The sequence below is a fragment of the Malania oleifera genome, chromosome 1 (assembly GCF_029873635.1).
Source record: "Malania oleifera isolate guangnan ecotype guangnan chromosome 1, ASM2987363v1, whole genome shotgun sequence".
Classification (NCBI taxonomy): Eukaryota; Viridiplantae; Streptophyta; class Magnoliopsida; order Santalales; family Ximeniaceae; genus Malania; species Malania oleifera.
In genome coordinates, this window is record NC_080417.1 from 142435846 (window position 1) to 142580024 (window position 144179).

Consider the following 144179-nt stretch of genomic DNA (forward strand, 5'->3'; position numbering starts at 1 on the left):
AGAGAAGCAAGAAAAACAACTCTATCCCATGGCAAAGAGGAAGAAATGACTTGATCTTTGAAGATCCCAGCGTTCCTCTCCATCCACATTGTGAAAATTCCACAACATTTTCCTTTTCTTTCTTCCATCAAATAGCCAAAAAATTTCAACGGAAAATAAAAATCAAAATAGTTATAAGGACTATAATAATCACCATAGGATCCCTTAAAGTTTAGTTTCATCCGAGGAAACCAACCATTGGGATTATGCCAACAACAAGGTTAAAACTTCAATTTTTTTTAAAATTCTAGCCACTTAAACAAAGATTAACACTTGGGGGTTACTAGTTTGGGATGCAGAATCAATGCATGACAGACAAGAGCAGCAACGACAAGGAGCAGCAGCGGCAAGGAGAAGAAGAAGAAGTAGAAGCAAACCTCTTAGCAAGGAGCGGCGGCGGCGGCAGTCGGAGTAGTGAACAGTGACAGGCAAAAGCTGGGCTGCGACATGCGAGGCAACGCGAACAGCGATGGAGAGAGGAGATCAGGAGAGAGGAGGAACAAGAGGGAGGGGCTACAAGAGAATGGAGGGAAATTTTGGTGAAAAAAGCAGGGAAATAAGAGATTTTGGGGAAGGGGCCAATAGTGACCAATTTGTAAATTCGTCACCAATAGTTTTAGATAATTTTTTTTTTAAAGGGAAGAATTAGTGACGGTTCCCAAATCTGTCACTAATAAGGGGTCAATAGTGACGAATTTGTAAATTCGTTACTAATATTCTAAAATAAAAATTTTTAATTTTTTTTAAAAAAGAGAAGTATTAGTGACGATTCTCAAATTCATAACTAATAATGGCCCAATAGTAATGAATTTGTAAATTCGTCACTAATACTTTAAACTAAATTTTTTTTAAAGGGAAGTATTAATGATGGTTCTCAAATCCGTCACTAATAATGGACTAATAGTAACGAATTTGTAAATTCGTCACTAATAGTTTCAGATAAATTTTTTTTATTTTTTTTAAAAAATGGAAGTATTAGTGACAATTCCCAAATTCGTCACTAATTAGGGGCCAATAGTGACGAATTTGTAAATTTGTCACTAATACTCTAAACTATTTTTTTTTTCTTCAAAAAAAGGAAGTATTAGTGATGATTCTCAAATCTATCACTAATAATGGGTCAATAGTGACGAATTTGTAAATTTGTCACTAATAGTTTCAGATAAAATTTTTCTTATTTTTTTTTTTAAAAAGGGAGGTATTAGTGATGGTTCCCAAATTAGTCATTAAAAGGGGTCAATAGTGACGAATTTGTAAATTTGTCACTAATATTCTGAACTAAATTTTTAAAAATTTTTTTTTTTAAATGGAAGTATTAGGGACGATTCTCAAATTCGTCACTAATAAGGGGCCAATAGTGACAAATTTGTAAATTCGTCACTAATATTTTGAACTAAATTTTTTTATTTAATTTTTTTTAAAAAAAATGAAGTATTAGTGACGGTTCTCAATTCGTTACTAATAATGGACCAATAGTGACGAATTTGTAAATTCGTCACTAATACTCTAAATTAAATTTTTTTTTTTATAAAAAGGGAAGTATTAATGATGGTTCTCAAATCCGTCACTGATAAGAGCCCAATAGTGACAAATTTGTAAATTCATCACTAATGCTTTGAACTAAATTTTTTTTTTATTTTTTATTATAAAAAGGGAAGTATTAGTGATGATTCTCAAATTCGTCACTAATAAGGAGCTAATAGTGACGAATTTGGAAATTCGTCACTAATACTTTGAACTAAATTTTTTTTATTTATTTTAAAAATGGAAGTATTAGTGACGGTTTTCAAATCCGTCACTAATAATGGGTCATGATGAATTTATAAATTCATTGCTAATACTCTGAACTAATTTTTTTTTTAAATAATAGTAGTGATGGTTATTTAATCGTCACTAATGTTTATCTTTTAGTGATGGATTTAATTTGTCACTAATACCAAAGAAATCGTCGCTAATATTTTCCCGGGATAATTTCTACTCGAAAAATATTTTAGTATGATATTTTTCAATTTTTATTGACAAAACTATTAGTGACGAATTCAATTTCATTACTAATAGAACCATATTAGTAACGATTACTAAAATCGTCACTAATACTCGCTTTTAGTGATGAAATTGAATCTGTCACTAACAATTTCATCATTAAAAACCAATTTTTTTGTAATGTGGAAATCTACTAGTAAGGTATAACTCTACTCCTACTTGTTGGGCTTTTGTGGAGCCTAGTTGCATTAAATTTGGATGATGACCCGACCTTTCTTTTTGAGCCCGTTTTGTAGCCTATTCGGAACTCTGTGCACAGCATATAAAATGATTGTTTTTGGGTGATTAGGGCAAGAGGTCACACTTCGCGAGAGAGCGAGAGAGAAAGCATTGTACCGCCGCACTCTCTGTATTTTTCTTCTTGATAATAGTGAAATCCCTGCAACTCCATGGACGTAGGCAAAATTGACGAACCCCGTAAATACTGTCTTCTGCGTGTGATTGATTTTTCTTTGGCGTGTATTCTTTCTCTATTTTGTTTCTCATAGGTTTCGGGAATTTGTTCTTAATTCCCAACAACTAGTATTAGAGCCTAGCGTTAGTTTCAAGTGGGAGCAATGGCAGAGGAAGCATGAAAGGCGTTTGGAATAGAAAAGTTTGATGACACAAACTTTGGATTCAAGAGGATGCAGATCGAGGATTATCTCTATGGAAAGAAGTTACATCTGCTGCTTCTAGGAGAAAAACCTGCTACTATGAAGAACGAGGAATGGACTCTCCTTGACAGATAGGTACTGGGAGTTATAAGATTAACTCTGTCTAGGTCTATTGCACACAACGTTGTGAAGGAGAAGACTACAGCAGATCTGATGAAGGCTTTTTCTAGTATGTATGAAAAATCGTCAGCAAATAACAAGGTACATCTGATAAAGAAATTGTTTAATTTGAAGATGGCAGAGAATGCATCAGTAGCACAACATCTGAATGAGTTTAATACTATCACAAATCAATTATTGTCTGTAGAAATTGATTTTGATGATGAAATTCATGCATTGATCATTGTGGCCTTGTTGCCAAACAGTTGAGAGGCAAGGAGGATAGCAATAGGCAACTCTACTGGAAAAGAGAAACTGAAGTATAATGATATAAGGGATTTAATTCTGGCAGAGGAGATTCGTAGAAGAGATGCGGGTGAAACCTCAAGATCTGGTTCTACCCTAAACCTTGAGACAAGAGGTAGAGGTAATGATCGAAATTTAGATCGGGGTAGATTAAAATCCAGAAACTATAATCGAAACAAAAATAAATCCAGATCTGGCCAAAAGGGACAATGTTGGAACTACGGGAAAACGGGTCACTTTAGGAGAACAATGCAAAAGCCTTAAGAAGAAGAGGATGATTCTGCTAATGCTGTAACAGAAGAGGTACAGGATGCACTACTTCTTGCAGCAGACAGTCCACTTGATGATTAGGTTTTGGACTCAGGAGCTTCGTTTCATACCACTTCACACCGTGAAATCATACATAACTATGTAGCAAGAGATTTTGGTAAGGTGTATTTGGCTGATTGTACAACCTTGGATGTTGTGGGTATGGGAAACATCTGGATGTCATTGCCCAATGGGTCTGTTTGGTTACTGGAGAAGGTACGACATATTCCTAATCTGAGAAGGAATTTGATTTCTGTCGGACAGCTTGATGATGAAGGACATGCAATGTTGTTTGTTAGTGGCACTTGGAAGGTTACAAAGGGAGCCAGACTACTAGCTCATGGAAAGAAATCTGGTACTCTATACATGACCTCAAGTCCAAGAGACACAATTGCAGTTGCTGAAGCAAGTACTGATACAAGCTTATGACATCGCAGACTTGGTCACATGAGTGAGAAAGGGATGAAGATGCTGATGTCAAAAGGGAAACTACTGGAATTGAAGTATGTTGATTTTGACTTGTGTGAAAGTTGCATCTTAGGAAAGCAGAAAAGGGTGAGTTTCTTGAAAAGTGGAAGAACACTGAAGGCTAAAAAATTGGAGTTGGTGCACATAGATTTGTGGGGGCCTTCTCCCGTTGCATCCCTTGGAGGTTCAAGGTACTACATTACTTTCATTGATGACTCAACCAGAAAGGTATGAGTTTATTTTTTTGAAAAATAAATATGATGTATTTGAAACTTTTAAGAAGTGGAAGGCTATGGTTGAGACAAACACAAGTTTGAAAGTAAAGTGTTTGAGGTCGGACAATGGAGGAGAGTACATAGATGGAGGGTTCAGAGAGTATTTTGTTGCACATGGAATCAGAATGGAAAAGACCATTCCTGGGACACCACAGCAGAATGGTGTGACTGAGTGCATAAACAGAACTCTCAATGAGCATGCTAGGAGTATGAGGTTGCATACTGGACTACCAAAAACTTTCTGGGCCGATGTTGTTAGTACTGCAGCTTATCTGATAAACCGAGGACCTTCAGTTCTCAAGGAGTTCAGACTTCCTGAAGAGGTTTGGAGCAATAAAGAGGTAAAGTTTTCTCATCTAAAAGTTTGTGGTTGTTTTTCTTATGTTCATATTGATTCTGATGCTCGTAGTAAACTTGATGCAAAGTCTAAAATATGCTATTTCATTGGCTATGGTGATGAGAAATTTGGCTATCGGTTTTGGGATGAACAAAATAGGAAAATCATCAGAAGTAGAAATGTGATATTTAATGAACAGGTTATGTACATGGACAGGTCAACTATAGTGTCAGATGTCACAACAATAGATTAGAAGAAATCTGAGTTTGTTAACTTAGATGAGTTGACTGAAAGTACTGTCCAGGAAAGGGGTGAAGATGATGAGGAGAATGAAGAATCATAGGCAAATCAAAATACACCTGTAGCTGCGGTCTGTAGATCTTCCAGGACCATTAGACCTCCACAACATTATTCACTTACTCTAAATTATCTCCTACTAACTGATGGTGGTAAGCTAGAGTGTTATGATGAAGCCTTGCATGATGAAAGTTCAAGCAAGTGGGCGTTAGCCATGAAGGATGAGATGGATTCCTTGTTGGGGAATCAAACATGGGAACTGACTGAATTGCTAGTAGGGAAGAAGGCTTTGCACAACAAGTGGGTATATAGAATAAAGAACGAACATGATGGTAGCAAGCGCTACAAAGCTAGATTAGTTGTCAAAGGGTTCCAGCAAAAGGAGGGCATTGACTTCACAAAAATATTTTCTCCAGTTGTGAAGATGTCGACAATTAGACTGGTATTGGGAATGGTGGCTGCAGAAAATCTACATCTTGAGCAGTTAGATATGAAAATGACATTCCTTCATGGTGACTTAGAGGAAGACATCTACATGATTCAGCCATAAGGGTTCATTGTCCAGGAACAAGAGAATTTAGTCTGCAAACTGAGAAAGAGCTTGTGTGGTCTAAAACAAGCTCCAAGACAGTGGTATAAGAAATTTGATAGTTTATGCATAAAATTGGGTTCAAGAGATGTGAAGCTGATCACTGTTGTTATGTTAAGTTCTTTGACAAATCTTACATCATTTTACTATTATATATAGATTATATGCTCATTGTAGGGTCTAGCATTGAGGAGATTAATAATCTGAAGAAGCAATTGTCAAAACAGTTTGCAATGAAGGATTTGGGAGCTGCAAAGCAAATCCTTGGAATGAGAATCATTAGAGACAAGGCTAATGGTACATTGAAGCTTTCACAGTCAGAGTATGTGAAGAAAATTCTCAGTAGGTTCAATATGAATAAAGCTAAACTAGTTAGCACACCATTGGGTAATCATTTCAAACTAAGCAAGGAACAATCACCGAAGACAAAAGAAGAAAGGGACCATATGAGCAAGGTGCCCTATGCTTTAGCTATTGGTAGCTTGATGTATGCTATGGTGTGTATAAGGCCAGACATTGCATATGCAGTGGGAGTTGTGAGCTGATTCATGACTAGGCCAGGAAAGCAACATTGAGAGGCAGTCAAGTGGATTCTGAGATATCTGAGGGGTTCATCATATGCATGTCTTTGCTTCACAGGTGCAAGTTTGAAACTGCAGGGTTATGTAGAAGCTGATTTTGCTGGTGATAATGATAGTAGAAAGAGTACTACTAGGTTTGTATTTACTCTGGGTGGTACAACTATATCTTGGGCTTCAAATTTGCAAAAGATTGTTACTTTGTCTACTACAGAAGTTGAGTATGTTGCAGCAACTGAAGCTGGAAAGGAGATGATTTGATTACATGGTTTCTTAGACGAATTGGGTAAGAAGCGGAAGATGGGCATTCTACACAGTGACAGTCAGAGTGCAATTTTTCTTACCAAAAATTCAGATTTTCATTCAAAGTCGAAACATATACAGACAAAATACCACTTTATTTGTTACCTTATTGAAGATAAGCTGGTAATACTTGAGAAGATCTATGGATCTAAGAACCTCGCAAACATGTTGACTAAGGGTGTTACTATTGAGAAGCTGAAGTTGTGTGCAGCTTCAGTTGGTCTTCTAGCTTGAGGATAGGAGGATGAGTTGCAGGGATGAGGGATTATTCATTTAGAAGAATGCAGTCGATATTGGTGATTGAACTAGTCTCTAATTAGGAGATTTGTTGGGCTTTTGTGGAGCCTAGTTGCGTTAAATTTGGATGATGACTCGACCTTTCTTTTTGGTCCTGTTTTGTAACCCATTCGGAACCCTGTGCGTGGCACATAAAATGATTATTTTTTGGTGATTAGGGCAAGCTGTCACACTTTGCGAGAGAGCGAGAGAGAGAGAGAGCATTGTACCGCTGCACTCTCTGTATTTTTCTTCTTGATAATAGTGAAATCCCTGCAACTTCGTGGACGTAAGCAAAATTGCCGAACTACGTAAATACTGTCTTGTACGTGTGATTGATTTTTCTTTGGCGTGTATTCTTTCTCTATTTTGTTTTTCACAGATTTCGGGAATTTGTTCTTAATTCCCAACACTACTCAGTGACATTGGAATGAAATTAAGCACATTCTAAGCTATTTGAGAGGTATATCTGATTTGGGTCTATTATACTAATTTGATTCTAAGTCTCAACTAGTAGGATATGCAAATGCTGGATATCTATGTGATCCTTACAATGCTAAATCTCAAATTGTATATGAACTTTTTTTTTTTTTACAAAAAAAGCTTATATTTCTTGGAAATCAATAAAGTAGACAGTTACAACAACATCCTCCAATCATTCTTAAATACTAGCTATCCATGAAGTTAGTAGAGAATGCGTGTGATTCAGATAAATGATTTCTTATATCCAAGCAAATTGTGATCTTTAATTAATCAAGAGTATTCAAACAGTTTTATATGAAGACAACGCTTTATGTATAACTCAACTAAGAGGAGGATACATAGAGGATGACAGATTGAAGCATATCTCTTCAAAATTCTTTTATATACACGAACTCCAAAAGAATGGTGATATAGATATTCAGCAGATCAGATCAAGTGATAATCTAGCAGATTTGTTCATCAAAATTTTGCCTATTACAATATTCAAGAAATTGATTCATCTCATCGGAATGAGACATTTTAAAGATATGGGTGACATCCAATGGGGAGTGTTATGAAAACCATAAAAATTAATAGTTGTCATCCCTTCATTTTTCACCTCCATAAATTATATCCCTTCGTTTTTTACCATCATAAATTATGTGCTATCTTTATTGCCTTATAAATGGGCCCTCTTTCCCTCTCATTTTGACATGCATACATAAAGCTTGAGTAGACATACGAATAGAAATGATGAAAAAAAAGAGGGATAAAAAGAAGATAAATATTTAATACAAGGTCAATTTCATAATCATCTTAGAATTTTTCCCAAAATAGTAAATTTTTTATCCCATCCGCTTGTAAAGAAGGAATTGACGATCGCTTTCCAACATAATCTAAAATTTTTTTTTTCTTTTATGCTAGCAAAAATTGATAGAGTCGTATTAAAATGGAGAGAAGTATCTTGGTTTTACACTTTTACCCCTTGAGTACCCCGCTCAGAGAGAGAGAGAGGCAAGCGGCGCGTCTCGAAACAATTCAGATTTTCAAGAATGGACCTTCTCTGCAACGCGTACTCAAATGCTTCAGACGATGAAGACGACGAACCCAAACCTCAAATGCTTCAATTGCCTCTTTCGAAGCGACACAAACCCAATTGCCCTGATCTTCCTTCAAAAATCCTGTCCAATTATCGTCCCAACTGCTCCTCAAACCTTCAAGGAGAAGCCCCGATTCCCGGCAGATACGTCTCCAAAAGAGAGCGAGCAGCTTTGGGTTTGATTCCTGGCCCCGACCGGCCTCCCGCTGTGGCCGCATCGTCTCATAGTAAGCCTTGAATTATTATTATTTTCTTCTTCTTGAATTCTCGCAATTCGGAGTAGAATTTCGTGTGGGTGCTTAGAAAATGCAAGAAAGAAAGAAATTTGAGCGGTAGTAAAATTTAAGTTTGTTAACCCTTTCATGTGGTGAAAACAAGAAAGTATATGTTGGGTTGAAGTCTTACCGTGCGTTTGTTTTGTTTTTAGGTCCCAAATTAAGATTTTCCAATTGGCTTGTCTTGGAAACGCCATAATAGTTTAAAGATAAATCTGATAACTTTTTCTCAAATTTGCAGCTTACCCTTTAGTGTAAACTCACAATGAACTGAAGGGATGATAATACCGTTACCAGAGGGTGAGCTGTAATATGCCATATATATAATTCTATTCCTACATTTGCCAATTTATAATCAGAGAAGTATAAATTAAAAAAAATAAAAATTGATTGAATACGGTGCTTATATTATTATAGGACAATTCACACTTTTTCGTTCAAGAAAATGCACTCTGGTAGATAGGAGGTTGTGAGGGGTATTGCGGTGGGTAGGAAAGAGGTGGTGTTGTCTCACTTGCTATTTGCTCATGGCACCATTATTTTTATAGATGACCATGTTGACTCGTTTACTAACTTCCTCACTATTCTCCAGATTTTTGACAGGATCTTTGTTCTTAGAATTAATTTGTGGAAGAGTGGGGTTGCACCAATAAATCTCAGGTCAGTGAGGATTTTGGAGCTGGCCTTCTAGTTGGGTGTGATGTTTTAGAGTTGCCCTTGATCTATTTAGGTGTCCCTTAGGGAGGAAAGCCATGTTCTCTAGCCCTTTCACTTTTGGGATTCAATGGTGACTAGGTTAGTTAAGCAATTAGATGGTTGGAAAGGAGCACTGTTCTCTTTAGGTGGTAGAATTACTCTCACAGGCCAACATTTCTACCATTCTTTTGTAATTTTTTTCTTTATCCCATTTAGGGAGTACTGGTTGGGGGTGGGGTGAAGTGGGGTTGGGAGCTCGAAAGCTTGAGAGGGTATTGAAGGATTTTCTTGGGTTAAGCTTAAGGGAAAGGAGGGATCATTTGAGCAAGTGGGAGATGGTGTATAGATTGAAGGAAGAAGGAGGGTTGGGTTTTGGTAACATGGTGTCTAAAAATATTAAAACACTGCCCTTTTGTCTAAATGTTGTGGTGGTTTCCCTTGGAGGTGAATTCCCTTTGGCACAAAGTAATAAGAAGTAAACATGGATGGGTGGGGTGCTAATTTGGGCTTCAGAAATTCTTTAGAGAGTCCTTGGCTGTTCATTTTACATGTTAATCCTTGTTTTCTTCTTCTAACAAAGTCTTATTTAGGTAGAGGTAAACATATATTTTGTATTAGGTTTTAAGATTTCTTTATTTTTTTCTTTGGGGGGGGGGGGGGGTGGGGGAGCATTGGCATGTTCCTTTGCTTGTCTGTATTGTCTTTCTTCTCCATATAATGAAGTAGTTTCTCCTTGTCTTGTTCTTGAGAGAGATTCTTTTTATTGGGACTTTATTTTATAAGGAGTTTAAATGATAGAGAGGTGGATGAATTCTCTTTTTTTTCATTGTGCTGGAGGGTTGCTATGTCTTGACTAGAATGAAGGTAGAGTTTGATCCTTGGACTCTTCAGGGGATTATCCGTGTAAATCTTTCATTTTTTCATCCTATTGAAGCTGATGTAGCCTTTCCTCTCTATTGGGTTATATGAGACTAAAGTCTTCTAAGATAAAAGTGTTTGTTTGTCGGGTCGCACTTAATAGTGTTGATACCAACAGCTCTAGAGTAGGAGGTCTTCTATAGCTTTGTCTCTCGATATGTGTCTTATGTTTGGAAATAGTTTGGAGGATGCGGTTCATTTGTTTTTACACCAATCACTTGCATGGGGCATGTGGAATACACTTTTTGGGCTTTTTGCTGAAGTATGGGTTTGTCCAAAGTCGGTGGAGGAGCTCTTGACCATTCCCTTCACTGGTTTTGGGAAAGGTAAGGATGTTAAAATGCTGTGGAAGTGTGCTTGTCGTGCTGTGTTTTGGGGAATTTGGTTGGAAAGAAATCCTAGAATTTTTTCTTGAGAGGATTATCAATGGGGCTTAGGGACAAGGTATGGTATTTGGTTCTCTTTGGGCTTAGTGCAGATTGTGATGCACTTAATGTCCTAATTTTTTCACACACAGTCGGTCCCAAGCCTGGGTAAAGGAGGAGGGTTGCGTTAGGTAGCTGATAGCCAGCGTAAAATTTGTCAGATCACTATGATATGAATTCTTACCGAATATTTGCTGGGGCGTCCCCTACGAGCGGCGTGTTGCACTTAAACCACCCGAGTGTAGCGAAAAGTGGGCGAGGGTGGGTTAGGTCGTCGCCCAGAAGCGACGCGGCATGTTGGCGCTCGGGTACGGTGTCGAATATGCAAGGATTCCTGCATCATTCTGGACTTGGGCAGGTAAAGACGTTAGTTCAAGAAACTAGGATTAGATTAACAACTTGGAATATAGGGACACTTACGGGTAAAAGCATGGAAATTGTGGATACAATGATTAGATGAAGAATTAATATAATTTGCCTTCAAGAAACTAAGTGGGTGGGGGAGAAAGCTAGAGAAATCGATAAATCAAGATTTAAACTTTGGTACACTCGAAAAGAAAAACATAAGAATGGAGTAGGCATTATTGTAGACAAAAACTTAAAAGATAGCGTTGAGGATGTGTTGGAATTGGTGTAATCCCAAGAGGGGGGGTGTGAATTGGGTTTTAAAAACATTTTGACTGAATTAAATATTTACGCTGATTCACCACATACCATATCCCATTTTAATTATGGTCGTGTATGTAAAATTGAATAAGCAATATGTGCAGACATACATGTGTATCTCAATTAAAATAAATGTGTGCATGCAATTAGTTAAAGCCATGAATGAACAAGCATACACATGTTGAATTTAAAGCGCATAAATTAAATGAGGTAAGGAGAGAGCAACACACGATATTTGTTATCGAGGTTTGGCCAAACCAACCTACATCCCCGCCTTGGGCATACTCCCCAAGGATTCCACTAAATCTGCTCACTTAAACGGGCGGAGCAGAAGCCGTTGTAACCTTTCCTTACGGGGTGAGGTAAACCCCAGCTCAATTACAAGGCTGAGCCCAACTTGTCTCACTTATGAGGTTGAGACTCCCCAGTTCAAATTACGGGTTGAACCCAACCGGTCTCACTTACGGGGCTGAGACTCTCCAGTTCAATTAATGGGATGAACCCAACCGGTACAATAAAAACCATTTTTGTAAATGATAAAATGCTTCTAAATACAAGCAGAGATGTACAACGTTTAAACTCTAAATACATGCACTCTAATATGATATGAAATTTGTTCAGTAGAGTAAGGGTGCTATCAAATAATTTTGCACAAATAAAATGTATATGAAAAATGAGTATTATTGTTCTCCTATCAATATTTTTGCTTATAAAGAATATTTAGAGAATTTAGGAATTTAAAATCAAGAAAATATTTGTGCAATAAATAATTTTCTCCCCAAAAATATTTATCAAAGAAATAACTGGGAGAAAATCTAAGCAATACTCTCAAAAATATTTGTCGGGAAATAAATAAGAAGTGAGAGTATATGCAAATAAAATAACCTAAATAAAATACTTTCTTCAAAAATAATTTTGAAATAACAGCATGAAAGAGAGTTGGAGAGATTTGTATAAAAGATTTTGCCCCAAAAGAATGATTTAAACGAAAAAAAAAAAAAAAACATTTTGGGGGAACTTTGATTAACAATGCATTAGAGAAAAAATTTGGGCTAATCAAGGAGGGGGTATTTATAGATTTTTAGGAATTTTGACCATTGAGGGACACGCTTGGTATTTTGGAGAAGCTTAATTAAAAAATTAATGACGTTTTAGCCCTTAAAAAATTTCCAACCCGAGAGGTTCGATCGACCATATTAAAGGTTCGGTCGACCATATCACTGAGTTCGATCGACCGTGGATAATTTGAACTGTAAGTTTGGTCGACCATATTGGGACGATTTTGTACCCCTTTGTGGGTTTGGTCGACCAAGACAAGGTCGGTTGACCGTATCTCTAGGTTTGGTCAACCGTGGCCAAAATAAACTATGAGTTCGGTCGACCAAGTAGTTGGGGGTCAGACACGTATTGGTTCGGTCGACCGAGGAAGATACGTTCATTTCAGAACAGTCGACCGTCCAAAGTCAAAAAGTTGACTTTCGAATGGTTTGGTCGATCGTGGAAATTATAACGCCACTGGTTCGGTCGACCGGGCAAGTCAAACTTTTGACTCCTTGGCAGACAATGGTTTGGTCGACCAAGCTAGTTATTACTGGTTTGGTTTGGTCGATCGAGAGCATTAACAATGAATATTTTGCCCAAAAAATCTGGCGTCGGTTCATTGAAGCCTTTGTTTTTGCCTCGATTTTGACCCTAAAGCTCTTCCAAAAACTTTGTATGATTTTAGTCTTTTTAGAAAAAGGTTTTTGGTGAAATGTGCTGGTCCCTAGGGTTTATCTACGGTCGTTCTGAGCATTCAAACATATCATGCAGATGCATGCATTATTACAGACCAGAGATAGAAAAAATTAAATGCAATACAATTAAAACCAAAATGTCTTCTTCTTTTGCTCTTCACTCCATGGAATGCGCCAGTTGATGTGAGCTTTTTGGCTTCCATTTTCCTCTTCTGTGTGTGCATTTTGAATTGTAAACCTGTTCAAAACACTAGACACACATATAAGACACATATGCTTTGTTAGCATCAAAACAAAGATTGGACTCAAAAAGTCAAGAGGATGTAACTAGAGTAAGAGATAGAATTATAAAAATCAAGATGTTATTAGGACAAGAGATAATAAATATCATTAGTGCTTATGCTTCTCAAGTTGGCTTAGCAAAAAATCTTAAGAGACAATTTTGGGAGGATATGGATAGTATTATATAAGGCATACCAGGGACTGAGAAAATATTTATAGGAGGAGATCTGAATGGACATGTTGGAAGAGAGAATAAAAATTATGAGAGGATACATAGAGGATATGGATATGGAGACAAAATTGAGTCTGGGGTGATGATCTTAGACTTTGCTATGTCATATGATTTTAGTATAATGAATACTTGCTTTTAAGAAGAGAGAAGAACACTTAATAACCTTTAAAAATAGATAAAATAGAAGTCAAATAGAATTTTTTTTTTTTTAACTAGGAGGGTAGATCGTTTTTTCATGCAAGGATTGTAAAGTTATTCCAGGTGAAAGCCTAACCACACGACATAGAGTTTTAGTGTTAGATATATGTATTCAAAAATGGAAGAAAAAGGATAAAATAAACCAGTGTAAGAGAAATAGATGGTGGAACCTAAAAGGAGAAAATATAATAAAATTTAAAGATAAAATGATCAAAGATGGGGATTGGACCATAGAGGATGGGATAGATACAAATACTCTTTAGAATAGATTAACTAGCTCTATTAAAAACATAGCAAAAGAGATTTTAGGTGAATCAAGGGGAAGATTCTTGAATAGCAAAGAAAGTTGGTGGTGAGATAAAGATGTACAAAAAATTGTAAAGACAAAAAGAATTTGGTATAAAACGTGGCAAAAATGTAGAAATAGAGATAACTTTGAAAAATATAAGGAGGTAAGAAAAGATGCAAAAAAGGCCATTAGTGAAGCTAAATATAGACCATTTAATAGTTTGTATGATAGATTAGTTACAAAAGAAGGGGAAAGAGATATATTTAAACTTGCTAAAGCTAGAGAAAGGAAGAGTAAGGACTTAGAAAATGTAAAATGTATAAAAAGTGAGGATGATATTGTCTTGGTTAAGGACGAAGATATTAAAGAAAGATGGCGAAGTTACTTTAGTAAGTTGTTTAACGAAAACCAAATAAAAGACTTAAATTTAGAATTGTCAAATAAGGAAAAGACTAAAAATATAATATTTATTCACAAAATTAGAGTTAACGAAGTTAAGTTTGCACTAAAAAAGTTTAAAAATGGGAAAGTTATGGGACCAGATAACGTCCCAATTGAAGTTTGGAAATACTTAGGTGATAATGAAATTATATGGTTAACTAATTTATTTAAAACAATTGTAAAAACTACGAAAATGTTAGATGAATGGAGGAAAAGCACTTTAATACCTATATACAAAGATAAAGGAGATATTCAAAATTGTAATAACTATCGTGGAATTAAACTTATGAGTCATACGATGAAACTATGGGAAATGGTAGTTGAACAAAGATTAAGGTTAGAAACGAAGATCTCAGAAAATCAATTTGGTTTTATGCCTGGGAGATCTACCACATAAGCTATTTATCTTTTAAGAAGATTAATGGAAAAGTTTAGGGAAAAGAAGAGGGACTTGCATATGATAGTTACTGACCTTGAGAAAGCATATGATAGGATACCTAGGAAAGTTTTATGGTGGGTTTTAGAAAAAAAGGTGTATGTTGTAGGTATATTGATGTCATTAAGGATATGTACGATGGAGTAATGACTAGTGTAAGGACTATAAATGGAGAAACTAGAGAATTTCTAATTACCATAGGTGTACATCAAGGATCTGCTTTGAATCCTTAGTGATGAACCAATTGACTAAGAGTATTCAAAAGGAGGTTCCATGGTGTATGTTGTTTGCAGATGATATTGTATTAATTGACGAAACTAGAGACGTAGTAGAGGTTGAGTTAGAATTATGGAGAGAAACTTTGGAATCTAGAGGCTTTAGGATAAGTAGAAATAAAACAGAATATATGAAATGTAATTTTAGTAATGATAGGAGGAATATTGGAGACAAAGATAAACTTGATGACGAAGAAATAAATAGCACTTGTAGATTTCGATGCCTTGGATCTATTATGCAAGCTGAAGGGGAAATTGAAGATGATGTAATGCATAGAGTTAAAGTAGGTTGGGTAAAATTGAGAAGTGCTTCAAGTGTGCTATGTTATCATAGAATACCCTTTGAAAGGGAAGTTTTATAGGACAACTATAAGACCAGCTATGATATATGGATCGGAATGTTGGGCGACGAAGAAACATAATATCCAAAAAGTAAAAGTTGCCGAGATGAGAATGCTTAGATGGATGAGTGGTATGACATTGAAAGATAAATTAAGGAATGAATATATTCGTGGTAAGTTAGGTGTAGCTCCTATAGAAGATAAGGTAAGGGAGGGACGACTCAGATGGTATGGACGCTTGCAACGTAGGCCACATAGTGCACCTGTGAGGAAGTGTGACTTAGTTACTGTGGGGGGCAGTAGAAGGGGTAGGGGTAGACCTAAAATAATTTGAGAGGAGATAGTGAGTAAGGATTTAATATCCTTGAATCTATCAAAAGAAATGGTCCATGATCGCATAAATTGGCGGAAAATGATTCATATAGCTGACCCCACTTAGTGGGACTAAGGCTTGATTTTGTTGTTGTTGTTTAATTGTGAATTGGTGGCTTTATTAAGTGGATGTTAGTTTTCTTTTATATGTTTCTTGAGGGAGAACTTCTTGTTTACCTTTATTGTACCTGCTGCTCCTTGCTTGGAGATCTGAAGACAATCTGTTGTCCTGTCTCTAGGCCTGGATTACCTTGGGTCTTATTAAGGATGCAACACCTTACTTTCTAAATTTTCATCTTGGTTCTGACTTCTAACAACTGATAGCCATTATTATTATTATTTTTAATCAATAAAGAGAAATTTATATAAGCAAGGCATCAAGGGGATGCCATCCTGTGGTTCAAAACATCAACACTCTATAGAGTGTTGCAAACATCAAGAATTACATTAAGATTATTAACAGTTTGCTCACTAAGCCAGTTTGAAACAACATAAATCCACTGCTCTTTGCAAATCTGAAGCAGAGTAGCCATATCTTTGAAGGCTCTCTTATTTCTTTCGTTCCAAACACACCAAAAGAAGGCGAGAGGGATGAGATTCAAAGCCTTTCACTTCTCCTTGGTGGCTTTGACGCCTTTCCAAGCTCAAATCTCCTCTCCTACAGAATATGCAGTAACCCACTGATATCCAGTCAAGGATGGAACCATATTCCACAAGTTTCTTGTCCTGGGGCAGTGGAGAAGAATATGGTTGATTGATTCTGCATCAGCATACAAAGAAAACACCTATTTGTGGCTGTAAGCCCCTTTTATGCAGATTGTGGAGGGTTAAAATATTTCCATGTATGAGTCCCCAAACAAAAAAGACAACCTTTGAAGGGGTTGCTATCCTCCAAATATGAATCCAAGGGGAGTTGTTGCAATTTGTTCCCATCGATAAGAGCTTCTTGTAGAAAGATTTTACTGTGAAAACACCATTTTTGTTCATAGCCCATTTTGGTTTGTTGGGGGGTTTTTGGTAACGGAAATTATAGAGATTTTTGTAAAAGTCTGCGAGTGCATGAAGTTCCCATTCTACCACATTCCTAGAAAGGAAAATTCCAAAAAATTCCTTGATCAGTGATTTTGAGATGATGATTGATGAGGGCATTTTTGCACAAGCCAAGCTGTAGATGGAAAGGAAGGCAGGTCTTTGATTACTGTTGTCATGCCACACGTCATGCCAGAAGTAAACCTTAGTAAAAGTGTACTTATTCCAATTGGAGAGAACACCGGAGGTGGGGGGGGACCTTCCTTGCTGGTCTTCTGGGGTGCAAGATGGGATCCTTTCCCATTAATTTCCTGGGCCTCCCCCTTGGAGCCATATTCAAAGATAAAGGAATCTGGGACCCCATTATTGAGAAGTTTGAAAGAAGATTGGCAAGATGGAAAAAAAAATTCTTATCAAAAGGTGGCAGACTCACTCTCATCAAGAGCACTTTGACGAATCTTCCAATTAGCCTCATGTCTCTCCTTCCTTTACCAGTCTTAGTCGCTAGGAGATTAGAAGGAATTCAGAGAATATTTCTTTGGGGAAGCACAGGGGAGGAGTTTAAATATCACCTTGCTAGATGGGGAGTGGTAACCCATTTGTTTGGGAGGTTTGGGGTTGAAATCCCTCCACACTTTCAATAAAGCCCTGCTCAGGAAGTGGTTATGGAGGTTCATGAAGGAGAAAGATCACTTTTGGTGGGATATTATTGTTTCTAAATATGGGCTTGTGTGTAATGGTTGGACAATGCACAATAGTAGGGGGCCCTATGGAGTGGGAGTTTGGAATTTCATTGGGAAAGGCTAGGATTTTTTTTTCTTTTTCAATTTGTGATATTTCCAGTTTGGAATAGAAAATTAACATGGCAAAACATGCTTTAGCGCAATGGGAGTGTTTTGAGGGTTCTTTTTGGAGATATGAATGCAGAAAAACATTTGATTTGCGCATGGTGCCTTCTACAATTGAGCTTTAGAAGGGGTTTTAGTGCTGGCTTTGGCTGAATTCTTGATGTAGGACAGCATCAAATAATTACAGCAGTAAGAGAAATTGGAAGAAATAGAAGAGAGAAGGGAAGGGGAAGAACAAGAAGAAGGAAGAAGATAGGTGGCAAAAGAGATACCATTGGGGAAACTCACTTTCACTTCTCAATTCAAAATTCATCCATAACCACCTCTTACATGGTTTCATGCTCTGTTTGTAAGAAAACCTATAATACCAGAAGTTACACATTTACTCCTAAAGATTCATGAAATTACAAACAAACCCCAAAAATACACAAACTTAACAATCATTGCTGCAAATACACATTATCTTGTACTAAATTAAACACACAATAAACTATTAACTAAATCCACAGCCCCTTGACCCAATTCTTATGAATTAGTCTCCAACAAGAGTCCACCCATATGGTCTGGCTTCTTGCCCTGCATCACATCTCCCTGATTAGAAAAAATTTAGCCTCAAAACTTTGAATTGCTGGTGGATTACAAGTAAGAAGGGAACTTGGACTCTTTGAAAGCCGGAGCTTGAGTGATGCAAGAAACTGCATTCTTTTGGCAGCACCATAGACTCGAATTGAGAATTAGCAACAATGAACACATTGGGAATGACAATGTGAGCAATAGGAATGTTTGAAACACTTTGGATGTCTTTAGACACATGCATTTCCTCACTTGTGGTGTCTTTAAGTTGAGCAACTTTGACATGATTGATAATGTTGGATTCTTTGTCTTGCTTGGTTGGTAGTGCAGGCTTCAAAATGATCTTCTTATTATTAGTGAAAGACATATGTTCTCATACCCTTGAATCACACTAGATCATCCAACTAAGGAGAATCAAGTAGTACATTTCCCAGATTCTTGGGTATGATATCACACCAAACATGATTAAAATAGTCACCCATTTGGATAGGAAATTTACATCTTTCTCAAACATGTAGAGTAGAGTTATCAACCCAACATATCTCATAAGGCTTTGGTGGGTTTTGGATGAAGCTGTATACAAGTGACCACATTTCTAGAAACCACATTCATAGGACATCTTCCATCAATGATGATTTTGCGAACATTTTCTCCACAGCTGAGAAAGGTATGAAATGGCTTGATATTGTGCCCAGAGTATGATAAAATACAATGTTTTTACCAATAATTTGTCACAATGTTACTGGATTTATTTGTCACCAGAAGTCCTTTACACCATTTGCCCACAATTGTCAGTCTATTTATGTAAAACCTCAAATCTAACTCCCAATTCTCAAGAACTATCTTCAAGCCACCTTTAATCTTGAGTCATGTAGAAATGAAACAAATTCACTTAGAAAACTCGCAAATTGCAACAATGAAATCTCATTCTTGATGTTGGCTGTCACGCCCCGAATCCCGAAATGGGACCCAAGGGTGAAAATATAATCTAACCTGTCCCTCTATCCAATCAAACATCTAAAGATACAGTACAATGGATGAGGGTCCGACCCCGTGGGGTTCCCAGGCACCCTAAACACATCCAATCACAATCATATATGCAGCGGAAAAAGGTCATCTATATACACATATGCAGTACCACACCAGAGTCTATACAAGAGCAAAACATGGCTCTATCAAAACGTGCAAACTGGGTGCCCAACACATCCCAAAATGGCAACCCACCAAAAATACAGTCCTAACACTTACCCAAGCGCTAAACGAAGTACACCGGCCACTACGCTCCCTACACTAGGACGCTAGTTCCGGTTACTCGAAGGACCTGTAAAAATGTACGTACAGCAGGGGTGACACACCTCTCAGTAAGGAAGAACACAGGTTATATCGGTGTGTGGCATTTGAGTGTTATCATGATGCAACATACACGCCGTTGAATGCAATCCAGTACTAATTTACACAGTGCATACATGCACACACAACGCATGATTAGCAATCCCGGTGTCGTCACACCCTTCGGCCCGAAGCCGGTCCGCGACATCCGGCGTTGGCCCGGCCAACCCGCGAAGTACGGCGCCACCGGTACATGGCTAGTCCCCGACTCCCATGGCATCGTATTGGTAGCTAACTGGTAGATCCACACCTTTCGTCCTGATCTACCGGTATATGCTCATGCCCTTAGATATAGAGCCGGACACTCTTGCCTACGTGGCAGGCGATAAACACACGCCCTCGGATAGAGCCGGATACTCTCAGTACCTGAAATTATTTCGGAACCCAGTTCCTACTAGCAATTCAACATATCACACACACATGCATACTCATATAACCAAACAAACCACACCCATTTGGTAATCTAAATCATGATTTTTCAAACAAATACAGTTTAAACAAGTCAAGGCACGGCCATCCCAATCACGCAGTATAAATCAACATATACACAAGGTCTTAAATTTCGATTTCGACTCAAATTTTGAAGCTCCAAAAGTACGGAAATTTCGACGGAAATTTCGATTTCGATGTCAATTTCGATTTCGATTTGAAAAAATAACGGAAACTAGTAATAAAACATGAAATTATTTGTGAAACTTTAGAAATGGTTAACAAACATAATAATATTAGTTTTAAGACTAATATATTACAAATTAAATACATCTATGTTTTGTATGATGTGGAAAAGTCGTAAAATAGTATGTGTATCAAACATGCTTGTAAGATAATGTACATTAAACATATTCAGTTAATGCAAATGAAATTCATAAATCATTTAAAAATTATTTATTATACAAATATTGATAATTTAGACATGAATGGTTAAATAAAATATTACTATAAGTTTATTTTTTCATATAATTTCAAAAGCACTTGTGATAACCTTTTGTTTCAATAAAATAAATGAAATAAATTAAAAGAGAAATTTCACTTCACTCTTGAATCTCTCAATTGAATTTTGACAAAATTTCATTGCATAGTTAAAATTTTGACAAATTTCGCTAAAATTTCGAGGTTTCGATAAATTTCGGATGATTCGTTCGGATTTCGACGGAAATTATGCAAGACAGAAATTGACTGCCATTTCGATTTCGAGGGTGACGGAAATCGGAAATTTCGACGGAAATTTCGACAATTTCGTGGAAATTTAAGACCATGCATATACATAGGTTTTCATCAAAACTAGGGATGCAGCCCGTTGCCCCCTTTTTTCCTAAAACTGTAATAATGAAAAATCCATAGTTTTCCCTGTTAGATCCCCCCAAATGAGTTGCCAAAACACACACAGGACCGTGGACCACAGTTTCACCGAGTCCGATTTCAAAAATAACCAATATAAACATAATTTCCCTTACCTTTTCCCCGAAAGCAAATCCCGAACTCCAAGGCCCCTAAATAGCGAACCGAGTTCCAAAACCTACAATCAATAGTACAAAATATGCTCACAAGACAGTTTCCTACAAAATTACCGGGTCAGAATTGAAAACCGAGCCTTACCTTGATTTTCCACCAAAACCCAAAAATCTCCGAATCGAGATTCCGATCCGTAGAAGTTGTAGAGAATCCTTCCACGATCCTCGTGGTAACTTCCGTTTCCTGATTCTAGCAATGATCGGCGAAGAAATCTAGAGAGAAGGAGTAGGGAGAGGTTTAGAGAGAGAGAGAGAGAGATAAAATCTAAGTTTCTTAATGAAGAAGTAATGAGAATTTCCTTTCATAGCCCTTTGACCCGGGGGAATTCGTCGACGAAATGATGTCTTCGTCGACGAATCTTTCATTGAATTCGTCGACGAATTGATGGCCTCGTCGACGAATCCTGATATTCCCGATTTCCGAAACTCCTCAGCTTCTTCTCGTCGACGAGTCTCTGAATTTTGTCGACGAGAAAAGCATATACTTCGTCGACGAAATCTGGCTTCGTCAACAAAGCCTGGAAAATTTTCAATTTTTGCCCCTCTTAATATTTAAACCCAATTATCACGGTTCGGGTTCTTACATTGGCAGTGACATTTCTAGCTTTTTCGTAACAAATTATTGCACTTGCTTGCAAAATATAATGTCTGCAATCAAAAGATCACTTTGTAGATCGAAATATCATGGAAAAACCCATTGTGGCTGGAAGCAATCTCTTCTGAAACTGGAAAATGAAGGAGAGTCTTGTTCAGTCACACATGCTGGTGTGTGGGGCGTGTGTGCTGGTGAGTGTCCTCTGCCGGTGAAATTTTTGGTGGTGGTAGACTGAGGGGTACTTAGTCTAGTGGTGGTGGCTGTGTGAAGAAATAAGTCCAGGAAGTTGGGGATTTTGAAGGGTGGCGTTTGGAAGATGTTTGGTTGGCATTTGGGACTTGGTCGTTGATCGTACAGTGATGAAATTTCAAGGGATGAGGTTTTGGGGGGATTTTGTTATGTAATGGCATGGGTGGTGAAACGTTGGCTGGAAATTAGGGTTCCAATTCATATGGGTGTGTGAGATAATGGTATGGGGAAATTTAATGGGCAGTTATAGAAATTGAAATGGAGAGACAATTGAGGAAGAGAAACAGAGAGAAGAGAGAGAAGAACAAGGATCAAGGTTTTCTGTAGGATTTTGATGGCTGTAAAGGGAAAATAAGGTATGAACAGAAAAAAGAGGAAGAAGAAGAAGCAGGTGTGAGAGATTTTTTTATTTATTTTTGGGATCAGCAAAAAGTAAATATATTAGCAAGGCATCAAGGGGATGCCATCCCGTGGTACAAAACATCAACCACTTTGAAGAGTGTCACAAACATCAAGGATTACAAAATGATCATTAACAATTTTCCCACTAAGTCGGCTGGAGACAGCAGTAATCCGTTGGGCTTTGCGGGTTTGAAGCGAAGTAGATGAATCTTTGAAGGCTCTCTTAGTTCTTTCTTTCCAAGAACACCAAAAATGGTGAGAGGGATGAGGTTCAAAGCCTTTCACTTCTCCTTTGTGTCTCTAATGCCTTTCCAAGCCCAAATCTCTCCTCCAACTGAATTTGTTGTAACCTACTTCTGCCCAGCCAAGGGAAGAGCCAAACTCCACGGTTCCTTGTCCAAGGGCAATGCAGAAGAATGTGGATGACCGATTCTGTGTCAGCCATAAAGAGAAAACACCAATTTGTGATTGTAAACCTTCTTTTTTGTAGATTGTCGTGGGTTAAAATATTTCCATTTACGGACTCGCAGGCAAAAAAGGCAACCTTTGACGGGGCTCTTGTCCTCCAAACGTGAATCCACGGGTAGTTATTGCAATTCTTTCCCAACGGTGAGAGCTTCTTGTATAAATATTTAATAGTGAAAACACCATTTTTGTCCCATGCCCATTTTGGCTCATTGGGGATGTTTGTGACAAAAATTGTATAGAAATCTATAGAAGTCAAAGAGTGTGTGAAGTTCCCAATTTGCCATGTTCCTTGTAAAAAGAATGTCCTAGAAATTTCATGATCAGTGATTTGGAGATGATGTCTGATAACGGCATTTCTGTAACAAGCCAAGCTGTATATGGAAGGAAATGTAACTCTAAGATTACGATTTTCACGCCACACATCATGCCATAAATAAATATTGGCCCCATTCCCCACTTGAAATGTCACAAATTGGAAAACAATCATCCCATCCTTTTCTGATGAATTTCTATACTCCCACTCCATATGGACCTCTTCTATTGTGAGTCGTCCAATCATTGTGCTCAAGCCCATATTTAGAGACAATAATATTCCACCAAGGTGGTCTTCCTCCTTCATGAACCTTCATAACCACTTTCCGAGGAGGGCTTTATTGAAAGTGTGGAGGGATTTCGACCCTAAACCTCGCGAACAAATGTGTTGTTTGATCACCACCTAACAAGGTGATATTTAAACTCCTTCCCTAAGTTTCCCCAAAGAAATCTTCTCTGAATTCCCTCCAATCTCCTAGCAATTGAGGCTAGTAAGGGAAGGAGGGACATGAAGTAAATTGGAAGATTCATCAAAGTGCTCTTGATAAGAGTGAGCCTGCCTCCTTTTGATAAGAAATTTCTTTTCCATCTTGCTAATCTCCTTTCGAACTTTTCAATAATAGGGTTTTAGACTCCTTTATCTTTCAATTTGGCTTTGAGGGGAGACCAAGGTAATTAATGGGAAAGGTTCGCATCTTGCAACCCAAAGGACCACCAAAGAAAGTACCCTCCGTGTTCTCCCCAATTGGAATAAGCTCACTTTTGCCAAGGTTCACTTTTAGGCTTGAAACGACCTCAAACCCTAACAAAATGCATCAAAGCTTGAGGATATGAAGGAGATCATCTTCACAAAAAATAATAGTATCATTTGCGAAAAGAAGATGAGAGACTTCTGTAAGCCTTCCATTGTTGCCCACCTTCAGACCTCTAAAGATCCCTCATTCAGTAGCTTTCATCAATATGAAGCTAAGCACCTCAATGACCAAAATAAACATAAAAGAGGACAAGGGATCTCCTTGTCTCAAGCCCCTTGAGGAGCGAAAGAAATAAGAAGGGCAGCCATTTATGAGCACTGAGAAGCTTGAGGTTTAATGCATTTACAATTTGAATACTCCATAGCTCCCCAAAGCTCATTTTCCCGAGTAGATTCAAATGCTTTCTTCATATCTGTTTGGCACACTATTCCCCTTTTTCCCTCCTTTAGATAGACATCCATTGTTGGAAATATAATAGAAGGAAAAATATTTACTAATAAAATTAATATTAAATGAAAATACAAATACTTATCAGAAGCTGAGGTGTGGAAGGACCATTGTCTTTAATGCATACGGAGAATATTTCTCGGTGCATATAGTCACTGTGCACATGACCTCCAGGATTACTCAGTGGGCTCGGTTTTGAGTGCACTCACAAACACTAGAGCTATAGGAGATGTAGTGTCATTTAGTTACCCAACAAAATATAGATTTCAAGAAAGAGTAAAAGATAAAGTCATTTCAAAAAAGGAAAATGTATCTTGAAATGAAGCTGGATCATAGTCTATATAGGTAAAATTAAGTTACAAGTATAACTTCCAGCATCATAAATATGAAACTGTTGAAGTAGTAGTTAATATTTTGAAATTTTTAAAGCTTAATATACATTGTTGGTCCACAACCTAACAGCTTAAGATTTTAGGTAAAGTGGTAATTCGATATGGTATCAGAGTAGTTTACTAGGAGGTCCTAGGCTTTAGTCTTGTTTCCTGTGTTTATTGTGTGGTGTTTAAAAAATTGTTGTATTCCCTATAATGGGTGTTATCTACTCTCCATGTGCTGTCGGGCTGCACGTGTGGGGGAGTGTAAAAGCTTGATATACATTGCTAGTCCACAATCTAATAGCTTAAGCTTTTAGGTAAAGTGGTAATCCAACAAAAACGTTAAAACTAATATATTAAATTTAAAGTATATATAATTAAAGTGAAAACCGACGACTATTATATAATATTTATTAAACAGATATATATATATATATTAATTTGAAACATCCAACATTAATATGCTAATACTGACATCCACCACTTCATTAACAATAAGGGCAGGATTCATAATCTTTCTTCCAGCCGCAAAAGCATGCTGATACTGACCAATGACTTCTGGTATTGCTTTTTTGAACCTCTCAGCAAGTGCTTTGGCAATGATTTTATAAATCATTAAGGATTACATTATGATCATTAACAATTTGCTCACTAAGCCAGCTGGAGGCAGCAGCAATCCACTGGTCTTTGCAAGCCTGAAGCGGAGTAGATGCACCTTGGAAGGCTCTCTTATTTCTTTCTTTCCAAGCACCCCAAAAGATGGCAAGAGGGATGCGGCTCAAAGCCATTTGCTTCTCCTTTGGTGGCTCCGATGGCTTTTCAAGCCCAAATCTCCACTCCTACGGAATTTGCAATAACCCACTAATATCCATTCAAGGGTGGAACCATATTCCACAAGTTCCTTGTCTTGGGGCAGAGGAGAAGAATGTGGTTGACTGATTCTGCATCTGCCATACAAAGAAAACACCTATTTGTGACAGTTAGCCCCCTTTTCTGCAGATTGTGGAGGGTTAAAATATTTCCATGTGTGGATTCCCAAACAAAAAAGGCAACCTTTGAAGGGACTGCTGTCCTCCAATATGAACCCAAGGGGAGTTGTTGCAATTTCTTCCCATCCATGGGAGCTGCTTGTAGAAAGATTTAACAGTGAAAACACCTGTTTTTGTCCAAAGCCCATTTAGGTTTATTGTTGATGTTTTGATAACGAAAATTATAGAGATTTCTGTAAAAGTCAGAGAGTGCATGAAGTTCCCAATCTGCCTGGTGTTCTGTAAAAGTCAGATTAGGCTGAAGTTACAGAGAGAAGTTACATAACATAACATGGATACAGCAGAACAAGAAATAGAAAGATCAAAGATGGGAGATTGAGAATGGAAGAGTAGAGATTGTTGTTGGGCTCTGATACCAAATGATGTAGGACAGCACCAAAGAATTACAGCAGTGAGAGAAATCGGAAGAAATAGAAGAGAGAAGGGGAGGGAAAGCACAAAAAGAATGAAGAAGGAAGAAGAGAGGAGAGGAAAGAGAACAATAGGGGGAAAAATCGCGTTCACTTCTCAGTTCAAATTCATCTATAACCACCTCTTACATGGCTTTCACACTCTATCTATAAGAAAGCCTATAAAATTAGAAATGACACATTAACTCCTAAAGATGCTTGGAATTACAAACCGTAAAATGCACAAACATATTGAACCAGGCCCCAAATACCCATAATCTTATACTAATTAGACTAAACACACAATAAAATATTAACTTAAACCAACAGTCCTTTGACTTAATTCTTCTGAATTAGTCTCCAACATGGGTCTCCCCATGGTCTGGCTTCTTGTTCTACATCATTTTTGTTCATTTTGTTGTTGAAATTTGTTTGCTGTTTGTTTTTGTTTGTTGTTTGCGTCACATCTTTCTATCAATTGGAAAAAAAAGCCCAAGGAGGGAGCAAAGTGATATTAGCCCTCAATAGTAATTACTGAGAGTTGGAATAGATTGGAAATTGCAAGTGATAAAGCCCTTGTCAATTCCTCACAAAGCTGAGTGGGATAAATATGGCTCGAGTGTTTTTTCAATCACCATTTCAAGGGATCAATGTTGGGTTGTCTTATGACTGTAGGGTTTAGGGAATGTGGTTTAGATTTGTTTTTGTTTTGTTTTGTTTTTTTTTTTTAATTTTAAAAAATTAAGATATGTATTTTTTGATAAGCAAGGGCACCAAGGGGATGCAATTTGAGAATTGGGTCATGTCCAGGGTTATGGAGACACTATAATGCTATGGTGAGGCTGTTATGAAAGCAGGAGATGAAGGGAATGACAAGGATAAGGAGGAAGCGAAGAATGAAGTGTGGATTTGAAGGGGGGCTGTGTTGCTTGGAGGGGAATTGCTAGGGAATAAGGTCAAACATAGGGATGAGGTGGTTCCAAAGGGGAATACGGCAGTGAATGGGCTAGATTGGCAGGGTGCTGCAATAGATAATAATGTTCTTGTGCGGACACTGTTCTCTTCTCTGCTGTCTGTTTTGAGTGGTCAGAGCAGCTTGCTGTAGAGGAAGATCTCGGGGATATGCTGCAATTAGAGTACTTGAAGTTGGATGGTAAGATGGTGAATCTATGTGAATCAGACAATGGATTACTGGTTGGACCAATTGACGGCTGAAATGGGTTGAGGATAACTTTGCTTCAACAATTACTGGTTTTGGGTGAATATTCATTTTTTAAGTAGCACTAGGAGGGGGATGATGTTCCTTGGAGTCTCTCTGAAGAAGCACAGGTTGGTGTTTGCCTAGTGAAAGTTTCGGCTGCTGGGATAGGATGTTGAGTTGATGAGGGGCTTTTGGCTATTGGGGCTTGAACTCCGAATAAGGTATTTCCTCCATTTGTGATTTTACTAAAGTTATTAATAATCCTTTGTGCCTAAGGTGGGATTCTAATCTGGTTTTTTGGGGGGGGGGGGGGGGGTTATAGCCATTAATCTGTTGAGGTGCGGGAGACAGCTTTGACGGTGTGACCCATGAAAACTCCTTCAGGGCATGGGATTAATCAGTGAGTTTTAGACCAAGAATTGAGAGTGGTGGTTAGATTTAAGATGTACGAGAGAATAAAAAAAGGATGGTGCACGAAGAATTGAATAGATTATCCACTATCGTTAATTATGCGGGGGAGCAGGGTGCTAGTTAAATTATGGGCGTATGAGTTGGAATGTGAGGAGGTTTGGGGGATTGGGATGATTAAAGAAATGGGGGATGATTAAGGAAATGATGAAGAGAAAAGAGAGTTTCAGGGATTCTAGAAAGAGGGAATGATTAAGGAAATGGGGTGATGATATATCCCTATTAATGAATTTTCTTTTGCTATAAAAAAAAACAAAAAAAATATAAAGGAAATGGGGTGATGACTAAGAAAAATGTTAAAGAGAAGTTCTCCATATATATATTTTTTTAATGAGAAACTAAGTTTCAAGTGTGGATGTTGGGTTTGTTAGGAGCATTTGGGAGGGCAGGTGTATGAAGTGGGATATTTTCCCTTTTCAAGGGTCGGTTGGGGCCAAAGTGGGAAATGAGGCCAAAGTGGGAAATGGGGTAAGGTTTATTTTTGGTATGATGTGTGGCGTGAGAACAGTAATCTTAGAGCTGTCTTTCTTTCCATCTACAGCTTGGCTTGTGACAAAAATGCCCTTATCAAACATCATTTCCAAATAACTGATCAGGGAATTTTTTGAATGTTTATTTAACTAGGAATGTGGCAGATTGGGAACTTCATGCACTCTCCGGCTTTTACAAAATTCTCTATAAATTCTGTTTCCCCAATGTACCAAAATGGGTTTTGGACAAAAATGGTGTTTTCATTGTTAAATCTTTCTACAAGAATCGTTGGGAACGAATTGCAATTACTCCCCTTGGATTCACATATGGAGGACCTTTTTTTGTTTGGGAGCCCATGCATTGAAATATTTTAACCCTTGACAATCTGTAGAGAAGAGGGCTTACAGTCACAAATTGGTGTTTCCTTCGTATGGTTGATGCAGAATCAGTCAACCACATTCTTCTACACTGCCCCTAGACAATGAACTTGTGGAATTTAGTTCTATCCTTGACTGGACAGCAGTGGGTTACGGAAAATTCAGTTGGAGGGGATATTTGGGCTTGGAAAGGCATCAGAGTCACCAAGGAGAAGCAAAAGGCTTTTAACCTCATCCCTCTCGCCATTTTTGGTGTGCTTGGAAAGAAAGAAATAAGAGAGCCTTCAAAGATTCAACTACGGATCAGACTTGCAAAGTCCAGTGGCTTGTTGCTGTCTTCAGCTGGCTTAGTGGGAAAATTGTTAATGATCATTATGTAATCCTTGATGTTTGCAACACGCTACAGAGTGGTTGATGTTTTGTACCACGGGGTGGCGTCCCTTTGATGCCTTGCTAATATAATTTTCTCTTTAATGATAAAAAAGGGGTTGGTTGGGGGAATCTTATTGTGTGGGAGTGGGATACTTGCTTTTTTTCTAGAATTAATAGTCCAGTAGTATTTTTTTCCTTCTTGGTGTTGTTGAATGTTAGAGGTAGGGGTGGTTTTTTACATCAGTGTACAATCGTGTTCTTTGCTCTTTTAGATTGTGTTCCTTGGTTTTTTACATCAGCGTAGAATCGTGTTCTTTGGTCTTTGGTCTTATATTCTCTAGTCTCTACTGCACTCTGTCTTGTCATCTCCTCACTTCACATTAGGGGGTTGGAGTACTTTAACTTAGGCTTATATTTCCTGTATCTATTTCTATTATTTGTCTTTGTTTAGGATTGCAGTATCTGTTGCTTGTAAGTTAGAAAGTTCCGTTTTTTTTTTGGGATATCCAAAGAAGAGGATTTCATTAAAGACAAAGAATCTACAGAAAGGAGAATAAGAATCCTCCTAAACAAAACAGGGGAAAAAAAAAAAAAAAACTGAAAATAATAAAAGCAAAGGAAAGACATCAATAAACCAACAAAGAAAGTCAATCTCACTGAATGTGAGAGAATCTCACTCCTTTGAATCACCCAGAACCAATGCACTAGAGTGAAGCTTAGTTATGAATCTTATCCCACAGGAAAGAAATATTCAGCTTCTTCCCATAAAATATATGTGCATTATGTTCCAGCAATAAACCTCACAGCACTGCAAAAAAATGCATGTCTCCATGATGCTACAGCATCCTTGTTTCTACCAAAACCAGGAAAATAGATAACCAAAAAATTCTCCACCATGTCTGGGCAAATCCAAATTTCTCCCAGTAAACCAAAAAGCTTGTCCCACATTTTCCAAGAAAATCACAGTGCAGAAACAAATGAGAAATTGTTTCTGAACTGCTAATGCATAAAAAGCACACATTTACAGAAAATGCCTTTAAAGGTCTCCTACTTTGCAACATATTGTTTTTTTTTTTTTGGATTACGCACCGGGTATCCACGTGTCCGTTTTACGGTCCACGTGACTAATCCTGCGCCCCTTGAAGTTAACCCCACAACTCCAAAGGGAGGGTAAATTCAGGAGTCCAGGGGCGGAAACAAGCCCGGGAGGGTTTGAACACCTGACCTCGTGAGAGGCACTCCCGCAGCCCGCACTACCATCTGAACCACACCCTGGGGGTACTTTGCAACATATTGTTGGTGTTAAATCTATTTGCACAACCAACCAAATAAAAGCCTTTGAGGGAACTTTGGCCTTCCAAATTATTTTGAGGGGTTTTTTGCTGTTGAAGGCTGGAGATGGTGAGATGGACCACCTTGTTAGTAAGGAGATTGTTTGTAAGCTTAAGTGTGAGGGGGTTTGGGTGTGGGTAGTTTGGTATCTGAAACATCTTATATGTGGGAAAGTGGTGGTGGTGGTTCCCCTTTTAGAGCATAATTCCCTTTGGTTAAAGTAATACATGGCAATTATTTTTTTGGGGGCAGGAAGCCTTGTCAGCATGGGTGCGAAATTTGGATGCTAGTGCTAGTGCTATTGCTAACGATATGAACCCTTGGGAATTTGTCTCTTAGGTTTCTTGATTTTTTTTTTTGCCTTACCTGCAAGATACAAAATTGGTAATTTTGAGAGGCTTCAGCTTTGGGATTATCATGGGGGTTGGGGTTGGTTTTTTTGTCCGAGCCTTTCCTCATCTTTATTGTTTTTTGTTCTTCATGATTCTCCTATCACTGAGTTCTCCAAGGGGAATTTGAATGGAATTTTCATTTTTCCTAGAAACTTGCAGGAGTGGAAGATTGGTCGAAAATATGTCATAACATCTGAATTTTAGTTTTTTGCCACAACTCAAAATCCATACGAAAGCAGAAAAACTAATAATGTAAACAATGCGTTGGCATCGTGTGTTTACAACAATGAAGACAGAAAACAGAAAGTAGAAATGATACCAAACAGCCTCCTAAGTTGCAAGTTTGTTTAGAGTGTTCATGTGATTGAAGGTTTTTCTTTGTAGTTGTGTGGAACTATGATGGCAGTTGGTTATGAGTAATATGAACATGACTTATATTTTGTTCGTTTTGAAATTAAATTTCTGTTTTTGTTCTTGGGGGGGAGGGGGGGTGGGGGTGCAGGATTAAGTTATCAGATTTTTGCCTAGTAGCACCATGGGCATTGCTGGTACAATTTCTCTGGATTGTAAACAAAGAAATTAAATTGGCCCTACTAAAATTCATTTGTCCTTTCCAGTTCACTCAGCAAATTTATTATTTCCTAGAAATACAAGTAAAAATAAAACATTCTCCATTCAGTTTGATTGGGATCAATTTCATTAAAGCAGTTTACTTTTCTGAAACATCTTTTTTGTTTGTAGTTGGAAGCATTTCTGATGCTGATTTACCATGCCATGTTATATCATTGTTGAGGAGTAAATCAAAGGGTCACATCCAGCTAGGCAAAGTTTCTCAAAGGGCGTATATAGCTCTAAACAGCCACAAAAAGGCCGTCAATGCTATACAATGGTCATCAAGTCATGGTGAGAACTGTTTTTCATTGTCTAAAGAAGTCAGTTATTTTCTTTTCTTTTAGGTGCCCCTATTTCTTTGCTTGCTTCTTTGTTATTTTGCTCTCTTCATGGAGGAACCTTCTTTTTTGTTGCATTTTGATGTCTGGAAGCATATGGAGAATCATCATGTTCAATTAAAATAGTGGCTATTCATAGTGTTGAAATGGCTGATAATCTCTCTAGTTTCGATGAGCAGTATCAGAAATTTGAGTTAGACTGAGTGTTATGCAACGTAGTACTGAGATATTTCCTGATAGGTTTGAATTTAGAAGGAGCATGGCTCAGATATCATTGTCTAGACATGTTAATAATATGCTTTTCATTTTATAATTGTATCCTCTTTAAGTATCTTCTTCTTTTTCCCTTTGTTGAGTAACAGATACACAATGTGTGTGTAGCACGCTTGCTGAAAGCTGAAGTTTGGAAGCACTTAATAGAATAGTTTTGTTTCTTTCTTCTTATGGTGTAAGTTAATATAAGAATTGTTTCTGTTTTGAGGGCTCAGTTAAATCATAAACATGAAATTATCATGCATGCGTACATCTTGACTGGGATGATGCAACCCTCTTGCTCTTGATTGCTGAAAATTGCCAAATCTTCAACGTCTATGCAACTTTCGTTATTAATGGTGAGAAAGTCTAAGTAATTAAATTTTTTTTACAACAAACTTTGTTTTGATTGCTAGGTATAAATTTTCTGGGGATATTGTATTGTTTGTGATGTATATGGTGAGTGCAGATTATTATCCATTATGGTTTTACCCAGTCCCAGGCTGTGTAGGATCTTTATACCATGTTTGTGGAAGATGCAGAGTTTTGGAGAACATGAGAGAGTGGTGATGTAACATCCTGGACCAAGCCCATTACTCCGAGAAAAATTTTGGCTGGCCAACTAACCTAATTATTATTATTTTTTGATTAAACAAAAATTTATTAGTAACTGAGACAAGTCAAAAGATGGAGGATAAGGTATCCTAATAGCTAATTGCAAAATTCCATAAGAATGCCTAGAAAGAAGCAAAAAAGGTTGCATGCAATGCACAGAATCATAGAGCCCTCGCTCTTATGTATCTTCCCCAAAACCCAATATCTCACAAGACCTTTCACATATTTTGCGGAGCCACCCACATTTCACATAGACAGGAGAAAAAACATCCCAAAGAATCCTTGCAACCTGACAACGAAGACAAAGGCATGCATTAGTCTCATTGGACTCACGACACAACATACGTATATCTGAGCTGAGAGCCTTGTGAGGCTTCCTTGCATGTAACAAGTCATTTGAATTAATCCTGTTTAGAGATAAGAGTCCAAGTGAAAGCTTGGACCTTAAAAGGACAAACCTTTGCCTTCCAAATGACATGATACAAAGGAAAAGGACGAGGGATTGTAGATCTCGAAAGATGAGAAATAGAAAGATTTAAAAGAACAAGAACCTAAGGAATCCCCTAATCAGATCTGGTCATCTTCCCTATTTCGAGGAGCAAAAGAATCTGACTCACTCAGCAAAGAAGTAAGTTCATCAACCTCTTTTTCCTTGAAACTCCTAAATAAGTAGAATCCCCATGAAGAGACCCTTCCTTTGAAAAGAAAAAACTTTGTTGTTGGTGCATTACGAACAGTGTATGATCTAAATAAATGAGGCATCAACAGATCCAACAAATTCTTTCTACCCAAATGTCTTCTCAAGACCCAACTTGGACACAACTCTACTAGAACCCCAAACATCATAATGAACTAACATGAAAGGGCTTGCAGCCTGTTTATTGACTTGGGAAGCAAAAGGGACACGATGATGCTTTCCCAACTGACAAGGCTCACAATCAGGACACAAAACTCAAATCTTGAACTAGATATTTCAATTTTCTAATGAAGGATGACCAAGGTGACAATGAATTTGGAGAGGTATGGCAATAGCAGTGCAGGCGGTTGAAGTAGATAGCAGCTCAAAGTGATAAAGTCCACTAGCTCCACGTTGTCCGCCAATCGTCTTCCTCGTCTTCAAATCCTGAATGACCATAGGATTAGGGAAGCCTGTTAATGAACAATTCATGGATTTGGTAATCTTGCTAACTGATGTAAGATTGAAAAGAAACTTGGAAAAATACAAAATTGAAGGAAGAGAAATAGAAGAAGTGGGATCTACAGTCCCAATTCCCTTAACGGCAATGGTGGATCCATCAACAAGAGTAACACAAGATAAGTTTTTAGGGATACTAGAGAGTAGAGAAGAAATTAGGTATACCTGTGATATTTTCAGCGGCAGCGGAGTCTATAACCCAAGAACTAGGATGAGAAGTACTGGATGACATGCATGCTGTGGGATTACCTGTTTGGGCAAGAGATGCAATGGGAAGAGAAGCTTGTTGTGACGCTTGATATTGTTGGAACTTGAAATACTCTTCCTTTGACATAGATATAGTACCTTGTTCCCCACTTGGCCTCAAAGGTGTGGGGTCAGTGGTGGCTGCATTGGCAACACATGAAGGGTTTACCATGAGATCCCAGCATTGCTCAATAGTATGATTACCTCATCTTCAATGCGCACACGTGCAAGGAGTGCCTCTACCTCGTTCATCTCTACCACCACGTCCACTCGAACCACCTCAATAACTTTTGCAGTTGCTTGGTTAGAAAATAGAATCACCATGCATGGCAAAAGTTGTTGTCTTAGAACTAGATACAAGAGCAGGGAAATGTGTGCTGAAGGAAGCACGAAGGACATGAGAATAAACATTGGCAAATGATGGAAACTCTGCACTACTAAGTATTTGGGACCAGATTTCCTCAAACTTGGGTTTCAAACCTGCTAGAACCCGAAGAACTGTCATCTGCTCCCTCTGCTTCTGCATCTCATGAACATTGGCACTTATAGGTTGCATGATGTTAAGCTCTTCATAAATATGTTTCATCTCTACAAAATAATTTGTAACGCTCCTATATCTTTGTTGCAACTGAAAGTACTCATAGGGTAAATCATACATGTAATGTTAGTAGAGTACAAAAGTTTGGCGTAGTCCCAAATCTCCTTGCATGTATCTAGATACATGCACATCTGTGCAATCTGGGCCTCCATCAACTTCCACAAGAGAGAAACAGTCAAGGCATCTCCTTGAATCCACACTTCTTTTCTCATCTCATCAGGAGGACTAGATTGGATCAAGTGGTCAGATTTTCCTAAACTTGCTAAATAAATCCAAACATCCTTAGATCACTAAACATAATTCCTTCCATCCAACTTTTCAGTTGTTATCAATGGCAGCATGAAGGAAACTTATTTTTGGGATTCATAGACTCCATCCCAACACTCACAAACCAATAGCCACATTACTGTCAAACAAGATGAACAATCAAAACTAACCAGGACAACCACAAGAATCTCATTTTACACCCTCATAGTTTAGTGTTGCTTTCAGTGTGCTCTCTCATGTTTCAACTTATGCAATTTAAATTTAAACTCAAACTCGATAATTTGAATATGTTTGCAATTCAAAGCAGCTTTTTGATGGAGTTGTGAAATGTGACATGCTGGTAGTACTAAAAGAGTGATACATTATCCTTTATTTGTTTTCTTCAAAATTTTTCTGATAGAATATTTGTTTTATTCAAATTAATTGAACAGAAAAGTGGACGCGGTGTCTTTTTGTTTTTGATAAAAAAAAAAATTTTATTAAGAAGGAGAAATACAACAACGAGCATGAGTAATCCTCCTTAAAAAAATACAAATAAGTTCAAAATAAATCAAAACAGTGCAGCTGACCAATCATGCTGTAAATCAGAAAATGAAAAACCCTTTTAAAAACCCTACTGCAACAGCCCACAAAGAAGCCAATTTGCCAAATACTGAATCCTATTCCAAAGCATAACGGAAGACATCTTCCTCCCTGCAAAAATAAGTACATTTTGTTCCAATCAAAGCCCACACAAAACTGCAAAAATTGCACACCTCCACAAGGCCCAAGCATCCTTACACCTTCCAAAGCCTGAAAAATGGATAGCCAACAAATCTTCCATGGACTCAGGACACACCCAATTCTCTCCAAATAAACCAAAAAGGTTGTTCCACACCCTCCAAGAAAAGGAGCAATGCAAGAAAAGGTGATAAGCAGATTCTGAATTTTGAAACAAAGATAAAAAACATTTGGTGATAAAACCTTAGAAGGCCTTCTACTTTGCAGCAGATTGTTAGTGTTAACTCTATTAAGAACGATGAACCAAATAAAAGTCTTAATGTTGGAGGGGATTTTAGCCTTCTAAATTGATATATGAAGCGGAAACATGGTTTTAAATCGCAGTAGCGGATAGCATAACGTAACGGTAACGGCTGTAACAGAAAGCAGGAGTAGCGGATGTTACATAACGGGAAGCAGGTGTAACGGCTGTGAATTTTTTTGAAGCACGCACAACCTTGTGCATATTAGCATACTTGCATGTTTTAAGCTTTTAGCTCTTTGTAGAAAGAGTTTTAGTGTATTTTGGATCCTTTAGTTCAAGTAACTAAGTTATTTGGGAAGGGCAACAATTTTACATTTGTTTTCAACCACCATTGAAGAAAAATTACGTGTGTGCACGTATTTATACTTCTCATTGTTCTTATCTGTGATAAATTCTTATGTGTGCTAAATTAATTAATAAAACAAAATACATTATAAACTCCATTAATCTATTAGACACATAAGACATGCGAATAATACAGATATAAAATAGCTAGAATAGAAAGAAGGTTGAAGTTGAAAAATATATAACATAAATATCTAATATTATCAAAATAAAATGTTTTCCCAATAAGTTAGTATTTTCAAATTGTTAATTAATGCATCTCTTATGAGTATTTAAAGAAATAGTAAATTTTGTATCATTGTCATCCTCATTATAATCTTTTCTCCCTCTCGCCACATGGTATATGATGTATGAAAGAGAGGGAAAAAGTGAGAAGAAAAAGTAAAAAAATAAAATAATTTTTTTGGTGTAAGAGTCCCGTAGTGGTTACATAATGGCCATAGAGGCCTTTATGTAATGGTCGCAGTCCGTAACGACTGCTACAGCTGTGATTTTTCTTCCCACCAATTTCGCGGTGTAACGGTATCGGTAATCCAAAAAACTGTAACGTAACGGTCGCGGCAGTTATTTAAAACCATGAGCGGAAAAGACAAGCTTTTATTGTTTAAATGATCGAAAAAATATTTACAAGAACACTTACCAAAAGAATCTAGAATCCAAGAATGATAGTTGCTCCTTTGTGAAAGCAGCCTGCTGTCCATCAAAACTAATAAGGAGGCAAGCTCCAAAACCTCGCTATCATTAAGAGTCCTACGAAAATGGAAATCCCAATAGAAACCAGCCCCATTTGAAATAAAGATAGAAGAAAGTGGTTCATTGGGCAAAAAGGACAATCTAAAACAAACGGGGGAAAAGATGAACGAAGTGAAGAATCCCACACCCAAATGTCTTCCTAGAACCAAACACGATACCGATTCCCCCAATAAAATTTGTATAAGGAATAAAAAGAGGATATAATTGTGAAATACCCTTCCAAGGACCATCACAAGAACATCTCAAACCCAAATTAGCATCCCACATATTATCTTGCAAAGACAAATTTACTCTTAATAACTTTGTGCCAAAGGGAAGACTCTAATGGAAATTGCCACAACAATTTACCCATTAAAGCACCCCACCTCAAAATTCCTTTTTGACCTATATAAAACATCCCAACTAACCAAATGATCTTTATTCTCCCTCACCCTAGACCAAAGAAAGTCTCTCATAATCTTCTCAAAACTACTGGCTACTTGCACAAGTATTCTAAAGATAAACAAGAAATAAAGAGGAATACTAGCAAGGCAAGTTTGAATGAGTGTATTGCACCCACCTAGAGAAAATAAAGCATCCTTCCACCCATCCAACCTCTTAGACACCTCCTCCACCTTAGGATCCCAAAACCCAAGTGGCCTAGGATTACCACCTAAAGGCACACCTAGATAACTCAAAGGCCAATTAAGAATACGGTGAATACCATACTCTTAACTTAAGAGGGCAATTCCAAAGATCTATCTTAAATCTTGATATACATTGTTGGCCCATAACCTAGAAACTTAATCTTTTAGGTAAAGTGGTATTCTAATAGGTATTAGAGCCAGGTTGCCGGAGGTCCTAAGTTCTAGTCTTGTTGCTTGTGTTTGTGTGGTGTTTAAAAATTATTTTATTCCTTGTAATAGGTGTTATTTATCATTTGCTCATCTCTCCATGTGTTGGGGTGTGATTGATGTACATTGTTGGGCCACAACCTAGCAACTTAAGCTTTTAGGTAAAATGGTAATCTAACAATCTAGAAATATCCAAATTAAAACAAGCTAACCCACTCTTCCCCAAGTTTATTTTTAAAATAGAGGCTCCAAAATTGAAAGCACATTAACAATTGCAGTGTCATTTTTTATTCCCCCCCCCCCTCTCTCTCTCTCTTTGTATTAAAAAAGTAATAAGAATGAGAGGGGTTAAGCTTTTTATCATCTTGGTATCAAGCTATTTTTTTTTTTTTTTTGCAGAACCCCCTTCTCCCCAGGCATACCAGCAATGAAGCCACCGTAGAGTTTAACCACCAAGTTCGAGATGGGTTGGTGTGGTTCCTCTATTTCTAAGACACCAGAACATTAGACCATGAACAAAGAAAGACATGAGAAAACAATGTTTTAGAAGACTCAATCAAGACTCACCTCAAGGCATGGCATGCCCAAAACGCCTTAAGTTTCAATCTAAAATACCAAATCCCAAAAAGCTAACGCATTTTATTATGGGGCTTAAGTGTTTGTACTAAAAGCACATCCTTTGCTTTTTTTTTTTTTTTGTTGAGGCTTACACATTTTGAGTGTGTGATTTCCAAATTTTATTTGGGCCATTTGGCTAGAAAAATTTAATTATATGTTTATGTAAAAGGAATGTCATAATATGAGTTGATTTCTAAAACTCTTGAACCTCAACCTTTCTAAGATAACTAAAAGATGTGTCTTAGATATTGAAAATAATTTGAACTTGTTATGTTATAACTATCTCTTGTCATGATTTACATAATGAATTCAAGTTGGCAATTTTTGAATGGCCAGCAAGTAGTTTGCAACTTATATTTATTATTATTTTTACATTATATTTGTGATTTTCTTGTTTTTTCTTTATTTTTATAATGTATATAATTTATTTACATTTTTTAATTTAAAAATAAAATTCTCAAAAGGCTTATGCCCCAACCTCTTAAAGTTTACGCCTCCTCGTCTCTTAAGGGTTAAAAAGCCTCGCCTTTTAAAACATTGAGAGAAAAACATATTATATTGGCTAGTAATTGTAAAGCCCCAATTCTTGACTGGAGGGTACTCCTAAGACTGTGCACAACCCAACATCGATATCTTGAAATCTGCTAGTGCCATTTCTAGTCATGTCATTGCTTGCCATCAACTCAGCTCTCATTTGCAGCCACCAGAACCCACAAATCAGAGATCACGACGACCTTTCCCCCTCTCCCTCTTTCTCTCCAGAACTCACAGCCTTACTCTGTTCACTGCTTGTCATCTACTCAGCCCCCATCTGCAGCTACTAGAACTCACAGGCCAGAGATTACCATGACCTCTCTGCCTCTCCATTTACGACTAATTGCAAACTCAATTTGCTGCACTCACTTTGGACCACCACTCGTACCATCTGACAATCTGGCACCATCGTTACCAGCTAAGTGTTCATCTCAGTCACGAAGCTCTCAACCAGGCAACAGCAGTTGTGGCATCTATAAATCTGATGGTTCGACATGCTTTTTACCCAAAAAATGTAAAATGATAAAAAATGTAAAGTCAAGCTGGTGTAGGACAAATATTAAGATTTAGCTATACTAAGAAAATTGAGAGAATTAGAAGAAGAAGAAGAAGCAGCAGCAGCAAGAGGAAGACAGAGAGAAATAGAGTTTGGGAAGGAAGAAGAAGAAGAAGAAGAAGAAGGGAAGAAGAAGAGAAGGAAGAAGGAGAGAAAAGAAGAAGGGAGAAGAAGAATGCAAGTGTCTGCGGTGGAGGGAGAGAAATGGAAAGGGAAACTACAGTAGTCTGAATTCACAGCAATAACTGTACATCAACTTGCATGTCCATTGTCCAGTACTTAAACCACTGCTGCAACTAACACATATTTACTGTAGAGAATGAGAATGAATCAATTGTATATTCAATTGTGTATTCTTTACATACTCGGGTCCCTATTTAACATGTACACAGAGAATAAAATATGGAAAAACAGAAGAGGACACAACTTGTAGTTGTGATGTGTAGTTTAGCTTTGGTGGGGGGTCTCAATTTATAGCCTCTGGCTTGTGGCAAAATCTCATGGTAGGTGGTGTTGGCTCACCCACCATGGTAGGTGACCGTCATTCACCAACCGTGGTCGTCGTTCACATTGTTGGCCGTCATTCACCAATTGTGGCTGTCATTCACATTGCTGGCCGTCATTCCACACTCCCCCTTAAGTTGGATCATAGATATTGATCATGTCCAACTAGCAAATAAACTCTTCGAAGCTAGATCTCTGTAATCCCGTAGTGAAAATATCTGCTAATTGTTCTCTTGTAGGGATATAGGTCATGCAAATTGTCCCCTTCTCAATTTTCTCCTTTATAAAATGCCTGTCCACTTCTATATGTTTAGTCCTGTCGTGCTGAACAGGATTATGAGAAATACTAATGGCGGCTTTGTTGTCGCAATAGAGTTTGATGGGGAGCTCTATTGTGATGTGTAGTTCTTCCAAAAGTTTTTGTGACCATAGCCCTTTACACATCCCTTGTGCAACAACGCTGAATTCAGCCTCGACATTGCTTCTGGCTACCACACTCTGCTTCTTACTCCTCCATGTTACTAGATTTCCTCAAACATAGGTACAGTAGCCGGTAGTAGACCTTCTGTCTTCTGCTGATCCCGCCCAATCTGCATCTGTGTAGGTCTCTACCTTCTTACTTTCACTTGTCTTGAAGAATAGTCCTCGACCTGGAGAGCCTTTCCGATATCTGAGAATCTTATATACTGCTTCTAGGTGACTCTCCTTTGGTGAGTGCCTATGTTGACTGACCACACTTACAGCGAAAGCAATGTCAGGTCTAGTGTGAGAGAGGTAGATCAATCTACCTACTAGTCTCTGATATTTGTCTCTATCCACAAGCTTTCCTACGTCTTCCGTTCTTTTTCCTGCCTCGATAGGAGTATCGCTTGGTTTACAACCAAGCATGCCAGTCTCGGTCAAAAGGTCAAGTACATACTTTCTATCGGAGACACTAATTCCCTTCCTTGATTTGGCGACCTCCATTCCCAAGAAATGTTGCATTTGACCCAGGTCTTTTACCTCAAACTCTGTGGCTATGATTTTCTTCAATCTCTCCACCTCTTCTGTGTCATCTCTAGTGAGAATGATGTCATTGACGTACACAATCAGGATGGTCCTTCTTCCCTCATTGGACTGTTTGAAGAACATAGTGTGATCTGACTGCCCTTGTCGGTATCCTTGATTCTTTATCACCTTTGCAAATCTATCAAACCACACCCTCGGTGATCGCTCGAGTCCATGCAAGGATTTCTTCAATTTACACACTTTGGTTTCTTCTCCCTCTTTGCAAAATCCTGGTGGTAGCGTCATGAACACTTCTTCTTCTAGCTCACCATTTAGAAAAGCATCTTTGATATCAAACTGATGGAGTGGCCAGTCTAGGTTTGCTACTAGGGACAAGAGAACCCGTATAGTGTTTAGCTTTGCTACTGGTGCAAACGTCTTGGTGTAGTCAATGCCGTATGTCTGAGTGAACCCCTTTGCCACAAGGCGGGCTTTGTATCGTTCTATTGTGCCATTAGCCTTGTACTTTATTGTGAACACCCACTTACAGCCCACTGGTTTCTTCCCCCTTGGCAAAGTCATCACCTCCCAAGTTCCATTCTTTTCTAGTGCCCTTATCCCTTCCATCACTGCCTCTCTCCGCTCTGGAATCTCCAAGGCTTCTTGAATGTTTTCAGGAATCTGGATTCTGTCAAGGTTAGAAGTAAAAGCACGACACTTGACAGAGAGAGCATTGTAAGATACAAATTTTGAGATAGGGTGGAGAGTACATGAACATCGTTGTTTTCTAAGAGCAATGGGTAAGTCATCTTTTATTTGGTCAGGATTGGAGTTGGACTCATGAGGAGTTGGAACTATCACCGGTTCCGACTCTTTTGATGCTTCGGAGGTGAGTGTCTTATTGGACTTCGATTTTGGCCTCCTTGAGTAGACAAGTGTTTCCCTATTTGTTTGTATTTCCGCATCTCCCCCTTGAGCTCAAGTTTCCTTTTGTACTAGGCGAAGGAGCGGATATAGGGTATGGAGTGGTCTCGAAAACAGAAATATCGAAGTAGTTTGAGTTTGAGGGTTGAGCTTTACTTAAGGACTCCCCTTGAAGCGAGTAGTAGGGGGTATGTTTGAAGAAGGTGACATCCAGGCTAACATGGAGTTTCTGGGAGATCGGGTCATAGCATTTGTAACCCTTCTTTGTGGGAGAGTAACCAAGAAAGATACATTTAAGTGCTTTGGGATCCAATTTGTTTCACTTGGGCGTGTGAATGTGGACAAATACAGTGGACCTAAAGACACGAAACGGAAGATGTGAGCCGAGCCTAGAATTGGGAAAAGTCTCTTAGAGTTTTTGGAGTGGAGTTGCAGGGGATAGGACTCTACTAGGCATTCGGTTAATGAGGTATGTGGCTGTCAAAATTGAGTCACCCCAAAATTTTGTTGATTTTTTCGTTTAGAAACCCCATTTTGTCGAGGGGTGTCAATGCAAGAGCGTTGATGGATAATACTATTCTCTTGAAGATACGTGCCCAAGGAGTGATTGAAATACTTAGTACCATTGTCAGTATGAAGGATTTGGATTTTTGTGTGAAACTTGGTTTGTATCATAGAGTGAAAATTCATGAAGATTGATCGAACCTCAGGTTTATTAGTCAATAAATATACCCAACACAGACGAGTGTGATCATCAATAAAAGTAATAAATTATTTTGTATGGGTCCATATTAGGAGTACGAGAAGGTCCCCATAGATCACTGTGAATCAGACTAAATTGCATGGATGGTTTATACTGGAGTCTAGGAAAAGTAGTATGATGGTGTTTGGAAAGTTCACACACTTCACACTGAAAATCCAAGGCAATTTTATTCAAACATATTGAAGGAAATAAGTGTTGCAAATACTGAAAACTAGGATGTCCCATCCTTTTGTGCCATAACAAAAGTTCACTTTCCCTAGGACTAGATGCAAAATTACAAACAGTAGGACGCGATCCATTCACATTAGCTTTGTCGAAGTAGTAGAGCCCGTCACATTCCTTAGCACTGCCAATCGTCTTCCTCAATGATAGGTCCTGAAAGACACAATGAGAGGGTAGGAATTTAGCTGAGCAATTAGACTGTTTGGTTAACTGAGTAATAGACAGCAAATTGCAAATAAATTAGGAACATGGAGGACAGATTCAAGAGTAATAGATTCAGAAATACGAATACTCCCTTTGCTAGTGACAGGGGATAGAGTCCTATCTGCAATTTTGACTTTTAAATTACCGGCACAAGGTGAGTATGTTGAGAATAAATGATGAGCATCGGTTATATGGTCAAATGCACCAGAGTCGATAATCCAAGGGGTAAAATGAGGAGTGGTACTAAGGGCTGTTAAAAAAGTACCTTTGTGGGCTAAAGAGCCAGATGACATCGTATTAGCGGACTGACCCGAGGCTTGGAAATTGGAAAATAGCTCATATATTTTTGCAAGTTGGTTGGAATTAATTCCCCAACTAGAAGTTGTTGGGCCATGGGCTTCTGTGGGTATTTTTTTTGCCTGGGTTTCGGTGGAGGACTGATGACCATGGGCTTTATTGGATTGTCTGGGCTTCCAATCCGTGGGCTTGCCATGTAAGGTCCAGCAGATGTCTTTAGTATGGCCTATTTTTTTGCAATGCTCACAATAGGGCCTTTTGGACTGTTTTGGGCTGGATCCAGTATGAGGCCCACGGGTTATAAGAGCTGATGCCTCGGGCCTAGACTTGTTTTGCTCCTTCAACATCATGTTCCTCCTATTTTCCTCACGCCGAACCTCAGAGAAGACTTCTCGGATGGAGGGCAGCGGCCAGCGACCTAGAATCCTGCTCCTCATGTTCTCAAGCTCTCGGTTCAGCCCTTCCAGAAACTCGAATACTCTCTCGTTCTCCATCTTCTTCTTGGAACGTACACTGTCACCTGTGCATTCCCATTCCTCTTTGCAGCTAAGATCGAGTTCTTGCCAAAGTTCGAGCATCTCGGTGTAGTATTCCGCGACTTCCCGATCTCCTTGGTTTATCTGCCATAGCCGCGTCTTCAACTCAAAAATCTGGGAAGCATTTTCAATATCGGAGTATGTCTTACGCACCGCATCCCACACGTCCTTTGCCGTCAGGAGAAATAGGTACGTTTTGCCAATGACTGGCTTCATAGAGTTTATCAAGCATGATGTTATCAAGGAGTTCTCGTACCGCCATTCTGGGATGCCACTGCATCGGTAGGAGGTGATCGTCGAGTCTCGCCGGTGAGAAAGCCGAGCTTTCCCTTACCGTCGATAATGAGCTTGATTGACTATGCCCATTCTTTGTAATTCTTACCATTGAATTTTTCAGCAGTTAGATGGAGTGGGGAATTCTCGAATACGCTAGCCGAACCCATGGAGGAGGTTATCTCCGACTCTCCTTCCTGGGTTGTCGACTGGCTGGACTCATGGCTGTCTCCTTTTTGGGCAGCCATGGATTGCCTAGGGTTTTAGTGTAACCCAAGCTCTGATACCATGTAGAGAATGAGAATGAGAATGAATCAATTGTATATTCAATTGTGTATTCTTTACATACTCGGGTCCCTATTTAACATGTACACAGAGAATAAAATATGGAAAAGCAGAAGAGGACATAACTTGCAGTTGAGATGTGTAGTTTAGCTTCAGTGGGGGGTCTCAATTTATAGCCTCTGGCTTGTGGCAAGATCTCATGGTAGGTGGTGGCAGCTCACCTACTATGGTAGGTGGCCGTCATTCACCAATCGTGGCCATTGTTCATGCTGTTGGCCGTCATTCACCAACCGTGGCAGTCGTTCATACCGCTCGCTGTCATTCCACATTTACAAATATGACCCAACTAAATACATAATTACAATAGACTAAAGGAAATCATTAAAAGAAATACAAAGAGGTCCTCCATACACTTTCCTAAACCTTATTAAACCTATGCCTAAAATATGTGTGCTGAATGGGCAGCCTAGGAGATGTAGACGGTCCTTCATCATTCTCCCTTGGCTAAAAAGGAACTCTGCTCCCCGGAGTGGGACTGCAAATATGACTCCAGCAAGTCAGGAGCGTTGTCACGAACATCATCCTTGGCAAGCCATGTAGCATCCGACTCGGATGACCTCTCCACTGAACCAAGTAGCGACAAAAACATTGTGAGGAGATGTCACAAACTCATCTGCCAAGATAAACTCCACTATTCCCTGTTGCTGAGAAATAAAGGGAGGCTGAGGAGCTGTTGAACCTGCATGAGCATGACGTGGCAAAACGAGAGGCTCAAAAGTTCCTCGGTACGATGTCAAATCCGCTACATTAAGAATTGGACTAATGGTCAAATGAGTAGGTAAACCAAATAAATGCGCATTAGGTCCTAGTTTCTTAAGGATGAGGAAAGGGCCAATGGCATGAGCATGGAGCTTTTTAAATGAATTTCGAGGGTAGCATTCAGGTCTTATGTGCATCATGACTCTATCACCTACATTAATCTCTCTAGCTCTATGTTGCACATTTGCAGTAAGATTATAATCCATATTACTCATAGTAAGTATTCGCCTAACCTCAGCACGTAACTCATGGATGTGATGAACGAAATACTCAATAGGCTAAAAAATATGAGCATCTGGTGGCAAAGGAACAAGATCAATGGGTGCACGGGGTTCATAACTTAATACACACTCAAAAGGACTCTTACTCGTGACCTGTTCAAAAAATTATTATAAGAAAATGTTAGGTAGCACCAAGTCCCAATAGCCTTGTTCTTCTTCCACAACACACTTAAGTAGGTCACCAAGACTACGATTCAGAACTTCAATTTTCCATTAGTTTGGGAGTGGTTAGCGGAAGAAAATAGCGAGTCCCACTCATTTTCCAAAGTGTCTTCCAAAAGTAGCTGGAGAACTTGATATTCTTATCAAACACTATGGAGGTTGGCAGCCCTTGCAATTTGACAACCTCTCTATATAACAATTTAGCTACATGAGATGCATTAGAAGCCTCATTACATGGAATGAAATGTGCCATCTTGGAGAATCTGTCAACAACAAAGATGGAATCATGTCTCCGGGCTGTTTTGGGGACTCGAAGAACAAAAGCCATACTTAGGTTTCTCCAAGGTATGTGTGGCAATGGCAAAGGAGTATAAAGGCCAGTGTTGTGTCTTTCAGGTTTGGTTTACTAATAGGTGCAACACAAAGAAACTATCCTAGCAACATCCTCTTTAAGGAAGGCCGATAAAACTTATCCTCAACTGAGGCAATGATTTTATCTCTCCCCAGGTTACTAGCTAACCCTTCAGCATGCAATTCCAAACTAAAAATCTCTAAATAAAATTCAGGGAATGCATAAACTTGTACCACTGAACAAGTATCCCTCACGGATGATGAAATCTACAAAATCTTTGTGATAGCCCTCACTCACCTCTTGAAAGATAAGCCCAAAATCAGGACAAGTGTAGTACTTCTCCTTCATATGATCAAACTCAACGACCTTGGCTCTTAAGATATGGAAATAACTACTACCCCCTAAGGCCATCAGCCACGCTATTCTCAACACTAGAACGATGCTTAAGAGCAAAAGTGTACTCGTTGAGGAACTCCACCGAACCAGCATGCTTTGCACTCGACTTCTTCTGTGAGCTTAGATATCACAAAGCAAGGTGGTCGAAAAAGAGTACAAACTCTTGGGTAACAAGTTGTATCTCCAATGTTGGAGAGATCTCACTACCACGTAAATTCTTTATCATATGTGCCATATCCTTGTTTGACATTTGAAAGTTTTCTACTAAAAAATGCTATAAGATGTCCCTTCTTACTCAAGACCCCACCTATACCTATCCCCAGAGGCTAACAAGCCACCTCAAGAACTCTACTAAAATGTAGATGCTTAAGTATAGGTGCTTCGGTCAACTTTTGTTTGACCTCTCTAAATGCTCTAGTAGCTAATGTGCTCTAATGAAACTCTCCTTTCTTCAATCACTCAGTGGCTGAAGCCATGATGGTGCCAAAATGCCCTATGAATTGCCTATATAAAGTAGCAAGGCCATGAAAGCTACAAACCTCAGTAATAGTCTTAGACTTAGGCCACTCTTTAATGGCTCTAACCTTTTTTGGATTAGCAGTTATTCCTTGTGCAAAGATCACAAAAACAAGAGAGAGCACATTAAATTGTAAGAAGTTGCACTTCTTAAGGTTAGAAAACAACTTTGCTTTCCTCAAGGTGACAAAGACCTTATGAAGATGCGTCAAGTGCTCCTCCCTAGATTTACTGTAGACCACTATATCATCAAAGTAGACCACGAGGAACTTTCCTATGAATGACTGCAAAACATGTGTCATAGCCCTTATAAAAGTATTGGGCATTGGAAAGTCCAAAGGGCATGATCAACCACTCAAATGAACCGTCCTGGGTCTTGAAAGGTTTTTTCCACTCATCTCTTAGTTTAATTCTAATTTGGCGATGCCCACTGCGTTGGTCAATCTTGGAGCACCAACTAGAGTGAGCTAACATGTCAAGCATATCCTCAAGTCTAAGACAGGGAACCTATACTTGATGGTGATTTTGTGATGGCTCTACTATCCACACACATACTTCAAGATCCATCCTTTTCCGGAGTTAGAAGATCTAGTACAATATATAGGTTGAGGTTATGCCTCACAAAGCCATTGTCAAGGAGTTCTCTACCTACCTATTCAATTCAATATGCTCTTTAGGATTCATCCTATTATGCGGAAAGTTAGGTAATTCTGACCTTGGAATGAGATCCATGGCATGTGGATTGTCTCGAATAGGTGGTAGCTCACTAGGTAACTCATTGGGCACTACATCAGAGAACTCAACTAGCAATTCTCCTACCTCAGGTGGGTACTCACATGAAAACTCTAAATCTTCAAAAGGAACCTCTTAAGTGATGACTATTAAAATGCACCTGTTTTCTAAGCTCTCTCGCTCAATAGCCCTATGATCAAGCAAGTGAATGTTTCTTTGAATTGGGACTTCACGAGCTACCTTGTTCCTTAACTTAGGATTCTTGGGAGTTGGTAGGGATCAAGATGATATTCTTATCTTTGTGCCTAAACTCATAAGTGTTTTATGTACCATGATTGGTTACATCATGATCAAATGATCGTCTCCCTAACATGACATAGGCCATATCCATTGGGAGTACATCACAACAGACCCTATCCTTATAATCTCCCATTTGGATGGGTACAATACAACTCTTGTTAATTGGTAGATTTGTCCTATTTACCTAATTCACCTTAAAAGGATGAGGATGTGGCTCTCCTTTAAGCTTCAATCTTTCTAGAGCAGCTTTGGAGGTCACATTCATGCTACTACTCCCATCAATAACTAACTTACATGTCCTAGCTCTGCAATCAATGAAAGTGTGAAAAATAGTGGTTTGCTGTGTTAAGATTTGATTAAAATGAATGACCTAACTTGAAGATAGGTCTCTCCCTCTATTTATTGTTAGAGGTTATATATGTCTTTTAGTATTTTTATTATTGAGTGTGTTAGTATGTTAATTAGTGAGAGTTAGTGAGGGTATTATTGTCATTAGAATGTTTTTAAATTTATCTGACCTATCTTCAAGTTAGGTAATTTATTTTTAATCAAATCTTAACATGGTGTCAGAGTTGGCTACCGGGAGGTCTTGGGTTCTAGTCTTGTTGCCCGCGTTTATTGTGCGGCATTTAAAAAATTATTGTATTCCCTATAATGGGTGATATTATCGTGCTGGGGAGTGTTAAAGCTTGATATATATTGTTAGCCCACTATTGCAGAATTTGCAGTCTAGGGAAATGGGACTGTAAATCCCACTTCTTCTATCTTTTCCTTCGATTTTTATATATTCCCAAATTTCCTTTCAATCTTATGTCCGCTAGCAAAAATACTAAATCCATGAATTGTTCAGTGACATTCTTCCCTAGTCTTGTGGTTATTTAGTCTTTGAAGACGAGGAAGATGATTGGCGGAGGGCGTGAAGTTGGTGGACTCTATCACTTTGAGTCGACTTTATCCTTTTACTGCCTGCACTACTCCTGCCACATCTTTCCAAATCCATTGTCACTTGGGTCATCCTTCATTGGAAAAGGTAAAATGTCTTGTTCCTAGTTTGAGTTCTGTGTCTAGTTTCATTCAGATATATGGGGTCTTAGTAGGGCCGTGTCCAAGTTGGGTTTCCGGTACTTTGTAACCTTTGTGGATGATTATTCAAGAATGACTTGGTTATATTTAATAGAAGATCGTTTTGAGTTATTTCATGTATTTTGTGCCTTTTGTTCTGAAATAAAGACTCAATTTGATTTGCCAGTTCGAATACTTCGAAGTGATAATGCTAAAGAGTTTTTCAGTGCACAATTCACTACTTATATGATTCAGTTTGGTATTGTTTTTTAATCATCCTGTGCTCACACTCCTTAACAAAATGGGGTTGTAGAGTGGAAAAATAGGCATCTTCTTGAAATCACTCGAACTTTACTTTATCAAATGCATGTACCTAAAGTGTTTTGGAGTGATGCTGTACTTACTATTTGTTATCTGATCAACAGAATGCCATCCTCTGCTCTTAGTGGTAAAATTCCCTACTCCATTATCTTTCTTAATTCACCTTTATTTTCTCTTCCTCCTCGTATATTTGGTTGTGTCCTTTGTTCATCAACTAATTCCTGGGGTGGATAAGTTGGATCCTCGTGCTATAAAATGTGCCTTTCTAGGCTACTCGTATACCCAAAAGGGATATTGTTGTTATAGTCCTGTGCTGCATTGCTTCTTTGTTTTTGCCGATGTTACCTTGTTTGAGTCTACACCTTATTACACCCCGTCACTGATCCCTTCTGAGTTCAATGAGTCTCTTCCTTTCCTAATCTTCTAGATTCTATGTTGCTGTCCTTGCCCAACCAACCATATGAGTTTCCATGTAGTTCGAGTCCTTCTCTTCGCCTTGATCATCTTAATTTGCAGGTGTATTCATGACGGAGGTTCCAAGTAAGAGAGTCCCCTCTAGCTTCTACTACCACGCCTTTGGTTTCCTCATTTGATGATCATACTTCCCATGATGTTGTTCCTCTTATTTCTGTTTAGAAAGGTAAACGCACATGTACTTAGCACCCTATTTCCAACTATGTTTCTTATGGCTCCTTATCACCCTCCTATTATTGTTTTGTCATTGCTCTGATTACCTTTCCTAAATCTGTTTCGGAAGCCTTAGCCCATTCAGGGTGGAGGGATGCTATGGTTAAAGAGATGAATGCTTTACATGACAATGGTACGTGAGACTTGTGATTGGTTGTTGCTAGGTTTACACTATGAAAGTTAACCCTGATGGTTCTATGGCTCTTCTAAAGGCTCGTATTGTTGTTAAGGGATACACTCTGGTGTATGGTTTGGATTTTTTTGATACTCTTTCTCCAGTTCCCAAACTTACATCAATACATTTGTTCATCTCCTTGGCCATGACTTTTCACTGGCATTTGCATCAGCTAGATGTAAAAAATGCCTTCGTGCATGGTGACCTTGAGGAGGAGGTTTATATGGAGCAACCATCTGGGTTTGTTGCTCAGGGGGGTCAAGCGTAATGTGTTGGCTCGAGAAGGCTTTATATGGTTTAAAACACTCCTAGAGCATGGTTTGGTTGTTTCAGTGCTGTAGTACTTGAGTTTGGTCTTTGATGGTGTGCTGTGGATCATTCTGTGTTTTATCGTTATACTTCATCGGGTAGGATCCTTCTTGTTGTTTGTGTGGATGATATTGTTATTATAGGTGATGATGATAAAGGTATTCAGAGTCTTGAACCTTTTCTACAGACTAAGTTTTAGATGAAAGATTTAGGACTGCTGAAATACTTTCTTGGGTATAGAAGTATCGAGATCTCGTATCGGAGTTGTTGTGTCACAAAGGAAGTATGTTATATGTTAGATGAAACTAGCTTGTTGGGATCTAAACTGGTTGATACACCCATGGATCTTAACAGCAAGTTAATGTCGGATATGAGTGATTTGCTACCTGACTTTCACAGTGTAAATCCAGAGACAGCCAATCGCAAACTTGTTAGGAGGAAGAGGTACCAAGTCTTAAGTACCATTGTCATGTAAAGCATTCATCTCTTTAACCATAGCATCCCTCCATCCATAATGGGCTAAGGCTTCTGAAACAGATTTAGCAAGGGTAGTAGATGATAGATCAGTAACAAAACAATAATAGGAAGGTGATAAGGAGTCATAACAAATGTAGTTGGAAATGTGATGTTGAGTTGTGTGCGTTTACCTTTTTGAACAACAATAGGAGGATCAATATCATGGGAAGTATGATCATCAGACAAGGAAACCAAAGGCGTAATAGTAGAAGCTAGAGGGGACTCTCTTCCTTGGAGCTGCTGTTGTGAATACACCTGCAAATTAGGATGATCTAGATGATGAGAAGGACTCGAATTACATGGAGACTCAGATGGTTGGTTGGGCAAGGACAACAACATAGAATCTGGAAGATTAGGAAAAGGAAGAGACTTATTGAGCTCATGTAGTAAGGTGTAGACTCAAAGAAGGTAACATTTGGCAGAAACAAAGAAGCGATGTAGCACAGGACTATAACAACGATATTCTTTTTGAGTATATGAGTAGCCCAAAAAGACACATTTTATAGCATGAGGATCCAACTTAATCCACCCCAAGAGTTAGTTGATGAATGAAGGACACACACCCAAATATACGAAGAGGAAGAGAAAATAAAGGTGAATTAGGAAAGAGAATGGAGTAGGGAATTTTACTACTAAGAACAAAGGATGAAATTTTGTTGATAAGACAACAAGCAGTAAGTACAACATCACTCCACAACACTTTAGGTACATGCATTTGATGAAGTAAGGAGCGAGTGATTTCAAGATGTCTATTTTTCCTCTCTGCAACCCCATTTTGTTGAGTAGTGTGGGCACAAGATGATTGATGAACAATACCAAACTGAGTCATAGAAGTAGTGAATTGTGCACTGAAAAACTCTATAGCATTATCATTTTGAAGTACTCGAACTGGCAAACCAAATTGAGTCTTTATTTTAGAACAAAAGACACAAAATACATGAAATAACTCAAAATAATCTTTTATTAAATATAACCAAGTCATTCTTGAATAATCATCCATAGGGGTTACAAAATACTGGAAACCCAACTTGGACCCAGCCCTACTAGGATCTCGAACATCAAAATGAGCTAACATAAAAGGGCTTGCAGCTTGTTTGTTGACTCGGGAAGTGAAAAACACGATGGTGCTTTCCCAACTGACGAGACTCACAATCGAGACTAGACACATGAATCAAACTAGGAACAAGACATTTTAACTTTTCCGTGACAATGAATTTGGCGAGGTATGATAGTAGCAGCATAGGCGGTAGAAGGAGATAGCGGTTCAAAGCGATAGAGTCTAGCAGCTTCACGCTTTCCGCCAATCGTCTTCTTCGCCTTCAAACCTTGAATAATCACAGAATCAGGGAAGAATGTCACTGAACAATTCATGGATTTAATAATTTTGCTAATAGACATAAGATTGAAAGGAAATTTGGGAATATATAAAACCAAAGGAAGAGAAATAAAAGAAGTGAGATTTATAGTCCCAATTCCCTTCACTGCAATGGTGGATCCACCAACAAGAGTAACACAAGTAAATTTGTAGGATATTGAAGGGTGGAGAAGAAGTTAGGTATGCTCGTGATATGATCAATGCCAATAAAGTCTATGATTCAAGGACTAGGACGAGAAGTACTGGATGACGGGCATACTGTGTGACTACCTGTTTGGGCAAGAGATGCAATGGGAAGAGAAGCTTGTTGTGATGCTTGATACTGTTGGAACTTGGAATACTTTTCCTTTGACATGGATATTGTACGTTGCCCTCCGCTCGACCCCAAAGGTAAGGAATCGGTGGTGCCTGCATTGGTTGCCCCCAAAGGCGTGAAGTTAGTGATGGCTGCTTTGGCAACACTTGAAGGTTTGCTATGAAGATCCCAACACTGCTCAATAGTATGATTACTTCGTCCACAATGAGTGCACTTGCAAGGAGTACCTCTACCTTGTCCGTCTTTATGTCTACGACCACTTCGAACCACCTCAATAACTTTCGCGATTATTTGATAGAGAACTAGAATCACCTTGTATAGCAAAGGTTGTCCTCTCAGAGCCAGATGCAAGAGCAAGAGAATGCATGCTAAAGGAAGCATGGCGGACACGAGAATAAACATCGACTAATGATGGTAGCTTGACACTACTAAGTATCTGGGATTAGACTGCCTCAAACTAGGGTCTCAAGCCTGCTAAAGCACAAAAAACTATCATTTGCTCCCTCTACTTCTACATCTCACGAGTGTCGGAAGTTATAGGTTGCACGGCGTTAAATCATATCCTTGTTGAAACTGAAAGTACTCCTGGGATAAATCATACATATGTGCAACGTTACTGGAGTATAGAAGTTTGACATAATCCTAAATCTCCTTGCACGTATCTAGATGTATATACATCCGTGCAATTTATGGCCCCATCGAATTCCATAGAGGGAACACAATCGAGGCATCTTCTTGAACCCACACGTCTTTTCTCTTCTTATCAAAACGATCAGATTGGAGCAAATGGTCGGATATCCTTAATCCTGCTAAATAAATATGAACAGCTTTAGACCATTGAACATAGTTCTTTCCATCCAACTTTTGAGTCGTTATTTGTGGCAGCAATGTAGGAAACAAATTTTTGGGATTCATAGATTCCATCCCAACACTCACAAATTAACAACCACACCAAAGCAAGAAGAACAATCAAAGCTAATCGGGACAATCACAAACTATGTGAAGCACTGACACAACCATGAACGAGAACAACTCACCAATGGATATAGTACTGCCACAACCTCACAACTGAACATGCAAACGTTTCCATGGCTCCAAAAAACTCATAAAGAAGCCTTCACAACCCTTGAATAGAGATTAACGGAATACTATGAGTGCATGGTCGAAAAAAGGTTGAATTTTTGAGCAAAAAAATGGCATAATTGCTTGTTAATATAGTCTAGAGAAGGAATCAGAACACGGTAGAGGAAAAGAAAAGGAAAAAAGTGGTTGGAACTTCACTCACGTGCCGGCATGTAGGGTTGGCCCTGTTGACATTTGGCAAGCATGTGGGGGTCCTTCGGTGATGGGGTTTTGTGGGGTTAGGCTTTGGGGGGGTTTGTTTATGGGTATATGGTTGGTTTTGTGAAATAATTTGGGATGGAGGCGGATTTGGGAAGGACAACAATGGGAATGGTGTTTTCCAACCACGTTTGAGGGGAATAGGGTTTAGGTTGGATCACGCTTTGATACCGTGTTAAGATTTGATTAAAATGAACGACATAACTTGAAGATAAGTCTCACCCTCTATTTATATACAAATTAAATACATTCTAGTTATAGTAATACCCTTACTAACTCTTACTAATTAACAAAATAACACACTCAATAATAATAATACTAAAAGACATAAATAACCTCTAACAGTTTCCACTTCTCGCTATCCATGGTAATGGATGAAACACACCTAAGCACACTAACATAAAGGTCTTCCTCCTTAAAATCATCAACAAGCTCACTCTCATCTCCTAAGCACTCAACAACATCTACATCCTGATCCTCACAATCAGGCAGATCATCAACTTCACACTCTAAAGCTAAGGTTCGTTGGGGACAATGGGCAGCAATATGACCTCTAGCGTGGCATTGATGGCAGTGCACATATTAGCTACTAGCTTGACTAATACTAGGTCCACTAAAGTGAACAACATGATGTGACTATTTGCTTCACAAAACTCTCCCTAGGGGTAGACTAAGGGATGGTAGGCCTAGGTTGAGAAAAGGGTTTGGAATGTGACTCGCTCACTTGAGATGAAGACCTACGGGAGCTCTTGAAGCACTTTTCAATGGCAAGAGCTTTCTGATAAGCTGTCTCTATGGAGTTTGAATAGAACAACTAAACCTTTTGCCTAACATCCTCCTTAAGACCATTCACAAACCCGGCCACAGTGTGAGGTGTGACCTTAGCAATATCACTCTTAAGCTTAGCTTCTCAAATCAATCAATGTAGTTGGCTACAATAGTGATTTTTTTATGGTTCAAAGCTTATTGAACAACTGGCTCCTAAAGGAAGTAGGGATGTACTTTTCTTTCAATCATTGCCTCATAGCTTCCCATATAGTAATAAGAGGTTCACCCAACCATCCCGGGGTTTGTTGCAAAATTTGTCAAGACTTCTTTGTTAGTCCTACAAGCTTGATCTTGGCAAACCAAACTTTGTACTCACCCTATATATGGTAGCAATTAAAGAAAACTCCATCTCCAATACCTAGTCAAACAAGGAGCTTGGGTCTAATTTCCCATCATAGGCATGCACATCTACCTTGACCCTTTTTGTAACATCACCATAGTCCTCCTATCCTTGCCTTGGAGAATGTGGAGAATGCCTAGTGTTAGGTTGGTACCCTACATCATTAAACTCTTCAAGGTTACCTTCATTAAACCTAGACTTAAGATTGACCTGAGGTTGGAGGAGTTGAACTAGCCTACTGGTCTATTTTGGAGCCTAACTCATATTATTAGGTGCTAAAGGAACCCCTGGAGTAGGAAGAATACCCTAGGCTGACCCTATTAAATATGACGATTCATTAGGGTGCCTAATTGATGTCTTCTTCTGCAGGGCATTTATTTAACATCTTCATGAATTTGTCAAATTGTTGTGCAAAGTGCCCAAATATTTGGTCCACAGACTCCCGAAGAGTGCCTAATCAAAGAGACAAGGATTGGGTATCAACTGTTACAAGTTTAGTGGGATTGGTCTCAACATTTTTGTTCGCAACCATGGTTAATGCAATATGGTGCAATGATGGTGAGGATGACTAAACTTGATTGCAACTGATATGAATCCTAAAACTACTACAATGTATACACATGAAGCTAAAGAATATAATGCATATGAATTGACATGGTCTCACATGACATGGTAATAAGGAATGAACTAGGTATGAGTATGAACAGGGATTCAAATGATGAGTTATAGGGCATTTACAAGGCAAAGGGCAGATTTTTGTTTTTTTGTTTTTTTCAGAAGAAAGGAAACAAGAAACTTGGAATTATGGAATTACAAAATTTCTATAGTCATACAAACTTGAGTAAACTAAGGAACAATATGTACAAAAAGTAAAAGTTGCTGAAATGCGAATGTTAAGGTGGATGAGTGGTATAACATTAAGAGATAAAGTAAAAAATAAGCATATACGCAATGATTTAGGCATAGTGTAATGGTCTTGGACCCAACTCCGAAGAGGTAGCTTTGGCTCACTAGCCTCATGGGTTTGTCCTATAAAAGGCGCTTCACATAGTCGAAGCTCAAACCATCCTTATAAGCCCAAGATCATTCTAGTACATGTCTGATGTAGGACTGTGACATGCTCTCTTGTATGACCTCTGGCGTCTTTGTTAGAGTGGCTTACACCTCTGTGTAGGATCTACCCACACGATAGTACCCTTAGGGTGGCTCTGATACCAAATGTAACGGTCTTGGGCCCAACTCAAGTGGGGTATTGTTCGCTTTGGTTCAGCCTCACAAGTTTGTCCTATAAAAGGCACCTTACATAGTTGAAGCCCAAACCATCCTTATAAGTTTAAGATCTCCATAGCACACATCTACAGTGACGCAACACTGATCGAAGACAAGATAAGGGAGGGCGGCTTAGATGGTTTGGGCATTTAAAACGCAGGCCTAGTATAGCACCTGTGAGGAGGAGTGAGTGGGCTACTATTTTTCACATGAAAAAGGGGTAGGGGTAGGCCTAAAATAACTTGGAATGAGGTAGTGAGGAAGAATTTAATAGCCCTTAATCTAATAGAGGAAAACGCTCTCGATCGGGTGAATTGGCAGAAAGGGATTCATGTAGCCGACCCCACCTAGTGGGACTAAAGGCTTTTTGTTATTGTTGTTGTATACACTATACAAACTTTAGTCAAGAAAATGTGAGAATTTGGTTATCTCACCAAAGATTTTGAGCACAAATTGAGTTTACCATCGATTTCCCAATGTAAGTTGAGCAATTTTCTAGATCCCTATTCTCAGATTCTCAAGAAACAGCTTTTAAACAGCAGGTTCAATCTGAATGCTAGCAAGGCTTCAAAACTCTGAAATTTTCTGGGGCAGCCCAAGATTAGGCTGTATTTGACCTTAGAAATGCGAACCAAGCTTGATACTTCAATATTCACTCAGAATGATTCGAAATATCAGGGAAAAATCCAAATTCTCGAAGCTTGAAGCAATATCTCGCAAGTCTGGCAACTTCACCATATGCGTGGTGGGTGTGTGAGCTGCCAGTGGGGGGCCTCCAGCAATGTGGTTCCGGCTGGTGGTAGATTGGGGGTGAGGATTCCAATGAGGGTTGGGGTGTAGCAAGAAAAGTAGATGGTGGGGGGGGGGGGTGGGTTGGCTGGAAAAGTTTTGGCCACCTCATGAGGCCTCTCTGGTGGTCGAATGGTGATGAAATTTCAAGGGGTGGTGTTTTTGGGGTTTCTGAATTTGATGGTGTAGAGGGTGCACTAATATAAAACCTGGAAAATGGAACTTGTGACTCGGGCATGACTAATATTCTGGGAAGTTGCAGATGAACAGGTGTTCAATTTTCGGCAATTTTGAATGGCTGTGTGGTGATCGTGGTTTGCTCTGGCGCTAATTTGATGTAGGACAAATATTAAGATTTAGATATAGTGAGAGAATTAGAAGAAGCAGCAGCAGCAGGAAGACAGAATCAGAAACAGAATTTGGTAAGGAAGAAGAAGAAGAAGAATGCAGGAGCCTGCGGGGGGGAAGAGAGAGAGAGAGAGAGAGAGAGAGAGAGAGAGAGGGAAACTACAGTAGTCTGAATTCAAAACAATAACTGTACATCAACTTGCATGTCCAGCACTTAAACCACTGTTACAACTAACACAGATTTGCAAATATGACCCAACTAAACACATAATTACAAAAGACTAAGGGAACTCATAAAATGAAATACAAAGAGGTCCTCCATACGCACTATTTCCCTTACCTTCCTAAACCTATGCCTGAAACACGCGTGTCAAATGTGCGACATAGGAGATGTAGAGGGTCATGAACCCCAGCTTTGCCCACCGACTTCTTTTTTGTTTTCTTCTTCTTCTTTTGCATTTGTTCTTACGTTCCTTCTGTACAGAGGAAACATTGCAAGAGGGATTTTTTTGAGAGAGACAATAGAGAACAGCATGACCAGGAGCTTCTTCACAAGCTCGCACTGCAGAATTTTCACTGCATTTTCACTGCCTGCACTTGCCTTCAGTTCCAGTTGCTAAAGCATCTAGAAAATCTGCATTTTTTGTCTTTTTTATTTCCCTGCTTCTAAATTTCATCAAATCAATCCTCTATATTGGGAAATTGATCTGTGTGGATAAGCGATGGTGTTAAAATCATCCCACCATGCATAATCCATCATGGGAAATCAGTCCATAGCCCAAGAGCTTTTTAATCTTGGGATTTGCATCAAGGAAACCATTGTAAGATTTTCCTGATTTTACCTTTTGACCTTTCTTTTGGAAAAAAATCTACCTTGTTTTTGAAATGTTGAAACATTGTTGATCTTGCAAGTATGTCAGTTATTGGCCAAATATGTCAGTTCTTGGCCACACGTCGATGTATTTCTCAAAAAGGATGATGTGCAACAATTGGCATCAGTTGACGGTTCTATACCGCTGCTCCAAATGGTTGCTTGAATTGCAAACATTTTCACACTGTTGGGATTAAATTGCATAAACTAAAACATGAGGGGCCAAATAGATTGCAATCCCAAATTATAAGGGTGTAAAATGACAATGGAACAATGAATTAGATGAAAATTTGGAAAAAAATATTGGTAGTTGCTAAAGAAGTATCTAAATGCAATTGTATTGCCCTTGGATAAAGAAAAGTTAGATTAATACACAGTAGTACATACACACAAAAGCATGTTATATAAACAAACTTGTTTTGTTCCTAAACTATCGTGCCCAGCTGGAAGGGAGTGGCTCATGGTTCTCCAAGTTATATGTCTTCATTTTAATTGCTGCAAGTGAATTTTCATGCATCAATTTGTTTTTCAGTTTACTGGTGAATTCATTAAGTTGCTGATAATATTGGTAGTTTACTGTTTAAATATCTTAATTGCCTCTTTGTTCATCAAAGTTGGTCTACAGCTCATCTTCTTGCTTCGGCTGGAATGGATCATACTGTCTGCATATGGAATGTATGGAGCAGAGATGAGAAGAAAGCACGTATGTTAGCTAGTCATAATGCAGCAGTGAAAGATGTCAAATGGTCACCACAAGGACTTTCTATCCTTTCTTGCGGATATGACTGCTCATCCAGGTTAACTGATGTTGAAACAGGGATGCAAAAACAGCTTTTCACGGAGGATCAGGTGGTTGGAGTGATAAAATTTCATCCAGACAACTCCAATCTCTTCCTTTCGGGGGGCTCAAAGGGCTTCCTAAGATTATGGGATATTAGAGCTGGAAAGGTGGTCCATGAATACATTCGAGATCTCGGTCCAATCCTTGACATTGAATTCACCATTAATGGCAAGCAATTCATCTCATCCAGTGATGTATCTAAAGGCAATGTCAGTGAAAATGCTATTATTGTCTGGGACCTGTCACGACAGGTTCCACTGTCTAACCAGGTGAGGATTCCTTCTTCCTCCTCTTCTGCATGACAATTGTTGCATGAAAAAATTTGACTAAAGCATTTATAGATAGATGATAAGATTTGATGCATCCTCAAATGCTTCTTGCACAACAATTATGCTTTTATGATACATGATACCATATTATAATATATAATTTGCATTGTAGAAGACTATGATTCTGCATCACTAGTATTTTATTTTGTAAAATGCTTTGTTGCATTGACAAGGAAACTCGATAAAATTCAGTATAATAGGAATGTGCTAACATGGAAAAACTCCAAAAAAAAATAATACAGACAGACATGGATAGAGTGCTGAAAATTAAGTGTAATTTTTTAAGGCGTGGAATATACATAATTACGTCTTCCTCTTGAAAGTGTCATTATGTTGTGCTCTTTTCTTGAAAATGACCATTTTTGAGAATTTCTTGGTTTCTGTTGTGACATTTTTCTTCTCATAGTACATTTCTTTGGTTATCCAAAAAAAAAAACTACCACTTGCTTGAATCTGTTATGTCAGAAAACTTTGTTTTGTGTGTGCGTGTGTGTGTTATTTTCAGTGATTATCAACAGGGTATTGCAAGCTTGGTGTAGGTCTTATAGAGGGGTGAGACAAGAGGATCCTTTATCCCTATTTTGTTCGTTTTTGTGGTGGATGTATTGAATGGGATGATGGATAGGTCTGTGGACAGGGGGTTGTGAGAGATGTTGAGGTTAGGAGGGAGGGGTGGTTATTTCTATTTGTAGTTTGCTGATGATACTATTATGTTCATAGATGATGATATTGCATCTTTTGTAAATATGCATGACATTTTACAGATTTTGAGAGGTATCTAGTTGTAGAATTAATTTGGGGAAGAGTGGAGTTGGCGCAGTTAATATTAGTTTCGGTTGCCGGTTGGGTTTTGGAGTTGACTTCCTTAGATGCGTGTTGTCATGTTTTAGATTGGCTTTTGACCTATTTATGCTGAATAATTGGGTAAAATGGAAGACCTTCCTTCTATGATAGTATGTCCCTCTATTTATAATAAATGTCAAGTACAATACCAATGACCATAATACCGTTACTAACTCATGCTTACTAGCATAACTCTCACCGAATAATAATGCTAAATGACTATATAACCATAAACACTCCCCCTCAAGCTGGAGCATATTTATCATATGCTCCTAGCTTGTTACAAATGAATTTCACACGAGTACCTCCCAAAGCTTTAGTGAACAAATCAGCAAGCTGAAACTTAGACTTTGTTAGTATTACTATATTAATGTTGGATGTTTCAAATTTTTTTTAAAAAAATTTGTTTAATAGTCATCGGTTTTATTTTAATAAGTATACATTAAATTTAATATATTATTTTTAACATTTTTAAAAATATTAACTACTATTTTAATGGTTTCATATTTATGATGCCGGAAGTTATACTTAATTTTACCTATATAAATTGTGATCCTACTTCATTTCAAGATATGTTTTTTTCTTCTTCAAATAACTTTTTCTACTCTTTCTCAAGATTTATATTTTGTTGGGTAACTAAATAATACATCGCCTATAGCTCTGGTGTTTGTGAGTGCACACAAAACCTAGCCAGCTGAGTAATCCTGGAAGTCATGCGCGCAGTGACTATATGCACCGAGAAATGTTCTCTATTAGTGCAAAATCGGCTTTAAGGATAGTTGTCCTTTCACGCCTATTTGGATTTTTATTTAATATTAATTTCATTAGTAAATATTTTTTCCTTCTATTATATTTCTAACAATCTTAAAGCCGATTACTATTATCTATTTTAGAAGGAAAAAAATTGCATATATTGAAAAAAAAAAAAACTTTGATTCCATTAAGGTTGGTTTGAATTGTTGGTATTACTTTATATTTTTGCAATAAGTGCGAGGATATCTCCATTTATTTATTCAATTGTTTAAGATTTGAATTTATTTATTCAATTATTTGTAGATCATGAATCTAATGGTAAATGATTTTTATAATGTCATTTTCACGTTAAAGTTATTATTATTAAACACGAACATCATTTTTTGTTTTTTTTGTTTTTTGAAATAACAATATTAGTTTTTTAAAAATATATTGATTATGTGTATTTTCTAAATTTTCTAAGTATTTTGAACTACACAAATTTTGATGTTGTTCTTGCTTTCTTGCACGATGTGTGCATGCTTGATTATTGTGTATTTTAGATTAATTTATCAGTTTCTCAAATTTCTTGTCTCTGGTATAACTTTTTTAGAAATATGTTATTTGTGCAGTAATATTTTACTGAACTTATTTAAATATTGTCAGATTTGAAAATATATTGTAGTGTGGAGGTAACATGTTATAATAGCTATAATATTGTTTGAGATTTATTATATTTGAGTCAATTATAAAAATTGTGGTTTGAACAATTGAATGAGAAGGTTTTTTCACTTCCCATATGTGCGCTTGACTTGTTTATTTAAATGGGAGATGTTTATGTGCATAAATGAGACAACACTATTATTTTCTATTGACTAGTAGAGAACATTCTAATATTTTATTCTATTTCACTACATAAATGGACAAAAAATATTATCTATTTTTCCCAATTGTACGATTACATGATTTTGTAAGGCACGTAAATTTATTTATTTTAATTGTGGGGGTTAAAAGTGTTTTGATATTATATTCATATGTGAAATAGAGGTGGTGCATAAATATGTCATTAAATTAATATGTTCACTAATTATTATTAATATTTTTGCAAAGCAAGATAAGTGCAAATAAGACACAGTCTTTTCATGGGAGCAATAGTGTGGTGATGGAGTCACCTAATTGGAAAATGTAATAAATGACGCAAGAAAATAAATTGGAACATGATAATAATACACATAGATGTGTAATTTTACAGTGCATTGTTCAAGTGGATAATAGACACATAGCCATAGTATTGGTTTTGGTTAGTGTATTTGTGGGCTAACATAAGCTAATTGAATAGTCAAATTGGGCTATTATTAGTGTGATCACGAAAATGTGGGGGTACCTAATATCAATATGATCAAAATATGAGAGTTGAGAAACAACCGTTGATTAATGAACTCCTTATCTAAAGGACTAGCTAAAAAGTTAATAGAAAATAAACAGCGAGGGGGATGTGTGTTAAGCCCTTAACGTAAACTACTAATGATGACAACCCAACTAATGTGATTGGAGATCCCATGAATTAGGTTTCAATGGGTAATAACAAGTCACTGAGTAGTTTGGTGCGCACTATTACTTGTTTTGATCATTCTTATGGTGTGCGGATAGTGTAACTGCAATGATTGTGAGGTTGAGTTTATCTCTTAATAAATTCATATCCTTTGTTAGGTGGCATGTTTAGTTACAGCTATTCACTTGATGAATTTATCAATGTGAGTGTGGAACTGGGGGCGTTTCCTATGAAATTTTATTGGGCTAAAACTTTCTAGAGCACTTATGAATATCCAGGTATGGTGTATGGCCTATTCATACCAACCCGCCAGAGTTTTTGTGTATAGAGATGTTATGTGAGTGATATGTTTATAGTGTTACGCTGAAAGAATTTGGTTCAAGAATTTAGTATTCAACAAGTTCTTGTAACTCAACATATTTTCTCTAAGTGCAATTCAAACCAAAAGGTATTGACACCCAATGCATTACTTCTTGTGGTTACCCAATGTTGGTTTTTTTATCTTTCTTTGATTTTTTAATTTGAACCATTTGGGGGATTGTTAGTATTACCGTATTAATGTTGGATGCTTCAAATTAAAAAATATATATATATATATATATATCTATTTAATAGTTGTCAGTTTTATTTTAATCAAGTATATGTTAAATTTAATGTATTAGTTTTAACGCTTTTAAAATATTAACTACTACTTTAGCGGTTTTATATTTATGATGCTGGAAGTTATACTTAATTTTATCTATATAAACTATGATCCAACTTCATTTCAAGATACGTTTTTTTCTTCTTTGAATAACTTTATCTTATACTCTTTCTTGAGATTTATATTTTGTTGGATAACTAGAACTACACTACATCTCCTATAGCTTTGGTGTTTATGAGTGCACATAAAATCGAGCTAGCTAAGTAATCTTGGAGGTCGTGCGCGTAGTGACTATATGCACCGAGAAATGTTCTTCGTAGGCATGAAATCGACTTTAAGGATAGTGGTCCTTCCACACCTTAGCTTATGATAATAATTTGTAGTTTTATTTAATATTAATTTTATTAGTAAATATTTTTCTTTCTATTATATTTCCAACAGATGTCTGTAATAAGCTTCTGTACAAGTTCCTCTTGAATAAAGTGGCAATCAACTTCAATGTGCTTTTTTTGTTCATGGAAGACTGGGTTGGAGGCAATATGAGTAGTAGCTCGATTATCACACGTCAACTCCATAGGTTGAGAATGTGGAAAACCCAATTCTTCCAACATGTTCTTCAACCAAACAAGCTTACATGTAGTGTGTGCCATAAACCTGTGCTCATACTTAGCACTTGACCTGACCACCACAATTTGTTTCTTATTTTTCTAAGACACCAAATTACCACTTATAAAGATACAATACCTGGTTGTGGATCTTTTGTCAGAAGGCGACCCAACCTAATTTGCATATATATATATCCCTGAATATAAGTGTGATCCCGATCCTACTATAAGGGACCTCTCCCTAGTGCACCTTTGAGGTATCTCAAAAAGTGAATTACTGCATCTCAGTGACTTTTTCTCAGAGAAACGAGAAATTGACTCACAACACTTGTCACGAAGGATATATTTGATCAAGTGATTGTGAGATAATTCAATTTTCCAACAAGTCTTTGGTACCGTCCTGGGTAAGGCAACAAATCACCCATATCAACAGGATTGGGTCTCAAGAGCCCCGTCTCATCTAAAAGATCAGGAACAAACTTCCTTTATTACAAGACAGTTCCCATACAAGATATCGATGCTTTTATACCCAAGAAGTACTTCAATGGTCCCAAGTCCTTAGTCTGAATCTTACTCTGCAGGAAAAACATTAGGTGGATGCCTCGACCATTGTCACTAGTGATCACAACAATGTCATCCACATACACAACTAGCAAAATCCTACTAGATGGAGTATGACGATAAAATACAGAGTGATTTACTGCACACCATTTGAGGCTAAACTCTAGTACTACAACACTAAATTGGCCAAACCATGCTCTAGGAGATTGTTTTAACACAACAATTTCTTAAGCCGACACACTGAGCCTAACTCCCCCTGAGCAACAAACCTAGGTGGTTGCTCCATATGGACCTCCTCATGAAGACCACCATGTAGGAAAGAATTCTTCACATCTTACTAATGTTAAGGCCAATGACAAGTAGTGGCTATAGAGATGGACAAATGTACTGAGGCAAGTTTAGCGACTGGAGATAATGTGTTAGAATAATCCAAACTATACACTTGAGTATATCCCTTAGCAACAAGCCAGGTCTTCAAATGAGCCATAGAACCATCACGATTGACTTTCGCATTGTGCACCCAATGACAACCAACCACAAACTTACTAGGAGGAGGAGGTACCAAATCCCAAATATCATTATCATGTAGTGCACGCATCTCTTCCACCATTGCAGTCCTCCACCCGAAGTGGGATAGGGCTTCGGAAATAGATTTTGGAAGAGCAACAAAAGACAGAGTACTAATGAAATAGTAATACGAGGGTGACAAGAAATCATAACAAACAAAATTAGAAATTGGATGCTGGGTAAGTGCTTGGCCTTTCTAAATTGGGAAATAAGATAATTTGAGGAGGATACAAGAGACACAGTAGTAGAAGCTAAGAGGAGGCTCTCCTCCCTTGAGTAGTCGTGTGTATACCTGCAAATTGGGATGATCCAAGCGAGAGTAGGACTCGAGTTGGATGAAGATGCAGGGGGATTGGGCGCAGAAAATAGTTTGGGATTTGGAAGGCAAGACACAGCAAGAGACTCATTAAGGTCAACAGAACTCGAGGAATCAAAGTAGTATGGTTTAGACTCAAAGAAGGTGACATAAGCAGAGACAAAGAATCAATGTAAAGTTGGGCTATAACACAGATATCCCTTTTGAGTATAGGAATAGCCTAGAAAAATACATTTGATAGCACGAGGAGGAAGGGAGAACAAAGGAGCCTAAAGGAAGATAATTGAATATGAGACTTTACCACCAAGGGCAGAGGATGACATTTTACTGATGAAGGAGCAAGCTGTGAGCACAGCATCATTCTAAAAAAACTTTGGGGACATTCATTTGATATAATAGGGTATGAGTGACTTCAAGAATATGTCTGTTTTCCTGCTCTGCATTTCCATTTTGTTGTGGAGGGTGGGTACAAGAGGATTGATGGATCATACCAGAATTAGTTATATAGGTAGTGAATTGGGTACTTAAGTACTCCTTAGCATTTTCACTACGAAGTACCTTGATTGAAATATCAAATTGAGTCTTTGTTTGGGAGCAGAGGGTACAAAAGATATTAAACTACTCAGAACGATCTTTCATTAAATATAACCAAGTCATTCTTGAATAGTCATCAATAAATGTAACAAAGTGCTAAAACCCCAACTTTGACGTGACATGATTAGGACCCCAAATATCAAAATGGACTAGCATGAAAGACTAACCACCTGTTTGTTGACCTGGGAATCAAAGGGAACACGATGATGTTTTCCCAATCGACCGGACTCACACACAAGATTAGACACAAAACTTAATGTAGGAACTAGTTGTTTCAATTTGTCCAAGGGTGGATGACCTAGGCAACAATGGATTTGAAGTGGTGGTGTAGCTGCAGCTGTGCAGGCAGTGGGAGGAGAAAGCAACTCAAAGTAATAAAGCCCACAAGCCTCACATCATGTGCCAATTGTCTTCCTCGTCTTTAGATCTTGAATAACCATATAGTTAGGAAAACAAGTGACAGAACAATTTAGTAACTTTGTAAGCTTATTAACATGAGATTAAAAGGAGATTTAGGAATGTGTAAAACAGAAAAAAGAGAGAGGGAAGGAGTAGGATTCACTGTTCCTATCCTCTTAACAGCAATAGTGGACCCATCTGCAAGGGTCACTTGAGGTAGATTTTTAGGATATTGGAGGGCAGAAAAGAAGTTGGTTGCACCTGTTATATGGTCAATGGAAGCAGCAGAATCGATAACCTAAGGACTAGTGGAAAAGACACCAGATGACATAAAAACTGTAGGATTACCCTTCTGAGCAAAAGATGCAATGTGATGAGATGCTTGTTGTGATGTTTGATACTGTAGGAACCTTGAATACTCTTCCTCCAAGATAGTTATAATATGATGTTCCCCTGAACAAATGCCTGATGATGGAGACACACTTTTGGGATTTGAGGACGCCATCCTGACACACACAACCTTGATACATCAGCAAACAGAAATACACAGCGAACAAAATGCTCTTGGGATTCCAAAGTGAACTTTTAGACCAACCGAACGAAACACAAACGAGTAAACCACTGTTTCAACCATGAACAAGTCACCAACAACTGGACATAGCACTGCCAGAACCCTACAAAATCAATGTATAAATGCTTCCACTGCTCCAAGAGATTTAAAATCAGCCCCAAGAAACCAACACACAGTTCTAACAGCACCAAGCAGCCTCTATTCAGTAGAAAATCTGAAGTACACAGTGAACAACACCCTTCTAAAATTCATGGACACCATCCCAACACACAATGTTCAACAACCAGAGCAAATCACAAGCACACAATGAACAAGAAAGATAAAAACAAATCAAGAACACAGCAATACCACTGTTTCAGGCCTCAATGAATTCTATAACATTGACCAACAGCTTCAGGCATTAGCAAGCGATCATTCCTGGAATGCCGCACATTAGCAGCTAAAAAAGGTGATAACTTTGGACAAAAAATATGAAAAACAACTTGGTATTATGGTGTGAGGAAGGATTCAAGACATTTGGGGAAATTGGAGCAATATGGCTGCTCAAAAGTGTCTCATGCACCGGCGTGTGGGGTCGGCACTGCCGGCTTTCAGCCAGCATGTGGAGGCCCCTCTGGTGTGAAATTTTGAGGGATGGCAGATCAGCAGGTTGTGTGGCTTGCTATGTGGTTAGTTTTGCAAAATATGAGGTACTTCTTGAGGTGTGGAAGAGGACAGCAGTGTCCAGGATTTTTCCAGTGACTGCAGCTTTTCCCAGCAAGTGCAGAACCTGCTCCTGGACTTTGGTGATGCTGATGAATCTTGTACCGCAGCAGGTTGCATGGTAGTATGATGTTTAGGGTTTGATTCAGTGGAGGTCATGTAATTCGGGTGTAGGTTGGATCTTGCTCTTATATCATTTTGAGTAGTTGGGTAAAATGGAAGACCTTCTGTCAATGATAGGTCTCTCACTCTATTTGTAATATATGTCAAGTACAATTCCAATGACCATAATACCTTTACTAACTCACACTTACTGTTGGAAGTTTCAAAATTTATCCAGTCAATTCTCCTTGATTATAGGAGAAATTTTTGTAATTATGTAAATAATCTTAGGAGATATTCTAGGATATATTCTTAGGAGATATTCTATGAGATTTGTTAGCAATTGTCATTCCTTCCTTTTTTCTTTTCTTTCCTTTATTATTCTTTCCTTTTAGATTATCCTTGAAGTCTATAAGACATTCAGATTGTACCTTATTATACAATAATAAGAAATACTATTTCAATCCTTCTCCACTTCTAGATGGTATCGGAGCTTGGTTTTCTTTTCCTTTCGACAGTAATAGCCTCTAAAACCTAGGCCTCACTACCTTTAACCTTGTTTAGCCACCATTATGTCTGAAATTTCTGAAACTTCCACCATGGCCAGACCTAAACCTGTGGTCAACACCAAAACTGTAACCAAGGTAGCCCATACCGAATCCCATTCAGTCCAAATCACAAATATCCGTCTCAATGAAGCCAACTTCTTGAGATGGTCTCAGTCAGTTCGAATGTATATCCGCGGGAGAGGTAAGATTGGGTACCTTACTGGTGAAGAAACCAAGGCCCCTGATAGAGCAGGCCCATCATATGCTATATGGGATGCGGAAAATTCCATGATTATGGCTTGGCTTGTGAATGCAATGGACTTCATATTAGTGCTAATTACATGTGCTATCCTATTGCAAAAGAACTCTGAGATAATGTTAGTCAGATGTATTCTGACCTTGGAAATTATTCCCAGATTTATGAATTGCAGCAAAAAATTGGCAAGACTCGACAAGGTGAAGATAGTGTGACTAAGTATTTCAATGTCCTTAAGGGACCGTGGCAGGACTTGGATCTATTCAATGATTATGAATGGAAGAGCCCTGATGATTGCAACTACAACAAGAAGATGGTGGAAAATGCAAGAATTTTTAAATTCTTGGCTGGACTCAATGATGAGTTTGATGAGGTCAGGGGGAGGATTCTTGGTAGACAGCCTCTGCCTTCAATCGAAGAGGTATTTTGTAAAGTTAGACGTGAAGATTGTCGTTGGAATGTTATGCTAAAGAAAAAAGGGGCTGATGGAACAGTTGAGAACTCGGCTTTTGTTGCTGCTAATCCTACTGTTTTGGCTGCTACTAATGCCTCTGTATGGTGGTCATATCCCAATCAAAAATCTCAAGTATGGTGTGACTATTGTAATAAGCCACGCCATACCCGAGAAACGTGCTGGAAACTACATGGAAAACCAGCAAATTGGTAAAGTAGCAAACGTGGACCTGGAAACAACCAAGTGATTCCTAGAGCAAATGAAGCCCAGACCAATGTTTTAAGTTCAGAGCAGATGGATCAACTTCTTCAACTGCTGAAATCCAATCTGATATCCGGTACTTCTATTGGTTCCTTGGCCCAAACAAGTAATATGTTGAGTGCCTATTCTAGCTCTTTAGCCTTTGCACCATGGATTATTGATTTAGGTGCATCTGACCATATGACTAGTATATCTCAATTATTTCAATCTTATTACCCTTGTCCGAGTAATAAAAAGGTTAGGATTGCAGATATGAGTCTTTTATCCATTGCAAGAGTAGGTTCAATTAGAATTTCTTGGAAAATAGAATTAAAACCTGTCCTTCATGTTCCTAAACTTGCAATCTTTTGTTTGTTAGTAGATTATCCCATGATTCTAACTGTCGTATTATATTCTTTGATTCTCACTGTGAATTTTAGTACTAGAACTTAGGGGCGATGATTGGCAGTGTTAGGATGATCGATGGCCTTTATTATTTTGATGATACCCTATTAAGAAATAAACAAGCTCAGGGCTTGAGTGGTAGTACTAGTTCAATCCCCGTGCGTGATCAAATAATGTTTTGGCATCTTAGATTAGGACATCCTAGTTTTTCCTATTTAAAATATTTGTTGCCTAATCTATTTAAAAATTTGAATTGCACTTCTCATCATTGTGACGTGTGTCATTTATAAAAAAATCATCGAGTTCCTTATATTTCAAAAGGCTACCATGCATCAAAACCTTTTTATTTGATTCCTAGTGATGTTTGGGGTCCCTCTAAGGTTACTACCATTTCCAGAAAAAAATGGTTTGTGACTTTTATAAATGATCATACTTGGATTTGTTGGGTATATTTGATGAATGGAAAATTTGAAGTTGAAATATTATTCAAGAATTTTTATAGTATGATTGAAAATCAATTTCACACAAAAATAAGCACACTTCGTGCGAATAATGGTGCAGAATATTTCAACCAAGTATTGGGAAATCTTTTGAAAGAAAGAGGAATTCAACATCAATCCACTTGTCGTGACACCCCACAACAAAATGGCATTGCTGAAAGAAAAAAATCGTCATTTACTTGAGGTTGCATGGGCTATAATATTTTCAATGCATATTCCAAAATATTTGTGGGGGGATGCTATTCTAACTGCTTGTTACCTTATTAATAGAATGCCTACCCGTATGCTGCAGTATATTACTCCTTTGGCGTGCCTAAAAAAATCCTTTCCTGATAATAGGATAATTTCTGATCTGCCTTTAAAAGTATTTGGATGCACTATTTTTGTTCATATTCTAGCTCACCTTAGATCTAAACTTGATCCTAGGGCTGAAAAATGTGTATTTCATGGATATGCTCTCAATAAGAGAGGGTATAAATGTTTGAATCCAAAAAAAAAAAAAAAAAAATCACATAAGTAGGGATGTCATTTTTGTTGAAAATCGGTTTTACTTTAACCAAGCTTATCTTCAGGGGGAGAAAGAGAGTAGTGAAGATCAGTTTTGGCAAACTTCTATACCAATGCCTAATGTTTTCCTTGCATTGACATCCCTCTACAAAACATTCAAGGAACTGAAGTTTTAAATATTGAAAAAAAAATGGAAATCCCAATCTGCCTGTACAAAGCATAAGGGAGTCACAAAAAAGAGGAGAATTGCTACAGAATATTCCCTCTTCCGAGCTTCGCGTTTATACTAGAGGTAGGTATCGTTCTAATACTAAGGATCATCCCACAATTTCAGAGCAGAATCAATCATCACCTTTAAAAACTGGTGATTTGGAAATCCCAAGTAATCCTTCTACTACACTTCTAGTTGATCAATCTACTGACCTTGGTGTACCTATAGCCATTAGGAAAGGAGTTAGAGCTTGACCACATACCCCATTGCCAAATATTTATCATACCATAGACTTTCATAATCATAAGGCCAATATTTCTCACTTATTTGTTCCAAGGACCATTTAGGAAGCTATGGATCATCCGGATTGGAAGTTAGCAGTTCTTGAAGAGATGAATGCACTACGAAACAACAGTACTTGGGAAATTGTTGATTTACCAAAGGAAAAGAAAACTGTAGGTTGCAAGTGGGTGTTTACAGTTAAATGCAAGGCTGACGGCAATATAGAGAGAGATAAGGCAAGACTCGTTTCAAAAGGTTTTACATAAACATACGGAATTGACTATCAAGAATCTTTTGCTCTAGTGGCCAAGATAAACTCAATCTGAGTGTTACTCTCCTTAGCTGTACATTCTAACTGGCCCTTACAGCAGTTGGATGTAAAGAATGCCTTTTTAAATGGAGATCTAGAGGTTGAAGTGTTTATAGAATTACCACCAGGTTTTGAAGGTAATCTTGGCTGAGATAAGGTGTGTAAATTGAAAAAATCATTGTATGGGCTCTCAAGCAATCTCTGAGAGCTTGGTTTGAACGCTTTGGGAAGGCTGTAAAGGGTCATGGTTACAGCCAAGGTCAAGCTGATCACACCATGTTCTATAAGCACTCAAGTGAAGGGAAGGTTGCTATTCTAATTGTCTATGTTGACGATATTATTTGGACTGGTAATGACGGCAAGGAACTTGAGAAATTAAAACAGATGCTTGCTAATGAATTTGAGATTAAAGACTTGGGTGACTTGAAGTATTTTCTCAGTATGGAATTTGCAAGGTCAAGAAAAGGTATTTTTGTTTCACAAAGAAAATATGTGCTTGACTTGCTTGGAGAAACAGGTTTACTAGGGTGTAAAGCAGCTGAGACACCTATAGAGCCTAATCTTAAACTACAACCTGCCAAACCTGAAGAAGTAACCAATAGAGACCAATACCAAAGATTGGTTGGAAGGCTACTTTATCTATCACATACACGTCCTGACATCACCTTTGCTGTCAGTATGGTAAGCCAATTCATGCACTCACCAGGGCCTGACCACTTTGATGCAGTTTATAGAATCTTGAGATATTTAAAGGGAACTCCAGGAAAAGGTCTATTGTTTGAAGACAATAGACATCTACAAGTTGAGGTATACACTGATGCAGATTGGGCTGGGAGTATAACTGATCGAAGATCAACTTCTGGTTATTGTGCCTTTATTGGTGGAAATCTGTTTACATGGAAAAACAAAAAAATGTGGTAGCTAGGAGTAGTGCAGATGCAGAATTTAGAGTAGTTGCTCATGGAGTTTGTGAAGTGTTGTGGATTAAAAAATTATTGGAAGAATTGAAAGTCATTAATCCACTACCTATGAGACTGTATTGCGATAACAAATCTGCCATAGCCATTGCTCACAATCCAATGCTTCATGATAGAACAAAACATGTTGAGGTCGACAAGCATTTTATAAAGGAGAAGCTGGGCAGTGGACTGATTTGTTTACCCTATATCTCTACTACTGAACAAGTAGCAGATATTCTTACAAAAGGACTACCAAAGAAGCAATTTGAAAATTTGATCGGCAAGCTGGCTATGGAAGACATCTTCAAACTAGCTTGAGGGGGAGTGTTGGAAAGTTTCAAAATTTATCCAGTCAACTCTCCTTGATTATAGGAGAAATTTCTGTAATTATGTAAATAATCTCAGGAGATATTCTAGGATATATTCTTAGGATATATTCTAGGAGATTTGTTAGCACCTGTCATTCCTTCCTTTTTTCTATTCTTTCCTTTTAGATTATCCTTGTAGTCTATAAGACATTCAGATTGTACCTTATTTTACAATAATAAGAAATACTATTTCAATTCTTCTCCACTTCACTTCTAGACTTACTAACATAACTCTTAACGCATAATGATAATGCTAAATGTCTAAATAACCATTAACAATTTAGGAGGCCCTTCGGGAGGGAAGTGCATTTAGCCTCTTGGATCCTATGCTTGCTAAAGTGGCTTAGAGTTTGGATGGGTGAAAAGGTGCGTTATTTTCTTTAAGTGGCTGTATCACCCTTATTTAGGGTTTTAGAGGATTCTTCCCTTTGGCATAGAGTTATTAGAAGTAAATTTGACATGTAAGGTAATGGGCGGGATACGAATTTGAGGTTTTAATATATTCCCTTGAGAGTCCTTGGAAGTGTTTTTCACGGATATACTCTCGCTTTGTTCCTTATACTAAATTTATTCTGGGTAATGGGGTACAACGTTTGGTGTTGGGAAGATATTTCGGTTGGGTGGTTGACTTTGCGCTTTGCACTTGCTTTTATATAGGCTCTCATTGCGTAATAGAACTATCTCTTCCTTTTCTATTTTACATGGGATGAATTCTCTTGGCATTTTTATTTTCATAGATCTCTTAATGATAAAGAGGTGTTGGGGCTCACCTCCTTATTGTATTTGTTGGACAGCAGTTGCCCTTCCTTTAGGAGGGGCTGTTGTTTATGGGTTCTTGACTCTTTGGGGGAGTATTTGCAATACCTTTTTTTTTTTTAAGCACTTGACACATAAGAACATGTCTTTCCCCCTTCTTGTACTATTTGGAACGTCATAGCCCCCTCGAAGATTGAGGCTGTTAATGGTTATATTAGTCATTTAACATTATTAGTGTGTTAGTGTTATGTTAAAAGTGAGAGTTAGTAAAGGTATTATTATCATTAGACTATACTTGATATATACTATAAATAGAGGGAGAGACCTATTGCTGTGTTAGACGTATCGCAGCAAGATCTATCCTAATCCCTACCACCACCACCAAACATAACCCTAACCCTACCACCAAACCAAACCCTAAACCTACTCAACCCTCTGCAAATCGCCAGTATAGGAGGATCAACCACACCAAACCAAACCCTGAGCCAGTCCAGGGATTGAAAGAAACTCAGCAATCACCAGAAAATACCCTGGCGGTCGCTGTCTGTTTCAGAACCATCAAAACCCTTCCGTATTTCACAGAACCAACCATATATAGTCAACAACAGAACCCTCCGATCTGTAGTTCTTTAAATCTCATCTCCGGAAACCCTTCTACATGCCCCTATGTGCTGGTCGATTTTTTTGGCAGTTCCGACCCCACTTGCTGGCGTGTGAGACACTTCTCTGCCAGTTTTTTCTGCATTCTTTTCCTGCAGAATGTCTTGATTACTTCCATAGGCCATAATATCAAGCTGTTGAGCATGTTTTGCTAAAAAATCCAACCTCTCTTGACCTTGCACTCTGGAAATCCGATAGTTGTTGTTCGGTGTTAGTGAATGCCATTGGTGAGTCTCTTGGAGGAGCGACAGCATTGATACATTGATACATTGATTTGGTGGGGTTGTGGCAGTGTTATATTGGTTTGTTGGTGACTTGTCCATGGTTGTTTCGATGGTTGGCCTTGTTCGTGGTTGTTCCGACTAGTCCGATTGTTCCTCTTGTTTGACACTAGTTTAGTTTGTGAGTGTTGGGATGGAGTCTATGAATCCCTCGAATATGATTCCTTCACCATTGCCATAGATAACAACTGAACAAAAAATTGGAAGGAAAGAATTATGTTTAGTGGTCTAAGAATGTTAAAGTCTATTTAACAGAGTTAGGCAAATCTGACCATTATTCCAATCTGGGCCCTTTGATGACAAAAGAAAAGAAGTGTGGATTCAAGAAGATGCTTTGATTGTTTCCCTTTTGTGGAACTCGATGGAACCCCTGATTGCACGGATGTGCATGCATCCGTGGATACATGCAAGGACATTTGGGATCATGTCAAGCTTCTATGTTCCAGTAAAATCATTAGTGTCAGTTTCTAGAGGGCAAATAGTGCTTTCCCTAGAAAATTAGATTCCTTGTGCCATATAAGGTATTTCCTACCATGCTAGGAGGCATTTGAGCGTTCCCCTCACCCTTTGTATTTCACTCACTCCTCACCTGAGGTCCTGGAGCTCATTTTTAGGCATTTCAAGGGCGATGTTTGCCTCTCTAGTTCAAATTCTCTCATCTCTCAACCTCCTGTTTTGCCAAGCTCATTTTCAAGCATCCCAAGGGCGGTGTTCCTCTCTCTTGTTCAAATTCTCTCACATCTCATCCTTGCACCTCATTGAAAATCAAAACTCCAAAGAGGGTATTGTGTCTTTTGTTGTGTGTATAATTTACATCTCCACATTCCAGATACAAACTTCACATCTCAACACAACCAAATCCGCCCACAACATTACAAGCCACCAAAAACAAAAAAACACAAAACGACAAACAAACCAAAACAAAAGCAAAACAATTGGTCTTCAAGATCATCCCTAGATTGTCCATCCTTCTTTCAAGGCACGACAACCTGCACAAAACATAAACACATCAAATTACAATCCCAAATTTCACAACACAAAAAAAAAAAAAAGTGTATAACACAAACCAAAAACATTAAACCACCAAAAACCAAGCCCATTTCCATCCTATAAACCCAAGAGCAACCCAGTTTACCTAGTTCAGGTCTAATCGAGCTTTGATTCCTCAAGTTGAAACTTAATTGAACTCAAAGTCTCGAGATTGAAATCCAATTGGCCCTTAGTCTTGAAATTAAAGTCTAATTGGATGTCAGTTCTGATATTGAGGGTCGATTGAGCTTCATTTCTCTTTTAAGCTCAATAAGTCCTTAATTGTTTCAAAATCAAATTGCAAAGCCTTGATATCATCCAACCGTCAAATCAATTGAGTCTTAATGTTCAAATCGAGGCTTAATTTTCAAATTAAAATGTGATTTGAATTTGGTTTAAAATCAATGTCAAATTGAATTCTAATTTCAAAATTGAGACTTAATTGAATCTCAATATGTTAAATTAAGCTAAGTTGAAACTCAGACTGCAACACCAACCTTCATCAAAACCAATTGTCGCACACAAAAGAAATGGAATCCAATCTCAACATTCAAGTTAACACAAACAACATTTCATTTTCACCAACCTCATGCATTTCCATTTCACCACATTTCATCCACTTGCTAAATTTCATTCACATCCAATCCAACTCCCAAAATCTCATGCAAACAACCCATACATTTCACATTCAAATCACACGCCAATTTTACACATACTCCAAACATCACTCACTCTAATACACACAAACCTAAACATCACACAAATTTGCACACAAATCTGCACTTAGTTTTATAAATTTCACACACAAAATTGCACATATGATTTCACATGGCCACAAGGATACTTGGCACCTTATTCCCTCTTAATTTCAGCTTTCAAAAGGAACAATAAAAGGGGTAATGTGGTAATTTCTCCCCAGCTGCATGGCTGCCTATAAATAGGAGTTCATTTGCGGCATTTGGAGGAACTTTTGAAAAAACAAAAGACCACTCTGTCAATATGGAGAGAGAGCAGAATTGGGAGGGACAAAGAGACTTTTGTTTATCTTTTGAAGGAGACACTAGAAAAATTTGAAAGAGAACAGAGGGAGTGGCTGAACTCAAGAGATAGCTTATGTCCAGAAGAGAGGTTCATCTGGCTGTGTTTTGAGAAAAAAAAAAAAAAAAAAAAGAATCGAAGCAGGGGATTACCTTATAAAGAGCTAATTGAAAGCAAGAAGAAGGTTGGCCAGTCAAAGGAGGTTGAGTAGGCGACAGGGCCAGCAACATGCAGCGGTGCCCAATGGAGGTGGCCGTGATTGGCTGGACAGGCAGTGGCAGTGGCTGCAACAGAGAGAGAGAGGTTGCAGGTTTGGCGGCCAAGCAGACAAGAGGCTGGTTGACCTGGGTGGTACACGCACAAAGGGAGGTGGCGGCCAGGGCTTCCATGAGTTGAGAACAAGAAAGGGTTAGGGCTCCCTTTCTTTTAGATTTCTAGGATTTTTTATAAAAAAATATTTAAAAATTAAATATAATGTGTTATAATATATATATATATATATATATATATGCGTGTGTGTGTGTGTGTGTAGACTCACACCTACACATTTATCTTTCAAAATAAATACTTGAAGTACCATCAAAAATGAAAAACAAAGAAGTATAGAGAAAAAGCTACAGAAAATTCTAAAAAAAAACAAAAAGTGAAAATTTATTAAAAGGTGAAAATTCCTCCAAAAAAATAATAACAAATGAATAAAAATATGAAAGAAGAAAATGGTTAAAATTCAATTTAAAATGCTTGTAAAGGCTGAAAAATTGAAAGAAAAATCAAGGAGAAAACACAAGAGAGCTGGAAAAAACCCAAACATTTGAAATCGCCCCAAATTTCCCTGAAAAATAACATTTTCCTAAAAAAAAATAAAGTACAAAACAAATAAAATAAAATAAAAATAAAACTCTTGAAAATTAGAGAAAATTCCATAAAAATTGAAATAAAATGGGGACAAATTGAGAGAAACAGAGGTAAATTCTTGGTAGCTTTTTCAGCCTTATAAGACTCCTTTTATGCGTTTTGCTCTGTCTGGTTCTAATTTCATGTTTTCTTGTCTATTTGTTGGCAAACCTTTAGCATCTGTGTTTTCATGGGTGTTGTTCATGTATGTTGTCTATTTGCATGTTCATCAATATGTCATGTGCTTATGCTTGATTACCTATTTGTTGGCTTGTATGCGAATCTTGCATTTGATGTGCTTTGATTATTGGTGTGCATGTATGTGTGCCTTTCATACATGATTTGCATCTTTCCTTGCATAAGTGTGTGCTTGTGTGTGCGTGCACCCCTATGAGGAGAAAATCTATAATATGGGGTTATGTAGTCCTCAAGCACCTCTTGAAGGGTGGAGGGTCTAGTAGAATCACTTCAAGTTGGCTTAGCTGGTGATTCTATTAAAAGTTATGTTTTTCTGCACGTATTTCAGTTTACTGGATTGTCTTGCATGTTTTGCTTTGGTGAGTGAGCTTTAGTAAACTGCATGATAGCTTGCTATGATTATTTGCATGTCTTTGAGTGTGTGTGCTTGAGGGCATGTGAGTTCGCCTTTTGGGCAATAAAATTAATAAAGAAAGGCTGCATAAGTCCCCATTTGAAGCCGAAAGAGGGACGCTTGTGTCTCTTTAGGTTTTGTGAGATGAAGCTTGTGTCCTTGAACGGAATTCCAAATAGGACACGAGTGAATTCAATACAAAGGCTGATAAATCATGGTACACAAGGTATTAATTGTGTGTCATTTGATTCAACTTGTAACAATCAGAGGTTAATTTGGTAGCATTTGAAAAAAAAAAAGGGTGTGTTGTGGGGTGCTCATACCTTCTCGCATAATTGCACTCTCGAACCTAGATCTGGTAGTGTAGACTTTGACTATCAGCCCTTTAGACCTAGGTATAGCTTAGAGACCATTGAATTGATAGTAATTATTTAGGTGTTCTAGCCTCACCTAGTGCAAAGTAGGTTATTGGCGATTCCATGGATATATTTACTCATTATCTCACCTTCACCTTTATTGGGGCCTCCTTTGGGAGGCGGCCCCCGAAAAATTGCAAAACTTAACATTGTGCAACCTATAACTGCCGATGTTTGTGAGATGTAGGAGTAGAGGGAGTAGATGATAGTTCTTTGGGTTCTAGCTGTTTTGAACCCGAGTTTAAGGCAGTTTTGTCCAAGATACTTGATAGTGCAGAGTTGCCATCATTGGTCAATGTTTATCCTCATTTAATTCATGCTTCCTCTAGCACACATTCCCTTGCCCTTGGATGTTGTATTTCAACCTTGGGCTTTGAGAGGACAACCTTTGCCACACAAGGTGATTATGGTTTTCAACCAAGCAACCGTAGAAATTATCAATGTGGTTCAAGTGGCTGTGGTGGAAGAGATGGACGAGGTAGAGGCACTCCTCACAAGTGCACTCATTGTGGACAAGGAGGTCATACTATTAGGCAGTGTTCGTATCTCTATGGTAAACCTTCTTGTGTCGCCAATGCAGTCACCACAAACTCCACACCTTCAGTTCCAAGCATGGTTCGAAATCGCGGTCGTGGGTAACGTCGCGTAACGGTCGTGGGTGTCCCGGGCCGCGGGAGACGCGGGTTTTACTTAACGGGAAGCGGGCGTAACGGTCGTGAATTTTTTTCACGCATGCACAATCATTCCAAAATCGAAAAATAAGCATGAAATCCATTAATACATGATTTTTAATAAATTTTGAAGGTTTTCATTCAACCTACAAATGCTTTTTAATAGGCACTATGATTTTTATATTAATTTTAGTGCGCTGTTTACAAAAAAAAGCATATTTTTTTATAATTTACATTACTTTAATGAATAAAAAGATGTAGAAATGTAAGAATCAATTAATTAAAGTAAAAAAATTACTAAAAATGAATCAATAGACTCAATACTCAATATACACATTACACATACATGAATTTAAAAAGTGATTAATATCAAATATCAATAAATAGTTGAAAATACATGAATACAATATTACAAATTTATAACATAACACATGTCACCACCAAAAAGAATGATGTGGAGGGTCTTCATAATTTGCATCTGTATCTTGAGATTGGGATGGGAAATTATCTCCCCATCCTTGTGGAAATACATAGTTGAATAAACCCAAGTTTTCGTCATTTCGTTGTTGCTTTTAAAAATGTACTAGTGGTGAAAATCCTCTTGAATAATGTCAATAAGTTAGGGCAGGGGCTGGCTCTGGGTAGTGTGTAGAAGAAGACTCAGTAGATCTTGAGAATCCTGATCCACTAGGATAAAAATGTGAGTCACGAGATGCATAATGTGGATATGCTGGATGAGATCCATATGATTGTGATGATGAACCCTCTAAACTAAAGTCGCAAAAACTACGAACCACACCATATGAATCTTCAGTAGAATCAGTAGGGTCACCACGAGCACTCCTTCTCTTGGGTTGTGAAGATTGGTTCCCTAGAGGAATACCCAAGTCATAATTTTCAGGTATGTCATGTAGTCCATAAGGATCAGAAGGATGTATATCCCTTCCAAATGATGTCCTTGTGTCATATCCATAATTATATTCTACACCGCCGCCTCCACCACCACCACAACCCCCTCCCCCCCCAACCCCAGTTCCAGCACCACAATTACCATCATCATCACTTGGTGGGCTCAAACCAAGATTGTCATCACTTTGTGTACATTCAGGGCTTGAACTTGAATCATCATGGGTGTTTATTGGTGGTTGATCACCTCCTTCTGTAGTACCACCAACTTCTTCATTTAACCAATTTGAATTGTCCCGACCGTCGAGTAGTGGTGTCTCTCTCTCCTCCAACCATTGACTTAAAGGATCATCTTCTTCGAAAATGTAGTCCAAATTGATAGGATTGAAACCCTCTTCAATTTCTTGTTGGCTTCTTCTCATTGTACGTCTTAACTTTAACCTCATGTTGTAATGTACGAAAACAAGTTTTTGTAGTCTCATGTACTTTAATCTATTTTTTGTTTTCATATGGATGAGGCTAAAGGTGCGTCAATTACGCTCACAGTTCGAAGCTGATGTGGTCTGGTTAAGAACTCTAATTGCTATTCTTTTGAGCTCAGGAGCACACAAGCCATGATGAATCCACCATTCAGCTGCATGAATAATTAAAAAGAGTTTTATGTTAGTATAGCGTATATTTCAAAAGTCAAATTTGAACATAAAGAGAGAAAATAGAGTCATTCATCCATTATTTAGCTATATAACCATATTTACCAGGATTTGTTGTTTCATTGCCCTTTGAGCTAACGGGGTTCCAAAAGTCTCCTGCCTATCTCGATATAGCAACAATTAAAAAAGGATGATTGTGAAATATAATTAATTAATTAGATGTATTAATAATTATTCTTGAAAGTATTACAGAATACTAGAACAATTCATTATTCAATTTAATGGAACCAATACTTACTTGATTAATAGCCCGAATTTGAGTATCTATATCGGGTACGAACTTGGTTATCACTTTTTTAACCCCATGCATGACTTCTCTAGCAACTTCAGGAGAGGGTGGGACACCGTAAAGAAATTGTGGGTTCAAAAAATACCCTACAATTAAATTTAGAAACATATTAATCAATAGTTTTGTAATACAACTATGCTTAATTTAAAAGTTAAAAGAATAAGAAATTGTATTTGATTTACACTTACCAGCAGCGTGCAAATCTTGGTGCAACTAAAAACTCCACCAGTTGTCAATAATTTTCCAATAGTCTTTGTAAAACTGGCAATCTTTTTGAATGACCAACTTTGCCCTATCAATTGCCTCATATATGAAGCCCATGGTTGGTTTTTCATCACCATAAACCAATTTAAGAACTTTCACTAAGGGTTCTTGCACTTTAATTATATCAGAAGTCTTTTGCCAAAACTCTTTGCCTAAGATAATTTTCTTTGAATCATATGTTGGGTCTGATTTTGTTATCCCAAACCTTGAGTTTTTCCAAGCATCAGATGTAAACATTTTCTTAATGCTTGTTTATGCCTGACAATAGTCTCCAAAGCAATGAAATTTGTGGCAAATTGAGTAATGGCAGGGCGAAGTAACTCTCTATTATTTGTGAATTTCTTCATGAAATTCACTGTCCATGTGTGGTTGTAAATAAATGAGGTTATTGTTCTTGCATCTTCTAAGACCTTCTTCACATTACTTTTCTTACCAATATCTTCAAGAATAAGGTCTATGCAATGAGCTGCACATGCTGTCCAATAGAGATTGGGCCTCTTCTGCATTAATAATTTTCCTCCTGCCTTCATTGCAACTTCATTATCAGTCACTACTTGGACAACATTCTCCTCTCCAATTTCTTCAACCACCTCGTCCATTAATCTGAAATGAAATTATAGATTCAATAATTATTACTATTTAATAAAAAACATGCAAGTTCATAATACTATTTGCATATACAATTAAAATTAGAAAATTACCTGAAATAATATTCAGCTGTTCTGCTTGGCACATCAGAGGCATCAATTGATTTATGAAACACGGTGCCTCTATCGCAATAAACAAAAAAGTTTATAATGTGTTTTCTTGTTGGTCCTGACCAACCATCACACATAAGGGTTACACCTCTCTCCTTCGAAGTTCTAGCAAAAGAAGCTATATAATTTTTTATTTCTTGATACTCTTGCTCCAAATAAATTTCAGATATCTCATAGAGCGATGAACCCTTCACCCCCTTTCCAACCTCTGTAGTAATATCAAGCATAGACTGCATAAATGGAGAGTCAGCTACATTCGCTGGAATCCGATTATAAATAAGGAATTTTCCAACTGCTTTTCCTAATTTACTTTTTAAACCTTTTAGTAACTTAGTGTTGATTTTTGGTTGTTTCGCACTTTTGCTTCTTTCTAAAATAGGATCCATTGCCTTTAGTCTAGCTTCAGGGGCATCAGGATTGATCCATTGTCGTCCACTACCTCCAGCTTCTTGACCACTATAAGATTGAGCTCCTGCTCTATTGAAACCACTAGTAGCACTACTGTCAGAGCCACCTCCCTCTTCATAAATATTACCCCCTCTAGTTGTTCTTGCTCGAAATCTTTGTCTCTCTTCCCATTGTTGCTGTGATCATACGCTTTCTTGTCGAGCAAATCTCATACTTTCTTCTTCCAAGTCTTCTTCATCGCTCAAATTCTCAAAATCTCCTTTAATTTGGGCTTTTGCTTCTTCTTGCCTTTTTTGTTTATCTCTTTTCTTCTCAGCATACTGTTGTAGATGTTTCATCATTTGTTCTCTTACTTGTATGGTCACATTTGAGCATCCAGCTACTTGACCCTTTTTATGTGCCAAGTGTTGTTTCAAGCGTGTAATGCCCCCTTTAATTATCTTCCCACATAACTTACACATAATAACATGTCTATTACCGTCCACCGCAGTACCAAAATGCCATCCAATATCCTCACTAGGTAAGTTCTCATTTCCTCTATCACGTGACATATTGATAGACTTAATTTGATGATCTCTACACAAAACATAGAGAAAATACAAAGTTACAACCTTTCTAAAAAAATGACAGGAATAATATTATAATTAGTAATTTAGTTAATATTAAATAATAAGTACTAAATAGTCCTTCTAATTTTAAATACTTATTTCGTAAAAATAAAATATAATATTTGATTAAAAATAATAAGTAATGTTTAATTTATTTTTATATTTAAATAAACAAAATTATAAAATATTAGATATTTTATTACAAAAAAATATATTCCTTTATCTTTAAAAAGATATTTTCATTATTTTTTATAACTTGATTTTATTTTCTTTTATAACTATATGAAATTAACATTGTAATTTTAAAGGTGGAAAAGACTTTTGCTTTACTTTCATATACGTCACAGCATCACTAATAGAGATCCATACAGTACAAATTGACTATTTAACTTTTTAAGCATTTTCTCAATATATGGATTAAAATAAAATTTTTCTACAAATTCTAGTAGTAAACTAGTAATCAGTAAAAATCTGAATTATTAATATATTAACTATTAGGTTAATTTTTTTTTAATTAAGTTATCAATTTTTACTTTATTTGATAACTAAAAACAAAAAATATATCATGTAAAGATTTATTTTACCTAATTTTAAATTTAAGGTCAAAATGATGTTTGAAAACTTAAAAATATTTATAAACAGGAAATATGTGATGGAACTAGATTTTCCTAATTACCTTTCAAAAAATATAAGACAATTAAAATATTTATAAATTAAGAAAATTTTATTTTACATAATTATTATTGTTTTCTAATTTTTTACTCTATTAAATTACTCTTTTTTTTAAATGCAATTTAACAAACATAATTTACAACAAATTATAATTAAAAAAAAAAAAAAAACATAATAAGAAGTTTAAGATGTGGGTGTTGAGTGTTGACTGAAATTTTAAAGCTTATCTCATACGCTGAGATGAGCAGAGAGTCTGAGTGAGACCGAGAGAGGGGAGGGGACTCGGAGGAGCCTTGAAGTTTCGTGCGACGACTGGCGGAGGGCTGGCTGGGGGCGGCGAGTGCGACGACTGGCGGAGGAAGCTGTTGAAGGGCTATCGATGATTCCAAGCTCCGTGCGACAACTGGCAGAAGGCTGGATGGTGGCTGCGAGTGCGGCGACTGGCGGAGGAAGCTGCTGAAGGCCACTCTGAGGCTTCGAAGAACTTAGTTAGGATCAGGAAGGCTAGACGAAGGCTGCGAAGATGAGTAGATCCGCTTAGGCTTCGAAGAAGTGAAGCCTTCTTATTGCTTCGGCCAACAAAATTTCAAGGTAAGTTTTTCTGCTCCTTGAATGTTAGATTTAGTTAGATTGAATGGCAGATGGGTGGTTGGGAGAGGGGGAAAGGGGGAAAGGAGCGCTGCAGCAGAAAGGACATTCAGATTTCCGCAAGCTGTCGACATGTAACGGTCCATAACAGACCATTACGGAGTGTAACGTTGGGGTAACTGCCGTTATGGGCCGTTACGGCTGTGAATTTTTTCCGAACTGCATTATCGGCCCGTATCGGTTTCGGAGCCTTTGATTTAAGTTACGTATCGGCCGTTACGCTACGTAACGGCCGTTATTTAAAACCATGGTTCCAAGTGGGGAGCACGTACTATATCTATGTTATAGGAAGAGTCTTTCAAATTCTAGCAGCATCAAACATCTCTTCCTATTGCATCCCTTACCTACTATATCCATGTCACAGGAAAAGTATTCCAAACTTTAGCAGCATCAAACATCCTTGCTAACCTCTCTTCCCATTGCATCCCTTGCCTACTATGTCATGGAAAGAGTATTCCAAACTCCAACAGCGTCAAATGTCCCAGTAAGCTTCTCTTCCCATTGCATCCCTTGCCTAGACAGGTAACCCTACAGCTTGCCTCTCATCCAATACCTTTTGTCCTAATCCTTGGGTTAAAGATTCCGCAACCACTAATCATTTCATAGCTATATCTAATTTCTTGTCTACTCTCCAGTGAAAACTTACCTCTTGTAATATTCTTGCTGATGGATCTCGCACTACTATTAAGGGAATTGAAAATATAAGTTCCACTTTCTTTATTTCTCTTCCTTTGGTTTTGTATATTCCCAAGTTCCCTTTCAGTCTTATACAGTTAGCAAGATTACCAAATCCATGAATTGTTCAACAACATTACCTGATTGTGTGATCGTTCAGGATTTGAAGACAATGAAGACGATTGGCGGAGGGTATGAAGCTGGTGGACTTTATCGCTTTAAGACACTATCACCTTCTACTGCCCATACTGTTGCTGCCACCTCTAAAAATCTGTTTTCGCCTTGGTCCTCCTTTGTTCAAAAAATTGAAACTACTAGTTTTTGATTTGAGCCCTGTGGCTAGTCTTAAGTGCGAGTCTTGTCAATTGGGAAAGCATCATGTTGTCCCTTTCCTGATTCAATAAACGTGCAACAAGCCCTTTCATGTTAGTCCATTCTGATGTTTGTGGCCCTAGTCGGGTTGTGTCCAAGTTGTGTTTCTAATACTTTGTAATCTTTGTTGATGATTATTCGAGGATGATGTGGCTCTATTTAATAAAAGATCTTTTTGAGTTACTTCATATATTTTGTGCCTATTGTTCTAAAATAAAGACTCAATTTGGTTTGCTAGTTCGGATACTTCGGAGTGATAAGGCTAAAGAGTATTTCAAAACTCAATTCACTACGCATATGAATCAATTTAGTATTGTTTCAGTCATCTTGTGCCAACACTCAACAAAATGGGATTGTAGAGAGGAAAAATAGGCATATCCTTGAAGTCACTTGTGCCTTAATTTAGCAAATGCATGTTCCTAAAGTGTTTTGAAGTGGTGTTGTACTTACTCTTGCTATCTTACAACAAGATACCATCCTCTATTAATTGCTTGCCCCATTTTGTTTCTTAGTTCACCTATGTTCTCTTTATATCCTCGTGTATTTAGGTTTGTGTCCTTTGTTCATTAGCTAATCCCTGGGGTGGCCTATGGGATGTAGATGGTCCTCCATCACACAAGACGTGAGGCTGGTGGGTTTTACTACTTTGAGTCGCTCTCTCCTCTTATTGCTCACACCTGCTGCTACACCAGTTCAAACCCATTGTCACTGTGGTCACCATCCATTGCATAAGTTTGGTAACCTTTAAGACAAGTTAAAATAGTTGATTCCTACTTTGAGTTAAAACAGCCACTGTCACCATTGTGTTCCCTTTGCTTCTTGAGCCGATAATTGGGTAGTTAACCCTTTCATGTTGGTCCATTTTGATGTTTAAGGTCCTAGTCAGGTGACGTCAAAGTTGGGGTTTTGATACTTAGTTACATTTGTTGATGACTGCTCGTGGATGACTTAGTTGCATTTAATGAAAGGTCATTCTGAATTGGTTAATATCTTTTGTGCCTTTTGTCCTCAAATAAGGACTTAGTCGTATCCAACTCACTACATATATGACTAACTCCCCATTAGTCATCTTTTGTCCACATTACAAAGAAAATGGAGATGCAAAGTAGGAAAACAAGCATATTCTCAAAGTTACTTGTACCTTATTGTGTTTAATGAATGCCCTCAAAGTTTTTTAAAGTGATGTCATGCTCAGTACTTGCTTTCTTATCCATGAAATGTAATCCTTTGTCCTTGGTGGTAAAATCCCATATTCCATTATCTTCCCAAAGGATCCTTCATTCTCACTTCCTCCTCGTAGTTTTGGATGTGTCCCTTGTCCATTAGTTTAGGACTAGACAAGTTGGATCCTCATGCTATCAAATGTATTTTTCTAGGCTACTCTTGTGTTAAAAAATACCGATGCTATAAATTTCCTTACATCAATTCTTTGTCTACCTTCTTTGAGTATATATCGTAATAACCATACTATTTTGATTCCTTGAGTTCTATTGACCTTGATGAGTCCCTTCCCCTACCTAGCTTTTCAGATCCCAACTTATTATCTTTGCCGAGTCCTCCTTCATCTTCATCTAGATTGAGTAGTTCTCGTCATTTAAATCTTCCTAATTTGCATGTATACACACAACAACAACTCAAGGGAGGAGAGCCTCCTTGAGCTTCTACTTCTACATCTTTGGTTCCTTCACTTGAATATTTCCCAATATGTTGATCAATTGTAAAAGCACTTGTAAAAAGCATCCAATTAATTTTGTTTGCTATGATTTCTTGTCACCCTCTTGTTACTATTTTGTTAGTACTCTCTCTTTTGTTGCTCTTCCGAAATCTAATTTTGAAGCTCTGTCCCATTCTGGTTGAAGAGAGGTGTGAATTACAAGATAATGATACTTTGGAATTGCACCACTTTTCTCCTAGTGAGTTTGTGGTCGGCTGTCGCTAGGTTTATAGTTTGAAAGTCAATCCAAATGGTTCCATAGCTCGTTTGAAGGCTTGCCTTGTGTGTTCATCCCCTTAGTCACCATCTCTCATTGGATTTTGCGTCAGTTAGATGTGAAGAATACATTCATACATGGTGATCTATATGGAGAAACCACCTGGATTTGCTACTCAGGGAGAATCATGGATAGTTTGTTGGATCAGAATCCTTGTATAATTTGAAGTAGCCTTGCAGAGTATGGTTTGGTTGATTCAGTGTTGTAGTAGTTGAGTTTGGTTTTTCAACAGTGCATGATAGACCACTTCATATTTTGTTGTTGTAGCTTTTGGTCGGATTATGCTCATTGTGTATGTGGATGATATTGTGATTATTGGTGATGATGATCAAGTTGTACAACACCCGAAGTATTTTGTACAAACTAAATTTCAAACCAAGGATTCAAGACCATTGAGGTACTTATTGGGTATAGAAGTATCTAGATCTCATATAAGGACCGTTTTGTCATGAAGGAAGTATATTCTAGACTTGTTAAATAAGACTTGGGATCCAAACTTGTTGATACACTCATAAATAAACAAGTTAGTGCCAGATATGGGTGATTTGTTGGTTGACCCTGGAAGATTCTGGAGACTTTTTGGGAAGTTAAGTATCTCATTGTCACTTAATCCGATTTATCTTTCGCAACAAGTGTTGTGAGCCAATTTCTTGAATTTTCAAGAACAAGTCACTAGGATGTAGTCATTCTATATCTTGAGATACCTCAAAGGCACTTAGGAGTGGTCTCTTATATCAAGATTAGGTCGCACTTATATTTAGGGATATACAGATGCAATTGGGTTGGGTCACCTTATGACATATATTCCACAATTGAGTATTGTATTTTTGTTGGTGGTATCCTAAAAATGTAAGGAATAAGTTGTGATGGCCGCTGAGTCAAAAGTGTCGGGCCCATGGCTGACACTACATATGAGCTTAATTGGTTAAAAAACATGTTAGAAGAATTTGGTTTTCCACAAGTGAGTATTGTATTTTTGTTGGTGGTATCCTAAAAAAGTAAGGAATAAGTTGTGATGACTGCCAAGTCAAAAGTGTCGGGCCAATGGCTGACACTACAAGTGAGCTTAATTGGTTAAAAAACATGTTAGAAGAATTTGGTTTTCCACACTCTCGGCCTTTGTACTTGATGTGTGCTAATCAAGTTGTTATTCATATTGCCTCTAACCTAATCTTCCAATAACTGACAAAACACATTAAAGTTGATTGTCACTTTGTTCAAAAGAAACTGGCAGCTCATTACGACGACTTATGTGAAGTTTGAATTCCAACATGCTGATTTATTCACTAAAAGCCTTGGGGAGAGGGTGGGGGTTGTGCTTGGGTTAAATCCATTTGTGATGAGCTGGGAGCATATGATATCTATGCTCCACCTTGAAGGGGAGTGCTACTAGTTACTTTCGTTATTTATTATTACTGCTGTTTGTTATTGTTGTGTTAGTAAGCTGAGTTAGTGTGTGAATTAGTAAGGGTTATATGGTCATTACAATGTATTGGGCAACTGGCATAAATTATAAATGTTGAGAGACTTATCATTGTGATTAGATCTTCCAGCTTACCCATTATTTTAACAGTTTCTTTTCACAGAGGGTGTGGAATAATTTATTCGGTCTATTTGGAGAGAGTTGGGTTTAGCCTGAGTCAGGAGAAGATTTATTGGCCATCTGATTTACTGGTTTTGGGAGTAGAGATGATTTGGCATTATGGGGGCGTGGGTTTTTTGCTTTTTTGTGGGGAATTTGGTTGGAGCAGAGTGCTCGCATATTCAAGGGAAATAAGATGCCTTCATCTATGCTTTGGTCAGTATATGGCCTCGCTGGCTCATTGCGGGGTTCAACAGCTGGTTGTTTCCAAGGACTGTCTTTTTCAGATTTACAGCGTCATTGATGAGTAGTGTTGTTTTGATATTTTTATTATTGTTCTTAAATATTCACAGAAATATTTCTTATGCCCCCTTTTTATACGTACTTTTCTATCCAAAAAAAAACAAAGAAAGCATTAAAAGTTTAAAAGAAGGGAAACTTGTACGATCCTGTAAGAAGTTTTTTTCTCCTCAGCAACCAAAATTGATATGACTTTTTTAATGTCCTAAATTAAAATTTTTTTTTGTTATTATTTTCTGGTTTTAATGTTGTATTCTCTTTCTAGCTAGTTGCTTATGAGAACTATGTTTCATGGTTGCTAAACAACATGAGACCTGTTGTATATTTTCCAGTGTTCTTTTCCTCTAGCTCAGCTGTCAAATTAAGCATCGAGCAGTTGCTGCCTTTTTTTTTTTCCTGTAAATCCTTTTGTTTCTCTTGGTCTAGGAAAATGACTTATTCTTTTGTTCTCTTTAATAAATTTCTTTGCTAGTCTGAAAAACAATATATACATACATATATATATATATATATGAGGAGGATTTACATCCTCCAAACAAAGGGGGAATAATATAAAAATAATAGGTCCTTCAAATCTTGTTGTAATTGTCTAGTGCTATTCCCTTGAAAGTCCTAGGGAGAACATAAAGAGGGTAACAAACACTATATTTCCCCATCACTTTATCCAAATGCACCCAAAAAAAAAGGCCTATATTTTTTATTTCGATGACCTTAATGAGTTTTTTTATTTACATTGATTTTCATGAAACCACTTCAATCATTTTTCTTGAATTTTTTGCTGTTCCTGTTCAGGCTTATAGGTGGCACAGTGGAAAATTATTTTGTTTTATAAGTTGCTGCAACTTCAGTTGTTAGATATGTTGTCATGGGTGAGCATTATCATAACCTAGGCTGAGAAGAAAGGGCGGTAGATTCGAGTGCGGTGCATGGTTGGATGGTTGTACATGTGTCAATTGATGGCTGATAATTGTTTAGACACTCAAAAAGTTTTCCACCTCATTTTTGTGAAAGATTTGCAGAAATGTATAACATTATTGTTCCTTCATGTTGAGAAACTTATTTTATTCGTATTTATAGTTGCTTAATTTTTTTTTTATTTATTTTTTTGAGGGGATTTTTAATGTTCATACGCATGAACAAACATAGATAGTTATACATTCTAGTTCAGCATGTACAAATGACATATATAACCATTTCCTAGTGTCAAAAATTTGAGGCTTTCTATGTCCAGCACCCTGTGGATGTGTCAAGTCTGACTCCCATCCCATGTTAGTGTCTACAGATCATTGGAAAAGAATAGTTTTTGACATAGAGATGTTGGTTCCTCTGTTTTTCTTTCAGAATATGTTAAGTTACAAATTTAGCATTTACTATTTAGACAATGATAAATTCCTATGCTACATTATACTTGGTCGTTGAGCTGTGTTTCTTCTGAAGATAAAGTGGATTGGTGATTAGACCTATGGTGGCTATGAGATGAGTCATGTTTGGCGAATAACCTTGAAAATTTGATGTGGGGAAGAAATTATTTGGAGATTGGCGACTGCATGGTTCAACTGCATTGGTTTGGTCTACTAGTAAAACCACAAATTTCCATGAAATTGAATTATAGAAAAACATTCGAAATTTTGTTTTATTTTTAGGAGTGAAGATGGAGATGGTTAATACAGTGGCCATTTATAGAGATGAGTGGTAAAATGGTCATTTGAATAGCAATTGGATTGATTATTTTTTAGTGTACTGTCAATTTCCCTCTGCATGGTAGAGGATTGTTTAGTAGGGTATGGATTTGCATGGAAGTGTTGGTAAGACTAAATTTTGGTTATTCGGCATTTGTAGGAAACCTTTGCAATTCTTCTTGTTATTAAATGACAATCCAGTGTGAGTGTATGGAAAAGACAAATGATTGTGGACCTCGCTGCATTTGGGTGCTTTCCTAGTTCATTGCAATAGAGTGATTTGTAATTTTAGCAAAATTCTTTTGTTTCAGTGATATATTTCAGTGAGATGTTGTTGATGGATCACCTGATCTTGAGTTTTGAGTTTAAGCTTGCCCACAGTCCAATTGATGTATGATGGTCAAGTTTTGCTTAGGGTTGGCCATCTTTTGCTTGAACACTCTTTTGCTTTACTCTTTTATTTTATTTTGTTTTCTTTTTGTCACTGTTTATCACAGTTTAGGTTACCTTGCCACTCCCCTTTGCCCTAGTCTTGTTAAAATATAAGTCTTTATTCAATAAAGAGAACATATCTGCTTGTTGAATCAATGTAGTTTCTTTTGAACTTTTTTTTTGTCCAGGTAAAACTCTTTTGTACTGTTTGGGAGGAGAGTGAAAATTTTGAAATAAAGGCCAGTTGAAGTTCTACTGAAATAAGTGTCTTTCTTTCATTTTTCACTTCATTTCCCATATCTTATGTTTTTGTGAGAATTTGTGGGGGGTTTTGTATGATGCTGATTTGTAAACATGATTTTTGGGTTCTTTCTTTGCATGTACATGTTTTAGATCATAAACCATAGCAATTTATATTTAATGTATTACTGATGAAAAAATATCATTTTTATTTTTAAAGTAAAACTCCATTGTTTATTTGCTGATTTAGCTTAAGCCTTGATTCTTCATTAGTTGGATTCAAAAATAGAATCTAGCCTCCCATTTATTTCCCACATTTTTCAAGCTCAACTTTTCATACATGAAGTCTGTTACTAGGAGGATGCTATTTATGAATATAGGTTGCCTTTATTGTGCAAAGGGCTTATTGTTTGCCTGTCTATTAGGTTTATGTGGAAGCCTATACATGTCCCTCGTTGAGGTGCCACCCATCTGAACCATATTTCGTCGCACAGTCAAATGGAAACTACATTGCAATATTCTCATCCATGCCACCTTTCAAGCTGGACAAGTACAAGAGGTTTGAAAGCCATGGGGTTTCTGGATTTCCCATCAAGTGCAATTTCAGCTTGGATGGAGAGAAACTCGTCTCAGGCTCGGCAGATGGATTTATTTACATCTACAACTTTAGATCCTCTGAGCTTATCCAAAAAATCAAGGTGTATGACCAGGCATGCGTAGATGTGGTTTTCCATCCCCTTATACCTAATGTGATCGCTTCATGCAGTTGGAGCGGAGATGTTTCAGTGTTGGAGTGAAATTGCATATTTTTGTTAGTCTGGTATGCTAAAAAGCTACATTAAGGAAACGGAATCACTGATAAAAGCAGTCTTAACCATTTCACTCCTTCAGGAAAGTCGAAGAAATGATGCAGAGATGATATTAGGTCCAAATTCTTTTTTGGTCCTGTGGAAATTCCAGCTTCTTTCTTCCAATGTTGTGGTACAAATATGTGACATTACATCTGGCTGCTTTTATTACCTTGCATTTTTTTAAAAAAAAAAAATGTAAATACTGTACTAAATTTTAAGGAGCAAATTTTCATATGGATATTTAGGATGAACGACCTGGATAGTAGGATTTGTAATCATACTTGTATTTAATGTTTCTTAATAAATTATTTCCCTTTGAGAAATGAAACTCTTGGCAATCCAATGCTCTACGAATTTTGGAATGCAGACAATAATTGTATTCCCAGGGGATTTTTTATGCTTTTCTGACTGATATTATATGGTTGTGTACAAATTTAGGTATAGGCTTAGAGAAATGTATTGGAAGCTTCATGGTTCTGCCCCCTTGTTGGGAGTTGAAGTGACTTTTTTCCTGTGAACATCAAAAAAGCTATTTAAAAAATACAGAATTTCAGCTTTGCTCTGGAATCTTCGACACTCTTTTAATACATCTTGTTCACAAAATTTATCACATTCTGTATTATTTTGTATTGTTACTATTGGATATGCCTTTATAAAACATAGGAGTCCCTATCTCGAGGAATATTGCCAACTTGCCAGTGCTGGGACAAACCTGCCTAATTGAATATTGAGGGCCAACCCTGTCATTCTCCTGAAATAGAACCATATAATATCATCTTGTTCTCTGATTGTTGGAGGACCATGTGATTTTAATCTCTTCAGGCATGCATGAAAGCTACCAAACAAGCCCCATCAAATTGGTCACTTTTCTTTTTTCCCCCCGGGGAGGTGTTCTACTGTGAATGAAGTCCAAATTAGTGTAGCCCTCGTGAGATAATTGATGCTAGAAGCTAGCTCAAGTATTATAATCTTTAGAGAAGCAAGATGAGATTAGCCATATGGCGGAAGGGGAGTGGTACAGCTCAGCAAATGTCTAGGTACTCCTAACCCCTACCTACCATCATAAAACAGATTATGTGGTGTGTTAAGATAGGTGTAGCCATAGGGAGAGGGAGGCGGGGGAGGGTGTAGGGGCAGCCCCAGCTGCACTTATGTTCGTTCACCTGCCTTTCATGGGAAGGGGAGGGGGGGCCAAAGGCCCAAAAGGATGCTTGGAAAGACACAATTATGGGGTTCCCTTTTTCATTCCTCATGGTGGTCAATTTTGGAGGGGACAAAACACGCCACGTCCCTTTTTAGATGCATTTGCATATGGGGACCAACCCTCCCCAGGCCCCTATCGCTCAACACCTCCACACATTAACTATAGTCAATGAAATAATCCTCCCTCTTCCTAAAATAATAAAATACCAAGCAGAAGGAACAGTGTAGCTTCATATCCATTAGCACTATCTAGATAAGCCAAGCAATTCCTGAAATACGGAGTATGGTCCACAAACTCCCCCTCTTACAAACTGTTATAGTTGGAAAGTATGATAAGAGCGGTAAGGCCATTCATAGCAAGAGGAACGCACTGTCATGCAGCCTACCTGCCTTGGTGTTCTGTTTTTCTTTTCAACTTCTGCATGAATGTGTTCCCCACCTTTCATGGTCTAATGCCTTCTTCCCGCCCACTCTCTCTCTTTTCCCCTTCTCTTTAATCTCACACTATTTTTCCCTTTTTTTTTTCTCCCAAGGAGAGAGAGAGAGAGAGAGAGAAACAAATGGAAAGTTGAAAAAGGAATGGCAAAAAATAAAAATAAAAATAAAAATAATTCACATAGAAAAGCTCAGGTGTGCCCCCCACACCAAATGACTGCAATCATCCTCTAAAAAGATAGATACTTTATGGGTACTTTGTGGTCAAGCGGATGTTCGCGCAGCGGGGTCCTACCAGCTTGCCTAAATACAGACATGAAACGATGGGCTGAAAGTTTCCCCTCCTTAGTCCTAACACAACCCAAAATCTTTTGGACTGGCCTTAAAACCCTCTTGGTCTAAATAACTAGATGCATTTTTGCACTTGATTATGGAACTGAAAACATCATAAGGGAATCTAAGCTTGTGATTAATCAACCGTCACAAGTTAAATAAAACCTCCCCAGATTATCCATCCTCTTCATCATCTTCTTCCTCTTTTTTTTTTTTTTCCCGTGTGTTGTTGTGGGGGGAGGGGAGGGGAGGGGGTGTGAGTGGGATTCTTTCCCTTTTGATCCATCTTGTCATGCTTTCAACTTTAGATTAATGTTTATCCTCTCCTACATGCCAAGACCATAATCAGTGTTTGTTTGTGCCTCAGTACACATTACGAGTTACCAGCCTTCCAATCCCGGCCTTGAAAGGTGAGCCGACACACTCATTTTTCTTGGTATTACCATGTGGTTTGTGGCCTCAGCCAAGTCACCCATTTGGTTGGTTCTTTTTTTTTTCTTCTTTTTTTATTTGTACTCCCAATGGCTAAGAAAAAATAACTAATTAACAATTAATTAATTTTGGCAAATAACCGATCATGACTTTGTAAAATGTTCTCATTTTTTTTTCCATTTTCGGAAGTTTTCCTATTAAGGACCCCCCTCTGTAGGCCATCAAACCATTCGATCCAGTGCTGGCACTTCATTGTTAATTATAGGTCTATTTATTTTTTATTATGTCACAGAATGCAGCAAAGACTTGTCAAACATGATTATAGTCTAAGCCTCACTCTGCTATGGATTCTAGTGCTAATGATATCTAAAATCTAAGGGTGGGGGTGGAAAAGATATTGGTTCCAGCTATATAGATCCTCTGTTCAATGCGTTTGTTCAATTAATTAAAACAGCTGTATTTAACCTCTTTCTTTGTTTCTCAAATTTTTAATTCAAACAGTGTACTGCATTTGCAAGAATTTCTAGTTGACTTCATTGCAGCTTTGCATTGGATGCCGGTAGCTTTATATAAAATAAAAATATTTGTTTCCAGCCATCATAGATTCAATATTGACAAACTCTTTTCTTTGGAAATATATTCTGGTAGTCGTCCAGAGCAAGCCTCCTCTCATGCACCGAATACATGCACATGTATATGTTATGCAGTTTCCCCCCCATGAATGGGCATGCAGAGTGGACTCAACAAATAGGTTGTGCTACAGCTTAATAACACAATCTATTTATGTTATGTTATAACACAAATATGTTATTACTTATTTCTGTCATAAATTATGAGAGAGAGAGAGAGAGAGAGAGAGAGAGAGAGGTGAGCCTGATGTGTTGGCAACATCATGTTGCTCCTTTCTTCATGACTTTGAATTTTAGTTTTGCATTTTAGCTATAATAAAATGTAAATGTTCTGTTGAGTTTTTTCTATCCCTTCCTAAGTTGTTCCAGGGACAATCATTGCAAGTGTAAAAGGCTCAAATTCTTAGTGAGCTCAGCTTGATGTCTCTGCACATCTAGTAAGGTTATTTAAAATGTAATAGGCCCTCTAGTAATAAGGAATGTGAAATTAAAATGCTAAAATGTTGTAGGGAAAATGAGGAATTTGAAAAGTTAATTTGAATTATTTGATGAGATGGGATTGCTTGATTGCAGAAGCATGAACAGTATCCCTTACTATATGGGCCACTTCATCGGCAAGTCAGAGGAAACAGTGAGTGGATAAAGACATAGACCACAGTAGCAGCAAAGCCCATGATCACCAACCAGGAGTAGGACAGGAAACCTCAAAGGCCAAAGTTTTCGGCAACTTTTACATATTGGTGTTAGAAAGGATGTTGTCACAGACAAGGACTTCAACAAATTAAAGTCCCCCATATGAAACCATGATTTCTGTGATTGAGCTTTGCATAAAAAAGATGCATAATTTGCAGTATCTTTGCGCTGTTGAGCTTTCTTTATCTATGTTGGAGCCTTGGAGGGAGAAAAACTGATAGTGATTTCACTTTTGTAGTAATGGTGTACTGTGTTATCCATATGCTGCATGCAGTGGAGAACATATGGCATCATATCATTCTAATTTATAAAGCTATATAGGTAGATAGATTAAACTTTTCCTCTTTGACAGTTTCTTGTAAAAGCCAGCAAGGACATGTCCGGAATGCAGTACTAGCCAAGTACCAACCCTCCGTCGTCTTGGTTAGATATACCCTGCCAAATTTCAATTTATTTCCCTAGATATGACCATGAGGCTTAGAATGCTATAGCAAATTGTTGACAACAAAAGGAGTTGGCCAACAAAGTTGAAAGCAAGATCGACAGCACATTAATTCTCATCGATAAATGCCAGAATCACATCCAAAGACTACACGAGGAACTTCTGCAAATGATTGAGCACATGACAACATTCTCTTATATTCTGCATTTTGCTAAAAAAAAATACAAAAAGGATTCTGTACTTCATACCTTATATATATAGATATGAAAGAAGAATATCAAAGAGAAAACCTCAGACAAAGTCAAAAGAAGTACACTTGCATCATGCTAATAATAACATCTAATTAAATGATAACGTCTATGTATGTCTACTCTCCTGGTTTTTATGTGATAAAAAAATTGGGAAAAAAATTGTACTTTATTATATTCCATGTCCCAATCCTGGTACAGAACCAGAGTGTCAATTGAAAAATAAAAGAAGAATCAGCAGAGAAATTTGCAGAAAAGCAAGAGACTGAATTGAGTCATATCATGTAGTAAGGAACAGCTAATGAAGCAATTACCAATAAGACTGCAGCAACCAAATTCATGAGTAATGTTGTGGATGTACCTTATACCAAAAACAAAATGGAATGACATTTTATCATATTAAAGCCAACTAAAAGAAAACCTTTTTTTCTTTTTCACTTTATATGAGATTGAAGGGCAAGTCTGCTTTCACCTCCTTCATCTGTACTGGGCAATGACACAATATAACCATCGTGCACAAACTCATCATTGATTAATTGAAAACAAGAGTGGATTGCTTGGATAAAACTTGCGTCAATATCTGTTGTCAATGCAAATTGTAACCTGAATCTAGTAAGAATGTATTGTCAATGTGATTGGAACCCGAATTTCGTGAAAAATGCCTCATCAAACAAATGATTTAGCTATGCTTTAAAAAAGACAGCATTTTTATATTGCCCACATGATGAGATATCAAGTTAACAAGGCCTTAAATCCAAAGTTGTGGGCCAATTAATGTGTGAATTCTTATTCACCATGCTTTTTCTTGGTATCACAGCATAGTAAAATAAATTTCTTTTGATCTTGTCGTTATGGCACAAGGGGAGGTAACTGCCCCCACCTTTACTTTCCTTCTCCTCCTCTTTACTTTAAAAATTCTTCCCTTCCTCTCCCTTCCAAACGCTCAAATGTGATCATACTAGTTTTCATTTAGGATAACTTGTTTATGCACAGCCTAAAATCCATTAAAAAAAAAAAGAATACAGCATGATACGGGCACTTTGATTTTGCAAAAAAGCCATGGCAGCCCTATAGTTGCTTGCGTAGATTTCATGCTTCTCATCATAGTATTACTTAGTGGCAGTTACTTCCAAATGTTTTTTTCAAAAACCATGAAAGTGCAGAAGGCCAAACATATTTATACCTGAAGTACTGAGCAAATAATGGATGTTCCCTAGAGCAATCACTCTGCTCCCTTGCCGACTATTGCTATCAATCACATTCAGATTAGCAGGCACTCACAAGGAAATCCCAAACCCAATCATAACCCCAAATTTGTTTAAAAACTCTTCCTCTTAGTTGTCCTGTTTGAAGCATCCACAAAAGCTCAACAAAAAATCAACTGTCAGGAAAATCCCACATCATATGAAAACCAATTAGCACAACGTTCTATACAAATCATTCCAACTTTGATCCCACAACTTCTGGCGTATGCTCTAGTTCTTTAGCAATATGCCAACATTGGTAGGTAATAGTATCTCCACAAATGGAGTCAACTCCATGGCATAAAGCAAGAACATCTGTCTCTGCAGAAACACTTACAAATTGACATGCCTCGTGACCTCAGCCCTTGATTTCCTTCTATACATAATAATACCAATATTTACCCACCCGACCAATTTATAAATTAATGATTTTCACTAAACAAAAATTTTACTTGGTTTTGACTACCACCCACATGAGCAAACTTTAAAAATCATGGCTTCATCCCTATGGCTGCTAGCCCCAATCAAATGTTGCCTTAGACCCATTCTGAAATGTAATGAGACATCCTACAGCCTATATGCCACATTGCCGCATTGATCCTGCTTTCAACGTTTCCGTTACTTTCATGATTTCGTCATTGCATTATTACTTCTTCAGCCGAAGAAGGTAAAAAGATTCCAACAGTGTAATATATGTAGAGAGGGACAGGGTTCTGGTTTTGAAAGTGCTAAAATTGGGAGTCTTCGGCCACATGATTACATGATTTGGAAGCTGACAATAAGTTTCTGTGGGCAGTGTGTTGAAAGCAAAATCCCGTGTAAAAAACCATAATCTAATATTTTTATATATACTACTGTGCATGAAAAGATGCAAAGCAGAACACAGGCTCCAAGGCTTTTTGAGGTTTCACAGAAAGTTGGCCAACAGATACCTTCAGCACTGTGCCTTGACACCTTCCAGACCAAAAGTTATTGCATGTGATGAATCAATACTTTAAAATTTTACATTGATTTGAATCTTTAGCAGCCAATTAATAGCAGGTCTAATTAAAGTACTTTGTTTAATCATCGTAATGAACAGAATGTTGCATCAAGGCAGGATCCTGCCCTAACCCATCAAGCTATGATTCCTTTCATGGGAATAAAGAAATGCCTCCATGTTAGCATTGCCACTGGCATAATCTTCCATTCTCCATCCCAACGCCAACATTATAATTGGGACCACACTTTTGGTTTCTTAAAAGTAATTTACATGTTAAAAGTTGTAATGTTTACCAAACTATTGTGCATACTAATTCTTTGTGCTTTGGGCTGGAATTATTTTCCCTAAAACCCACCTCAATTGCTAGCTTGACCGTTTCGTGCTGCAAAATCTTGCTCAAATGTTTGCTACCCCACAGGTTTGCTAAATAAAAATAGCTTTTGCAACTCGTAGTCCACGACTTCACGTGACAGGTGTGTATTCTATAATCCATATATATATATATATATATATATATATATATATTAACGTACATATCTTTAAAACTTATTGTGCATGAAAAATTTTGTAATGATTTCTCATGGGGTTATACGGTAAAGCTGGTTAAATTGGAGGGAACTGCGGAAATCTAAAGAAATTCACATCCACCATTTGAATAATTTTGAAAGCTTCATGCAATCCTATAAATAGCTGGGATTGGTTCTCCATATCCTTTTTCATAATATATATATATATATATATATATGTTTATTTATATATGTCCCTGAGGAGCTAGCTAGCTGTTTGCATCTCATTAAATCATATTATAACATTTGGCATTTAAAAAGCAAATTTGCAAATCACAACTGAAGAGATTCATGATGTCTGATTCTACAGCACCTATATTACCTTTTGTTGCGAGATTTGCATGTACCATGTCAATCAGAAATTTATATTAAACTTAGGAACACACAGACATAAGAAGATTACGAACAGCCCTAGGGTCAAATGGGCATATTAAGGTGTAGGATCAACACTAACTAGATTCATTCACTTTGGTTCATTAGCCACCTAGCTAGCACACCCCTAGCTACCATATTGTACGATTTGTTCCACTTCCAACTAGCTACAACTGTATCAGCTTTTTCTTAATTAATTATTGTCAGTCCAATTGCTTGCATATCCTTTTAAGGAAAAAAGAAAGTACATGCGCAGATCCATGACTTAATCCTCGATTATTACTCCATTAGCTAGTTACCAAATCTTTCAAAATGCCCATCTAAACAAGAAAAACAAAAACAGAACAAAGATTTGTCTGGCTGTCAAGAAGAGAAAAGCTACAGACATGGATGCCTATGCTCAAGAAAAGGGCTTTAACAGTGTACATAAGTAAAAATGTGCAACTAGGCCATTCTCCCTCAATCAAGAAAAGGGCTTTCTCCCCTTCTCATCATCTTTCATTTGGGAACTGAAACGAGACTCTGGTCAACTAATTGTACATTTTTGTGTTGTGGGAAAACCAGCTGGGTCCATGACTTCACCAGGATTACAATATATGGCATGCAGAAGGCTACAAATTTTTTAAGTAGTGCGCACACACACATATGAAGCAACTATGGAAAAAGGCAGGGTAATGGGAGACAAGGAAGGAGGAGGAAGCATGGAGTTGGGGGATTTTTACACAATTCACATCTTTTGATTTTTATTTTATAATTTTACGAGTTAAAATTTTTTTTTTTTTAAATAATTTTATAGAATACAATTTAATTGCCTCGAGATGTTAAAAGAAAAATAAATAAATAAATAAATAGATAGAGAAATAACAAAGCATAGCAAAAGAAAATATATTTTAAAAAATGGAAAAGTCAACGGTCAAAGATTTGCATTACTTCTCTGTCTCCCACACACTAACATAAACACACACACACACACACACACACACACACACTCTCTCTCTCTCTCTCTCTCTCTCTCTCTCTCTCTCACACACACACACACATTCTCTCACTAAAACAACATTCCCAAAAACCCTCTCCCACACTAGTCACTACACCAAGCACAAGGCAACCCCCACTTGGTTGGGTGCGGTCCTACCTGCCTTGATGCACCCGCCCTCCCCCTAATTTCTCCCCCACCACCCCACGAGCAGCACCCTTGGATGATCCAACGGTCTCTTTTCCTTTATAAAGATGTGTCTTTTCTGCCGTCCGATCTTCTGACCGAGACCCGGGGGTCAAACGTTGACGGGTCAACGCCGTTGGCTCGGAGGGGCAGAAAGGGAAGGCGAGATCAGGGCGACGAGGGCGGGGCGGAAACACGTGGCAAAAGCCGAGACATTCGCGGTGGGGCGGCCGGAGTGATGACGTGGAGATGACGCACAACCCACCCACATCATCTCTTCAATTCTGGGCATTTGGGCATAAGATTTTAGCGGGAGTGCGTGCGGGGCTCGTGTGCAGGGAGGGTGAATAAATTTTTGGTGATGCCGCAGTGACGTGGCTGTTTTAATCTTATTCTTAAATCATCGCCGGTCATTTGACTACACCACTGCATGACAATTTGATTTATTTCTCTAATTATTATTATGTTTCCGGGGGATTAGGTGAGACTAGGGCTGCAAATGGGATTAGGGCTTGATAATGACTTAGCCAAACTCATTTATCAAGTTAAACAACTCGAATTTAAGTTCGAATTCCAAGTTCTTCCCTTGAATAAGTTGAACTCTAGTTAAATCATGATCAATTTATTAGGCTCTTATAAACTCGCTCATATTTACCAGCTTGTTGATTCTGCTTGTGAGTCGACTTGTTATTAGCTTGCGAACTAAGTCAAAACTAGACTTCTGAATTAATTTGATATTAGTCACATCAAATATTTAATTTTTAAAGTTTCAAATATATTTTTTTCTCAAATTATTTTTTATTAATTACCAATTATGTTTAGCTAGTTAGTGGTTTGAATCTATTATTAATTTGAAATGAGCTTTAGTCAAGTCGAGTTTGAACTTGAACTCATACTTTTGAATTATGTGTTGTGAATGATCTCGAAATTGTACAACAGAATCTAAATGCAGCAACCAATGAAGATCAAATATGGAACACACACACGCAGTATATATGAAAGTAACACTTAACAATGCAAAGATTTGCATCGTTCAACAAAGCTTACATCAACGAGAGCAATCGACAAAAGGTTTTCACTATAAGAATGTCAAAGAACATAATATAATACAATACAATGATCTTCCACACTCAGAATATACCTAGAATGATATATTTATAAACACTTCGGAGGCTTCCCTATAAGCACCAAACCATATTAACGTTCACATTCAAATTTTGAAATCAGTCTCGCTACCCTGAGCAAATCAATCAACTAATTAGGCCAATCAATCGAATGGTTGGCTATTTTAGAAAAAATGTAATTATCTGAATTATGGATCAATCAGTCGGTTGATTTGGCCAATCAGTTGACAATTTGATGCTACTCCTCAGCACAAGTGACTTTCAACTATGTTTTCTTCCTTGTTTATGCACTCCATCAAATATATGAGCCACAAAAACACAACAATCTCCACCTTGGCCAGCATACGCCCCCTTAGGAGAACCTAAAAACATATCTTGTTGCTCCATATTGACCTTGGAACGTTAGGTTGGGTCCGTCTCCCTTCTAGCACTTGGAGACATGAAGTAAGTCCAGGCAATGCTTGAACTTTTCAATAGTAACCAATTTTGTCAAAATATCCGCTGCGTTTTCTTCAATACAAAGTTCACTTGAAATAATCAATTCCTGGACCCTATGGAACCTTACATCAATATGCTTGGTTCTAGCATAGTATACTTGATTCTTTGCTAAGTAGATAACGCTCTGACTGCCACAATGTAGCACAACCCCACTTTATTATATACCTAACTCTTTGACCAAACCGACAAGCCATAAGGCTTTCGTTGCAGTTTCGACAACTGTTATATATTCATATTCAGTTGTAGACAATGCCACCAAATATTGTACTGTAGTGATTCCAAAAAAAAAAATAATAATTAAAAATAATAAAATAAAATAAAAAATTAATTAATAATTATTATTAATTAAATAATATTTTATATATATATATATATATATATATATATATATATATATAAGTTCCTTCAGGATACTTCCTGAAGGAAAATTTCTTCCTGAGAACCAGAGAGGCGCCCCCCCAATTCACCAACTCTCTCTCTCTCCTCACCGATTCTCTCTCTTTTCAATTTTTCGACGATACGTGTGCTGATTGAAGAACAAAAAATAACTCTAGGTTCCATTTCCAGTTACCAATGTTTTAACCAGGGTGATTTCACCGTTAGGGTGTTGTAGATACCACTCTTGGGATAAGGTAAGAAGAATAGATTATGTCAATTTATTTTGAAAATATTCCCGATTAAATTGTAGTATTTGGTTTCAAGAATAATATACATGATTTTCTGAGTATTTAGGCTTATGGGAATGGTAATTTTGAATTATTATACATATGTTTTGGGAAATAAATTTTAATTAAATTAAATTGCAGGGTTTTGATTAGATCGGGATTTTTGGGAATATATTCTAATTAAGTTTAACTTTATGGGTTTGATCAAATCATATTTTTTTGAAAATATTTTGGAGCTAAATTAAATTGCGGGAATTTGATCATATTCGGGTTTTTAATATATATTGGGGATTAAATTTAAAAATGGGGAATTGATCACACCTGCATTATAATTAAATTTACCAATTATATATTTTGAAAATTCTGCAGGCAATTAGTGAAATTATAATTATTGAATAAGTCGTGTGGCATGAGATTCAATTATATTTTATAGCATAATTGAATCTGAGTATTTTTGTGGTATTATTGTGAAAATGTGATTTGGACTATTTGATGAAAATAATGGAAATGTGGTGGAATTTGTGAAATGAGATATGACGGCTGAAAGCCAGGTTTGATATGACGGCTGAGAGCCGGATTTGATATGACGACTAAGAGTCGGGTTTGATATGACGGCTGAGTGCCGGGTTTGATATGACAATTATATTGAATTACGAAAATGAGAATTTTATTACAGTTTTATTACTTTAATTGCATTATATGGTTTAAGAACCTTGAGGATTAGTTGTGATGAGAGTACGGTACCATAGCTAGTATTTCAGATAGTGCAACCACACTGTTTTGGATAGAAGTGTTGGTAATGAAAAGTCAATTTGGCCACGAAAGGGTTGTGCACCCTTTGGAGTCTAGACTAGGTTAGGTAGGCAAATTGGACTTGTAGACATGATGTTTGACTTGTCCTGGTGGGCCATCCAGGGTTAGGTCCAGTCTTCGGACTACACAACCCGATCATGGGGGTTTATACATGATGATGTATTTGTCTAAAAGGGAGTTTCTTCTATGCATATATGTAAATTTATGTAAATGATATTATTTATGGAACTGGTTTATATTATGGAGAAAATGTGCATTTCCAATTGTATAGATGTGAGTTATATTATACAAAAGCCATATTTGCGAGATAGAGTAAATTAAGTGAGGTGTTTGATTTCACTAAAACTCATGTTAGCCACATACTGACAATAATTTATTCCGTCTTACTGAAAAATGTCTTACCCCATTAAATATACAAAATTTTCAAGACCTTTAGGAAACTGAGTCTAGGAGCTTCAAGACGAGACCCAGACGAGCTAGCTGAGAGTGAGTAGTGTTGGGATAATATTTTGTTTATATTTGGTTGTTTTGGTTATTCGGGGTTGTAATATGTTTTTGGGAAGATGTTGATATTAAGGTTGAGAGGTAATACTCTGGTATGCATGGTTGTAAAAGTATATTTTGTTTTCACTTTTTATTTGTTAGAATTAATTATGGGATAATATTACTTTGGACCCCACTAGGTCCGAGGATATGGTGTGTGTGGTATCAAAATAGCATTGATGATGTCATTATTATGATTATTTGTGGATTAATTTCAAGGGGGGTTACAATTGTGGTATCAGAGCCCACGTTGCTAGGTTCTGCAGACTCTAGAGGAATTATACTACTAGAGTATAGGAATGAGTGGTGATAAGAGTATGAAAGGGGTAGCCTAGGTAAGGTAAAGTGGGTCAGGTATAGGGTGGATAGTGGATCAGAGTACCTGACTTCTATGATTTTCCTGAGGTGACGGTCTCAGAAAAATCATGGCAAACCATCAACGGTTTTGTTTCTGAGTGGTAATGCTGATCGTTGGATTAAGGAGTTAGAGGTCAGATGATTTATTTGTGCGGGAAAAGTCTATCAGGGAAGGTCTAAGTATTCTTGTAACGACCCCAAAAATAGTATGTGTGTAAGCATAGAAAAAAATAAAATAAAATATTAAATTAATTAATTAAATAAACAAATAAAATGAATAGTATTATAATGGAAAAAAAAAAAGAGAAACTAATTGGAATAAAGATATATAAGCTTCCTGTAGAAAAAGGAATTGAAAGGAGATTTCAATCTCCAATTGCACAACTAGAAGCCTCTCACCGTCCCAACAGTCTCTCTCTCTCTCTCCTCACGCCTCTTTCTTTCTTTCTAGATTTCTCCCTTGTTTTTCGGCTAAATTGAAAAACAAACACCACCACAGGATTCTAACTTCGATCCTTGTCATTTTAATTAGAACAGATTTTTTATTTGGGGATCCTAGGCACCACTTCAAGGCTAAGGTAAGGAGTACAAATTATGTATGTTGATTTAAAAATTTAATCGATTAAATTGTAGTGTTTAACTATTAAATTGTAGTATTTGATTATATTAGATTTTTGAAAATATTCTTGAAATTAAATTAAACTGCAAGGATTGAATTATATTAGATTTTTGGAAATATTCCTGAGATTAAATTAAACTGTATGATTAGATTATATTATATTTTTGGAAATATTCCTAGGATTAAGTTAAACTGTAGGGATTTGATTAAATTGAATTTTTGAGGAATTTTGGAATTAAGTAAAATTGTAGGAATTTGATTAAATTAGATTTTTGGGAATATTTTGGAATTAGATTAAACTGCGAGGAATTGATCATATCGGTATTTTTAAATGTGTTAGAAATTAAATTTAAATAAGGGAAATGGATCATACCTGCGTTTCTTTAGAATTTAATCAGTTAACGGGAGCGTGTAAGCCTAGGGATGTTAGGATAGCAATTATTCCGAGGTTGAACTGATTAAATTAGGGCATGTGAATATAGGGGTTTATGCGAATGTCATGAGCGTTGGTCAAGGAAACTTGCAAGCACATCCTTAGGAAATAGGTAAGGGAAATTAAATTATGTCAGGAATTTCTAGAAATTAATTGATTAAATTAAAGTATGATGTGAAAATATTATATGTGATATTCTGACTTATCAGGCATATATATAATAGTTTTGGGACTATCCTATGTTTTACTATTAAATATTACTAAAAACTTGTGTGGCATGAGAAAGAATTTTAATTACTATAAAATGAATAGACGAATATATTATATGATGAGACGTGATTTTTGTTGAGATATGTACATATATGTTTAACACTAATATGATAATACGAGTTATATACAGATATGTTTAATACAAATATGTTGATATGAGATATATACAAATAAGTTTTATCAGATATGATGATATGAGATATATCTACAGACGCGAATTTCATTGATATATTGAAATGAGATATATTGTGATGCCCTGATTTTCGTACCAATTTTTTTTATATAAACAATAATAAATATTCACACGTCATCAATAATATTCACAAATCGGCCACGTCAACAACCCTGTTACCACCCATAAAACCTGACTCGCAATGGGTAGCGGGTAAATAGTCATTTCATTTATACAACCTAACAGCGGAAGACAGTATATACATAACAACTAGAATTCAATACTTAAGAGTATCAACATACATATATATACATTACCATCTCATACCCAAAAACAACACAACCCTAAGGAAATTACACCTTCCTAGTCCAAGAACTCACCCTGCGTATCAGGGTCTCAGCTCCCTACTGTCTCGAAGCTCTTTCACTTGGCATATCTTTGTTCCCTAAAAAGTTTAGATAATTTTGGTGTGACACATCTCAGTAAGACGGAATAAATTATTTATAGTGTGTGGTAATATGAGTTCAGTTATATCAAAATACTCATTAAAGTGATTTTCATCTGAGAAAGTATACAAGTTCATTTTCATACTCATATAGATATACATCACAAGCATTTAAAAGCTTTTAATTTCATTTCCAAAATCATTCGTTCACAACTCATGTTTACTGATGAAGTTCCTGTGAATAGGGAAGCTTACCCGCCCATACAAGCAGCTTCCCTCTGCCCTGATATTGTTTGTATTCTTACTCGAATAACCTGGGTTCGGTAACAACTGATACTTATGAGGGCACTCACCTTACTCAGTAAGCCCTCAAGCGGTGTGTTTTACTTCGCTTTAGTTATTTATATTATTAACTCACACTATTTCTTTCCTCATTTTCTTTCACATTTCCATTTTCATTTTATTTCCACTTTCATTAAATTTCCATTCTCATCTAACTCATGAGTTTCTCAAGTAATTAACATACCCATGTATGTAACTCATGGTTGCCCTCAGGATATTCACTACGCCATGCTTCCCCCCATGGTCAGGGTTGTGCGGCTTGAAGGTTGGATCTAACCGTGGTTGGCCTACCTGGTTAGATCAAAATATCATATCACATATCTCGTCTCTATAGTACGACTGACCGGCCTATAGCCTTAATCCGGACTCAGGGGGCACAACAACTCTACTATACAGCTCAGTTGACTGTCACGCCACACGCTCCATGAGTTCGTGCGGTTGCACTAACACCACTAGCAACGGTACCGTGCTCAATATCACAACCCATCATTACGGTTTCTATATCCGTCCATTAGGGTTAATCATTGTCACATACCCACAATCATTATACGATACTGACATTTCATTAATCACATTTCAATGATCCCATTTCAGCTTTCGCACTTTACAATGTTCACATTTCCCTAGTATTCACAATCAATATTCTCATACATTTCAATTTTCGTATTGCATTATTTATGTTGTAATATTCTCATTTTCTTATTCTTAACTAAACATTTATTTTGCCATTTTCACATTTCAATATACTCATTTCAAAATTCATTTTTCCATGTTCATTGTAGCATTAACATTGTAATGTATTTTCATTTCAACATTCACAACTCATTTCATCATTTCAATAACATTACGTTGATTCAATATTCATTTCATCTCATAATAACGTGTGTATTTATATATTTCATTTCACGTTATTCAATCTTTCTCAATAAATATTTCCATAATTCATGTTTCATCATTTCTCAGAAGAAATATTTTCCAATACTTATCACTTCCATCATTTACCACATCAAAAAACATATATTTCAATATGCATTTCATAATCTCATAATTCTCAGGGTAAGTCATTTAATTTAGTTTTAAACATATTTCAGTAAAAATCATATGTCACACAAATTTCATCTGATATTTATATCATAATAAATTTCAGGTAAAATATCATAACATCATTTTATATTAACAACTCAATCAGTATTTCTCAAATCGACTATAATAATTTATTCCCCTTACCTGACTTACTGAGAGTCTCGTTAAAACCCAGATCCTACGCCCCCGGCACCCGAAACTCAAATCCTGCAATTCACGTTTTCCCCAGATTAATTAACTCATTTTCCAAAATAATACTCATATAACCTTCCCTAGGCTCCATATACTCCAAATTAACATTTAAACTAATATTTAACACCCCTACCTAGTTTCCTGAACTATACCTGCAGGATCTCGAAATTACACCTGCGGCGCTTACCCGAGCCCTGAATTCAATAACCCAAATTCAACCTCAAAAGGCCCAATATTCTAGCATTTCTAAATCTACATTAATTAAGTAATAATTAGCCCCTTAATAACTCCCTTATCCTAATTTTGGGGTTATGCCTACGACGACCCCACGAGAAATTCGCTCTGCTAGACTTGTAGAAAATTATCCCTAGATTCTCGTGGTGGTATCCGATTGTCAATTAGGCTTAAGATTTACAAAAAATTGAGGTAAGAGTGAGAATTTAGCTTACCCCAAGAGATATGCCTACGCCGCTCCTACGATAAATTTGCTCCGGTAGAAATGACGGTGATGGAAAATGGAGTCCAGTGGTATTTCCTAATTTTCGATTAGTGCCCGTTTGGTCGAAAAATCGAAGAGAGAGAGAGAGAGAGAGAGAGAGAGAGAGAGAGAGAGAATGCTGGGGGCTTCTGTGCGAATAAATGAAAAAAAAAAAAAAAAAGGGAAGGGGGCTTCTATGGCTTCTATTACATTCTTGAAGGATTTTGATCCTTCAGGATAACTTATATATAGAAATAGTATTATAATTTATATTATGTTATAATATAATATAATATAATATAATATATTCTATAATTAATAATAATATAATTAATTAATTAATTAATTAATTTACTTTTAATTAATTTTTTTTTTAATTTTTTAAAGATCACTACACCTAAATATTTTTGGGTTCCTTACATATACATGGACATGATGAGATATTAACAAACATGATAAAATATGATAAACAATCATGAATTACAGACGAGATGTGTTATTTACACATGGATACTCATGAACTTGAGCATGTTTATGAGAAATGAAAGCTTTTGGAAATATATTATTATGTATATTGAGTGATGGAAATAAGAACTCGGTTTGTTAATGATATGAGAGCATGGTACCGTTGCTAGTGATTGAATTAGTGCAACCACACTTCTTAGGGAGCGTGTCGGTAATGGAGGTCGATTGAGCCTGTGAAGGGATGTTGACCGCCCCTGGGTCCGGACTAGGTTGCGGTGGGTCAGTCGTACTATAGACGAGGTATTTTGACTTAGCCTGATAGGCAAACCAGGGTTAAGTGTCACCTTCGGGCTGCATAATCCGATCATGTGGGGTTATTACATGACGGTGATATGAATGAGTTCCTCAGTATGGACACGATACACTCATATTGTAACGACCTGCCTAATTTACCATGCTATTTTTTTTCACATAAAAACATAACATCATTCTTAATTACCCTGTTTTCCTGTTATACTGATATAAATATAGTCCACCCAGATCCGTGGGTACTAGGGATATACCTGCCAAACAACTTTGACACCTAAGCAGTAGGAAACGTAATTTACATGTAACCATCCAATAAATCACAATACCAGAGTTCTATTAAATCCGCTAATTATATAATCCCCAGTTTGAAAATCCCTGTATCATTTTAATATTTTTCTGAAAGCAGTAATAATATGCTTATTTTGTAAACATATTATTTCATCATCATAATTTCCATGGTAAATGTTCACATGCCACAAAAAAGGGTAATATTCAGATCATAAAACCTGTTCTAAAATTATATTTCTGATATTATACATGAAAACCATATTTCTGATCAACAACATATCTTCCAACATATTCTTACAATATACATATTTATCTAAAGTTAAATGTTGTAAATTAGTAAATACATTTTCATAAAAACTTGACTTAGTTTATCCCCTTCCTTACCTGACTTCTAAAAAGCCCCTAAAATGACCAGTCCTACACCCGCAGGGTTCCCCGTTCAACACCCTATAAACAACATCGCCCCGAACAAAACTTCTGTATTTCTTCAAATACTACCTTTTTTATAACTGTACGAAAGCCAAATACTAAATAAAAATCCTTACCTTGAACTTGGGATGGAGTCCAAGTTAGCCCTACCAACGATCCACTCCAACAGACTTGAAGAGAACTTCCCTATGAGTAGCGTGGTGGCTTCGGATTGTCGATCCGGCGAAGAATGGACCCAAAATCTTAGAGAGAAGGGAGGACAACCGAAGAGGAGTGAGAGAGAGAAGTTATTTGTGTGTTTTCTGCTGCGAAAACCGAGTTTAGGCTATTTATACACCTGCACTCGTCGACGAGACACATCACCTTGTCAACAAGGCCACGGAGGGAGTTCGTCGACGAATGCTTATTCCTCGTTGACGAAATTTAGAACTGAAAATAGCCTCTCGGTAACTTCTCGTCGACGAGACACTTGTCCCAGTCGACGATCCCATCAAGTGTGTTCGTCGACGAATGTGATGCGTTCGTCGATGAGACCTTGTTTGAATTCCAAATTCAGTTTCTTTTTCTCTTCTCCTCCTATTATTTATTTAATATAATTGGCCGGGTCTCTACAGACAAAGTCCTCTTATTTCATTTCCATTAAAGTCAACTACTCCATGGATAGACTGGCAGAGTTATATATTCAGGAGATCGTGCAATCACATGGAGTGACTATTGTATCAGACCGAGACCCACGTTTCACGTCACATTTTTGGAGGAGCTTGCAAGAGGCTTTGGGGTCTCAGTTATCTTTCAGCACGACGTTTCAACCTTAGATGGGCGACCATACTGAGAGGGTGATTCAAATATTAGAAGATATGTTGCGGGCGTGCTCGTTGGATTTTGGGGATAGTTGGATCCAGTATATGTTACTAGTAGAGTTTGCATACAATAAAGCTATCAGGCTAGCATTAGCATGGCACCGTATGAGGCGCTCTACGATAGGAGGTGTCGTTCTCCACTATATTTGGATGAAATAGGTGAGAGGCGAGTGTTGGGACCGGAAATAGTGTAATAAGTGTACGATAAAGTCCAGCTCATTAAAGAAAGAATCAGTGCAGCTTTGAGTCGGCAAAAGAGCTATGTCGATACTCGTCGCTGGAAGTTAGAATTTGAAGTTAGAGATCACGTGTTTTTGAAGATAGCGCCACTGAAGGGGATTATGAGGTTTGGGAGGAAGGGTAAGTTGAGCCCTTGGTTTATTGGCCCTTTCAAGATTCTTGAAAAAGTAGGGTCTTTTGCCTATGGCTAGCTTTACCACCAGCTTTATTCAAAATTCACAACGTATTCCATATTTCCATGTTAAGGAAATACATCTCAAATCCTCCCCATATCATTAGTTATGCAGAGTTAGAACTCAATGATGCTTTGGCTTATGAGGAAGCCCTAGTTCAGATTCTGGACATGAAGGAACATGAATTACACATAAGAGAATTCCATTAGTAAAGGTCCTGTGGAGGAATCATGTGGTGAAAGAAGCTTCTTGGGAGTTTGAGGAAGAGATACGACAGAAATACCCATATCTCTTCAGTGGAGATTAGCAGTAATCAAGGAAAAATACAGGTAAATATGTAAAGTCTCTTTTGTGTAGGTTAGTTAGTAAATGTAATAATTTTCTACTGGTAGGTAGTGAGTTGGTTGTAGGAGAATTCTATTTTATATGTATTTGTAATCTCCCAGAACCCTGAATGTAACCACGGTATTCCTCCACCGCAGGTGAAGGTAAGTAATAAAATAAGTAGCCCATTTTTCCTTAAGGGATGGTGTATAGTACAGATAGCAAATTTTGAGGACGAAATTTTTTCTAGAGGGGAGAATGTATTGATCCTAAAAAAAATTATAATTAAGATTAATTATTAATTAATTAATTAAAAATTATTAAATTAATCAATGAAAGAAAAAAAACTAATTAGAATATATATATATATATATATATATATATATAAACAATATAAGTTAAAAAAAAAAGATGGAAAGATCCTGAAGGATCTTTTCCATCAGGAAATCTTATTTCCTGTAGAGAGCATCGCCCCCTCCCCAGATGTTTCTCTCTCACTCTCCATCTTTCTCTTCATTCTCTCTCCTATTCTCTTCAATTTCTCGGCAAATATTCGGCCGATCGGAAAACGGAAGGTACCATTGGGCTCCTAACTTCGCCACCGACATTTCTACTGGAGCGAATTTGTCATGCGAGCGGTGTAGGCATCATTCTTAGGGTAAGGCAACTTTTTCCTATTTTCTCAATTTCTCCTTAGATCTTCAGCCAAATCGACGATCGGACACCACCATGGGGTCCTAGTCGAGATCATCGTCATTTTGGTTAGAGTAAAATTTCAATTTGGGTTTCCTAAGCACCATTCCAAAGCGAGAGTGGGATTTAGCAAATTAAGCAAATTTGTTATATTTTAGGGTATAATTATTTATTTGGAATTTATGGGCCTAGGAAATATTAAAATAGTATTTTATTTAGGATTGATTTAATGGAATTAGGATTTTTGATATAGGGTCCGGATGAGCACCGCCGCAGGCATCAGTTTGGGATTCCGTAGCGTAGTTCAAGAAACCAGGTAAGAGAATAAATTAAGTCAGTATTTTTCATGGAAATATTTACTATTTTACAGTATTTTATTCCAAAAAATTATGTATAACATAGAATTATGTTTGAAAAATTTACTGCTGTTAATAGGAGATTATTTTAATACATTTAATTAGGGAAAATGATTTCAGTGCATATTTTATGAGTAAAACATGATTTACTTTCGTGTGGCATGGGTATAAAATTTTATAATTTTATGTAATGGCAAAATGCTATGTTTTCAGAATAAGCATGCTATCACTATTTCAGGAAATTGTTAAAAACAGTACAAAAATATGTTTAAAGTATATTATAATGCAACGGCGCAAGGGCCATAATTTATATGATACGACACAAGGGCCGTAATTTATATGAAATGGTACAAGGGCCATAATTTATATGATATTATATGCCGGTGCAAGGGTCGTGATGTATGGTATGCTATTTTCATAAAATTATTATTATGTCAGATATTATAAAGAAACAATTATGTTCAGCATATGAAACATAGTATATGATATCAGAACCCGAATGACTTAGTTTAGTTCAGTTTTCAAGAGCACGGTACCATAGCTATATATATTCAGATTATGATAGTGCAACCACACGATTAGAGTGTGGTAAGGTGGCAGCCAATGTGGCTCTAGTGTAGTTTAGAGATGTTCCCCTAATAGTCCGGACAAGGTGGGGCAAGCCCATCGTACTTACAGATCAGAGTTTTTGATCTAGCATGGTCGGCCAGCCATTGCTAGGTCCAGCCTTCGGGCCGCACAACCTAGTCATGTGGGGGTAATACATGACACCAACTAGCTATCCATCCTGAGACTTATTTCATGTATTATACAGTTGTATAAGATGATTTACATGTATAGAGATATAGCATGACATGTATGTTACTTTTAAATATGTTTATTCAGTAAATTATCTAATAGTTTTCACAGATATGATTTATATACAGTATATGCTTATGACACATGAAAATACCCATCTTGCCACACACAAATATTAGTTTGTTTCCCTTACGGAGAGGTATCTCACCCCAGCTCTAAAACATTTCAGGGAATCTAGGTAGAGGAGCGGATAGAGCTCTGTGGCGTTAGTGGTCGCCCGATCTACCCTACTAGAAGGCTAAGTCGCTATGCTAGGGTCAGATGGGTTTTTGGGTAGTGACCCTAGGGAACTTTATGATCATTTTGGGATGTGTGTATATTTATATAAATGGTTGTAAACCTCTGGTATTGTATTTGGATGGTTGATTTGTTATGTATATGATATATGTTTTCCGCTGCTAGGGTGTCAGTGATATATGATAGGTTTATTCCTCAGTACCCATAAGTCTGGGTGGATTATGTTTATGGTCATCATGATTATTGGCATGCTATTATGTAAAAATATATATATCTATTTATATATATATATATATATATATATGGTAAATTAGGCAGGTCATTACATATACCCTAAAATATAACTAATTTACCTAATTCCCCAAATCTCACTCTCGCTTTGGAGTGGGGCCTAGGAAACCCAAATTGGAAATTTACTCATGCCAAAATGACGATGATTGCGACTAGGACCCCATGGTGGTGCCCGATTGTCGATTTAACAGCAGATTTAAGGAGAAATGGAGAAAATAGGGAAAAGTTGCCTTACCTCAAGAATAGTGTCTACGCCGCTCCCACAACAAATTCGCTTTAGTAGACATATCGGTGGCGGAGCTAGGAACCAAACGACACCTTTCGTTTCCTGATCGGCCGAATATCCGTCGAGAAATGAGGAGAGAAAGAGAGAGAGAGAGAGAGAGAGAGAGAGAGAGAGAGAGAGAGAGAGAGAGAGAGAGAGAGAGAGAGAGAGAGATGGAGACAAAGGAGTGAGAATGGAGAAATTCAGGGGGGGGGGGGCGCACCTCTCTGCAATTGAATTTAAGATTTCAAAAATTTTGGATCACTACATTCTCCTCTCCTTAAGAAATTTTATCTTCGAAATTTGCTATCTATATTATACACCATTCCTTAAGGAAAAAATGGGCTACTTATTTTATTACTTACTCTCACTTGCGGCGGAGGAATACCGTGGTTACATTCAGGACTTTGGGAGATTAAAAATACACATAAGATAAAATTCTCCCACAACCAAAATACTATCTACTACCAAAAATTATTACATCTAACTATCCTACACAAAAGAAATTTTACATATTCACCAGTAACTTTTCTCGATTACTACTGATCCCCGCTGAAGAGATACGGGTACTTTTGTAGTATATGCTCCTCGAGTTCCCATGAAGCTTCCTCTACCGTGTGGTTTCTCCACAAGACTTTTACTAGAGGAATCTTCTTACTATGCAATTCCTATTCTTTTCTATCCAGTATTTGTACTGGTATCTCCTTATACGTTAAAGTATCACTGAGTTCTAACTTAGCATAACTGATGATATGGGAGGGATCTGGTACGTATTTCCTTAGCATGAAAACATGAAATACGTCATGAATTCTAAATAAAGCTGGTGGTAAAGCCATCCGGTAGGCAACTGACCCTACTCTTTCAAGAATCTCAAAAATGTCAATAAACCTAGGGCTTAACTTACCCTTCCTCTCAAATCTCATAACCCCCATTCAGTGGAGCTTTCTTCAGAAACACATGGTTTCCTACTTCAAATTCTAATTGATGGCGACGAGTATCGGTGTAGCTTTTCTACTGACTTTGAGCTGCACTGATTTTGTCTCTGATGAGCCGAACTTTATCATATTCCTACTACACCAACTCTGGCCCCACCATTCACCTTTCACCTATCTCATCCCAGTATAGAGGAGGATAACACCTCCTACCATAGAGCACCTCATACGGTGACATGCCAATGTTGGCCTGATAGCTGTTATTGTATGCAAACTCTACCAGCGGCATCTACTGGGTCCAACTAACCCAAAAATCAAGCATGCATGCCCGTAAACATATCTTCTAATATTTGAATCACCCTCTTAGTCTGGCCGTCTGTTTGAGGATGAAACACCGTGCTAAAAGATAACGGAGACCTTAGAGCCTCCTGCACGCTCCTCCAAAAACATGACGTGAAATGTGGGTCTTGGTATGATACAATAGATACTGACACTCCATGTGATTGCACGATATCCTAAATATATAACTCTGCCAGTCTGTCCATGGAGTAGTTGACTTTAATAGGAATGAAATGAGTAGTCTTCGTCAATCTATCAACGATCACCCAAATAACATTCTGCCCCTACCGTGCCGACGGTAAACCCATCACTAAGTCCATAGAAACATGGTCCCACTTCCACTCTGGGATGAAAATTGTCTTAACTGGCCCGCTGGCTTCTGATACTCGGCCTTAATCTTCTGGCACGTCAGGCACTGCTGCACAAATTCGGTAATTTCTCTCTTCATGCCGCTCCATCAGAAGGACTCCTGTAGATCCCGATACATTTTACTGCTACTAGGATGAACTGTATACAGAGACCTATGAGCCTCTTCATCCTCCTGATATTAGTATCTGCAGGCACGCATAATCTAGAACGGAACCACAAAGTTTTGTCATTTGAAATACTGAACTCTTCCCCCTGTATGTCCTACACTTTCTCGATCAATTCCACCAACTCTGTGTCATACTTCTGGGCTGCTTTAGTCCTTCCATACAACGTAGGATGCACCACCAAGTTGGAAACAAAAGCCTGGTGATCACACTTAACCAACTCCACGTCAAGTCTCTCCTGATCCATCAGGATCGGATGCTGAATTATTGCCACTAACTGTGCCGCATCCCCTGATTTACGACTCAGTGCATCATCTACCACATTTTCTTTACCTGGATGGTAGCCAATGGTGCAATCATAGTCCTTGATAAGTTCCAATCATCATCTTTGCCGCATATTCAAATCCTTATGCGTAAGGAAGTACTTTAGACTTTTGTGGTCGGAGAATATCTTTCATCTTTCATCGTCCAAGTAATTCCTCCAAATCTTTAGCGTGTGTACCACTGCAGCTAATTCCAAATCGTGGATAGGGTAGTTCTTTTCATACTCTTTCAACTGCCTGAAAACATACGCTACTACCCTACCTCGCTGCATCAATACACAACCAAGTCCTTTCAAAGACGCATTATTACAGATAACATAACCATCACTCCTTGACGGGATGATCAACACTGGTGCAATGACGAGCCTCTACTTCAATTCTTGCAAACTCTACTCACAACTGTCATCCTATTCAAACTTGACATTCTTTCTGGTCAGTCGAGTTAGAGGCCCTGATAATCCTGAGACCTTAACAAATCAACGGTAATAACCTGCCAACCCCAAGAAACTCCTAATTTCCTTAACATTCTTTAGCTTGGCCCACTTTACAATTGCATCAATCTTGCTGGGATCCACTGAAGTTCCATCACTTGAGAGAACGTGCCCCAGAAACGCCACCTTCTCTAACCAGAATTCGCATTTACTGAACTTAGCATACAAACTCTTTTCCCTAAGCGCCTGGGGTACTAGACGTAAGTATGCTTCATGCTCCTCAAAACTCCTCGAGTCAACCAGTATATCATCAATGAAAACCACAACTAACTGGTCTAAATACTGATAAAAGATTCTATCTATCAAATCCATGAATACTGTAGCAGCATTCGTCAGACCAAAAGGCATAACAAGAAATTCATAATGTCCATACCTAGTCCTAAAAGCTGTCTTCGAGACGTCTTCTCCTTTTACTTTCACCTAATGATAACCTGATCTGAGGTCAATATTGGAATAAACTCGTGTACCCTGGAGCTGATCAAATAAATTATTTATACGGGGTAAAGGATATCTGTTCTTAATGGTTACCTTGTTTATCTCCCTGTAGTCTATACACATTCTCATAGACCCGTCTTTTTTCTTTTCAAATAACACTGGAGCTCCTTGGGGAGAAACACTAGGTTTGATAAATCCTTTATTCAATAGATCTTGCAGCTAGTCCTTTAATTCCCCCAACTCTACTGGAGCCATACGATAAGGAGTTTTAGAGATCGGTGTTGTCCCGAGGAGTAGATCAATAGAAAAATCTACCTCACGATCGGGAGGCAACCCTGGCAACTTCTCTAGAAAAACATCTAAAAAACTCCTTAACCACTGGTGTGCTACCATGCTTTAATTCATTTTCTGACACCTCCTTTACAAAGGCCATAAACCTCTGACATCCATTCCGGAGCAATTTTCTCGCCTGCATGGCTGATACTAACTAAGGTGGAGAGCACACCTGCGACTCCACAAATCTGAATTCTTGCTTACCCAGTGGTTTGACAATCACCTCTTTCATATGACAATCGATATTAGCATAGTTAGCTACTAGCCAATCCATACCCAGTATTACATCGAACCTATGCATATCTAACACAATCAGGTTAGCTGGTAACACTCTCCCCTGAATTTCTACTAGATAACCCCTGAGTATTCTACGACACCTCACCACTAACCCTGACGGTGTAGCTACAGAAAATTCTACCTCCAATGACCGGGTCTCACCACTAGACAATTTAATATAATTTGCAGAAACAAAAGAATGAATAGCACCCGAATCAAATAAAACAATAGCATGACACGATCATACAGTAAGGGTACCTATCACTACGTCTGCGGAAGTCTTAGCGTCTCCTAGCGTCAAAGCATAAACCCTCGCCGAGGCTATATTCCTCTGCTGGCCTCCATGGGGCAGCTGGTAACCTCTCCTGAATTTCCTGGGAGCTGGAGTTGTACCAGCTGGTGCAAGACAATCTTGTGCGATATGCTCTGATCCGCTACAGCGATAGCATATGCCTCTCTTCACTTGGCACTCTCCCAGATGTCTCTTTCCACATGTTTAACATAAACGGTGGGTCTGCACACCCTGAACCTTATGACCCCCAGACTCCTGCCTTTAACCCCTACCATAATTTCCCCTTCTCCACTGGCCCTGACCAGAACTATGCTGAAAGCTTGAAGGTGTGGACCTCTTCTTTTATCCCTGCTCCTCAACACCCATCCGCTTATTGGCCTTAGCCAAAGCGACTTTATCTACCAAATCAGAAAAATCCTATATTTTCAATACCATAACTTGTATATAGATCTCACACCTCAACCCTCTTTCAAGCTGTATCTCCTTCCTTGCTTCATTAGGTATAATAAACAGGGCAAAGAGAGACAATTTCATAAACCTCGCCACATATTGCTGGACTGACTGCTGTCCATGCTTTAGATTCAGGAACTCCTCCACTCTAGCCTCCCTGACAATGGCTGAGAAGTATTTGTCGGAGAACAACTCCTTAAAACGGCACCAAGCCTTTTCTATAGGCACCGCCCTCTGATTCTCTAAAAATTTCACTACAGTCCACCATCTTTCAGCCTCCCTTGTCAGTTTATAAGTGGTGAATAGAACCTTCTGCTCTTCAATATACTGCAGCACCGCCAAAACCTTCTCTATTTCCTGAATTTTTTTATGTTGCATATTTTACGAAAATATGAGTAAAAATGAGATTTTTATGATATTATTTTAATTGTAGAACTTAAATTAATAAAAATGTTTTTAAAACCCCTTATGGATCAGACAATACAAAAAATTATGAATGCTCGGTACCGCAGCTTAAAGTTTAAATGGATCAGAGTGCACCCACACTGTTTACAGAGTGGTTCTATATGGTAGTGGATTTCTCCTTAGTGCACACCTGGGTCGGACTAGGGTTTAATATGGAAAATCTCACTTAATGATGATGTACGTTGATTTAGTTTGGCCGGCCAGCCAGTTAAGTCCAGTCTTCGAATCGCACAACCTAATCATGGGGGTAAACATGACTTACGATTAACAAGCCTAAGAGTGGTTTTTACAGTACGTGTATATACATATTTAATTGTGTATATAGAACTATTGATGAATTGAAGGAAAAGTATATGTTTATGTGAGAGGGGGCATTTTTGTGCCTAGATAATGATTTAGTAAGGAAAAGTATATTTATATATATATATATACATGATTGAGTATTATAGTTTTAGTTTTAAAAGTTAAAAAGTTCAGTTTAACAACTATAGTATATGATTATATGATTTTACTGATAGTAAAAGTTTTATACAGAAATTTTTAAATTTATATTTATTTTTAAAGCAATTTTAAAGTTATAGTATTCAGTATTATTTTATGAAATTCAAATATTTTGAAAGCTCATTTTGGCCACACACTAATAATAATCTTATTTACTTACTGAGCGTCATCTCACCCCAATCATTATTTTATATTTCAGATCATTTTGAAGAGTGTACCAGAAATTTGGTGTAGCAAGTGCATGGGTGGGAATAGAAAGAGTAGAGTAAAATAAAAAAATTAGAAAAATACAGTTAATAATATGTTTGTATATTTTAGAATTTTAGAAATTTTCATTTTAATAATTAAGACATATATTTGTAATAAAAAGAATTAGTGTTCTGGTAATAAAAATAATTTAGATTTATTTGCTTCCGTTAAAAAATTTATATGTAGGAACCCACTCGGGTTTGGGTCCTTACAAATGGTACCTGTGACCACGTCTCCAACTGTCTCAACATCTCCCGACATCAACGCATATACCCTCGCCGGCGCAGTATTCCTCCGCTGACCTCCGTGAGGTGCCTGATATCCACCTTGAAACAGTATGGGAGCCGATGCATAATTCGACGGCATCTGACATGATCGAGCCATATGGTTGGGCCTCTCACAACGATAACAAACATTCTCCCCCAGTCGACACTCACCAAGATGTCTCCGTCTGCATCTAGGACAAATGGCAGGAAGCTGTCTGCCTTGAAATCCACCATGCTCTACCATCTCTCTCTAGCCTCCGCCAGATCTACCTCCTCTCCAAGGGCCTCGATTGGGACCAGCCTGAAAACTTAAGGGTGTGGTCCTCTTCTTCTGACTTTGCATCTCAATCTCCCTCAACAAACTTTCCTCTGCTATAATAGCCCTGAAAACCAACTCTGAGAAGTCCTGGATCCTCAATACTGCCACCTGCCTGTAAATATCTCGCCTCAGGTTCCTCTCGAACATTCTCGCCTTCTTCACTTCGTCTAGAACAATATAGGGGCAGAAACACTATAGCTCAATAAATCTTGCAATGTACTGTTGGATAGTTAATTATCCTTGGTACAGACTCAGAAACTCCTATACTCGAGCCTCTCTAACTGAGGTAGGATAGTATCTATCGAAGAACATGTCTCTGAATCGTGCCCAGGTCATCGGTACTAGAATCGCCCTATGCTCATCCAATAGTCTGGTGGTTGACCACCATCTCTTGGCCTCCCCCGCCAGTCTATATGTAGCATATAAGACCCTCTGCTCATCGGTGCAGTGAAGTACTGTTAGGATCTTCTCTACCACCTACACCCAGTTCTCAGCAACTGCAGGGTCAGCTGCTCCAGAAAACGCTGGCAGGTTCATCTTCGTAAATTTCTCTATGGTATATCCATGAGCTGGAGATGGACTTCCCTGCTCTCTTGAGCTCCTCACTATCTCGGCCATAACTTGCTGAGCCACACTACGTAGCACAGCATCTGAATCTCCACCCCCTACGCCAGAAGGACTCGCTCCATCATCACCACTGGAGTGAGTGCTACTCCCTCCTGGGTCTATCCTGCAAATATATAGAACACCGTTTCAGAATCCTATTTCCCATGCAGACCTAACTTATTGAACTAAAACTTCAAATCCTCTATTAACCATCTCTCCTGATCCTAACCCCAAAATCCAATCCTGCAACCCAAATACATGACTTGTGGATAATTTACTATGGCTTTCCTGAAATCGTCACCCCAGGAAAAACACAGAAACCACCACGAAATCCTGTATCCAGATCATAGAACAAAATCTCAAATCCTTTTTCCTATATTCTGGTATTGTTTCCCACTGCACTCTAGAGTCTGCAGAACCTAACAACCTAAGCTCTGATACCGAATTGTAACGATCTCAAAATTTATATCATTATATATATATATATATATATAATCATACCTATGCAGTTGAAACATAAGTCATACATCCATATAAACTATACAATACTAGAATTCAGTACGTACAAACTATAGCTATAAAACATTTATCTCTCGTTTCATATACCCCTGTCGCGACGTCCCGGGAGCGCGTGTGCCCCGGGCGGCGAAATCAAAAATCAATTTAATATTTTCATGGAAAAACATGGATATCGGAGTCGCCACTAACCTTTAGTGCGGTTAGAACACATGATTACTACCCCGTTAGGGGTAGAACCGGTCTACATTACCAGAGTTGGGGCCGGGAGTTCGGTTATGCGAGGGGAAGGTACGAGCACCCCCTACGCGCCCGTTCTTACGAACGGTACCTAATTAATTTGAAATTATCCCTAAGTTAATCTAATAATTCTTTAAATTACTCCCTTTTATGAATTTATAAATACATGTAAAATAAATAAATAAATAAATATATACATATATATATATATATATATATATATATATTCCCTCAGAGCTTAGGGTACGTGATGCCCGAAGGCTCATACCCCCGCAATAAAATCATAGGGATTAAAAATCAAAAATACTTTATAAAATACGCTCCCAAATTTTAGAAATTTTATGGGTTTTCCTAAGTATGAAAATACTAGTTTGGGAGGTTTTGGATAATAGATATAATAATTTAAACATAATAAATAAATAAATAAATAAATAAAATAGTAAGAAACTTGAATATTAGCATACCACAATACGTACTAATCAACATATATAATAGAAGCTAAAATATCTAACATACCAATAATAGTAGAATGTAAACATATAATATAGACTAAGATAATGAGCATATCATAATATTAAAATATTACATGTACGTTATAAACAAAAATACTTAAACATACCATAATACACATAATCACGATAATAATTATAAATATCCATGAATAATATAATACGTAATAAATTACTATAATACAATATATACTAAACATACCATATAATGGCATGATACCAAAACACCAAATATACATTATTAACTAAAATGCCAAACTTACCATAATAAATAATACCTTGTATATTAACATACTAAAAATATAATAATAATATATAATATTACCTAAAATGCTATATTACTAAATGTACATGGTCACCTAAAATACTAAATTAAATGTATAATGTTACTTAAAATTCTAAGTTGCTAAATATAAATATCACTTATTCAAATAAATATTATAGCATTAAAAAGTCCACAACAATGTTATGAACACGACAAACTAATAATACAATCATATACAAGAAATAAATAAATAATAAACAATAATGAACATAAATATATACGCAATAACAATATAAAGTAAATTAAATAAAACACTACTCAAAACCCTAATAACGTGAAATAGCCAAAACCCTAAAATAAAACAATAACCCAAAACCCTAAATGGTCGTATTATGAAAATAATGTAAATAATCAAGAATCCTAGATGTGCATAAATATTACAATCCTAATAATAAACAAAATCCCTAAACATCGTATGAAAAATAAACATGATAAATATCCTAAATACACCGAAACCTTAAATAATATCTACACAACAACATGATATACAAACCCCTTAGATATATATAACAATGATAAAAAATCCTATGATAATATACCCACCATAATATATAATATACCACAAATATGTAACAATCACAAAACTCTATATAATAACAATAAGGAACTAAAATGATAAACTATATACATGATAGGACAACAATAATGAGAGCAAACCAGGTAATATTTATAATAATTATCACAACAAAAAAAAAAAAAAATTTAAACAAACATCACCGCGATTAAATAAGATCATGAACACAATATTTAAAACTCTGTCACAAACTCACCTTATAACCAGGGTAATCAAGAAATCTCTATCCGTGAGCCTAATATGCTCACCTAACTGGCTCACCTGAAAAATGTTAGAATAATAGGGTGAGTTGACGCTCAGTAAGTGGAAATATGCTATTACTAGTGTGTGGCGATTAAGTTACATATACTTTAATATAACATCTGAGCTGTAATAACATGATTAATCTGTAAAGCATATCTTACATTTTTCGTAGTTTAAAACATAACTGTATCATTTGAGTTTTCTACTTTTCATACTGCTAATATCATACTATATTTATCAAATACTGTAAAACTATATACATATACATAACTGTGATTTATCCCTAGAACTCTGTACGTCATGATTTGACCCCCCATGATAGGGTTGTGCGGCCTGTAGGCGGGATTTAACCTAATCGGTCCTCCAGGAAAGTCACTATACTCTACTCTACCTCAGCCTGACCAAACCGCATACTCTCCTAGGCATGGGACTGGCTGCTACCTCGCCAAACTGGCCCCCTCAACCAAGCGAACTGAGGAGCTGCATACTCTCCGAGCACAGTTGACGATACCCACACACTATCTGAGATATGTGGTTGCACTCTATCTATATTAGCAAGGGCACCGTGCTCTATATTTTGTATCTGTATCTGCTTGTAATCTTTTCACAGGGATCTGATACTATATATACATACATTCTTTTACTGTTTTCATCATGTTTTCAAAATAACCATAACACTATAATTTTGTACTGTAAATACTGTAATATTTGTAGCATCTTGATGCTAAAACTGTATCATCTGTCTGTATACTCCGTCTGTATAATCTATCTGTATAATCTGAGTGTTATGGCATTTAGGAAAACATAGCTTTCCATATACACTGCATATACTGATATAAATAAACATCTGTATACTGTTATATATATATATATATATATATATATATATATATATATATATATCTGTCTATGTAATCATTTGAATGAAAACTGTATATGTACTCACATTCTATCTATATAAAATCTATAAATATCTAACTATATCTGTACAACTTGATATACTAAAAAATTGTATAAACTCCATATCAGATAATATCGACTCGGGCCACATATACTTTAAAATCACATATTCTGTAAAAACTCCATAATTACTGGTATACATGCATGTTCATAAAATTTCTATTAATATATTCAAATTTCCTAGCATAGCTTATTTCCCTTACCTAGTTTCTGAAAAGCCTTCACCGAACTCTAGCCCTACACCCCCAGGGTTCTCCACTCAACACCCTGAAAACGACATCCTCTAAAACAAAACGTCAGTATTTTCCTACAAACAACATTTCCTATAACTGCAAGAAAAATAGATTCTGAATAAAACACCTTACCTTGAATTTAGGATGAATTTCAAACCAAGTTCTCCCACAATCAGCTCCAGCAGACTTACAGAGAACTTTGCTAGAAGCGTCGTGGTGGCTTTAGATCTTCAATCCGGTAAGAAACGGAGTCAGGATCGAAGAGAGAAGGGGAGGGGTGCGTTTTAGAGAGAGAGAGAGAGAAAGAGAAAGAGAGAGAAAGTTTGCACCAGTTTTCTGCTGAAAAATTTGGGTTTTTACTATTTATAGAGCCAGATTCATCGACGAGACACGTCATCTCGTCGATGATTCCTTAAGGAATTTCGTTGGCGAACTTCCTTCCTTGTCGAAGAATTTCAGACTGCCCCAAAAACCTCTCTCGGTATTTTCTCATCGATGAAACCTATCCTCATCAACGAGCTCCTCTTATATCCTCGTCGACGAATCCCTTGTGTTCGTCGACGAGAACCCTTCTAATTCTTTGGATTATTACAGTCAATCTTATGGATTACATTTTCATTTTGTCTAGACTTCTACACTATAGGGTTGGAAACGTAGTAATGATAGGGTCCTCATCATATAGAGAAAGTTTTGGTAACATGCTACCATTATTAAGGTGATAAGAAATTGAAATGATCACTTGTAAAGGTATGTGCTCGGTGTTTCCAGTTGGCATGATTTAATTAATTTTATAAATGATTTCTTCTACTTTTAAAGTATGTTTGTTTTGTAGCATTAAATTTATACATTCTATGATAGAATAAAATAAAATCAATTAAAGTTTAATGATTACTTTGTTTTATGTTTTAATCAGTTGTCTATTAAAAAAAAAAAATAAGAGTATGCATTATTTTTTTTATTTTATGAAATTGTGATCATTAGCTAAAATGGCTTGAAAAGTATGAAAGAATAAATGATTGTCTGTGTAACGACCCAAAGAAAATTTATTAGGGCCTCGTCGACAAACACAGGGGATTCATCGACGAGGGTACATGAGGACCTCATCGATGAGGCAGCATTTCGTCGACGAGAAAATACCGAGAGGGGTGTTAGGCAGCCTGAAATTCATCGACAAGGATGTAAGGCTCGTCGACGAAATTCCTTAAGGACTCATCGACGAGATGACGTGGCTCATCGACGAAGCCCACAATATAAATAGTGCTAAGCTTGGTTTAATCACAGAAAAATCAACGCAAACCTTCCCCTCTCTATCTCTCCTACAATCTCTCCTCCATCTCTCTTCGATTTCGGCCCCGTTGTTCGCCGGATTGACGATCCGAGGCCACCACGACGGTCCTGGCGGGGTTCTCTTCAAGTCTACTGGGGTGGATCATTGGTGGGGTCGAGTTGAATTTCTCCCCAGAATCTGGGTAAGACCTTTTATTCAGTTTTTAGCCTTCTGGCAGTTGTAGAAAATGATGGAGACAAAAAAATAATGATATTCTGATCTAGCGAATGTTATTTTCACGGTGTTGAGTAGGAAGCCCTGTGGGTGTTGGACCAGTGTATATTAGGGGCTTTTCAATAGTCAGGTAAGGGAAATATGCTATGCTAGGAAACCCTTTTACTATTTCAGTATGAACTATATGTTTTTATCAAAATATTATATTATATATATATATATTTATAGTTTCCGAAACTTGATAATATTAATATTTATTTGTGTGGCTTGAGTTGATAACATAACAGTATTTTTAGAATTTTTGAATACCATGTTTATAGTTATTAACAGAAATACCATAATATTTGCATGTATATAGAATGGCGAATTTTTCAGTGTACATTATACTCAGAAATATGCATTTTCAGTAATTTCAGAATAACACGTTTATCGGTACCATAATGCCCCAATATACAGATATTCAGACAACAGTTCAGTTATACAGAAATCAGATTTTCAGTCAGTTTATTTAGAATTTCAGACAAATTCTATAGGGTTATAGTTATTTTAGAAACCACAGTAAAAACAGTATATTACAGATATCAGTTACCTATATAGTGTCAGACCCTGATGGATCAGACAACAGAGCACGGTACCGTAGCTACAGATATTCAGTTCAGAGTGCAACCACTTTACTCAGATAGTAAGTGGTATGAGGTCGATCGTGCCCATGTCGAGATAGGCTCTTCATCCGATATGGATTGAGGGGGCCGATCAGACTGTCGGAGTTCAGTTGACTTACCTTGGTCGGCTAGCCAGGATAGGTCCCGCCTTTGGGCCGTACGACCCTGTCATGAGGGATTAAATCATGACATACATCCATCTAGGGAAATTTCTTACATATTATGAGTATTATCAGACTTTTAGGAATAGTAGTATTAATATGAAAAGTAATTTCATACGGATTGGCATGTTAAGTTATGTAGTTAATGGTTTTATTATACATTATGTAATATCAGCATTTTCAGGTTCAGTTATTCATACTATTCTTAAATCAGATTATTTTTACCAAACTATAGCTCAATAGCCACACACTAGTAATAACATGTTTCGTCTTACTGAGCGTTGGCTTATCCTAGTGTTGAATTTTTTTTTAGGTGAACCAGTTAGGCGAGCGGAGCAGACTCACTAGTAGAGGGGCTGTTGTAATGCCCTTTTTGAGAGTGAGTATTTTTGGGTGACATGTTTTTGTAAACCCTTGGTATCAGTAAGGGTAGTTTCAAGAGAACAGAGATGATTGTATATCGTGGGTTGATTTATCACTCTAGTATTGTACTATATGTGGATTTATTTTATATGATTAGTCTTCTGCTACTTAGGTTAATGTTTGATATTAAAATGGGGGAAAAAAATTTATTTCTATTAGCAGGTTATTACAATTTGGTATCAGAGCCTAACTTGCTAGGTTCTATAGACTTTAGAGTACAGAGGAAGCAATACCAGAGTATAGGAAAGAATTTAAGGTTTGTTTTTTGGTCTGGGTAGAGGATTTTCTGTGATGGTTTCTGTGTTTTTCCCGGGGTGACGATTTCAGGACAATCATAGTAAACTATCGTCGGGTCGTGTGTCTAGGTGGCAGAACTGGATTTTGAGTTAAGATTGGGGAGGGTAGTTAATTATAAATATAGGATTTGAGTAGAATGAAATAGATAGGGTCTTTGCATAAGATAAGGTTCTTAAGTGCGTTCTTGTTTTTCAGGATGGATCCAGGAAGTAGCGGTACGAATGCTAGGAGGGATGGAGCAGGACCTTCTAGTATGGAAGGTGCCGATACTGATGACGTTTTACACAACGTCACCTAGCAGGTGATGGTTGAGATGGCCAGGAGTTTAGGGGAGCGTAGCTGCACGATCGAGTAGCTTACACGGATGAAGCCCCCATCCTTTGCTAGAGGAGATGACCCAATTATAGCTAATAATTGGGTCCAAGATATTGAAGAGACATTGGTGGTGCTTCCTTGTTCGGATGAAAATAAAGTGGTACTTGCGGCATTTAAACTGACCAGGGAGGCGAAGCACTGGTGGAGATCAGCGCGACTGATAGAGGAGCAGAGGCAGGTTCCAACACTAGTGACATGGGACCGATTCAAGGAGCTGTTCTTTGAGTGATATTTTCCTTCTGTCATTCGGAGCATGAAGGCAATAAATTTTATGCATTTGGTACAGGGGCAGATGACCGTATCCTAGTACGCAGCTCAATTTATCGAGTTGTCACGTTTTGCTCCACATCTATCACCTGATAAAGAGAAAAAGGCCAGGAAGTTTGAAGAGGGATTGAGGCAGAACTTATTTGAGCAGGTGATTGGCTTCAGAGCTCAAACTTTATGGAGGTTGTAGATAGAGCTGCGATTATTGAGAGTGGTATTCAAAGTGGTTCGGCAGCACAGACTCAGAGGAAGAGGCTGGCGCCTCAGGGTTACCAAGTTGGCTCCAATAGGGCTCCATGGAGGGGAGGCCGTGATAGAGGAAATTAGAGGCAGACAATAGGACCTCGGGAGTACAAGGGTATGCAGACCTTCCCAATGTTCTTAACATGCGGGAGACGTCATTCGAGGGAGTACCTTGTAGGGAGAGGTGTATGTTACCAGTGTGGGAGACTCGACTGTATGGCATGTGCATGCCCAGGGCCGTAAGACCAGGTTCCAACTCCCAGGCCCTATAAGGGAGGACATCAGGTAGCTCGGGGAGGATATTAGGTGCCTCGTGAAGGCCAGCAGAGGAATGTAGCCCCAACGCAAGTTTACGCTCTGACGTCGGGTGATGCTGAGGCTACCGCGAATGTGGGGATAGGTACATTTACTATTTTATCATATCCAGTTATTGTTCTATTTGACTTAGGTGCCACTCATTCCTTTGTCCCTGCATCTTACGTTAAATTATCTGGAAGTGAAATCCAGTTATTAGATATAGCATTGTCAATAGCTACACCGTCAGGGTTAGTGATGAGATGTCAAAGGGTACTTAAAAGCCATCCAATAGAAATTCAGAGGAGAGTGCTACCAGCAGATCTGATTGTATTTGATATATGTGGGTTTAATGTAATACTGGTTATGGACTGATTGGCTGCTAATCATGCCAGCATTGATTGTTGTCAGAAAGAAGTAATTTCCAGACCCCCTAGTGAGCAGGAATTCAGATTCATTGGTTCACGGGTATGTACTTCACCGCAGCTGGTGCCAGCTATACAGGCAAGAAGATTACTCTGGGACGGAAGTCAGGGATTCATGACTTTTATAAAGGAAGCGTTAGAAAAGGAATCGAAGCTCGACAGTGCCCTAGTCATGCGAGAGTTTCCAGATGTTTTTCTAGAGGAACTACCTGGATTGCCTCCTGAACGTGAGGTGGATTTTCCTATAGATTTGCCTCCGGGGATAGCACTGATCTCTAAGGTTCCCTACCGTATGGCTCTAGCTAAATTGAGAAAATTAAACGAGCAGTTGCAGGACTTGCTGAACAAGGGTTTATACGATCGAGTGTATCGCCAAGGGGAGCTCCAATGTTGTTTGTAAAGAAGAAAGATGGGTATTTGAGGATGTGTTATGATTACAGAGAAATCAACAAGGTTACTATCAAGAATAAATATCCTCTACCCCGTATAGACGATTTTTTTTTATCAGCTCCAGGATACACAAGTATATTCCAAGATCAACCTCAGATTAGGGTATCATCAGGTGAGAGAAAAGACAGAGGATGTTTCAAAGACAACATTCAGGGCCAGGTATGGGCACTACGAATTCCTCGTTATTCCGTTTGGTCTGACGAATGCTCCAGATGTGTTCATGGACTTAATGAATAGAATTTTTCACTAGTATCTAGATCAGTTTGTGGTGGTTTTTATTGATAATATACTGGTGTACTTGAAGAATTTTGAGGATCATGAGGTGCATTTGAGACAAGTACTACAGACACTCAAAGAGGAAAAGCTTTATGCTAAGTTTAGTAAGTGTGAGTTCTGGCTTGAGCAGGTTGCATTTTTAGGCCATGTGATCTCAGGAGACGGTATATCAGTGGATTTCAGTAAGATTGATGCAGTGGTGAGTTGGGCCAGGTCGAAGAACGTGCAGCAAGTCAAAAGTTTCATGGGATTGGCAGGTTATTACCGTCGATTTCTAGAAGGATTCTCAGCCCTATTAGGACCTCTCACGCGTTTGGCCAGGAAAAATGCCATATTTGTGTGGGATGAAGAATGCGAGTAGAGTTTCCAAGAATTAAAGTAGCGGCTCATCACTATGCCAGTTCTGATGATTCCATCAGGAGGTGGTGGGTATGTGATTTACAGTGACGCGTCTTTGAAAGGGCTCGGTTGTGTACTCATGCAGCATGGTAGGGTGGTAGTGTATGCGTCCAGGAAGTTGAAAGAATATGAAGAGAACTACCCTACTCATGATCTGGAATTGGCTACGGTTGTACATGCATTGAAGATCTAGAGACATTACCTATATGGTGAGAGGTGTGAGATATTTTCTGATCAAAAGAGTCTAAAGTCTTCACACAAAAAGAGTTGAATATGTGGCAAAAGATGGTTAGAACTCATTAAGGATTATGATTGCACCATCAGTTACCACCCAGGCAAAGCAAATGTGGTGGCTGATGCTTTGAGCAGTAAATCAGAATATACAGCGCAGCTAGCAGTAGTAGTTCAACACCCAATTCAGGTGGACTTGGAAAGGCTCGGCGTAGAACTAGTAGTAAATGATCCTCAAGCGTTCATGGCCAGTCTGGTTGTACAACCTACACTTTATGAAAGAATTAAAGCTGCTCAGAGAAATGATCCCGAATTAGTGGAGGTGCTAGCCAGAGTTCAAGATGGTCAGGGAGAGGAATTTTGCATTTTCGATGATGGGACTCTCAAATTTCGCACTAGATTGTGCGTGCTTGTGGATGATAGCATTAAGAGAACGATTCTAGAAGAGGCACACAGATCTCTATACACTGGTCATCCTGGCAGTACGAAAATGTGTAGGGATCTGTGGGAGTATTTATGGTGGAGTGGCATGAAGAGGGAAATAGCAGAATTTGTACAGAAGTGTTTGACGTGCCAGCAGGTTAAGGCTGAGCACCAGAGGCCGGCAATACAGTTGTAGCCACTTTTCATTCCCAAATGGAAGTGGGACCACGCATCCATCCATTTTGTTACTAGGTTACCGCCGGCGCCGCATGGTCAGAATGCCATTTGGCTGATTGTTGATAGGCTGACGAAGACAACTCATTTCATGCCTATTAAAGTTAACTACCCTATGAACAGGTTAGCATAGATTTACATACAAGAGATTGTTCGACCCCATGGAGTGCCAATATCCATAGTCTCGGACCGCGATCCATATTTTACATCGCGGTTCTAGAGGAGCTTGCAGGAGGCACTGGGGACCCCAACTAGCATTCAACACCGCTTTCTATCCTCAGACAGACGGCCAGACAGAGAGAACGATTCAGATACTTGAGGATATGTTGCAAGCGTGTGTACTGGATTTTGGGGGTAGCTGGACTCAATTTTTTCCGCTAGTTGAATTTGCTTATAATAACAGTTATCAAGCTAGCATCAGCATGACACCATATGAGGTGTTATATGGTAGAAGATGCTGATCTCCTATTTTCTGGGATGAAGTTGGCGAGAGGTGAGTTTTGGGTCCAGAGATGATTCAGCAGGAGTGCAAAAAAGTTCGACTCATTCGAGATAGAATCTATGCAACACAGAGTCGGCAGAAGAGCTACGCGGATACTCACCGTCGGGAACTGGAATTTGAAGTGGGTAATCATGTGTTTCTAAAAATAGCACCATTGAAGGGTATCATGAGATTTGGGAAGAAGGGTAAGTTGAGCCCTAGATTTATTGGCCCATTTGAGATACTTGAGAAAATTGGGTCAGTGGCCTATCAGCTAGCTCTTCCACCATTTTATTCAAGATTCATGACGTGTTTCATGTCTCTATGTTAAGGAAATACATCTCAGATCCTTCCCATATCATTAGCTATGCAGAATTGGAACTCAGTGGTGATCTAGCGTATGAAGAAGCTTCAGTACGGATCCTAGATAGAAAAGAACAGGTATTGCGCAGCAAAAGGATTCCATTAGTGAAAATCTTGTGGATGAATCACACGGTAGAAGAAGCCTTGTGGGAGCTTGAAGATGAGATCAAACAGAAATATCCCCACTTATTTATTGAACACAGCGGGGATGTATAGATTAGGGTAGTAGTAATTTTATTTTGTTTAGCATAGTGTAATTGTAATGTAGTGTATAGGATAGGTAGTATTTTGGCTTTGGGGGAATTTTCTTTCATAATTTTAATCTCCTAGGACTACCCATGTAACCACAGTATTCCTCCGCCATAAGTGAGGGCAGCTAATAAAATAAGTAAACCATTTTACCTTTAAATGATGATGAGATATATAAACAGTAAATTTTGAGGACGAAATTTTATAAGGAGGGGAGAATATAACAACCCAAAGAAAATTTATCAGGGCCTAGTCGACGAACATAGGGGATTGGTCGATGAGGGTACATGAGGACCTCGTCGACGAGGAAGCATTTCGTCGATGAGAAAATACCAAGAGGGATTTTAGGCAGCTTGAAATTCGTCGACAAGGACGTAAGGCTTGTCAACAAAATTCCTTAAGGACTTGTTGATGAGATGACGTGACTCGTCGACGAAGCCCACAGTATAAATATTGCTAAACTTGGTTTAATCGTAGAAAAATCAACACAAACCTTCCCCTCTCTCTCTACTGCGGTCTCTCCTCCATCTCTCTTCGATTTTGGCCTCGTTGTACGCCGGATCGATAATATGAGGCCACCACGACGCTCCTGGTGGAGTTCTTTTCAAGTCTGTTGGGGTGGATCGTTGGTGGGGTCGAGTTGAATTTCTCCCCATAATCCGGGTAGGGCCTTTTATTCAGTTTTTGGCCTTCTGGCAGTTGTAGAAAATGATGGAAACAAATAAATAATGATATTCTGATATGGCGAATGTTGTTTTTAGGGTGTTGAGTAGGAAGCCCTACGGGTATTGGACCAGTGTACAATAGGGGCTTTTCAATAGTCAAGTAAGGGAAATATGCTATACTAGGAAACCCTTTTACGATTTCAATACGAACTATATGTTTTTATCAAATTATTATTCAGATTATATATATTTATAGTTTCTGAAACCTGATAATATTAATATTTATTTGTGTGGCTTGAGTTGATTACAGAACAGTACTATATTTATAGAATTTGTGAATACCATGTTTATAGTTATTAATAGAAATACCATGATATTTGCATGTTTATAGAATGACGAATTTTTCAGTATACTGTATACTCAGAAATATGCATTTTCAGTAATTTCAGAATAACACATTTATCAATACCAAAATGCCCCAATATATAGATATTCAGACGGCAGTTCAGTTATATAGAAATCAGATTTTCAGTCAGTTTATTTAGAATTTCAAATAAATTCTATGGGGTTATGGTTATTTTAGAAACCATAGTAAAAACAGTATATTACGGATATCAGTTACCTATATAGAATCAGACCCAGATGGATCAGACAGCAAAGCATGGTACCGTAGCTACAGATATTTAGTTCAGAGTGCAACCACTTTACTCAGACAGTAAGTGGTATGAGGTCAAACGTGCCCACGTCGGGATAGGCTCTCCATCAGATATGGATTAAGGGGGTCGATCAGACTGTCGGAGTTCAGTTGACTTACCCTGATCGGCTAGCCAGGATAGGTCCCGCCTTTGGGCCACACAACCCTATCATGAGGGGTTAAATAATGACATACAACTATCCAGAGAAATTTCTTAGATATTATGAGTATTATCAGACTTTCAGGAATTGTAGTATTAATATGAAAAGTAATTTCATAGAGATTGGCATGTTAAGTTATGTAGTTAATTGTTTTATTATACATTATGTAATATCAGCATTTTTAGGTTCAATTATTCATACTATTCTTAAATCAGATTATTTTTACCAAACTATAGCTTAATAGCCGCACACTAGTAATAACATGTTTTGTCTTACTAAGTGTTGGCTCATCCCAGTGTTGAATTATTTTTCAGGTGAACCAGTTAGGCGAGCAGAGTAGGCTCGCAGGTAGAGGGGCTATTGTGTTGCCCTTTTTGAGAGTGAGTATTTTTGGGTAGCATGTTTTTGTAAACCCTTGGTATCAGTAAGGGTAGTTTCGAGAGAGCAGAGATGATTGTATATCGTGGGTTGATTTTTCACTATGGTATTGTATTATATGTGGATTTATTTTATATAATTGGTCTTCTGCTGTTTAGGTTAATGTTTGATATTAAAATGGGGAAAAAGATTTTATTTCTATTAGCAAGTCGTTACAGTTTGTGTGTTATGCTAATCTTAAGGGTTTAATTGATACAATGTGCTTGCACAAATGGATTACATGGTTTAATCCATGGAATATAGGTTTTTACACACATGGATTACATGTGTTAATTTATACAAAATGCACTAGAGATGATGTTACTATAGCTTGAAAAAATTCACATGGGTAAAATTCACATGAATTTTAATAGACCAAGTTGATGAGAGGAATTTTGAATGTCATCACTACTATACTAACGTAGTTGTGGTAATAAAAGTACATATTCAAAAATGAATTCATCTTATCACTTATAGGGAAATAAGTTTGAGAATTCAATTCCAACTTCAATACTTGAGGAGTATTTTTAAACTGAACACTTGATAAATTGCATGTATGTTCCGATTGTGTTGGGAAATTTGCTGAACACTGAGTACAGATTGTGCTTGTCTCAAGTTAATAAATTGGTTTCTTTGAAGGGTTGTATGTTCCATATTATTGGCTTAAAATTCAGACAAGTTCTGCAACCTAAATCTGATTATGGTTAACTAAGGTGAAAGCCATTGTGATTGTTTATATTGATTCAAACTATAATCATCTCACGTATCTTATTTAGATTAGTGAATCTTTAAGGATATTTGGTTGTTGTTGAAGTCCAGATTCTGATATTGAACTAACTGATTATAATTGGTATAGTACAATCGCTGATTAGTTGTTTGCATTTTTGGTGTGAGGTTGAGATTGGTTTACATTAAAAGGTTTAATATAAATCCAGATTTTGTTAAAGAACTTTTAAATACCTAATTCACCCCCTCTTGGGATTACATCATTAATTTTAGTTATTTGTTTGCCCTAACACATTAAGGGTTAGCCTTTTGAAATAACATTTGGACTTTGTAAAAATATTTTTCAAGATTTGAAATAAGTCTCTAAGTCCAATCATTAATCCTAAGAGCTTCATAAATAAACCTAAGTTTGAGAAGTACTTACATGAGACTTATATTACATTACACATGAAAGATTAACTAAGTCTTCATGCCTTGAAGCTTGATCTTCATCTCAGCCCTAGCCATTCTTCATTTTGTTTGTTTTCTTCATGACTTTTAAACTTAGTTGATGAGAGGAAATTTGAATGTCATCACTACTATACTAATGTAGTTGTGGTGTTAAAAGTACATATTCAATAATGAATTCATCCTATTACTTATAAAGAAATAAGTTTGAGATTTTAATTCCAACTTCAATACTTGAGGATTATTTTTTTTATAAGGAATTCTATAGTTTACAAAAGGAATCAATTGAGGGAACAATGTAATTAAATGAGAATAAAATTATCTATACCGCGGTTGAGAGTATGAATTTTGAATTTTGAATTTGAATTTGAATTTGAGAAGATTTTGTCATGATCTCTTCCAAACATAAAGTTAAAGTTCATTCTAATGAAATATATAGAAATATTTTCAGAATGAATAAAATATTAATTTTAATACCTATGTATTATGTTATTCTCCACTCATCCTACCCATACCAGGGCTACTATATGGTTGAAAATCACAAATTACTTTGGCATTTTGATAAATCTCACTTTTTTTTCCAACTCTAGATTATTTATTTCATGCGAAGGATACGTACATATAGCAATTGCAATACAACTTTTGATTTTTTTTTTTTTTTTTTTTAAGGTAGAGAACTAAAAACTCGTAACTAGCCTCGATTCAGGCTAGTTCAAGTCGATATTTACCAAGTCAGTCAAGTAAATGTCAATTCATGTCATTTTCTAGTTTTAAGGGTATGATCAAATTGGCCAATTAAGTCTAAGTTTTGGTTTAGCCTTCCTTCAATAGATCCTGAGAACCACTGGTGTGCGGAGCACATCGAGACGGTGGAAATTGAAAACCAGATGTTAAAGTAGAAGGTGGTTGATATGCAAGCCTAAAGAGCATATATGGAACAACTTATGCATGGAGCATGTCGAGATGATATGAGTGGCTCCTTCTCTCATTATAATGCATGTAAATGGTAATGACACAGTACAAACCAGCGGTAGGGTCCTAGCTAGGGATATAGGATAACTTTGACATGGTTTAAAAGTTGGGACTTTGACAACTGCTAGTGTTTCAAATATTTGTACACTCCAATCTTGTGCACAAACTTATCCAACATTAAACTCTTTCCTAAATACAATGGAGAATATTAAAGCCATCCTACATGCTTGTGGTTCATATTCAAATCTACATGTGTGCAAATGTTTGTAACACTAGTAGTTGTCAAAGTCCCAACTTTTCAACCATGTCAATGTCATCCTATTTTCCTAAGACCTAACTGCTGCTTTGTACTACGTCATTACCAATTTAAATGCATTCTTCTTCTTCTTGACGATCACCAGAGTAGATGCCAGACACTATAGTTGTATGCGGCCTTGGACTTTTCTTGTATTTTTTGTTATCTGAATAGAATTAATTTTTGTATTTTTATTTGAAATTGTACTTGAATTTTTTATGAATGTTTTAGTAATTCTTGTTTAATTTTATGTATGCTAAAATGTAATTATAGGTTTTTACAAGAATTGATGAATAAAATCAGAAAAAGAAATATTTATTTTAGAGTATTAGTGACGATTTGTAAACCGTCACTAATAACACCACAACAAAGTATTAGTGACGGTTTCAAAGCTGTAACTGATTGCACAACTATTAGTGACGATTTAGAAATTGTCACTAATATTCCTTATTAGTGACGGTTCTTAAACCGTTACTAAATATCTAGACCCGAGAGCATTAGTGACTGTTTTGATAACTGCCACTAATAATGGACTATTAGTGACGATTTAAAACCGTTACTAATAAATGGGCTTTAATGACGATTTTGAACCGTGAAAATGTAGAAATTATAATAACGGTCTTAGGATTTTAGTGACGGTTTAGGAAATTTATCACTAATAAGAATTAGTAACTATAGATTTGGCAACTAACATAGAACCAGCACTAATGCTCACGCAACCGTAACTAATAACCGACACTAATGCTCACACAACCATAACTAATAAGTATAGTGACGGTTTAAAATCGTCACTAATGAGCTTGTTTTTTGTGGTGAGTGATGGTTTATTGTTCGTCATTGAAAGTCTTTTAGTAATGATGGTTTTTGTAACGACCAACTATTTAAATGGGTTTTTTTAATATATATGTATATATATACTATAACATTTAGCATGCTCTGATACCATATTAGATTGAACCCAATCGTCAACCTAAGCAGCGAGAAGGGAAAATCAAATAAACATATCCATATGTAATTATATACAATACCAGAGTGCTAACAGGTTTCCTAAAATACACATATATGACTGTTCCCCAAATATCCTCAACTGGTGAGGGCTATACAAAATACTCCCAAAAATATACTCACTCTCTCTGACAGGGCAATACTGTGGCCCCTCTATCTGCGAGCCTGGTCCGCTCGCCCAACTGGCTCACTTGAAAAATAATTCAACACTGGGATGAGCTAAAGCTCAATAAGACGAAATATGTTATTGCTAGTGTGTGGCAAATGAGCTACAATACTGAGAAAATCTATTACTATATAGTCATGTATCACTGAATCTGTAAAGCACAATACCAGTAACATAATCTTCATCTTTTACCTGTTTCTTAACATTTCTGTACTTTAGGTTTCTATTCAAAATACTGCTAATATATGTATATATTTTCTGTTTCTGTAAAACTGTATAAACATAATAATAATTGTAAACTTCCATGTGGATAAATGTGTGTCATAATTTAATCCCTCATGACAGGGTTGTGTGACCCGTAGGCGGGATTTACCCTAGTTGGCCAACCAGGAATAAATCACTATACTCCATATTCAGATCAGCCCTCCTTAACCTATATCTGATGGGGAGCTTGTCCACTCATGGGTTCTATGCGATCGACCTTTATACCACGTATTATCTGAATAGGTGGTTGCACTCTATAAACTATATGTAGCTATGTCACCGTGCTCTATAAACTGTATGGTCCAACAGGGTCTAATACTATATAATTCATCTCTATATACGACCATCTGTTTTACCATGATTTTGTAATAACTGTATAAACCATGACGCTGTGGGAAATTGTATCTATATCATCTGTGTTTTGTAATTAACTATAAATTTGTATGTCATGGTATTGTAAAACTGTATAATCATGATATTTCTGTAATTGCTGTAAAATATATTTTCTATACATTCTGTAAAACACATCTCTGAAAAATACTGTAAAGCATGTTTCTATACCATATCTATATTCATAAGTCACATAGAAATTTTAAAACATATTAATCATATTTGATAAACTGTATAAATCTCTGCTGTAAACGATACTCTGGTGAAACATATATAATTTTATATTGAAAACATTCTCAAGTAACCTAACATAGCCTATTTCCCTTTCCTGTTTCCTACTAAAAATCCCCTACTATTAACGAGTCCAACACCCGTAGGGTCCTCCACTCAACACCCTGAAATCATAAATCCCAGAACAAAATATCAATATTTCTTGGCCTACATCATTTCTTACAACTTCTAGAAGGCCAAAAATTGAATAAAAGACCTTACCCTGGATTTGGGATGAATTTCAACTTCGTTTCACCAATGATACACTCCGGCAGACTTGAAGAGAACTCCGCCAGGAACATCGTGGTGGCCTCAGATCATCGATCCGGCAACTGACGGGGCCAGAATCGAAGAGAGAAGAGGGAGAGGCCGTAGGAGAGAGAGAGAGAGAGAGAGAGAGAGAGAGAAGAGGGTTTGCGGCTGATTTTCTGTGATTAAAATAATTTTAGGGCTATTTATACTACGGGATTCGTCAACGAGCCATGTCATCTCGTTGACGAGTCCTTAAGGAAATTCGTCGATGAACCTTACCCTTCGTTGACGAAATTCAGAGTAGCCCAAATTCTCCTCTCGGTATTTTCTCGTCGACGAAGTTCGCCCTCGCTGACGAGGTCCTGTTGTACCCTCGTCGACGAATCTCTTGTATTCGTCGACGAGGCCCTGGTAAATTCCTCGAAATTATCATTATCTCCTTTTGTTCCTGTTTCCGTTTTCCTCCCTCTTTATTATTAAAATACTATTATTCTTTGGGTCACTACAGTTTTGAATTCATCACTACAAATCTTCCAAAAAGAGCTTTAGTGACGGTATTGAATCGTCATTAAAAATATTTGCCAAAATTTTAGTGTTAAAGGAAAATTGTCACTAAAAATATTAATAGTGACCCACACAAATTCATCACTAAAAGTTAATAGTGACAAATTGATTTCAGCAGTATTCACTGAAAAAGCATTACTAATATATTAGCTTCATGTTTAGTCCGAGAAAAAGTTCTTTTACTTATGAACACTAATTCGTCACTACTGTTTCTTTATTAGTGATGAAATGTTTTTTTCGTCACTACTACTCAAACTATTAGTGGCGGACCTTTTTTCCGTCACTAAAAATGTAGTATTAGTGATAGTTTTTGGTTGGTTACTACTACTTTCATCACTAAAAAGGGACAATTTTTGTAGTGTCATTATATAAATATCTTACATGTTATAATTAATAACCATACAATAAATAATAATACATAGTATCTAGGCAATTGTTCCAAAAGTCAATTAACACTCTTACATGCTTGGAAAAGATACTATAAATATCATCTTACGAAGAAACCACCAAGTTACAAACTCAACCATTCATGCGTGAAATTTTGCCCATGTCAATCCAACATTTATGCCTATACAAAGTTTAACCGCAAGACGCCCTTCTTCCCTTTCCATCTTTTATTGTATAACAACAAAAAGAAAAAGATAAAACAAAAAACGCCAGCCAGCAGCAGCTAGTATTATATATATTGTCCCCCAAAGCTCCTCCCAATTACACTAATAGGGTGCAATGGCGTGGCATGGCATGGGATGGGCGGCAAGTCAAACACATGGCTCACGCTCAAATTGTTACATCAATTCTTTGCCTCACATTAATCAAGACTTCAACTAGTTGGTAGAGAAAGAAGAAATTAAATACGTCCCAATCATATACAGCAGACTACAAACACTTTTTCCACATAGGCAGTGCAGTTTGCTGTGTGAGAGCTAGCTAGCAAGCTCGAATAAAATTATTGTTTATTGTGGTTGCTAGGGGGCCGGGACAACGTTTTCCCTTACATGAGTTTGACGCATACTTGCATTTATTCATTCCTTGTTCACTCACTCAAAATTAAGAAAATGGTCTGGAAAGAAATGCATGTACTAGCTGCATTGCATTATACTAGACGTCAAGCAATGTTTTTGTTTTTGTCTACTAACTTGTGTGCATACATTACGTACCAATTCTACTCAACCTAATCCTATCTAATCAATTCAACTCAACTTGATCCAAACTGCTTTTTTTTTTAATTAAAAAAAAATAGATTTTGAAAGTGTTTTACTTGAGTTGTGAATTATAATTTCGTACAGACTAAAAATGCAACAATGGGTAATTGAGCATGTAAACGTCAATGTGACTCAACTCGAATAGAATATAATGGTTAAAAGAGTAAAAGAAATAATAAAATAAAGAAGGCTGAAGGCTGTATATTGTAGTTGTTAGACTGAGGTTAGGGTTTTTCTTAAAAACTGATCTACCCCTTTCCATTTTTTTTTTTTTAAAAACACTGTAACAATCTACGTACTCTGATATCACAACATTAACTGAAGCAGGGAGAAGCATAATCATATAAACATAACCATAACCATTATATACAATACAAAACCAATACCAGAGTACTACCGTGTTCCCCAAAATATACACATATATCTGTTTTCCCAAAAATTCCCTCAACTATATTGGGATGTACAAAAACACTCCCAAAAACATACCCACTCTCTGACAGGGCACTACTGAAGCCCCTCTATTTGCGAGCCTGGTCTGCTCACCTACCTGAATCACCTAAAAAATATATCAACACTGGGATGACCCAACGCTCAGTAAGGAGAAATATGCTATTACTAGTGTGTGGCAAATGAGCTACTATATTTCATGAAATATGTTTTCATATAATCATGAATAACTGAATGTAAAAGTACAGTATAAATAATAAAATACACCACCCCTTTCCATGTTGCTTAATATAACAGTACTTTAGGTTATAATTCAAAATACTTGTAGTGTACATAAGTAGGGTCCCTGTTTCTATAAATTCGTACATATGTAATAGTAACTGAAACTGTTCCCTCTGACTATCTGTGTCATGACATGCCCCCTCATGACAAGTTTGTGCGGCCCGTAGGCTGGATTTACCCTGGCTGGCCAACCAGGAATAAATCACTCAACTTCGTCAGTCGACCTGCCCACCTCAACCCATATCCGGATGGGGAGCCTAACCTTTTCAACGGCCTAGGTGGTCGACCTTACCACGTATTATCTAAATAGGTGGTTGCACTCATAAAGTAACATAACATCTGTAGCAACGGTACCGTGCTCTATAGCTATAAGTCCAACAGGGTCTGATATCATATAATATATTTCTATACATATCTAACTGATTTACCATGATTCTGAAGTACTGAAATAACCATGATGCTGCATAAACTGTAACTGTAGTTCATACATAATATTGCTGAGAATTATATATATTCATAACACTAAAACTGCATATTCATAATACTGAGATTCGTATAATCATGGTACTGAGATTCGTATAATCATGGTACTAAAAACCATAAAATCATAATACTAAAATCCACATAATCATGGTACTGAAATCCGTAAAATCATGAAACTAGCATTCGTAAAACATATACCCGTACCATATTCATATTCATAAGCCACACCATACATAAATACATAATTTTCGTAATTAAATAAATTGTATAGTATTTTAAGAAATACCTAGCATAGCATATTTCCCTTACCTGACTACTGGAAAGCCCATAGGGAATACAAGCCTAACATCCGCAGGGCCTCCTACAAAACACCCTGAAACCAACATATGCCAGAACATAATATCAGTATTTTTCTGCCTATATCATTTCCTATAATTGTCATGAGGCCAAAAAGGGACTAAAAGGGCTTACCTTGAATTTCGGATGAAATCCAACTTTTTTTTCCCGACGATATGCTCCGGAAGATTTGCAGAGAACTCCGCCAGAAGCGTCGTGGTAGCTTCGGATCGTCGATCCGGCGACTGAAGGGGCCGGAATCGAAGAGAGAAAGGAGAGAGTGATGTAGAGAGAGAGAGGAGAGAGAGAGCTCAGTGAAAAATGTGATAAAATTCTGTTTTCCTTACTTATATAGGACCAGATTCGTCAATGAGACACGTCACCTCGTCGACGAGTCTTTCAATAAATTCGTCGAAGAAACCTTGTATTCGTTGACAAAATTCAGAGGCCCAAAATCCGTCTCTCGGTATTTTCTCGTCAACGAAGCCTTGTAATCGTCGACGAAATCCTTAAGGCCTTTGTCGACGAAACCCTGTGTTCGTCGACAAAGTTTGGCAATTTTATGAAATTATGATTATTTAATATTATCTACGGCGTCCTTCTATTTCTGTATCTATTTTCTCTCCCTCTTATTATTAAAATGCTATTATTCTTCGGGTCACTACAGCTTGGCTCATGATGAACAAAA

At 37.4% G+C, this 144179-nt stretch overlaps 1 protein-coding gene across 1 annotated transcript; it reads left to right on the forward strand.

The window, feature by feature from the left end:
- Positions 1-8002: 8002 nt before the first annotated feature.
- LOC131166091 (uncharacterized) lies at positions 8003-93049 on the forward strand. The gene is made up of 4 exons (XM_058124361.1): positions 8003-8363; positions 31463-31624; positions 59233-59717; positions 92301-93049. The coding sequence occupies exons 1-4, from the start codon at positions 8090-8092 to the stop codon at positions 92670-92672; spliced, it is 1293 nt and encodes a 430-aa protein (XP_057980344.1). The 5' UTR covers positions 8003-8089; the 3' UTR covers positions 92673-93049.
- The last annotated feature ends 51130 nt before the right edge of the window (positions 93050-144179 follow it).

Bases quoted from the DNA above. Each gene is read 5' to 3' on its own strand.
- LOC131166091 (XM_058124361.1), top strand. From the start codon at position 8,090: ATGGACCTTCTCTGCAACGCGTACTCAAATGCTTCAGACGATGAAGAC. The intron at 31,625-59,232 runs GTGAGAACTGTT...GTTGGTCTACAG, and splicing joins ACAATGGTCATCAAGTCATG to CTCATCTTCTTGCTTCGGCT. The intron at 59,718-92,300 runs GTGAGGATTCCT...CCTGTCTATTAG, and splicing joins AGGTTCCACTGTCTAACCAG to GTTTATGTGGAAGCCTATAC.